The sequence below is a fragment of the Rhinopithecus roxellana genome, chromosome 11, assembly GCF_007565055.1.
Source record: "Rhinopithecus roxellana isolate Shanxi Qingling chromosome 11, ASM756505v1, whole genome shotgun sequence".
Classification (NCBI taxonomy): Eukaryota; Metazoa; Chordata; class Mammalia; order Primates; family Cercopithecidae; genus Rhinopithecus; species Rhinopithecus roxellana.
In genome coordinates this window covers 63,793,168-63,937,346 of record NC_044559.1, presented here as the reverse complement: position 1 = coordinate 63,937,346, position 144,179 = coordinate 63,793,168, and the positions used below count along the sequence as shown (strand labels likewise).

The window sequence follows — 144,179 nt, the reverse complement described above, 5'->3', positions numbered from 1 at the left end:
TGGGATTTCTCAGAAGATTTTCAGAGTTAGAAGTGTTTATATCACTTAATATCCAACATTTCCAAAGAGGGGAAAACCCCACCATCTATTGTCAATGGCATTTCCCAAGACCTTGCACCAGGCCCTTAGTCACAAGGTTCCCCATTTTTTGCTTTCCTATCATCTCAAACCAGGTTCATGAAAGCATTTGAACAAAGTCAGTCTTCATTTTACCAAAAAAAATTCCTAACAGTGGCTAAAATATTGAAAATATTGAAAATTTGATTACAATCTACAAAGATAAACCAGCATTCCTTTCTCTTTCTCTCTTTTGGTTACTTTTTCCCTATTCCTACAGGTGGAACATTTATTTTTTCCACACAGGTTTTAAAGAAATACATTATGTTGGTTTCTAGCATATTGTACAGAATCCATTTTCATTCTTTACATGTTACATTATGACTATGAGGAGGGCAGAGTAGAGGTGAACTCTCTCTATACTTGCTGAAAGTCTTGTACACATTGCTTTTTGTACCCATTGCTTCTAGCTATGTCTCTTCCTGTTCTCTGCTCTCTTCTCAACTATGTTGCCACCTCAATTAATCAGGCACTTGAATTCACCTTGTGTAGAATACTTAAGATTGATGATAGACTGGGAGGGAGGAGGAAGGAGGCAGAGGTGAGAGATGGGGGATACCAAGCCCTATTTAGACTTTGGCCCTCAGCTTTTGGATGAACTTAGCACATTACTGGCTATGCAGGACTAACCTCTATGGGATGCAAAATGACTCCAAATATGGAACAACATTGCAAAAATGGACTTCAATATTACATGAAGGATTTGGCTGCTTTATATAAACATAGAAACAAGTCCAGTGGACTACTCCACTAAAGGTGACTAAGCAAATGTTACAGTTCAAACTGCACTCAAGAAGTCAACTGAGAAATAATTCTATCACCAAGCCCTTGGACCTACCCCCCAATTTGGTCCCTCTCCCAGAACTCCTTGGACTTTCTGAAGACCCAGCAATTAACATAGTCCTGTCCAGTGGTATGGCCAGTGTCTTAGTCCAATCTTTTGCCATATCAGTCATTACATATTTTGAATACCAACTTGGTGGAGGAATTTCAGCTCCCTTTCAGCAGTAGCCTAGTGGGCACCACATCTCTATTCTTCATTCCCCATTCCAGCTTGATGCTGAAGGGATGAGGCTTCCAGACTCCAAACCCCTCTCAGAGTCTTCATCTGCTCGTTGCATTTTTTCATTCAGCTCCTGAAGGAATGCCAAGACATGCAAAGCCTCAGAATCTGCTCCATTTTTAGAAAGTCGCATTTTGGCAATTTTTTGCAGTTTGTCTTTCATCTTTTCTTTCTCCCTTGATTTCTGGTTTATTTTTACACCCTCTATAAAGTGGTGGATGGCCTTGTCTTCACACTTCATTTGATACAGCTGAAAGTTGCCATACCGCAGATGGAGCAGTTGTTTCGCTACAGGAGTAAGCTCTTTACTGAATTCCTTTTGGAAGTAATACTCTGCTTCTTCATACTGATCTGCTAGAGCATGGAGGCTGGCAAGAAAGGAACAGACACGGAAGAGATTATCATTGGCCTCATCAGCTTTCTTCAGATGAGCCACAGCGTGTCCTATTAGTTCCAGTAACTTTCTTTTCCCATATATTCCATTCTCTCTTAGATTCATTACTTGGAGGACTTTTGCCCTATAGCAACACCCAATCTGGCAATGCAGGTAGGCATTGTCCGGTAGGTATTCTAAAGCCTTTTTAAGCAGTTCAATAGCTTTGTCTGGCTCATCTTTTCTTCGATAAAACTTTGCTGCACTGCGAAGTACATCTGTTATACCTGGGGCTTTCTCCAAGGCTTCTTGAACTAACTTCTCTCCTTCACCTTCCTCTTCACCTTCTTCACGCATCTTATGAAGCTTCAGAGCCAGGAGGACTTTAAGGTACTGGTTGTCAGGATTCAGCTGAATGGCTTGCCTCAGAGGGTCAATGGCGTTCTGAGATGGTGGCCAGTTGTCCAGACGGTAGCTTGCTATTGCCAGTCCAGAGGTGAATTCTGGGTTCTCTGGTTTCTTTTCCAGAGCCTTCTCAAAGCACACCTTCGCTCTTTCATTTTGGTTTCCTCCACACTTTAACCGTGTCCACCCTTCCTCACAGTCAAGCTCCGGACTCTCAATTCTGTAGGGACTGGAAAACTTCTCACAGATGTGCTTCACCTTGTCTACATAAATCTGAGCGTCTGAGAGTCGGCCCATGTGATAGTAGACCCAGGCATAGTTTCCCCAGGTGACCAGACTTCTGATTTCTGCTTGGTCAGCATGTTCTTGCTGGATTAACTCTTCAGCTTTACATAAGCATTCCAGGGCTTCCTCGTTTTGGCCTTTGAGGTGCTTTAGATAGGCCAGTAGGTTGCACATTGTGGCTTTGAATTCACGATTCTGAAACTCAGTCCGGTAAAATACTTTGTCTTCAAAATCATCCAAGGAATTTTCTCCCTCCATCAAGTTCCAGGTGAAATGGCATTTTAATTGCCGTAGGCTGCTCTCCAAGGAATTCTTAGTGTTCTCACTGTAGGTAAAAACAGAAAGATGGACACTTTGAGAAATAGATTTATATGTCAAGAAATGGGAGCATGGCAAACAAAATTCTCCTCCTCCTAAAGACTGTTAACACAAATCAGAGAAAGTCTCCTTCTTTTCTTTCTATAATATGTTTTGCCATATTGTTAATTCCCGCATGTTGTAGCAGGAGTTTAGAGACTGCGAGCAGCAGAAGAATTAGGGCGAGGGCAGTGGGTTGTTCTCTGAGTCTGTGGCTAGGTTTTCATGAATAAGACAGTTTTTGCTAAATAGCTCTGCTCTCTGCTTTTGAGGGCCTCTGTGGAGGCTTGGTTTTATTTATGTAGTTTTAAAGAAGTAAATGTTTTTCATTGCTTTTTGTTTCTGTTCTTCATTCTTCCCTAGCTTCACTTTTGTATTTTGAAAATTTCAGCTTTATAATTTTTTAGTCTTTTGATGTTTTGGCATACTGATTTTAATTTCTCATCCCTCTGAAATGCAGCTTCGTTTTATCTTTGATATTCTTTTTTTTTTTTTTTTTTTTTTTTTTTTTTTTTTTGAGACGGCGTTTCGCTCTGCCACCCAGGCTGGAGTGCAGTGGCCGGATCTCAGCTCACTGCAAGCTCCGCCTCCCGAGTTCACGCCATTCTCCTGCCTCAGCCTCCCGAGTAGCTGGGACTATAGGTGCCCGCCACGTCGCCCGGCTAGTTTTTTGTATTTTTAGTAGAGACAGGGTTTCACCATGTTAGCCAGGATGGTCTCGATCTCCTGACCTCGTGATCCGCCCGTCTCGGCCTCCCAAAGTGCTGGGATTACAGGCTTGAGCCACCGCGCCCGGCCTATCTTTGATATTCTTAATTCCTTAGTTTTCCTTCATTTGCCTTTAAAGAAATCTTGACCACTTTCGATTTTCTGTCTATTTCAGCTTTTAATAAAGCCTTCATTTATTTTGTCTATTCAAACTTTCTGAGCTTTTATCAGATTGGTTTTATTTTGTATTGGTTTATTACTTTATGATGCTACGTTTTCATTTTTTTTTGTTGAATTTTTCCATTTTAACCATTTGAATCTTATTTTCAACCATTCTGAATTTTTACTCATTTTATCTGCTTTTGTATTATTCTCTCATTTAATTTCAAGTATTATTTATGTTAGCAATATCTTAAACATTTATTTTGGAATAAAATGTAATTTTTTTCCTTCCCCCCACCCCCATACCTCTACTTCTTAAACTGGTGATTTCTGTTCTTAATACATCTCATTGAGTTTCTCTATCAGTAATTTTGTACTTGATTGTTTTAATTTTTTTGAAGTGTTATTTTTCTCTTCTGCGTTTTGCTTTTATAACAAGGGGCAGGAAGTGCAGCTACAGGGAAGGCTCACAAGGCCACTAGCTCCTTTTCTTATAGAAAGGGCTCTTTTTCCTTTAGGGTACCCTTAGGACTCTCCTGGAAAGATTTTCCATTCCCTTCAGTGTTGGTCCTCAAAATAAATAAATAAACCAAAACCAACCAAACCAAAAAACAAAACAAAACAAAGAAAACAAAACAACAACAAAAAACAACCGAAAAAAACCAGCAAACAGAAAAATGAACAAAAGCCTGTACTTCGAATTACTTTGGAGATGAGTAACATTCCACGCCCCAAATTGTTTCTCAGCACTGTCTGTGTGTTGGAGTCTCTGTAATGTTGCTTTTTCTTACTTAAAACTTTTTTCTTTTGTGGTGTCTGTACAGCAACCCTTGTATCAGGAGCTATATTTCTAAATAGTATGGCTTCTTATGCAACCAATAGATATCTGGAATGTCATGCAATGTGGCAGGATCACTTTTGAAATATATGTCTAGATAGAAGATTATGTGACCTCTCCTTCCTTCCTTCCTTCCTTCCTTCCTTCCTTCCTTCCTTCCTTCCTTCCTTCCTTCCTTCCTTCCTTCCTTCTCTCTCTCTCTCTTCTCTCTCTCTCTCTCTCTCTCTTTCTTTCTTTTTGAGACAGAGTCTCGCTCTGTTGCCTGGGCTGGAGTGCAGTGGCCGGATCTCAGCTCAATGCAAGCTCCGCCTCCCGGGTTTACGCCATTCTCCTGCCTCAGCCTCCGGAGTAGCTGGGACTACAGGCGCCCGTCACCTCGCCCGGCTAGTTTTTGTTTTTTTTTTTTTTTTTTTGTATTTTTTAGTAGAGACGGGGTTTCACCGTATTAGCCAGGATGGTCTCGATCTCCTGACCTCGTGATCCGCCCGTCTTGGCCTCCCAAAATGCTGGAATTACAGGCTTGAGCCACCGCGCCCGGCTCCCGACATGAGCTTTTCAACGGGAATGCTGCTGCCATTAGGATGCCTGATACCAAGTCAAGCACTCCAGGGCTCCCGTCCCTGGGGTTAGTTACATCAAGAGGCTTAGACAACCTGACTCTTTGCTAAGACCTATTTGGAGCTTTGAATGGAAGGCGGGTCCTTCCTATAAACTCCTGCCTGTTTTCCATCCTATTTTTGTTTGTTTGTTTGTTTGTTTGTTTATTCTGCTTGGGATAATTAAGTCTCCATTTGTTCCAAGAAACAGAGATGAGCAGGAACTGATTTAAAGTTCCTAGAGTGCCTCGCAGGACCATTGGTAGGACTGCAGTGACCCCAGGAGGATCAGAACAGGACACTGGGGAGCTCGGAGGGCTCAGACCCTGTGTTTTCTCCATGTGCATCCAAGTCATACTCTTTACTGTACTGCACTCATTACAGAATATGGTGAGTCCTACAGAATACGGCCACTCTCAGATCCCAAGCATGTGCGGCACGCATCCTAACACCTGAAGACTCACTCTAGCTTCCTTGCTCCCTCTCAATTCCATTTCCAACTTCCATTTCAGTTTGGGTACTCATTCCCTTAACACATACACTCCTTAGCTCCTTTCTCATTTTACAAAAGAAACAGAGAGAGTAAATAGAATTGAGATTATCTCCACCATATAAAACATAAAGTCCATTGTGCATTTGCAGGATAGAGACATTTAATATACACACTTATGTAAAATCCCTTTGAGCAGCCATTTAAAAGGCATCCAACTTTACTGCTTGATTTTGGGTTCTTATTTTCACTGTTAAGTTAGAGAAGTCGGTCTCAGACACTTGCTTCCTGGGCTCTGGCTTCTGAGGACCTATTCTCCTGATTCCTATAGAAGTTCCAGTTGTATACACAACAACAACAATTTCTTCCGTTGCCTCTTATCTGGATAAAAGCAGCAGTGACATTAGCAACCAGGCTCAGAACTAAGGCTACCACCACAGTTTCTTGGAGCCGTCTCAGAATCACGGAGGAACCTTTTAGAAATACACATCCTCAGACTCCAACCCAGACCCACTTAATGAGAATCTCTGGGGAATTGACCCTAGAACTCTGTCCTTAATAAGCTGTCCAGGCAATTTTTATGCATGCTCAATTTTGAGAACCACTGTCTTAGGGCACAAGAGCAATGCCCAGTGAAAGTCACGATAGATAGAGAATAAGGAAAGCAAGAAGGAGGGATGGGTCTGTATCATAATGGCAAGAATTCTAAGACCATGCTAAAATTCTAACAAATAAGAAAAGGGTTCTATAGATTCTGGGTGACCACAAAAAAAGAAATCTGTAAATATCTCAAATCTTTTTCTCTCTCTCTCTTTTTTTAAATCAGGCAGAACATTTAAACTAGCAGGAAATAATATCGTTTCAAGAAGAGAAATCAGGAACCTCACAGAAGTAGGACAAGGTGTCTCATAGGAAGTAAGCACTGGGGTTCGTAACACGGGATTCCAGAGCTCCCAGAATAAGGGTGAGGCATCCAGGTCCGGCCACCCCACCCTCAAACTGGAGAAAATAGTTCCCTTCCTACTCAATGAGCTAACACTTCCTCTCCAAGGCAGTCTCATGTTTTGGGGATAGAAGGGAATGTTAGAGGTGAGAACTATTTTCTCCAAGCACTCCATCTCTAATTCATGCTCAGGAGGACTCTAACCAATCAGTAGCATTTTGGGGTGAAAATATTTAAGTTTACCAGCCTTTGTGCAAATCTGAGACGAAGGACTACATTAAAAGTAAAATTCACCTTAGCAGGAAGTGGGGTTTGCTATTCTGTGTATATCTTTAACAGTATCTGCTGAAAAGAACCCTTTTGTTAAATAATTGTATTACGAGTCCCCAACTTAGTCCTTTCGAATATGAAATAAGAGAGGGACAGTGCACAAGAGCAATGCCCCCAGACCCATCTTTAAGTGAAGCGCCGGGCGGATGAAACATCCCTCTCTGCTGCCTTCTTTCTCTGATTGCAACTCAGTTCCCCAGGCGAGCAGTTCTGGAGATGAATTTAGGAAGCTTGCCAGTGTGAAGCAGAAGATTGTTTAGGAGGGAACAAATCAGCATTGCTAAGACAGATTTACAACCGACAGCGGTAAAGGCATAGTAAGGCCGTAAACAAACATTAAAATGGAGCTGGCCCTCTTTGGGAGCATACCTACTCAGGATTTGCATTGGACAAGATGACTCAACAGCGCTATCGGATACGAAGGGAAAATCTTTACCTCATGGTTGCCGTGCAATTCTCAGCTGTTCGGCAGGGCTGCGGTTCAGGCAGCTGCACTCTTCAGAAATCTTCCTCTTCTGCCACCAATAAATGCCGAAGAGACCTATATATACAAGTGGCCTCTGGTTCCTTTCTGCTTGTTTCCCTTCAGCTGACGTTACAAAAGGGAAAGGGAAAGTGAAAGTAGAAACTGGCAGGACTCTTTACAGGGAAATGAGCACTCCTTTTCCTCGGGAGCTGAGTTGCGATCAGACAAAGAAGGCAGCAGAGAGGGATGTTTCATCGGCCCGTGTCTGGGGGCATTGCTCTTGTGCACTGTCCCTCTCTTATTTCATATTCGAAAGGACTAAGTCGGGGACTCGTAATACAATTATTTAACAAAAGGGTTCTTTTCAGCAGATACTGTTAAAGATAAACACAGAATAGCAAACCCCACTTCCTGCTAAGGTGAATTTTACTTTTTTTTTTTTTTTTTTTTTTGAGACGGAGTCTCGCTCTGTCGCCCGGGCTGGAGTGCAGTGGCCGGATCTCGGCTCACTGCAAGCTGCGCCTCCCGGGTTCCCGCCATTCTCCTGCCTCAGCCTCCCGAGTAGCTGGGACTACAGGCGCCCGCCACCTCGCCCAGCTAGTTTTTTGTATTTTTAGTAGAGACGGGGTTTCACCGTGTTAGCCAGGATGGTCTCGATCTCCTGACCTCGTGATCCGCCCGTCTCGGCCTCCCAAAGTGCTGGGATTACAGGCTTGAGCCACCGCGCCCGGCCGGAATTTTACTTTTAATGTAGTCCTTCGTCTCAGATTTGCACAAGGTCTGGTAAACTTAGATATTTTCACCCCAAAATGCTCTTGAGTAAGAGCCAAGCCCAGCTGGGTAGTGAGTTAGAAGAACTTCCTCTTTGCGGAATGTGTTGATGACATCAAGGGAGCACAACTCCGAGAAGGACATATTTACAAAGTACTCTGCCTTGTGATTACCATATTAACACATTTTTGCTCTGCTTTATACCAATATGATCCACAGGCCACTGTAAGGAGCAGTTATCTAGCCTCGACAGGTCAGGGGATTTTAGTCTGAATCACTGGTGAATCTCCAGTCCCTGCAAAACTACCTGCACATTGCATGGTATGGCAAGCATTCCAAAAGTAGTAGTTGAATAAATGAATACATGATTAGAAGCATGGGTGGTGATGTCTGTCTATCTGGATTTGAAATCAGCCCCCACTTTTATGCTATGAAACTCTGGGGAAAATTATTGAATGTCTCTGCTTCGGTTTTGTAAATTGGAAATAGTACCACTACTGGTTCATTGTGGTGTTGGGAGGGATGAAATAAGAGAATACATGAAATGTCCTTAGAATAATGCCTGGCAGTAACAAGTAAATGTTAGTTTCTATTACAATTATTAACTAAAATCGTTAACCAAAGAGATCAGAGGGGAAACTTTCTTTTTTTCAGGCTGGAGTGCGGTGGAAAGATCCTGACTTAACTACAACCTCCACTTCTCTAGTTCAAGTGATTCTCCTGCCTCAGCCACTTGAGTAGCTGGGATTACAGGCATGCACCACCATGCCCGGCTGATTTTTGTATTTTTAGTAGAGACGGAATTCCACCGTGTTGGCCAGGCTGGTCTCGAACTCCTGACCTCAGGTGATCTGCCTGTCTTGGCCTGCCAAAGTGCTGGGATTACAGGCGTGAGCCACTATGCCCAGCCTGAGGAAATTTCAATGTTTGCTTTTTTTTTTTTTTTTGAGACGGAGTCTGGCTCTGTCGCCCAGGCTGGAGTGAGGTGGCCGGATCTCAGCTCACTGCAAGCTCCGCCTCCCAGGTTTACGCCATTCTCCTGCCTCCGCCTCCCAAGTAGCTGGGACTACAGGTGCCCGCCTCGTCGCCCGGCTAGTTTTTTTTTTTTGTATTCTTTAGTAGAGACGGGGTTTCACCCTATTAGCCAGGGTGGTCTCGATCTCCTGACCTTGTGATCCGCCCGTCTCGGCCTCCCAAAGTGCTAGGATTACAGGCTTGAGCCACCGTGCCCGGCCTGAATGTTTGCTTTTTCCAGAACTTTATCTCCCCTGACATTCAACAATCCGTCATGATCACTGACCTAAGCCAAACAATTCCTAACATCTCCTTATGTTCTTGGCTTCCCCAAGCCCCACAATATTTTCCCCCTTTTTATTGATGTATAATAATTTACATATTTATGGATTGCATGTGACTGTTACATGCAAAGAATGTTTAATGATCAAGTCAGGGTAACCTTCAAAATACCGTGAGAAAATGATTTTCAACTTAGAATTCTAACATAGCAATAATCATTTAATTGTGAGGGCAGAATAAAGACATTTTCCTACATGTAAGTAAAAAATATAGATACGTGGTTCCTCAAGAAGCTGAGAGGAGATGCTTCATCAGAATTAAGGAGTAAACACAGGTAAAAGAAGAAATAGGAATTAGGAAACACAGGCTCCAATGCAAAAAGCTTCCTACAAGAGAGGGGAGGGAAAGCCCAGAGGAAAGCACAGACGTTCTTGCTACTTTGACACCAGTTCTAGAGTGTACAGTCTCAGAACATGATACCCCAAAGTGAACACCTCAGAAGCAGCTCTATCTGACCTCTCCAGCCTCCCTGTTTCCGTCCTCCCATTCTCCCCCAGGGCTAGCTGAAAACTGAATCCCTTTACTCCAAAGTGGGTCATAGAAACCAGAACCCTTTTTCTCTAAAGCCAGCCGTAAAACCTAACAATATTATTCCAACTTCCTCCTGCCTTTCTGTGTAAACTGGAAGAAAAGAAATCATCTGACTTACCTAGTTTAGTGGTAGGCCATAAGACCCCCATTCCAGAGAGGGTCCTTCCCCATACCCAGAAGGAAGGAATGCTGCACAGAGAGGCCAGAAAGAGTTTAAACAGACAGGCTTTGCTGGGCTTTCCCATGCAGTGTAACATCATTACATCATACCCTTTTTATCCAATTGTATTTCTATATGGCTGCCATACTTTGTTGAACCTAAGCATAAAACTGCACAGTTTTCTTTGTATCTTTGGATCTTCATTCTGAAGGCTCCCGTGTCACATAAAACTATGATCCAATAAATTTGTATGCTTTCTGTCCAACTAACCTGCTTTTTGTCCACTGATTTTCAGTGAACCTTCAGAGAGCGAAGGGGAAGTTTTCCTTTGGCTCCTACAAGAATAACCAGTCGAGATGGGAGTGGGTCAAACACTTCTACAGCGATTTCCACAGAAATGTGAAATTGGCAACTTACCTACTGCTTAAAAATATGGAGAGATTTATTCAACTAGAGGAGAGTTTGGGCCTAAGATAGTTGTAAGCGTTAGAAATTCAGAGAAGGAAACAAAAGAATAAAACAACTGTTTTGTTTGTTTCCTTTAACTTGAGAAAAAATGAAACAAAGTACAAGAAAAGTTAAGGCTGTTATAAAGCTCCATTGTGAATAGTTTTTATGTCATTGTAATATTATAAATACCAAATATTAATCTAACCAAAGTTACAATATGATCTTGGGAAAGGAAGATGTGGGAAAGGAGGTGTATGTGTGGCTTGTTTGTGTGCATATGCGTCTGTTGCAGAAGGACATTCTATGGTAGAAAACCAACAGATAATGCTTAAAATTTTGAAAATCAAGAAATACCAACATACTTATATTATTTAAGGATACGGCAATAAATCACAAAATATGCAGCAAAAGAGTTATATGTGGTTACCTCTGGAGAGTGGGAAATAGGGTTAAATGGTGAAGAGGGTTGCTATGTCTCCCACCTTGTAGATCATGTTGACTATTTAAATGATGTGAAGGTATACGTTTAATTAAGCGAAACAGGAAGGAATCTGGAAGGGAGGGAGGAAGAGAAAAAAATGAGGAAGGAGAGAATGTAGGGAAGGAACAAAAGAAGGAAGTAGGAAGAGGAAGGAGTGGAGAGAAGGAAGGAAGAAAAAAGGAATGAAGGAGGAAAGGAAGGAAGGATGGAAGAAAGGAAATGAAAAAAAGAACGAAGAAAGGAGACCAACCGAGAAGTCATCCTACATCCTACATCCATATTTTGCAATATCATGAAGCTCTCAATACCCATGTCATTGAAAAATTTTAATAATATCAGAAAACACTCACAATATAATGTTAAGTGAAAGGATAAGATGAAACCAACTGTAACATACACCCTTAACTTTGAAATTTTTTCCAAATAAATCTATTTTGTATAGTGTATATAGATGTACACACAAGCATAAGGTTTAAATATTTTAATTTCAGTGGGCGATAGAAGGGGCAATATGATTTTTTTTCACTTATACTTGCTGGCATTTTTCCTACATTTCTTTAGTGTTCCTATAGTATTCATATCCTGAGAAAAGTCTCTCATGATTCTAATTTATTTTGTTTTATTTGTTTATTTTTTAAAGTTCGCTGAGAATTAAGAGCAAAACAGAAAGGGAGATCTTTTTGAGGCCTGATCAAGCCCAGCTTCTCTGGAGGCTTTGAGGGGCCTCAGAGATGTAGATTCTGGTTTAGTGCCTGACTGTGGCTCCTTAGAAAACAATCAGCTAAATGCAGTCCGTCCTTTGCTAGAGCTGCCAATGCTGAGCTCTGACACAGAGAAACCCTGCCTCTATGATGAATATAGCCCCATTCTCCTGACTGTCTTTCAAATGAAAAACAGAAACACACATCCTTGTTAAGAACATTTCAGCCTGGTTTGCATCCTTAACTGATGAAAATGTGCCTGCAAGGACAGAATGAAATAGATTTGCCCCTCCGTCTCCAGCAACCCCTCCTATGAGGGACGTTCGTCTCTGGCTCCGGTCTCTGGCCACTTACTGCTTAGCATTTCTAAAGCATTTCTTAGCATTTCAATATTCCATCAGGGAATATTGGTGTGAGTCCAGAAGTGCCACAAATTTTTAAATGCCTGAATTAACAAGAAACAAGTATTCTCTAAGATATATTAAATATTTAAGCAGATGCCCAAATCCAGCACCTAAGAAAATCTACCTTGAGATTTTCAAAGGCACGAGACATAATTTCAAGGGATCAACGCAAGAAAAAATCCTTTACCTCATGGTCGCAGGCTGGGCGCTGCACTGGTGTCCTGCAGTGTTCTGGCAAAGACTGGTTTGCTGCTTAGAAATCTGCCTGAGCTCATGGCAGATTCCGGAGGAAAGGAAAGACTGTGCTTCCTTTATGTGTACTTGCGAATATGAAATGGAAATGTATACTGGCAAGTACAAACAACATAACTACACTGGTTTCCTGCTGGAGGGAAAGCAGATTTCAGCACGGAGAGCTTTAATCTTTCTGGTTGGGCACTCAAATGGAACAAAGTTTGGGGGAAATAGTGTGTAAGGAAGTTCAAGGTAGATGAAAATTTACTGGAAGGAGGATTAGCAATGTAGTGGACAGAGAACCAGAATTCTAAAAGTGACCACAGGACTAGGGTAGATTCCGGAGAACCGTTGTCATCACTAGCTAATATTAATAGTAACACCAGTAGCTAATGTTAAAAGAAAAACCTTAGACAAATTAAATTTAGCAGAGTTTAATTGAACAAAGAATGATTCACCAATCAAGCAGCCTTCCGAGCCAGCGTGGCCTCAGAGACACTCCTGTGCAGCTGCCTGGTAGAAGATTTATGGACAGAAAAAGGAAAGTGACCTATAAAAAACAGAAGTAGGTACAGAAATGGAAGGGTTGGTTACAGCCCGGCATTTGCCTTATTTTCACATGGTCTGAATGGTTGGCCACCTTTGATTGGCCAAAACTGTGAGTGGCACAGGAGTAGGTTACAGTCTGTTTACACATCCAGTTAGGTTATAGTTTACTATGTACAGAGAAACTGTCAGGATGAACTTACAATATGCAAGGAGGCAGCTTTAGGTGAAACTTAACACTAATATTGATTGAGAATTTTTGCTCAGGGCTTTATAGGACTCACTTAATTTACTCCATTTTACACTCATGTGAAATATGGCCATTTAACAGGTGAGTAAGAGAAGATTCAGAGAACTTAAGTGAAGTGGAGAGAAGTCCAGGTCTGCCCAACTCTAGAACTTCCCTTGTTCACTGTGTTGCTTAAGTGCAGCAACCCTCTGGATCTAAACTATATAGTTTCTGATTTCAACTCTGAAATGCATTTGTGCGAACTTGCATCAGTTCTTCATCTGTAAAGAGTGGTAGCACCTATTTCATAGGCTTGTTGTGAAGCTCTTAGAATAGTACCTGACACATAATGGATTCAATAAAAGTATGTTTTCCTTCTTTCTTTCTTTCCTTCCTTCCTTCCTTCCTTCCTTCCTTCCTTCCTTCCTTCCTTCCTTCCTTCCTTCCTTCCTTCCTTCCTTCCTTCCTTCCTTCCTTCCTTCTCTCTCTCTTTCTTAGATGGAGTTTTCACTCTTGTTGCCCAGATTGGAGTGCAATGGCACGATCTCGGCTCACCGCAACTTCCGCCTCCCAGGTTCAAGCGATTCTCCTGCCTCAGCCTCCTGAATAGCTGGGATTACACGCATGCGCCACCACACCCAGCTAATTTTTTTTTTGTATTTTTAGTAAAGACGGGGTTTCTCCATGTTGGTCAGGCTGGTCTGGAACTCCCCATCTCAGGTAATCTGCTCGCCTAGGCCTCCCAAAGTGCTGAGATTAAGGCGTAAAACACCGCGCCCGGCCAAAAGTATCTGTTTTCATTTGCTGTTCAGAATGAGTTTTGGCCTCAGCTGTAGTTCCTACTTCTGTCACCAACTGTTTGTGATGTTAGACAAATCATAAAACAGGTCTCAGTTTTATGCTCAGAGAAATAAAATCATTGGTCTGGATAATTCTTCCAGGACCTTTCTCTGTTTAAAATGTGATGACTAACATTTCATGAATCCATATCCTGGAATCAAGTTCCAGGGGCAAACCAGTCTAGGTCTGAGGTTCTGGGAAAGTCACGGTAGTTCTGTGCCTTGGTTTCCATCTCTGTGGAATGGGAAGAGTGAAGCTGATTAACTGTTGCCTCATCAACAGCAGCAATGTAGACACTGCATGTGAATGCACATGGAACACTAAAGGGAAAACTCTAATAATACTGTAACTGTTTATTATGAGGGAGAACCAAGAGCCAGGGTTGAATATCTCAGCCAGGAACACTAAGCAGGGATAGTATATATAGTTCTCAGTAGCTGGCCCTATGACCATGCCAGAGGAATGGATTTCATATCACAATGGTGTAGCTTATTGCCAAATACCATCATCATACATCCTGCCTAATGCCTTCCCTAAAACTGGCATTTATGACCTAAACTGGTTCCAAACTGAGATGTTTTCACAATCTATTGAGTTGAGAAATCAGACAAAAGGTGCAGTAGTGAAGTGTTTGTTTGGTTTCTGGAATATCAATGCTTGAGTTCAAATCTGTTCCTACCACTTACCAGTGGTTTGACCTTGGGTAATTACTTAATCTATTGGAGCCTTAGTTTCCACATCTGTAGAGTGTTAAGTATTATAGCAACCTTGTGGAGTGAAAGACAAACTTTGCAGTGGGCACCTGTTAAAATGGCAAGGGAGATTTTTTTTTTTTGAGACTATTACAATAAGGGAGACAGACTATTGCAATATGCAAGAGAGACTAAACTCAACACTGAATACAACATGTGTGGATTTGTAGTCAACAGGCAGGATGAAGGAGTGGATGGAAAATTACTAAAAGGAACTTGCTTAGATATCAGGGGCTGGGAAAGAAGTACTTAATTGTATATCAGGGCGGGGGGACATTCTTGATAAAGTGGCTCAGCAGAATTCTTTGCTAAAACTGGTCTCTGAAGGACAAGGACGAGAGCCATGTTAAGGCCCAGTCAAGAAGAGGGCTCTGACTGAAAAGGAACCTGCCTAAAGTTTGGTCAAGGAGAGAATCCTTCTCAAGAGCTGCAAATACTTAACAGACAAATATTTGCCTTCTTTTAAAAATCATAAATAGCCACTGTTTTTAAAACCAGAGTTATTTATTATTTCCTCTGTGGCATGAACATAGTTGGAAATATATTAATGTGCTTTTCCTTTTTGTACTTCTTTGTTTAAAACTTTTCAACTATAATATCTGAGGCAAGAGTTTCTTTAGGGTAAATTGGAATTATAATAGCTGGAATGCAAAGAGGTAAACAGAATTAATATTCAGCCATGAATTTCAAAATAGGCCATTGAAACCAACTTCAGAAATGGTACCATTAAGAAATACTGGAGCCCCTTAGTCAGAAATTTCTACTCTGGAAAAATAATGAGGAAGAAGGCATCAGATAAAACATCCTCACACATTCTATCTTTAGTGAAATTAGATGGCGAAGAAAACTTCAGAATTCCAACCAACACATAAATATGGGCTAAGGTCAAAAGCTACAGAAATCAGCAGAACCAACATGAGAAACTGTGACTAGAGATGAATGGGTGAAGCTGGGACCAACTTAGAATGGGGATGGTGTTTAGAGATGGCAGATCACAAAATTAGAAATGTGGGTCCCCTCCTAGGAGAGACCGTCACTCTGAGGGCAAACTTCTGAAAGCAGTAATGAAATCCAGCTGTGTTTAACACCAGGCGAGGTAGTGGGAGGCGAAGGGAGAATGTACCCAGGAGACCCCTCCCCTGCCTTCTAGTGTCTCAAGGAACCTTTTCCTGCTTCATTTCCTGTTTGCCTGAGAGCACATTCAGGCAAGGACTGTGGAGGGAGATTCTTCCTTTTGTTTTTTTCTTTGCTACACGTTGATACCCTTAAATTTTTGGCATATGTTTTCTAATTATAAAAATAAAAATCTATATATTATAAACTCATCAACATAAACAAAATAAAAGTCTGAAGTTAAACTTGGATCATAATATCCTTTCATCACTCCCCATCCATGTTGTTTTGTAGCTGTAGTTTTCAATTCAATGATAAATCTTGGATATCTCTCCCTGTCAGTACTTATAATCTTGCTATTTTTTTTAAGGACAACATTTAACAGGCATATTTTAATGTTTAATTAATCTATTTTTGCTGGACATTTAAGTCATGTTCAGATTATCACTATTACAAACAATGCTGAAATGAATATCACTGTATGTCCGTCTTTGTACAATTGTGTGGGTTTTTCAGTATGATGCATTCCAGAAATTAGAATGTCCGGGTCAAAGAAATTGACCAGATGCTTCACACCATGTCTTAAATCCTGGCCCCATTTTTTGTCCAAAATGGTGTTGAGCTGCTATTTCATTCACACATGGCTACCATTTCCCACTTCCTTACTGAAGTACGGTGCTTATAGCCCAGATTTAGACTAGAAAATTCCTCCATGCACTGTCAATTCTGTTACCTCTCTGGGAGCATGGGAAGGTCACTTTTTTTGTTTGTGGGTTTATATTTTCCTATTACTTTCTCAGGAAATGAATGGAGTTTTCTATCAATTGTTCTCTATCATCCCTTGTGGCTTGGCTCGAAGCCCTGCTCTCCAATCAAGGGTCATGACAAGAACTTTGTTCCTGCCAATACATTTGGAAATCTGGAATCCTTCCATAGATGCAAACCCCTTACACTCTCATCTTTCCCTATTTTCTGCCACCTGGTAGAAAGCAAATCCCTGAATGCATCTCCAAAACTCTCTTCCAGTCCTAGGACCACCCAAGGCCTCCCTCACACTCTTCATTTATCTGCTAATTCATTCTCTCTCTCATTTTCTAGAGAATAGTCCTCTTTGGCTTAACTGGTTGGAAATTAAACTCTCAATAAGGTAAGAGAGTAGGAATAAGAGGATATACCATACTATGGGCTGGGAGGGTGGTGGAAAGGCCAGGGTTCATTTCAGATTTAAAGCACTGGAGCTCCAAATGGACACAAAGCATCACATAGAAACTCAAGATCAGTGCAGCTTAGAATACTTCTCATTTCCCTTTGGGGGTTATTCTATTTCTATTAATGTAGTCAAGAATGGTGGCTGTTTTTCTGGGGGCAGATCATTTGGTACTAAATGGTCTTTCACAGAAGCCATTTTCTCAAGTATGTTATACATTAGCTACAAGCAATTGTTGATAAAAACCTCTTACCATTCTGTATGTTTCCATTATATATATGTCTCTGTGTGTGTGTACATATGAAAGAAGACTATATATTCTTTTTATCAAAATATATTTAGACCATGTACATTCTTTTAATTATACTATATATAAAAATAATTTTATATTCTATATTTTAAAATATAAATATATGTAAATAAAATTACTATAACACATATGTAAGTAGCATATATTTTGTGTTCTTCCATAATTCCTTTTTTTAACCTAGAGTGAAGATTTTACATTTTTCACAATTCGATTATATTTTATGAGACTTCTTACGTTTTCAAAGCATAAAGAACTATTTGGAGCCTGTCTTTGTAATTTTATATTTTTGGTTAATATTCCAAACTCATATACCATTGCCAGGTCTTCCAGGTCTGAAGCAAAATACAGCAGCGTTTTACTTGTGTGGCCCTGGGGAAATTGCTTAACCTCTCTTTGCCTCTGCTTCCTATCACAGATGTTTATTGTAAGGATTAAATCAGCTAAACCAGGAAAAGCCCCAAACTGCACGCTGGTAATACATGTTACTGGACCCTTCTCCATACCTCCCTGCCACACTAAAGCAGAGAGAATTATCTCCTGAATCATGTTTGCAGACCTTCTGGACACAATGACTCAACTCCTATCTATTCTTGTCACGGATTTTATCTCTTGGAGTCAATCCAGCCATGGAGATCACTGGTCTTGTGATTTATTTTTTTCTCTTTCAGTATGAAATCATTAGAACTGAGAAAATGAAAACATTCTTGTTATTACTTCCTGAGAGAAAGAAACTGAGTAACATGTTTTGGTAGGAATTGTTCTTCTTTCTCCAGCTGTGACCCTCTTGCTGGTCCCATCAGGGCTCTTGGTCCTGAGCCTGATTTATACCAGGAGCATAATCTGATCAAAAAGAGGGAAACTGAAGAAAAGAGGCAGGATTATATGAGGGGTTCTCAAAATGGCAGTACATAATCCCTTATACCTCGCATTTATGTAGCCCTCTGTGTTTCCAAGTTACCTTTGTAATACAGGTAAGTGAGCATGAAACACTTAAAAAAAATACAAACAAAAACAAGAGGAGCACATTTACATAAGGAAAGAGTGCGGAGGGTTTCTTGTTTTTTGTTTTTTGTTTAAAAAAAAAAAAAACAACAACAACAGGCCGGGCGCGGTGGCTCAAGCCTGTAATCCCAGCACTTTGGGAGGCCGAGACGGGCGGATCACGAGGTCAGGAGATCGAGACCATCCTGGTGAACACGGTGAAACCCCGTCTCTACTAAAAAAATACAAAAAACTAGCCGGGCGAGGTGGCGGGCGCCTCGGGAGGCTGAGGCAGGAGAATGGCGTAAACCCGGGAGGCGGAGCTTGCAGTGAGCTGAGATCCGGCCACTGCACTCCAGCTTGGGCGACAGAGCGAGAATCTGTCTCACAAAACAAAACAAAACAAAACAACAACAACAACAACAACAACATAGAGTAAAAGTCACTAGATAAGTTCAAATATAGTAGTACTTTGTTTTCTTGGAAGATGAATGAAAGAAGGCACCTTACTGCCTCCAATCCAGTCATATCTCTAAACCCAATCATGATCAGCAGAGGTTGTTCTAAATTGTTTCCTCCAATATAGAGATAATTGCCAATAATTTTTCAGTGGTTGTTCTCTCTGTGTTCTCTGTATTTTTCTGAATGACTGAGGAAAAATTTAGGGAAGCTGAACTCAGAAAACATACTTTGTCCATCCAGCCATCCATTTATTTATGGATCCATCTTTATTCATTCATTAATTCACTCAGTCAGTATATATTGAATTTCAACCATGTGTCAGACACTGTTCCATGCCTCTAATGTTCTGCGTATAATGCAAGTAAAAATAAAGATAGCTAACACTTATTGATCCCTACTGATGTGCCAGGGACTCTCTTAGGTGTTCTACTTAAAATATGTGTTTAAACTCCGAAACAACTTTATGATATATATTGTGATTATCTCCTTTTTAAAGATGAGAAAACAGACTCAAAAGGATTATATAACTTGTATAAGATTGCACACTTGTAAGTAAAAATGCAGTAATGCAGAAATGCAATAATGCTATTTCCTCTTGTATTATAGCCACTCCACTCCCAGTGAACCTTCCTACTGCAGGCAGGCTTTATTCTTCCATCAGTTTCCTCCTCTGTTTCTAAATGACAGTTTCACCCCCATTTCCTTGATACTTTCTTGTTTTAATACACGGTAAGTTTATGTGACTGGTTTTGACATTCGTCTAATGAGACGGAGGGTTGAGACAGGGCTCTGGGGGCTAGGCTGCCTTCGTTCAACCCTAGACCTGCCACTCGCTAGCTCCTCTAGCCATTATTTAGTATTTCTGTTGCAGTTTCCTAATCTATCAAATGGGAATAATAATGGTAATTATTAATTAATTGACAATCTAATTTTCAATTAAAAATCTAATGGAGTTGTCAGGATTAAATGACTTTACACATGCAATCCACTTAGAATGACACTTTGCAGCCGCTGAATATTAAATAACTGGCATATGTTATTATTATTAGATGGATCCTACCCTCAAATGCCTTACAGTTTAGTAGACAGAAAAATAAGTCTCTTCCAACAATACTGTTAAACTAATCAGAAACTTGGTTAAGGTCATTTGATCATCTAAGGCTCTATAGGAGTACAGTTTTTTTTTTGTTTTGTTTTGTTTTGTTTTGTTTTGTTTTGTTTTTTTTGAGACGGAGTCTCGCTCTGTTGCCCAGGCTGGAGTGCAGTGGCTGGATCTCAGCTCACTGCAAGCTCCGCCTCCCAGGTTTACGCCATTCTCCTGCCTCAGCCTCCCAAGTAGCTGGGACTACAGGCGCCCGCCAACTCGCCCGGCTAGTTTTTTGTATTTTTTAGTAGAGACGGGGTTTCGCCGTGTTAGCTAGGTTGGTCTCGATCTCCTGACCTCGCGATCCACCCGTCTCGGCCTCCCAAAGTGCTGGGATTACAGGCTTGAGCCACCTGCGCCCGGCCAGGAGTACAGTTTTACAGCTTTTATTTTAAAATGTTCCTGTCTAATCCATAAAGATATCTCAAGATAGGGCAATGACCTTCAGATGCCATTACTTGGTGTATTACAGTTAACCAATATTGTATGTGGAACGTAATGTGGTGTGATACTTTTGAATTAGTGTCTATCTGCTGTTAAAGAGCCCGGCTGCTAATTGAGTTTCTGGAAAAAGTTGAGCAATGTCTTAGCTCAGGCTGGTATAACAAAATAACAGAGGCTACAACTACAATCACAGTTGCAAGTAGAAGATCTTTGCTTCAAACCTAGTAGTCTGGCTCCAGAAATCAGGACTTGGATGAGGGTGAAGTGAGTGAGGGCCTAGGGCATAAAATTTAAGGAGACACTTATTCTGCAGGTAATACAAGTGCTGACCCCACATTTGCAGGACATGATAGTGTCTCCTTAATGTGCATTAAGTGCCTTGCTTACCTTACCTATCTAGTCCCAGCCCTATCCAGAGCCTACCTTTTACAACTCTACCTTTTAAAGTTTAACATCCTCTACAAAATTACACTATGGAGTAGAAAGGTCATACTGTGACCTGAGCTGGCATTACTGTCACACAAGCTATGTACTTGAGCATCAAAGATAGTATAAAAATAGATGAAATCATAACATAATCTCTATACACTGCAGTTAGAAAGTTATTTATGAAGCATCTGGTATATCTGGACATGTAATCATCAAGTCACCTAATAGCCCTAGAGCTGGAATGAAATTTAAGAGAATCATTTGGTAAAAGGCATATACTTTAAAAAACTGAGGCTTAAAAAAGTAAAATAATTTTCACAAAGTGACAGAGCCAGAATTGGCAGAAATGAAAGTAGATCACTAGTTTTCTAACTCTAGTTTCACTCAATATCTCTGATTATATATCAGTCAGGATTCAGCGACAGAAGCAGAACCACTGGAAGGAATATATACATGTTTCTTATGGGCATTTGATCTTACCCAATTGTGGGAACTGGCTAAGCAGGTTCTGTAAGGCTCTTATTTCATATCTGGTGCTGGAGCTTCAAGTACATGAGGCAGGTGGTAAAAATGGGAAGATGGATGGATGTCCAGTGAGCAGAACAAGGACAGGCTGGAACCACAATCATGAGCTGTAGTTCCACAAATATGGACTAGAACCCAAATCAGCTCTCACTGCCTCTAACCCTTCCTGCAGGAGAAGCAGGAGCCCTTCATCATGGAGCTAACTACATGCCTGGCCCAGGATTCAGAGATGCTGAAGGAGGATTCAGGGGAAGGTGGAATAGTTGCAGGTCTGATACACCAAGGAGTTAAGCCAGGAGATGGGCCATGGTGTTCTGTGAGTCACAAACACACCTGCTTGGACGTTCCAAGCATAAAAAGGCTAAATAGTTGCTTCTTTTCCACCCTCTAAATCACATGCATAAATGTCTACTGACTCATCCTGACTGGAAACACAAGAAAATTCTGGGAAATGCGGTTCAGCCTAATTGAGTTGACACAATATTTATTATAAAGCCCCTACAGTTTCAACTCTGCTTCTTTGCCTAGCTCAGACACTGTCATGCGAGCCTTTTGGCAGTGTCTCTTAAGATAGAATGCCTTTTCATTCTAAGAAAACATTAAAGAATAAAATGCAGTTCTTGACTTCTGCAATGATGGCAGAAGTCACAGCACCAGAACCCTCTTCTAATAATGCAGCAGCATCAACAAATTAATTCATTCTGCATCTTTGTGTGTTCTAGGAGGAAGAAAACTCCAATAAAGTCTATCTCAACAGAGGTCACCTCCCTCCCATCAGACACAGAAATGCCAGTTCCTCCTGGGAGTCCTGGTGGCCATCCTTATCCCTAGTCTCTTGTCATTGTTCAAGGATTAGGGAAAATATCTCTCACTCTACTAGATTTCAGCAGCAATAAATGGGATTGTTTATTGGGTCAGTGGGCCCAGGATACTAAGGGACAGACATCAGTCAAAAGCATTTTCCCAAAAAAATCCTTTATATTCTAATCAAATCACTGTAAAGACATGATGTGTCCTAGTTTCTCAGATATTCAACACAGCAGTCTCTTTCTTTAACTTCTGGGCTGCCTTTCAGAACTGAGCAAAGTAGAGACTTGAAGATCTCCTCTTATAGGAGTATCCAACACAAAAGACTGCCTGGACTCAAGCACTGTAGACATACCCGGTCACTGCTTCTCTTCATTGAGGTAATCTGTTTCTTTCTCTAATCATCTCCAAATGATTGGTAATGTTGATATCCATGTATAAGCTTTTCTTTATCATTTGGATGTTAAAAGGTTGAGTTTCCTGTGTTCCCTAAAAGAGACAATAGAAAGCAATCCTTTGCTCTACTTTAGACCTTTATTATTACTTAATTAAATTATATCTCACAGGAAATGTTGAATCATTTCAAATAACCAAAAAATTCCCCAGTGAGCTTTTGCACGTTTGTCCAAGGGTCCCTGGCACACAAACTCCAGTGGTTCCTATAGTTTCATGTGTTTCATGGATCCCAGAAGTGTGACTTATGTCTATAATGCTGTTCTATAGTGGAAGTGGCAAACTTTTTCTGTTAAGAGTTAAATAGTAAATATTTTCTTTGGCTTTGTGGGCAGTATGGTTTGTATATCAGCTACTCAACTCTGCTGTAAAAGTAGCATAAAAGCAATCATAGACAAAACAAATTCCAATAAAACTTTATTTACAAAAACAGGTGGCAGACTGGTTTAGGCCCATGAGCTATAGTGTGTTAACCTTTGCTCTCTGGCCCTATGAATTCTTCATGCTCACAGAGCATCTTGAAGAAATGAGGCCCAATAAAATACCTGGTTTTATTTCAAATCTGCCTTCTTGCTATAAATGACCGATAGGTCAGGAATATCTCAATGAATACCCACACATGCTATCTGTCTTTACATTGGCTAAATCCTTTGACTAGATTATGAGTAATGTCCTGTCAGCTGTGGCTTTCTTCTTTCCCTAGCAGGCTCCTCACAGTTCCCCACTTCACAATATTTTTCTCAGCACAACACTTTTCAGGGTGTCAAAAATGTTCTTAACCATCAGCTCTGTTTCCTCAGAGCCTTTGTTGATGCTTTACAGAAGCCTAGATAAATTGGGTTCCAGTCTCATGGTCTCCTGTGCTCCTGCTTCCCTGACTCTGTGTTTATGCTGCTTGTGTTGATCCAGATGTGAAATTAACTTCCCAGTACCCCCAAAATAGTCACACATAGTGCCACAAATGCTTCCTCTTTCTCATCCAGCTCCCCCTACCTCTGACTCCATTTTTCCAGAGGTCACCCAGCTCCTCCTCTCATCTTCTTCCTACAATGAGGGACAAAATGTTCCACTCTGACTCTAGAAAATGTATCAAGTTAATTTCTTTTACAAACAAAAAGAAAAATAAAAAAAGAATTCTTTATACTTCCCTCCCCTTCACCAAAAGAGGAATTCTGATGTTAACTGTTCAGTCTTCATTTCTGTGACAGGGCACAAGGTTGTAGCTAGTGTTTATAACTTCTTTCTTTTACCTATCTTCAGAGTGACCAGACAACCTACAGAATGGGAGAAACGTTTTGCAATCTATGCATCTGACAAAGGTCTAATATCCAGCATCTGTAAGGAACTTAAACAAATTTATAAGAAAAAACAACTCCATTAAAAAGTGGGCAAAGGACATGAACAAACACTTCTCAAAAGAAGACATACATGCAGACAACAGTCAAATGAAAAAAGTTCAACATTACTGTTCATTAGAGAAATGCAAATCAAAACCACAATGAAATGTCATCTCACACCAGTCAGAATGGCTGTTAATAAAAAGTCAAAAAATAATAGATGCTGGGGAGGTTGTAGAGAAAAAGGAAAACTTTTACACTGTTGGTGGGAGAGTAAATTAGTTTAGCTATTGTGGAAGACAGACAGTGTGGTGATTCCTCAAAGACTTAAAGACAGAAATACCATTCAACCCAACATTCCCATTACCGAGTATGTACCCAGAGGAATATAAATCATTCTATTATAAAGACACATGCGCATATATGTTCATTGCAGTACTATTCACAATAGAAAAGACATGGAATCAACCTAAATGCCCATCTATCATAGATTAGATAAAGAAAATGTGGTAAACATACACTATAGAATACTATGCAGCGATAAAAAGGAATGTGATCATGTCTTTTGCAGGGACAAGGATGGAGCTGGAGGCCATTATCCTTAGCAAACTAACACAGGAATAGAAAACTAAATACCGCATGTTCTCACTTATAAGGGGGAGCTAAATGATGAGAACGCATGGATGCATAGAGGGGAACAATGCACATTGGAGCTACTGGAGGGCAGGCGGTGGGAGGAGGGAGAGGATCAGGAAAAATAACTAATGGGTACTAGGCTTAATACCTGGGTGATGAAATAATCTGTACAACTAACCCCCATGACACACATTTACTTATGTAACAAACCTGAACATCGTGCACATGTGCCCCTGAACTTAAAACAAAAGTTTTTTTTGTTTTTTTTTTTTAAATTTTCTTTTTTAAGACAGAGTCTCACTCTGTGTGCCCAGGCTGGAGTGCAGTGGTGTAGTCTTGGCTCACTGCAGCCTCAGCCTACCAGGCACAAGTGATCCTCCCACTCCAGCCTCCTGAGTAGCTGAGACGACAGGTGCATGCCAGTATATCTGGTTAGTTTTTGTGTTTTTTTTTTTGTTTTGTTTTTTTTTTTTTTTTTTTTTTTGTAGAGCTGGGGCTTCGATATGTTGCCCAGGCTGGTCTTGAACCCCTGAGGTTCAAATGATCTGCCTGCTTTGACCTCCCAAACTGCTGGGATTACAAGTGTAAGCCACTGCGCCCAGCCTATAACTTCCTTCTTTTACTACCTATTCCATATTACACTAGCCCTTGGCAAACACCGCTTCTTGTCATGACTCCTTATCTGGTAAGTTGTCCCAGACCCTCATTCTTAAAGGGTCAGTGCCATTAGCAGTCCTCACTGCATTGAATTGTTTTCATTTTAATATTGATTTCAGGATATGGGAATACAAAGAGGCAGCCCAGAAGACCTCCTGCAAGCCACCATACTCCTTACCCACACTGTGTGGTAGCAACCCCATTTTCCCTTCATAGCCAGGATAAATCACCCATCAGAACAATAATCACCTTTTCTAAACCTGTTGGTTAATTAGCATAAGGAGTACAAAGTGGCTGGGGACAGTTTTACCTTCCAGATTAATGGAGCCATAAATCAATGTAAATTCATCACTCTGGTCATCTCTCCTTCTAGGAACAATGAACATCCAGGTGAACCATTCAAAGCTCTTACCACTGGGGGAATGTCCCATAACCACTGTCTTCAGAACCATCCCTAAATGTGACAGGAGTACTGCATTGGCCATTTTTGGGTGATGCCAGTGTATTGTGCAGAACCATCTATAAAGTGTACCAAATAGTCTCTTCCTCAGTCAACTGGTTACATGGAACTCCCCATGAGAAGACAGATGAGAGGGAAGGGGCAATGTAGTATGCATAGGGGTCACGGGAATCGTGCTCATGTGACTTGTGCCTTCAGGACCTATGTAAGTCTAATTTAATTTACCACTTCCGTATGATGGAACGCTGTTGTGCACACTCAACTCTAAAGTTTGATGGGTCAGATAACATCCAATTCATAGCTCAGGTCTTGGGCCATCGTTAAACATTCAGTCTCTACTAGAGCCCCAAAGTAAGCTGACACTGTTCATCAAAAGAATAGTTATCTGCAGGGGATGACACAGCTGTGCTCTAAGATCCTAAGGGCATCTTCTGTGATTTACCTGCTAAAGGTGCCACAGAGCATCCCTATCCATCACAGATACTTTGAGCACCATCAAATCTGTTGGGTCATATGATATGAGTAGCAGAGCAGCTTGCCTTTAGCTTACAGCTGTTGCATTCTCCTGTTCTGGGCTCTACTCAAAGCTGGCAGCCTTTCAGGTTATTCAGGAAGTGGGCTAGAGGAGCAGGCCCAAATGAGGTATATGTTGACCTCCAAAGAGGTCCACTAGCATTAGTGCCTCCTTTTCAGTGGTAGAAGAAAACAGATATAGAAATGTATCCTTCACATTGGAAAGGATATATCAACATGCTCCAGACAATGGATTTCTGGAAATCGCGATAAGGTGGCAGTCCTCTGAATTTATAAGGGGTTTATTTCCCTCCCACTTGTGTCTTGCCAAGGTGTCGAGAATGCATGCCATTTCCTGCTTACTTGGTCTAAATCAGCAAATACTATCAGTATCACATTGGACCACATGATGTATTGTGAAATGGAGAAGTGATAAGTTTTTGCAGGTAAAAATCTTTGTGGTTCTGGAGAATTACATATCCCTAAAACAGGACAATGAAGGTGGATTTCTGGCCCTGACTGGTGGAAGCAAACTGCTTCAGCTGATCTTTACCAACACAAATAGACAATATAACATTTGTCAAATATATTGTGGCACACCACATGCTAGGGAATGTGTCAATTATCTCCAAGAAAAAGACATTTAGAATAGTAGCTACATTGGAGTGACCACCTGATTCAGTTGATAATAATCCACAGCTATTCACCAAGATCCATCTGCACTTTGCACAGACATAACTGAGCAATCCTTCAAAGAGGAAGAAATTGGAGTAAAGGTCACACAACTTACGTCTGACCAAAAATCAAAGCAGTCTGTCTCCAAAGTCTAAGCCCACATACCCACAACTTAAGACCTTAGTGGCTCTGTAATCTCATCAAGTTGCCACCTACAAATCCGTACCTGCAGATTCATGGTTAAAAATTAGTCTCACTTTTTAGTAAAGAATAAAGTTTAAAAAAAAATTTCATCCTCCCCCAAATTTTAAATACAGCAAAGTATGGCGGGTCAGTTATAGGACATTAACCTTTGGTAAGGAAATTAATATTTTTGAAGCTACAATTGCATTGCTGTATTGTCAACGTATCACTTTACATTTCCCCAAAAGAGGAGCACGTAAGCTTCAGAAACTCCAGCCTCTCATGTACAAACTTTCATGTCATCTTAAAGGATTACATGATTGACTTCAGAGAAAAGTAATGATTATGTCATCAAAGTTTTATTTGTTGAATAAGTTGGAGCCTTTACACAATGTTGAAGAGAAGAATAAAATATTAATTAGAGCAAAAAAAAAAATCTTTGAAGATATACCTATATTAGACCTACAAGTTTTGTTTTTAGGACATGATCCCAGTGAAATTACCATGGATATAGAGCTTATCCTGGCTTAAAAAATAGAAGTAAGCCAAACTTCTTAAAGTATTCTTTTTTTTTTTTTGAGACGGAGTCTCGCTCTGTCGCCAGCTGGAGTGCAGTGGTGTGATCTTGGTTCACTGCAACCTCTGCTTCCTGGATTCAAGCGATTCTCCTGCCTCAGCCTCCTGAGTAGCTGGGACTACAGGCATGTGGCACCTACTTTTTTTGTATTTTTTAGTAGAGACGGGGTTTCACCGTGTTGGCCAGGATGGTCTTGATCTTTTGACCTCAGGTGATCCAACTGCCTCGGCCTCCCAAAGTGCCAGGATTAGAGGTGTGAACCACCATGCCTGACCCTAAGTATTTTGAAATAAAGTAAATCATTTAAAGTATTTTTACATAAAGTAAATCATTCAAATGATTTAAAGTATATCATTGTAACTCCAAATGACAAAATAATATATGCAACCATTAAAAATGATTTCAAAAAATGCTGAATGACATATTTAGATTTCTATTATTGAGTGGGAATGAAAGTGGATAACTAAATAATATATATAGCATGAGCCCATTTTTGTGAAATTAGGTATCAGAGGAAAACAAGTTTGAAAGTACATACCAAAATGGTAAGTATATTGAACCTACATAGTAACTAGAATCCATTAATAATCAGCAAATAATTTGGATTCATAAAAACATTACTGTCAGGAAAAATATTTAAAAAAACACAATCAACTAACATTGATGGAGTGCAACGCACTATTCTAAGCACTTAACACATGCTATCTTGTCCAAACTTTGAGATATCCCTAGACAATATTAATTCTATTTTACAGATGAGAAATCTGACTCAAGAAGAAGTTAAAAATCTTACACTAGTTTGCACAGCCAGCAAATTATAGATGTTGTCTTGAATGTGGGCAGCCTGACCCCTGAGTCTGCACTCCTAACTACAATCCTAGACCTCCTATTTTCCTCTTCCAAAGGAGAGTGAATAAAGATCATGTGAAGGATCTCTCACATGCAGCTGACATTGAGTATTTGGGGCACACATTACATGAACAGGAGGGTTGAAGATAATTTAAAAATAGATAATTTGTGGGAGTAGACTTGATGGTCATAAACAAAGATATTTTAAGCTTCATATTCATAGCCACCCACAGCTTATTCCCCATTTCTTATCTCCCCTGAGTTCCACTTTCCATCATTCTCCACCCTACCCTGTAAAGTGGGAGGCTTACAGCAGAGACTATACTTGCAGGTTCCAGTGTCCTCCAGCTACTGGTTGGGTTTTGTTGATAGGTGGCACCTGCAGGAGATTGAAAAGAAGGAAAAAGTGATGGTAGAGTATTTATTTCTTTGGTTCTCTCCCCGCTGGGACAGCCTGGAGCAGGCTGTGTCAGTCTACTGAGGAATACTTTTCCTTTCAAGGAGGCTTCTACGAGACTTTCTCCTTCCATTTTCCAGTAACAACCTCATCTTTTTGAGCCTAAGGGTGGTTAACAGCCGAACTGCTACTACCTGGGGCTACTGCATTATCTTATGCTTCCCCTGCCCAACAACTGTTAAACAGTCTGTTTGCAAATCAGCTCTCTTTGAATCCTTCCATTTTGAATGCCTTGTTAGGATCCTGACATACAAGTTGTGATCCCTGTGTTCACAAAGCTGACGTTGAGTATTTTGGAAACACATCACATGAACAGGAGGGTTGAAGACAATATAAAAATAGATAATGTATGGGAGTAAACTTGATGGTTATAAACAAAGATATTTTATTTGACATTCATAGCCACCCACACCTTGTTCACCATTCCTGATTTCTCTGTCCTAGATAGGCTAGATACACTTTAGGATTGTTTGTAAAGCATGTTGCATGGTAATCTGGATGCACTCTACAGTTCTACAGATGCTGCTATCTCAGAATAATTACATAAAAGCAATTCTCTCTGCAGTTCTCAGGGCAATATACAGAGCTTCTGGCAAACACAGACATTAAGTCACAGAGCATTTTATAGACCACTCTTGCTCTGGAACATATTGACTCTCTTTAATTAGAAACTGGGAAATAGAAAATAGTCAGACATGAGTAAAACATTTTTTATAAAGTCCCTTTATTTTCTACTCAAGATAACATAAAGTACAGATTGAGTATCCCTTATCGCTTGGGACTAGAAGTGTATCAGATTTTGGAATATTTGCATGTACATAATATTTCAGGCATGGGATCCAAGTCTAACTATGAAATTAATATGTATTTCATATACACCTTATACACATAGCCTGAAGGTAATTTTGTATAAGATTTTAGATAATTTTGTGCATAAAACAAAGTTTCTGTACAGTGAACTATCATCAGAAAGTAAAGGTATCACTATCTCAGCCACACATGTGGACAATCTGTGGTTGTTTGGCATCACCATCATTCTTGACTCTGAATTTATATGTTACCAATACACAGTCATTTTCTTACATTAATTCACACATAAGAATTTTACAGTAAAAAGGATATATCATTAATACAGTGAGAAAGAATGTGTTTAGGGTAACTAAACAGCACCATAGCATCACTGGCATATCTGCATCAGCTGTTAAATGACAGCAACAACAAACAACAGCAGGCTTTCAGTCTCCACCAATGATGCTGTGTTTTGATCACAGCATCAAAGGTATTTTTTAATGTGAGAATTTTTTCTCACATTACTGTACAAGGTATTTTTTAATGTGAGAATCTGGGGATGTGTAGAAAACATATATCACAGCTGAAGCGGGCTGGGAGGTTGTTTCTTAGGGACGCTGAATAAACTGTCTGTTGTACACATGCATTTTGACTGCAGCCTGTCACATGAGGTCAGAAAGGAATTTTTCATGTTGGCCCAAAAATGCTTTGAATGCCAGAGCATTTTGGATTTTGGATTTTCAGATAATGAATGCTCCAACTGTAATAATAACATAGCATTTTCTTTGGTTTTTAGCCCTCTAATGTTGAGGTCTCTCTCATTAACTAGTGAGCTATTTTACAAGTCTGGACACAGCAAAGACTGGAGAACTTGCAATATAGGAGGAGCCAAAGAAAAGATTTGTCTATAGTCAAGCACCATGGACAACATCTTCTACGAGTTTCCAGTCTTTCCCAGTGGTAGACACTAGACTGCACATTATCAATACTCACTAGGTATTAATTGGCCCTATGAGCAACGTTTAAAAATGGAAAAGAAAAGTAAAATAATTCCAATTCAAGTCCCAAAGAACAAAAGCATCTTTTCTGTATCACTTGTTTTATGTCGTTGAAAGCTACTTATACACTGTTCAAAAATGATTTTCCACAAAAGGGTATGTTTACTGATTCTGATGGCAGCAGTGGCCCATCTGGAGTGGCCTCTGTGAAGATGCCAGCTGCACCAGGGGAGGTGTGACCAGGACTGTGTACTCCATGGAGCTGGTGGGAGCCCTGTCTCCTTCTGAGTTGGCAAGTCAGGGGCCCCACCCTCCCAGGCACAGCTACGGCTGCCCAGCTGTAGCTGCAGACCTGGTCATCCCTGCAGTTTGGGGGCCCAGGACCCCATGGCCCCCACTCCCCCAACCCTCCTGCATCCCACCCCTTGCCCCTTGCCCCTGAAGGCTCAGAAGTGCCTGCTCCTACTGCCTGGCCCCTCCCTGCTCCTGGCACCCACTCCAGAGCGACGTTGTGGCCAAGCCTGGGTGTTGTTGTGACCTGGTTAGATGTGGATGTGCTCAGGGTGGCACCAACATGCCAGCTCCCTGCTGCCTGGGCCTCCCCCAGAATTTGGGTGCCAATGAGCATGGGAGGGAGGCTGAGGAGGATGGTGCTGAGGGTTGCTTAGCATAGGCCTGCAGGGTCCCCTCAGTACAAACAACCCAGGTGCTGTGGATGACATGCAGATGGCAGCAGGAAGCAGATAGGCCCCTGGGCAGAAAGGAGCAGTCCCAGTGAAGCACCACCTTGAAGCCAGGAAGGACCTGAAGCCTGGGGGCCAACCTGTCAGTTCCAGGTGGTGTCCACAGCCCAGAGTTAGAACTTATGGTGCTTTTTCTGGGCCCACCCATGGCCACTCATGGGCCAATCAGCATGCACTTCCTCCCTTCTGAGCCCATAAAATTTCAGGACTCAGCAGGCTCAGACAGATGTCAGGATGACCTGCCTATGGATAGGAGCTACCCACTCTGGTGTCCTCTCTGCTGAGGGCTGCTGCCTACTTGTCAGGACAACCTGCCTGTGAATAGGAGCTAGCCACTCCAGGTTTCCTCCCTGCTGAGGGCTACACACTTGGGATTACCTGCTTGTGGATAGGAGCTACCCACTCCGGGTCTCCTCTCTACTGAGAGCTGCACAGTCATTGGGACAACCTGCCTGAAGATAGGAGCTACCCACGGGGGGTCTCCTCTCCACTAAGAGCTGATCACTTGTTGGGACGACCTACCTGTAGAAAGGAGCTACCCACTTTGGGTCTCCGAGAGCTGTACTGTTGCTCAATAAAGGACCTCTTCACCTTGCTCACCCTCCAGTCGTCTGCATACCTCATTCTTCCTGGATGTGGGACAAGAACTCAGGATCCCCTGAATGGTGGGACTGAAAGAGCTATAACACAAATAGGGCTGAAACATGCCCCCACCACCCTGCCTGCTTGCCATGTTGCCAGCGATGAGGAGGAGAGAAGGGCAGCAGAGAAGAGCAGAGGCCCTTCCAGGAGCCCAAACCTAGGGGCTCCCCAAGCCAGGGCTGTGACACCTTCTTTGGGGTTTTGTGGTTTCCGGCATCTCCAAGTTTCTGGAGGCCAGCACATTCCCCTCATCTAGACTTGGGTGCCCATAGCAGAAGCTGCTTGTGGTGCATCTTATCCAGCAGTAGGCTTGCACAGAGCTGGCATCTGTACTGGTGCCTGTAGCTGCCCACCCCACCAGAGCAACTGGCTTGCCTGACTCTCTGCAGTGGCTGGACCCCACACTCACTTGCTCATGCACCCCTTGCCACTGTACACCTGGCTTGCCCTTGGAAGGCATGGGATCTGGTCCGTTAGCATGAGCCAAGCACAGCCTGCCAGGCCGAGTGGGCAAAACAAGCCCAGCAGGCCTGAGTAAAGCTCAGGCAAAGATGCCAATAGCCACAAAGGCTTCTGGCTAGAAAAGTGACACCCTAAGTATTTTATGACAGTTCCATATGCTATCAGAACTTCTTTGAACTAAATCTATGCTTCTCAAGCAACTTTTGATTAATCATAACTTTCTGTGTAGGTTTTGTATTGCTTTTGCATGATACATTTGTTAGGGTTAGAGGATGAGAGAGTTTTTACCATGGCAAATAGAAAGGATCACAGAGATGAAGCTGTTTTCCTGAACATAAAACCAACCAAAGATGCAAGCATATTAAAAGTGTTATTTGTAGTTTTTGGTAGCAATCCACCAAAAGATCTCTGGTAATTTCCCACAAAATGGAGCACTTAGTAAGTAAAATCCAATACCACTAACACAACCTTCCATTGTTTTTATAATATTTCTAAAGTTGGAATAAGGTCACCAACCCTGGAGCAAGACCAAACCTGTTGTCATCCGGCAGGAATTCAGGATCTATTCATGGACCAATAGGCTTGCACTTCATTTAAGAAAGTTCACTGAGGGAGTCTTGGAGTTGGTGAAGGGCAATTAGGAGGAAGAGAAGTGAAAGTCAAAGCCAAATTGGCCCTGATACCCTGATATCTATTTTGTATGTGAAGAGAAGTTCCGGGAAGAAAGGAGTAAGGAATTCATGAAGACTTGATGGAATCTCTAGTTGCCGCTCCTCTTTATTCTGCATCAGCTGCCAACAGCAACATGTTAGTATGTTTTAATAACTCCAACAACTGCACACGTGATTGGGCTTGGCAGTTTTTACTGTTCACTTCACAAAAAGTGATTGTCAACTGAGAGGAATCCTAGACAAGGGCCCACTAGGATTTCTGAGGAAACATGAGGAAAGGGTTTGGAATTGTTTTGATGAAATTTACTACAAATATGAAATATATAGAAGTAGAATCTTGTAAAGAGTGCTTCTCAAACATTCTTCATGGGAATCACCCCGGGATCTGAGAAATATGGGGACTCTGATTCAGCAGTTTGGAGGTGAGGCTGGAATTTTGGCATTTCTTACATACTCCCAGATGATCTCAAGGTGCTGGGCCAGGGACCATTCTTTGCATAACAAGGTTGTGAAAACGCTGGGATAGTCTGATGACATCTGCAGAGTGAAGATATAAAAATGTCAAGGTTTGCTTTGCAAAGCTGTGATTCAGACGGGAAGAAATATATTGAGTTTCCATGACCCTGTGCTCATTGTGGTGTCATTTAGGAGCCTTAGGTAGTAGGTATAGAGAGACAAGGAAAAGAGAGACACCAACAAGTGCTGAATGGAGAACGCAGAGGCAAAGAGAAAGGTTTGTGAACAGACTCCAGGGATGACCTGTGGCCACTGAGGGAAGACTTACTAGACACTCAATGCTGTTTAATTCATGCCTCATTGCCCGCATAGTAGCTTGCCACTGTCAGATGTTATATTCTGATTTTTTGTTTTGGAAAGTTCAGTCCATTTGTGTGTGCTAAATGAGAGAACTAGGAATCGTATCCTTTCCCATAGGGAATACCAGCAGTTTACAAGTCCTCAGCACCAGTCAGGTGACAAGAAAAATCTCCTTTTCAATTGTCTCATCTTTCCCCAATACTAGCTTGAAGAAGCCAGCCGTAAGCATTGGGTAGGTGGGTAAGGAAAGACCTGGGAAAAGGGAAAGAACAGATCACATACCATTTCCCATGGCTGGACTTCATCTTAAGCAGGTCTGAAGTAAAAGAGGGGGAGCACTTTGAATTGAAAAATGAGATTGGAATTGGATTGGTTACGGCAAAAAATCAACAGGGCTGTTAAGGGACAGGGAGGGGAGCTCAGAAATAGCACATCGCAGGGCAGTCGTAGAGAGGCAGAATTTCTTAATGTATTCCAGCGAGTTCAGCCCATTCAATATAAACTAGTGTTAGATGCACAGGTCTGAACAAGGAAGAGGAAGAATAAACCACAGAAGGTACAGAATGAGATGAGTTCTATTCTCCTCTGCACTGACAGGGGGCTGGACTTGACCTATGCCAGTGAACTTTCCCACAGTTCTAAGACATTTATTTCATCTTGTAATCAAGAGCCAGCATTCTCTCTGTTTTTCTTTTTTTTTTTTTTTTTTTTTTTTTTTTTTTTTTTTTTTGAGACGGAGTCTTGCTCTGCCGCCCAGGCTGGAGTGCAGTGGCCGGCTCTCAGCTCACTGCAAGCTCCGCCTCCCGGGTTCACGCCATTCTCCTGTCTCAGCCTCCCGAGTAGCTGGGACTACAGGCGCCCGCCTCGTCGCCCGGCTAGTTTTTTGTATTTTTTAGTAGAGACGGGGTTTCACCGTATTAGCCAGGATGGTCTCGATCTCCTGACCTCATGATCCGCCCGTCTCGGCCTCCCAAAGTGCTGGGATTACAGGCTTGAGCCACCGCGCCCGGCCATTCTCTCTGTTTTTCAAGAGAAGCCAGGATTATATATTTTTATGTAAGCTCGTCTGATTTTTTAAATTTAAATATTTATTTATTTATTTATTTATTGAGAAAGAGTCTCGCTCTGTCACCCCTGGCTGGAGTGCAATGGCACGATCTCAGTTCACTGCAACCTCCGCCTCCCAGGTTCAAACGATTCTCCTGCCTCAGCCTCCCCAGTAGCTGGGATTACAGGCATCCGCCATCACACCTGGCTAATTTTTGCATTTTTAATAGAGATGGGGTTTTGTCATGTTGGCCAGTCTGGTCTTGAGCTCTTCTGATTTTTAACTGTTGACAACTAATTCAAATTTCTAGAACACCCAGAGGGTCCAGCTATTTTGGCAAAGGATGCATATCTGAGGGCCTCTGGCTATGACTTCTGGACTAGGCATCACATCCAATTACTCACTTTATGTGGGAGGGCACTGAAAGCTTGGACTTAGTCATTTCTGTGTCCTCAGCTCCAGGCTAGTTCTTTAGTAGGTGTTCATACATGTTGTCAATAGGAATCAAAGGCTGGGGGCTGGAAATTGAAGACCCTTAGACAATAATTTCTAGAAATTCTTCTGGTGCTGGAATGTGTCACTACTAGCTACCTTTCACCTTTTGTGATGAAACTGACTGCGAAGCCCAGCATAGGAAGAGGAAGAGGAACCCTTGCTCACCATCGCGGGTCAAAGCCTGGAGCGTCCTGGATACCTGAACTCCATCTTCAAGTGCCTGTTAGTAAACCTTTTATCAACGCTTCCAAAGGAAACAAAACACAGTGGGACATGTTTAAATTGCCTTCCTTTGGGAGGCAGGGCAGTCTGCCCTGTAAAGCCTCCTTCCCTTTTACTGAACACATGGAGATGGAGGACCTTGGATTATTAAGTACTGAAACGTGTGTGGAGGTGGGGAAAACACAGCCAAAGGCCTTTGAGACTCAGAGGCCCCAAATACCAGAATGTGTCGGCACCTCCCAGTAGGAGGCCCAAGCCTGCATGGGCCCAGACTCGGTCTTCCTGGGGAACTGCTGCCCCCTGCTGGCAATGAAGGGTGAGACAACATTCAGTTCTAATCGGCTCAGCCAATCTCCGCAGCTGCCCAACCTCTTATCCACAAGCCAGGTGAGCTGGGCCTTCCTGTTTTGAGCCTCAGGTTCCCCATCTTCTTGCTTCCTCCACTAGGCACTGAGGGCAGGAGCCAGGTATCCTTGTTCAGCTCTGAATCTCCAACCTTCAAGAGAGTGGCCTGTCACTCAAAGAACTGCTGAATGAAAATGGGTTAAATTCTCGATAGTGAAGAAGAGCTGGATCTTTGGCGTTAAGCTACTTGAGTTTAAATATCATCTTCATGGCTTGAGTCTCTATATCATCATCTGAAGAAAGGGAAAACACCTCTGTTGGGTGGTTACTGATTCAACAAGATAATGAATGTAAAGTACTAGGATTATATCTGTCCTATAGCGAAGGCTCAATAAATAGTGACTATTAGTATTTTTAAAAATAGGCTTATCAAAGTATGACAGATGAAGATTAAACTGCACATATTTATTTATTTATTTATTTTTATTTTTTTCTTTTTTAATTTTTTTATTATACTTTAAGTTCTAGGGTACATGTTCATAACGAAATGCACATATTTAAATTGTACATTTTGATGAGTTTTCACATCTGTATATACCTGTGAAACCATCACTACAGTGAAGACAGCAAATGTATTTATTCCCTCCAAGTTTCCCCATGCCTCTCTGTCATCCAGCCTCCTCTCCTTTCCAAAGAAAAATGTCCCCTCTCCAGGAAACCACTAATTTTTTTTTTTTTTTTTTTTTTTTTTTTTTTTTTTTTGAGACGGAGTCTTGCTCTGTCACCCAGGCTGGAGTGCAGTGGCCAGATCTCAGCTCACTGCAAGCTCTGCCTCCCGGGTTTACGCCATTCTCCTGCCTCAGCCTCCCGAGTAGCTGGGACTACAGGCGCCCGCCACCTCGCCCGGCTAGTTTTTTGTATTTTTTAGTAGAGACGGGGTTTCACCATGTTAGCCAGGATAGTCTTGATCTCCTGACCTCGTGATCCGCCCGTCTCGGCCTCCCAAAGTGCTGGGATTACAGGCTTGAGCCACCGCGCCCGGCCGAAACCACTAATTTTCTATCACTGTAGATTAATTTACAATTTCTACATTTTTATGAAAATGAAATAAGACATGTACTCTTCTTGTCTGTCTTCATTCTCTCAGCATAATTATTTTGAGTCATTCATGTTGCTGTGTGCATCAGAAGATCACAATTCTTTTATTGCAGAGTAATATTCCATTGTATAGATATACAACAATTTGTTTATCCATTTACCTGTTGATGGACATTTGTGTTGTTTCCAGTTTATGGCTATTACAAATAAAACTGCTATGATCATTTGTGCACAAACACTTTCATTTCTCTTGAGTAAATACTTAAGAGTAGAATAGCTGGGTCATATGATAGATTTACTCATAATCTTTTATCTAAAGTGATTGTCCCATTTTACATTCCCATCGGCAATGAAAGAGATTCCCAGCTGCTTCACATCCTTGCCAACACTTTTTAATTTTAGCCATCCTGGTGGATAGAATAGTGTTATCTCATTGTGGCTTTCATTTGCATTTTCCTAATGATTAACGGTGTTGAGCATCTTTTCACATGTTTATTAATCATCCACATATCTTCTTTAGTGAAATGTCTGTCCAAATATTTTGCTAATTTTTGATTGGAGTTTTAGTTTTTAAGAAGCAGACCAAATCATTTTATAAAGTTAAAGAATACTTACTGAGATACAATCTGCATACCATTCAATTCACCATTTAAAGGGAAAAATGGCATTCAGTATATTTGCAGAACTGTGCAACTATCATCACAATTAACTTTAGAACATTTTCATCACCCTAACACCGTCTCCTCCCTATCTTTTAGCCATCAACCCACCATTATCCGTAGGTAACTGCTAATCTACTTTCTGTCTGCAGAGATTTGACTATTCTGTACATTCCATGCAAGTGGAATGGTCTTTTGTGAGTGGCTTTTTAAATCTGGCATAATGTTTTCAAGATTCATCCATGTTGTAGTTTGTATCAGTACTTCATTTTTAAATTATGGAAGAATATTCCATTGTATGAACATATCAAATTTTATTTATTCATTTATTCATCAGTTGATGAACATACGGTTATTTCCACTTTTTGGCTATTCTGAGTGATGCTCCTATGAACATTCATGTACAAGTTTTTATGTAAACATCAGTTCTTATTTCTATTGGGTATATAGTTGAAAGTGCAGTTGATGGGTCATATGATAACTCTATGTTTACCCTTTTGAGGAACTTCCAGACAGACTGTTTTCCAAAGTGGCCACACCATTTCACATTTCCAGTAGCAGTGTGCAAGGGTTCACATTTCTCCACATCCTTATCAACACTTGTTATTACCTGTATTTTTTATTATAGCCATCCTAGTGGGTATGAAGTGGTATCTCATCATGGTTATAATGTGTCTTTTTTAGAGAAAAAAGTTATTTTACTTTGAAGGGGTCCAATTTGTTGATATTTTTTCTTTTATAGGTTATGCTTTTTGTGTTGTGTTTAAACAATCTTTGACAAAACACAAATTCCTTAAGATTTTCTTATCTTTTTTCTAGGAACTCCTGTAGTTTTAACTTTCAAATGTATGTATATAGTCCATTTTGAGTTAATTTTTCTATGACTTAAGGGTCTAGGTTCATTGTTTTGCATATACCTATTTAAGTGTTCTAGCACCATTGTTAAAGAGATTATTCTTTCCCCACTGAATTGTCATGGAACCTTGGTAAAAATCAGTTGGGGCTCTACTTCCCAGTATTCAGTATTCTTATTCTTATTCAGTATTCTTATTTTTAAAAGGCCAGCCTTAATTTAGGGCTGATCTTGCTCCAATACTGAGACAATAGTCTTATGAATTTTTTATTGAGTGAGTTGTGTATTACAATGTTTTCCCACTCTGGCTGGTTGTAACTGAAACCATTCCAAGTTCTGTGTGAGCCTTGGGGATCTTACTGTTTGCAGGTGGTTTCTTTCACTAAACTGTGATCTAGCATTGTCTCTTCACATGCAGACTATTAGTTAAAGACCTGAAGGAACCCATCTGCAGCTTGCCACAGCCTCACTCTCTTCAGCTCTCTCTGCTCCAGTACTCTGCTCTGCAACTCTGCTGCCTTATGAGAATTCCTACTGCCAGATGAGAATGCCTTCTGAATTCTCATGTTTCTCCTCTATTCAGATCAACTGCTGGATTTTGCTTGGATTTGGCCTCCCTAAAGTACAGCCTGGAAAATCTCTCCAGGCAATTATCTGAGGCATTGCAGGGATCATTTCACTTGTTTTCCTCTTCTCAAGGATTGCTCTTTCTTTTGCACTATTTGTTGTCCAACGTCTGAAACTATTGTTTCATACTTTTTCCACCTTAGCTGTTTAAAGTAGGAGAGTAAATCAGGTCACTGTTACTCTATCTTTGCTGGAAGCAGAACTGCTATTAGTATTGTTTCTGTCTTTAATTCACCAGTCTGGCTTATGATATAAAGTGACCATCCCAAACACACATGTGCATATATGGACACACACACACGCCACTGCTACCTCCTGTTTTCTGTAAAACTTTCTTTTTATAGTTGTGAAAATTGTCAAAATCAAAATGAAGTCCTATATATTAAAGAACTGGCAAACGGACCCATGGAAGGCCATAAAGGGAGTGTTCTCACACATATACCTGAAAATCAGAACTATCACAAAAGACTGCCAAAAATGCAGCCTTGCACAGAAAATACTTCCGCAAGGATGTCCATTCAGCAACTGTCTGTCAGACCTTGGACCAATGCCACCCTTGTTATTGATCCTTGTAGCCAAGGACAATTGATTCAAAATAACTTACTTGTTCTTTCTCATTTTTCCTTTAAAAACTTCCCCTTGTCTTAACCTCTTTAAATATGCACATAGTATAATATGGCACACTTATTCCCATTGCAAACCTGAATCAATGTCATTTTCTTCTGTAGAGTCTCCTTTTCTCTTTCATTAAGTTTAACATGGAAAAGGTATGGGTCATCCACCAGTCATTGTGGATCACAATGGCCCAAAGCAGGAAGTAGGAGAAATCTTCCCCTACCTGGGTGAAGGAACTTTGTGGTTATATTTTCATTCATTCACTCACAGATGACAACTTGGATTCAGTTTGCCTGGGTTGCATTTTGGGCTGCATCACTTTTTACTTTTGCGAAATTGTGCTAAGCCCTCTACATAGAGTGTCTCATTCAATCCTCAAAACTACCTTTATATCCCCATTTTACAAGTGAAGAAACTGAGGCTTAGAAAGGTTAACTATATTGCCCAATGTCTGACACACAGAAATGCTGCTCAATCTGTTGCTCATTTCTCAGTACTCACTTAACTTAAGCTATCATTGGCACTTGCCTGGGCTGATCATTTCCTCTTTCATGAAATTTCTTTCTTCACTTCATGTCAAGTACAACACACTCAGTTCTCCTCCAACCTCATTGTCTTCTCAGCTTTTATGTCTTCTGAATCTCTATGTGTGTTCTTTGCTACTTATGCTTGCTTTACAGGGGATCTCATCCAGCCTCATGTCTTTAAATACTGTTTCTAATATGATTAGTCACAAATCATATCTCTAGCCTGGAGCTTGAATACAACATCTATATTTCCTAGTCCCTACTCAACATCTCCATGTGGATGTTTTGCCAATCTTCTCCTTTTTGTCTCCAAATCCATTCCCTGTCATACCCCTGCTCTGCTCTGTCTTGTGGAGGATGGAGTGGTCTGACCTCTGCAAGCTCTTGTGTCAGCCAGCTTTAGCCCGTCTAGGATCCTCAGAAGGGACTTGTGGAAGACTGAAGGAAGAAGGAAGGGAAGGTCCAGCTATTTCTAGCTCCTCTCTTTCTTGGCAAGGGGTGGTGTCTCTGACGGAGACTGCTGCTCAACTTCTGGTCTATGGTATGACACTTCCTTCATTCAATGATACTCCAGCTCTTCCCACTGTTGTTAATAATTTCTGTGGTGCCACCCGAACCCTGTTTGTCTTCTCAGCAATGCTGTCACCTGTGTAACCATGTCCTCTGTTTGCAATGCCTAGAGTGGCTTCTTTTTCCTGATATGGCCTGAGTTGATACAGGTCTCTAACAGGCATCTCAAAACCAACAAATCTAGAACAAACTCCTAATTTCCCTCTCAAGTTGCTCTTCCTGGTACTTTGTCCATTCAAATTCATGGCAACTCCATTAGTGCCATCCTTGATGCTACTGTCCCTCTCATATCTGTATTCAATCCACCAGCAAGTCCTGTTGGTTCAACGTTATAAACATACCTAGAGTTGACTATTTTTCTCCACTTTCACTGCTATCACCATCCTGGTCCAAGTTATTATTAACTCTCACTTGGACTATTGTGGTAGCCTTCTGATGTGGTTTGGCTGTGTCCCCACCCAAATCATTATCTTGAATTGTAGTTCCCATAATGCCCACATGTTGTGGGAGGGACCCAGTGGGAGATAATTAAATCATGGGGTCAGTTTTCCCCATACCTTTCCCGTGGTAGTGACTAGGTCTCATGAGATCCGATGGGTTTATAAGGGGAAACCCCTTTCACTTTGTTCTCATATCCTCTCACGTCTGCTGCCATGTAAGACATGCCTTTTGCCTTCTGCCATGATTGTGAGTCCACCCCAGCCATGTGGAACTGTGAGTCAATTAAATCTCTTTCCTTTACAAATTGCCTAGTCTTGGGTATGTCTTTATTAGCAGCATAAGAACTGACTGCAGTGAGCCAAGATCACGCCACTGTACACCAGCCTGGGTGACAGAGCAAGACTCCATCTCAAAGAAACAAAACAAAACAAAAAAACACAAGAACTGACTGACACAGTAAATTGATACCAGTAGAGTGGGGTGCTATTGTAAAGATACCTGAAAATGTGGAAGTGGCTTTGGAACTGGGTAACAGGCAGAGGTTGGAACAGTTTGGAGGGCTCAGAAGAAGACAGGAAGACATGGGAAAGTTTGGAACTTCTTAGAGAACTGTTGAATGACTTTGACCAAAATGCTGATGACATGGACAATGAAATTCAGGCTGAGATGGTCTCAGACAGAGATGAGGAACATGTTGGGAACTGTGGTAAAGGTGACTCTTGCTCTGTTTTAGCAAAGATACTGGGGGCATTTTGTCCCTGCCCTAGAGATTTGTGAAACTTTGAACTTGAGGGAGATGATTTAGGGTATCTGGGGGAAGAAATTTCTAAGCAGTAAAACATTGAGATGGTGACTTGGGTGCTGTTAAAAGAATTCAGTTTTAAAAGAGAAACAAAACATACAAGTTCAGAAAATTTGCAGCCTGACAACACGATAGAAAAGAAAAACCCATTTTCTGAGGAGAAATTCAAGCTGGCTGCAGACATTTGCATAAGTAATGAGGAGCCAAATGTTAATTGCCAAGACAATGGGGAAAATGTCTCCAGGGCATGTCAGAGACCTTTGAGGTAGCCCCTCTCATCACAGGCCTGGAGGCTTAGGAGGAAAAAATAGTTTCCTGGGTTGGCTCAGGTCCTCCCTGCTATGTGCAGCCTAGGGACTTGTGTCCCAGCCACTCTAACCATGGCTAAAAGGGGTTAAAGTACAGCTCAGGCCATGACTTCAGAGGGTACAATCCCTAAGCCTTGGCAGTTTCCATGTAGTGTTGAGCCTGTGGGTGCACAGAAGTCAAGAACTGAGGTTTGAGAACCTCCACCTGTATTTCAGAGAGTGTATGGAAATGCCTGGATGTCCAGGCAGAAGTTTGCTGCAGGGGTGTGGCCCTTAACGAGAACCTGGGCTAGGGCATTGCAGAAGAGAAATGTGGGATTGGAGGCCCCACACAGAGTCCCCACTAGGGCACTGCCTAGTGGAGCTGTGAGAAGAGGACCACTGTCCTCCAGACCCCAGAATGGTAGATCCACTGACAGCTTGCTCTATGCACCTGGGAAAGCTGCAGACACTCAACACCAGCCTGTAAAAGCAGCCAGGAGGAAGGGTTGCCCCTGCAAAGCCACAGGGGCAGAGCTGCCCAAGACCATGGAAACCCACCTCTTGCATCAGTGTGACCTGGATGTGAGACATGGAGTCAAAGGAGATCATTTTGCAGCTTTAAGAATTGACTGCCTTGATGGATCTGGACTTGCATGGGGCTTTTAGCTCCTTCATTTTGGCCAGTTTCTCCCATTTGAAATGGGTGTATTTATCCCATGCCGGTATCTAAGAAGCAACTAACTTGCTTTTGATTTTACAGGCTAATAGGTGGAAGGGACTTGCCTTGTTTCACATGAGACTTTGGACTGTGGACTTTTGAGTTAATGCTGAAATGAGTTAAGACTTGGGGGGACTATTGGGACGGCATGATTGGTTTTTGAAATGTGAGGACATGAGATTTGGGAGTGGCCAGGGGCAGAACGATATGGTTTGGTTGTGTCCCCACCCAAATCTTATCTTGAATTTTAGCTCCCATAGTTCCCATGTGTTGTGGGAGGGAGCCGGTGGGAGATAATTGAATCATGGGGACAGTTTACCCCATACTGTTCTTGTGGTAGTAAATAAGTCTCACAAAGTCTGATGGTTTTATAAGAGGAAAACCCTTTCATTTGGTTCTTTCTCTCAGATCTGCCGCCATGTAAGACATGCCTTTTGCCTTCTGCCATGATTGTGAGGCCTCCCCAGTCCTGTGGAACTGTGAGTCAATTAAACCTTTTTCCTTTATAAACTACCCAGTCTTGGGTATGTCTTTATTAGCAACATGAGAACAGACGAATACACCTTCTAATTAGTCTCCCTGCTTCTGTGGTTCAGAATGATCTTTCTAAACTAGATTATGCTGGCCTTCTATTGAAAATATTCCACTGGCTTCTCATCTTAGTCAGAAGATATGGTAAAATCTTGACAAGTGGCTCCCAAGGCACCAAACTTCTAGGACTTCATGTTCTACTACTTTCTACTATATACATTCTGTTTTAGCCTCAAAGACCTCACCACTCTGACTAGGACCCACCAGGAATATTCCTACCACAGGGCCTTTATACTTGCTATTTGCACCTGGAATGTGCTTTCTCCAGTATCTAAGGCTATTGACTACCTCCTTGCCTGTGCTTAGATGTCACTTCATCAGAGTCCTTTTCTGATTACCATATACATATCATCCTCCTTCTTATCCCTGTTTTGTTTTGTTTTGTTTTGTTTTTTTGAGATGGAGTCTCACTCTGTTGCCCAGGCTGGAGTGCAGTGGCATAATCTCCACTCACTGCAACCTCCACCTGCCTGGTTCAGGCGATTTTCCTACCTCAGCCTCCTAAGTAGCTGGGATTAAAGGCGCACACCACCACACCTGCTAATTTTGTATTTTTAGTAGAGGCGGAGTTTCCCCATGTTGGCCAGGCTGGTCTTGAACTCCTGTCCTCAGGTGATCTGCCCTCCTCAGCTTCCCAAAGTGCTGGGATTACAGGCATAAGCCATTGTGCCCAGCCCCTTGTTTTTTCTTTTGTTGTTGTTGTTTGTTTGTTTTTGTTGTTGTTCTTTATAGCACTTATCACCACCTCATGTATTATATAGTTATTCATGATGTGTCTCTTCCCATCAGAATATACACAAGAGAACAGGGACCTTGCTTAGTTCGTTTCTATATCTCCACTGTCTTACTACTGCCTGGCATTTAGTAGGTGCTCAATAAAATCTTTGTTTTAGAAAATGATAAATAATATGTGCATATTGAATATTGTTTCCTCTTTTAACAAATCTTTAATAATAATAAAAAATTAAAAGCAGCAAGATTGCTTTGCATCAGGCACAATGATCAACCCTTTAAATAGAGCACATGATTCACTTTCATTTACAGAGCCCACATGCTCTCTGTCAGGCGCAGAGGGTGCCAGCCCTGCAGGAGCTTCGGGGGCGGAGCAGAAGGCCGCCTAAAAGAGCCTCTGCTAAGAGAGCATGCGTAGGCGGCGCGCTGGTAGAGCTGGGGACCTGCCAGCCTGGGAGGCGGAGGACGGGTCCCATCTTTTAGGACCGCCTACAGCGCATGCTCTGCAGGATCAACCGGTTAGCTGGCAAGCGGCCGAGCTGGGCTGGGGCGGAGTCTCCGCGGCACTTCCCGGTGGCTGGTGGCTGGCTGCTCTGATTGGCTGAACAAATAGCCCGAGGGTGGTGGGCACCCGCCCTCCCGACACTGCAGACCAGGCCCCCTGCAGGTACCCTATTCGTACCCCGGCCCCTGAGAGCCGGCACTGCGACTCGAGACAGCGGCCCGGCAGGACAGCTCTAGGTGAGTGTGCCGGCCCCGCGGCGCTGCCAGGTGCGGGTGCGGCGTGGAAGCTTGTGCCTCCACCAAGGGGAGGGTCGCGCCCTGAGGCTCTGCGTTTGGACCCGGCGAGTCTTGCCTGGGGTGCCTGCGGGTGCTTTTTCTGCGGGCGTTGGCTCAAGGCATCTGCCAGTCAACCTGGGCAACTTCAGAGAGCTGAAGTTGCCCATCTTCCCTGGGCGCTGTTCACTTTCCTGGACAGGCGCGGTCGCCGGTCAGTGAAGTTGCCCAGTGCTCCTGGACCGTGAGGACAGCAGGGATGTCTGAGTCCTCTCTCTGCATCCTCGTGCTCTCCTCCCATTAGCTCCTCCAGGCATCCCACCCTACCTCTCTTGTTAGCCAAAGGCGTGGTCGAAAGCAGACTTGGGCATCAATCCTGGTTAAAGTCCCAGCGATATTGCTTTTTAAACAGTTGACACTTTACTTCCAGTACTTAAGCTGGGTGAACCTCAGATTCCTGAAAAATGGAATTAATGGTACTGCCATAGGGTCGGTCGAGGAGTAATTGACATAGTAGATCAGAAGCGCTCCCTGCGGTGGCTGGCGCCTTGCGAGAGCTTAAATTTGAGTCGTAATAATTGTTGTTAGTAGAAAGCTAAATGGCGTGCTGCGTTGGGACCTTTTCTTCTGCCACTGAACTGTTGGACTGCTCCTATCTTTTTTCAGAATCTATGCTATGCATCTAATATATACATGACACTTCGCTTGGTTCTGGGGGTACAAAGCTGAGTCAGACTCAGGCTGTGCCCTGTGGCCTTGGGCTGGGGTGAAATGAGGGCAGACAAGTATCTAATTGGATTGTTACAAAGTCTAAAGAACTGAGATGAAGGTGTTAATAACAGCCCAGAAAAGCACACTGAATTCAGCCTGGAAGTTTTGTTTTTTTTTCCCCCCTCCTTCGAGATTTTCACAGTTATCTCCTTTGTAAGAATTGCTTGGCTTTGTATGTTGAGAAAAATATACTAAGTATGTAGTGTTGTGTTGGAAGGAAAACTTAACTGGGTGAGATTTTCAGCTGAGTAGCTTTAGCTGTTACCCTCATGGACCTTCCTCTAGGCAGCTGGTGCAGGTTCTGTAGGAAAACTGCTGAATGAAAGCAGCGACTGCAGATGCTACTCTGTTTTAAATTGTGGTAATTCCTTTTATTTTTTCCCTTTCAGTTTACTCCTTATTCTCTAGTAATAATAGACTTTTGGGAGGTTGCGTTTATCATAAAAAATAGCCTGGGGCTGTACAATCCTTCCTATCATAAAGAAGTACAAAGTTGTAAGTAGAATCAGTGGCCTTGCTTTGCCAATGCACACTGAAGGGGATGACGTTTGCTCCTGTTTAGAATTTCAGAGTTCACGGCCGGGCGCGGTGGCTCACGCCTGTAATCCTAGCATTTTTGGAGGCCGAGGCCAGCGGATCACGAGGTCAGGAGATCAAGACCATCCTGGCTAACACAGTGAAACCCCGTCTCTACTAAAAATACAAAAACAAAATTAGCCGGGCGTGGTGGCAGGCGCCTGTAGTTCCAGCTACTCGGGAGGCTGAGGCAGGAGAATGGCGTGAACTCATGAGGCGGAGCTTGCAGTGAGCCAAGATCTCACTATTGCACTCCAGCCTGGGCGACAAAGCAAGACTCTGTCTAAAAAAACAAAAAGAAAAAAAAAAGAAAAAAAGAATTTCAGAGTTCACTACTTCTTGGAAAAAAATAATCCCAGGAGGAATTCCTTCAACAGAAGGGAGTCAGTTCACTTTTGCAATCTCCTGATAATCAATTTCTTAAGACTTGTGGAATATTCAGTTTAAACACAAGACTAAAAACGAACAGCTGTAGTGGAGTATTATTGACATACGATAGCATGGCATATTTCAATTGTACAATTGTATAAGTTTTTACATGTGTACACACCTGTGAAACCATCAGTACATTCAATATTATGAACCTGTACATCACCCCCAAAAGATTCTTTGTGCATACTTCTTTGTAATCCTTTCTTACTGCCCCTTCTCTCCCCAGGAAACCACTGATCTGCTTTCTGTGAGTATAGATTAGACTGCATTTTGTGGAGTTTTATATGAAGGGAATCAGACAGTACTTTTTTTTTTCTTTATTTTGATCTGGCTTCTTTCAGCATAATTAGTTTGAGATTTATCTATATTGTTTTGTGTTCATTCTCTTTTATAGCTGAGTAGTAGGTATATACCATAATTTATCCAATCATCCATTTAAAGCATTTGGGTTTTTCCAGTTTTTGGCTATTACACCCAAAGCTGCTATAAACATTTATGTACAAGTCTTTGTATGGGCATACATGCCTGCATCTTTTTAAGTGATTCCATTTATTTTTTGAAAATACAGAAGTTCTGGACTATAGTCATAGGTTTTTCTCTAACCATTTGTGTTTTCTTAGGAGAGGCATTTAACTTTGCCTTCAGCATCCTCAAGGTCTTTGCTGTGATTTTGAGTCATCACTGCCAGAAACCAAGATGGTCTTTGTTGATTTGATGGTTAGAGAATTTCAGAAGGAGAGAAATGGGTCAAATTTTTCCTTTCTGTTTCTTTTGAAGGCTCTATTTTCTTTTGTTTCATTTTTTTCCCCCATGAATGACAAATTTAATTGCTGACATATAATTGGGGCAAGAACAGAAGTGGTTGAATAAGTAGGAGAAAAGCTAATAGTGGCTGAACTTAAACATGTCTAAATCACAGGTGGAGGGCAAGAGGTGGGAAATAATCAAGCTCAGAAATTTTGTAGCTCTTTCTTTTTCTGAAACTATCCTCTTCTAAGTCTTGCCTTTTGTTATTTCTCCATGAACAATTTGTTTTTAACTTTGGGGTTAGGAGGTATGTGGGTATGCTGGACTCCAAAGGTCATATATTAACTGGAGGTGGTGGGTGGGAGGTTTCTTAGTTAAAAATAATTCCTTTGGGAGGTGGAGGCGGGCAGATCACTAGGTCAGGAGTTTGAGACCAGCCTTGCCAATATAGTGAAACCCCATCTCTACTAAAAATACAAAAATTAGCTGGGCATGGTGGCCCGCTCCTGTAGTCCCAGCTACTCTGGAGGCTGAGGCAGCAGAACCACTTGAACCCGGGAGGTGGAGGTTGTGGTGAGTGGAGATATCACGCCACTGCTCTCCAGCTTGGGTAACAGAGCAAGACTCAGTCTCAAAAAAAAAAAAAAAAAAAAAAAAAAAAATTCCTGGCCAGGCACGGTGGCTCATGCCTGTAATCCCAGCACTTTGAGAATCTGAGGTGGGTGAATCATGAAGTCAGGAGTTTGAGACCAGTTTGGCCAATATGGTGAAACCCTGTCTCTACTAAAAATACAAAAATTAGCCTGGTGTGGTGGTGTGCGCCTGTTGTCCCAGCTACTCGGGAGGCTGAAGCAGAAGAATTGCTTGAACCCAGGAGGCGGAGGTTACAGTGAGCTGAGATTGCGCCACTACACTGCAGCCTGGGTGACAGAGTAAGACTCTGTCTCAAAAAAAAATAAAATAAAATAAAATAAAATAAAAATAAATAAAATAAAAAAATTCCTTATTTTCTCCTTTCAGATATGGCTGGAGTCATTTGTTTCATATTTTCCCTTCGCCTTTTACTTGCCCTAAATCTGGTTCAGAACTTTTTGTGGGAGCATTAATTTACCAGAATATTTTTGTGTAGTAAAATAAAAGCAAATAATAATAGACTGTTTTATTATACAGAATGAAAATGTGGTTCTTGGAGTTGGTGGTCTGTTTGGTTCTCTGGACCCTGCATTCTGAGGGGTCTGGAGGGAAACTGACAGCTGTGAATCCTGAAACAAACATGAATGTGGTAAGTTTCTCAAAGTTATGTACTTTTAAAATACATCTGTGACAAACGTTATTTTCTCAGATCCAGTTATGTGAGCTACATGAAACCATACTCATACATTCATCTCTTTATAACTCCTTTGCTTTTCAATTTCTCTGAATCTTTTTTTTTTGAGACAGAGTCTTACTCTGTCACCTGCCCACCCAGGCTGGAGTGCAGTGGTGCCATCTTGGCTCATTGCAATCTCTGCCTCAGGGGCTCACGCGATTCTCGAGCCTCAGCCTCCCACGTAGCTGGGACTACAGGGATGCGTCACCACGCCTGGCTACCTTTTTTTGTATTTTAGTAGAGACAGGGTTTCACCATGTTGCCCAGGGTGGTCTTGAACTCCTAAGCTCAGGTAATCTGCCTGCCTCGGCCTCCCAAAGTGCTGGGATTACAGGCGTGAGCCATCACGATTGGCCCAATTTCTCTGAATCTTAGATTCAGTTTGCTAGCCTTTTCTTACCAGGTAATATGTAGTTAACAAACCTCAGTTTAATGTTATATATACTTCTTAATAAGCTAAATTATGATATTTATTAATTCATTTCATTTTTAAGTCTCAATAAGTTTGTTTAAACTATAAAAAAGTATTTAAACTTAACCGCTATTGAGTGCTGGTTTTAGAATACATGGAACAAAGATTGTGATTAAGAATGTCCGGGGAACATATTTCTATACAGAAGTCAAAGTATCTGAGCAAAATTTTGTTAGAACAAACATGCAAAAATAACCACTCGACTAATTAAAACGTCTGAAACTTATTAATCTTAAGTAAACAACAAAATCTGGAAATACCTCATTTAGGCACAAAATATCAGAAAAGTACAAATTATTAAAGAAAACAACAACTTTAAAATAGACGTTGCAGTGACCCAGCTGAAGAATCTGGCAAGCTTAGGGACTCGGAGAGAAATTCACAGTGAGCCAGGAGAGTATGACCTGATAGCAGGGTCTTACAGTTAAGTTTTACTTCTTAGCTCAAAGCTTTTCTTTTGCCTCCCAACTTTTCCAACTTTTAAAAGAATTTTTAAAATAAGAATGATAAAATTAAATTATTTCAAGTACTTACGGAAGAGAGGGTATGTGCGCTTATTTGCATTAAATCCTCTGGATACTTGAATTATCCATATCCCACTGAGCTCCTGATTAACAATTGTCCCATGCATCTTTTCCTATAGAGAAGTGAATGTGACCATCATTCCCTGTTTTGTTCAACTTTTCTTCCATCCCACCTTGACATTCTATGTAATCTTTTTAGTCCATTGATAAAAACAGGTTAATATTTTTTATGCTTTATTGGCCAGCAGGGGATCTCTCAAAACAAAGGAAGTGTTTTATACCTTGACAGTTCTAGCTGGCATATTTAGAAAAGAAAGAAATAGCATTTATTTGTGCCTGGTAGGCAGGATGGAAACAAAGAGGCCCAAGCTGGGGTAAAGTTAGACACATTTGGTATAAACATGCTAGAATGATGAAACTGAAGTTTAACCAAACATCTGCAGGTAGAACACAAGCGTGAAGCAAGGGAGGATTTACTGTTGTGATGGGCTACTAGATTTAGCAGGCTAAAATTTCAATGACAAGTGCTTTCTTAAAGCCTGGAGAACATAGTTTATCTGCTCCTTTGCTTGTGAATGTGGGAGACTGTTTCAGATTCTGTCCACCCAATTTCCATTGTCCTTTTTCTCTACAGAGTGAAATTATCTCTTACTGGGGATTCCCTAGTGAGGAATACCTAGTTGAGACAGAAGATGGATATATTCTGTGCCTTAACCGAATTCCTCACGGGAGGAAGAACCATTCTGACAAAGGTATGGGAACGCTCTTAAAAGTAAAAACCAGAATTTGGCTGGGTTTTGTGTTAGTAACCAAGTTCAGATTTAACTTAAAAACATTGAAATGGAACTATTTTTAGACCAAAGCACTAGCTGTGTTGCAGTTTTGCAGGCATAGACAAATAATTTTCTTTTAAAGAAGTAAGGACAAGAGTCATCCAATTTTTTTGTTCAAAGGTCAGATTCATTTGAGGATATGCTGAAATCTCTGTGGCTTTGTTTTTTTAAGGAAGTATCTCGTTTAATGAAATGTTTTGAGCATTAAGTAGATGACTTTTGCTATCTAAAATTTATTTAATTTTTTTAAATTCATATAATCTAAAAATCAGAGAATTAGAGGACATACAGTAAAATGCCTCCATTCTCGCTCACTCCCTACTTGCTGCTTTTTTGTATATCTTCCTAAAATAACTTCATTTTAAAATCTTTTTATTTCCAAAAATCTCATTAGAAATAAGTACAAACACAGCTTCTTATTTTTCCCTTGCCTCCATTTTAATGCAAAAGATGGCACTATTTTCTTCTTTGAATTTTTTACTTAGCACTTGGAGATCTTTCCATACAGTACATAAAGCACATCTTCCAGAGGTGCATGGTATTTCATTATATGGCTGTATCATGATTTATTTACCAAGTGTCCTATTAATGAGTATTTGTGCTATTTTCAGTCTTCTGTTAATAAATATTGCTGCTCTAAATAAGCCTTTGTGTATGCAAGTTTATGTATATGAGACATATCCAGAAATAGAATTTTTGGATCACAGGATATATGCATTTGTGATTTTGATATATATTGCCACGCTGATTTTCATGTGCACGTGTCCTGATAATAACTATCACTATGAATATATGAAAGTTCTTGTAGCTTTGGCTTAAAAAGTATATATGTACATGTATATGTATATCTTTTGTCTCTCATTTTATAACTCAAGCAAAACTGCAGTTTGCAGTACGGATAAAGGAATTTCTAGACAGACTGATTGAAATTATTAAGCAGGTATCAGAAGAAGGATCTAATCTTTATTCAATTAACTCTCCAAATGTAGCTTATTTATTTATTTATTTTTTTGAGACGGATTTTCGCTCTTGTTGCCCAGGCTGGAATGCAGTGGTGCAATCTTGGCTCACTGCAACCTCCGCCTCCCGGGTTCAAGTAAGATGTAGCTTATTCTATAACATTTTTTTGTTTCTGGAGACTTTTCTTAGGGAAAGTAAGGTTTAGATTAAGGTAGTTAGATAACTATTCTTTAACTTAAATGTTATACGGGCAGCAGAGCCATCTTTGCCTCAATTCCTGCCCAAATTGTTATTCAAAGCAAACTTAAAAACCCTCTGTGTTAATGTGAGCATTGTATTATTATTTGCTTTGTTTTTTCTTAATTTATCCTAATTTAGCTTTTTTCTTCCATGTGTTCTAGCTATAATAAGATTTTAATAATGTTTAGGTGGCTATGACAGCTATTATTTTTGAAATTTGATTTCTAACTCTTGAGATTTTTATGGTTTACAGATATATACCATTAAGCTTCCTTTTTATAAATATGTTATAAAATGAGTGATAATTTATAGTGAGAGCTTTTAGTTTTTCCTGTGCTCAAAACACTCAAAACATATATTTTATGCTAGAGCAAGCATATAATCTTGGTTTCCTTCCTTTTTTCCCCCAAAGAATAACCTCTGTATACTGATTTCAGACACTGTATAAAGAAAAATGTTTTGTATTATCTTTCTTAAAATTATAGTTGATTAATTAGTAATGTGAATCACTGTTAAACGATGGTAAGAATTTCAATAAAACATGCTGAGAGCTCTCCTCCTATATCCACCTTAAGACTTCTTTCTCCATACAGTGGTTAAAACACTCAGAGTCACATGCTCTACCTGTGTGTATCACACTGTTGCAGGGGAAGGTGCAGTGCTCTGGAATATGAAGAAAGTGAGCATGAGTCTTGATATGCTCCCAGGTAATAGAAAGGAGACTTACGGGACCTTGGTGCTAGACCTGGGTCTGCCCCTGACTTCTTGTATGCTTTTGTTTTTCATTTTTTTGAACCTCTGTTGGATATATTATATATACTTTATTTTATTTTTGGCAGGAGGGTTGGGAATTGGGAGAGTGGAGAGTCTAGGTCTTTAGAATGGGGAATATAGACCGAAAGTACTTACTCTAAGCTAAATCTGTTCATAGCATTTGATCCTCATGTTCTTTCTGTATTCTGAAGAGGCCCTCCCTGTAGGGGATCACTGATAAGAATGTCATACCTGCCATGAGCTAACCTCAATGGGGAGTTTTCAAGGAAGTCTATGGTGAACAACTCAGTTCTCTAAAGGAATTGTGATTTTCCTAAGAACTGCATGGGTACTTTTCTGATGGTTTGCATTTCCACAGTCTAAAACAGAGCATGGACAGAGGCTCTTTACTGTCCTCCACTCGTATTCAAGAGCGAGGTTGTTGCCACTGGTGTTCTTTCGGCTGTTTAAAGACAAATAGATAAAAAGAATGGAGAAGGCCTTTCACACCCAAAGTGAAACGCGTCCTCTTCTCATGCATCCTACTTCCCCTCCTGACTTCCTCCTCTATTATTAATAGCACCAGCATCCTCCTAATGACCTAGCCTGGAATCTGCAGAATCATTCTTGACCACGGGTCCTCTCTAGGCCACCCACATTAAATTGCTTCAGTTCATATTTTTCTTCTGTTTCCCTGACCACCATCCTACATTAGGCTCTTGTTACCACTTAACTGGGTGCCTGAAATAAGCGCAGCAGCTGAGAGAGTCTTGAGCCATTTCCCTTTTCAAGGCTCCTTGTATGTTAACAAAAAGAAAGAATTTCCAAACAGGATTATGAAAATTCAGTTTGCTTATATAGTTTAAGAGATTAATGCTTTTAATACACACAAAAATACTGCTACACATTCATACTATTTCCAAGCAATTACAAAATATATTAAAACATTATTCATTTTTTGGTACCACATTCCTTGTGGAACCTGAGTCTACAGCTGAATGGTGAGCATCTTTCAGTCCTGTTGCCATGGGCCTCTTTGACTTACTGTGTAGCCTCACTTGGAGATTGGGTTTTTTTTGTGAACACAGGGCTTGGCCACATGGCTTGTCTGCCCATGTTTGCTTAAAAGCTTTACCTAACTGCTCTTTTCTCTGCCAGCCTTCCTGTTCTCATTCATCCTACATGGTTTTGCAGGATTAAGTTTCTTAAAACTCAGCTATAATTATGTGAAATTGCCATTCAGCAAGCTTCAGAAGTCTCAGAAATGAAGATATACACTGTTCCGTAAATATTCCGTCCTAGCTGGTATTTGTACTTTTCACCTCCATTCTGTATAGTAGTGGCCCTTGGCTACTTGTGCAGTATGTGCATGTTGTTTCCCATCATTAAGCAACCTTCTTAGAAAGTGTTGAGTAACCCTTTGCTCCTGAAGGGAACTGAAATTCAGAAATTAATCCTTCACAGGGAAGTGGCTCTGTTTTCATCTGCTCAGCCTTATTTCAGAAAGTCATAGGGAGTTAGCACTAGAGGGATCTCAGATTCCTGCCTGGGCTAGGGATTTTTGGTTTTTAACACACTTCACTGGTGGGTTCCTAGGTAGAATTCTTGGTTTTGGCAACCTGTGTTCTAGGTTGGATAAGACAGCCAGGTTCAAATAGGGAAAGGAATTTGCCGCAGGTCGGAGGGTCATGGGCTGGCCTGTCTAACTACAGATTCAGTGATCTTTGAACTGGAGAATGTGGCCTTACATACTAAATATTAACCAGTTGATCCCGTGATAGGCACAATATATATTTTATTAAGGAAATACATACTGGTCTTGCATTAAATACATAAAACAACAAGGCAGATTTACTTCTTGCCTGACTAGGAAATTGGCCAATCATCAAAACACCAAGAGTGGCACATTTGTATCTGAAAGGTACGCATCAGATTGCCAAGTGGGTGAAGTGGCGCCGTAGACTGTGAAAGCCTGGAATGACTGCCTTCAGCATCCAAAAACAGGCTTTTCAACTGTGGCCTCAGCAAAGATTCCCCAGGGGTTGCCCATTGAGCTATCAAGAGTCATACCTGAAAATTCACAGCATGGCTTGTGAGTTAAGTCTTTAGAAGGAGACTATCAGCTTGTATTTTGCTTTGATTGTTTATTTTAGAATTCTGGTTGATTTCTAGATTTTTCTTTCTTTATAGAAAAATCCTTCACTTCTAAAGAAACTATTTTTTGAATCACTGCAGTGCTCTAACAGGCTATACATAGGCCTTGGTGATCGGGGATGTAATTCCTCACCCCTGATGGTGCTGAACAGATGTGGGTTCATTAATCAATGCCTGAGCTTGGTGACTTGAGCTGAGCTCAGGCTCATGTAGCACTCTGATGGTGCGTTGGGTAGGGGATTGCATTCAGAACCTTTGCCTAATGGAGCAGCATAAGTGAGGTCAGCCGTACAGTTTGTCTCATAGGCCCAGGATGGGATCAGAGCAGAGAGCCGAGTGGAAAGGAACACAGTGCTCTGCCCTGTCCCCTTCCCTCCTCTTCCTCCTGGTTACCGCTCTGACCTGTCCTCTGTCTTCAACCTAATTTTCACTCTTCAGGGAGGATTTCCTCAGCCTCTCACAACAGATCAGGCACCTGGCTACAGATTCTCATAGTTCTCTGTGTTTTTCTTCATTACAATTAAGACAATAAACAATATATTATTATGTAGATGATGATGTGTGTGACCTCTGTCATCCCCACCAGACTCTGTGGGGGTGAAGACTTTTCTGATTCTCTTTAAATGGTAAATTGCTTTAACTCCAGGCTGCAGTCTACCCAAGTATGCTCCTGCAACCCTCCTGTGACACTGCGATTTAATAGTGTCCCCTGCTCAAGGCCACACTGCATTAAGGATTTCCTACTCCTGGGCTCCTAGGAGTCCACGAACACAACTTGAAAGCTTCCTGTGGTGGGTAAAACTTGAAGCTGTATTGCCTCGTGATTAAGGTGAGCATGTGAAGAGCCACCAGTCATGGGTGTAAGTTCTGGCTCTACTATTTAACTAGCTGTGTGACTTGGCAATTTTCTTTACCTCTCGAAGTTTTGACTTATTCAATTATTAAACAGGAAGAATAATACTGGCTACTTCGTAGACTGTTGTGAAGATTTGATAAGGCCTGTGAAATATATTATAATAAGTGCAGGTGATGCAGTTTCTTTTAAGACATTTATTTATTTAAAATATTTAAATGAATAAATAAATATTTTAAAAGTCTCGTCCTGTCTCCCAGGCTAGAGTGCAGTGGTACGATCATAGCTTACTGCAGCCTCAAATGATCCTCCCTCAGTCTCCCAAAGGGCTGGGATAACAGACATGAACCATGGTGCCCAGCCTCTGTTTTTAATTTTGAAATATCAATGTGGATTTGATGGTGGTCTTTGATATTGACTTCTTCAGGATTAAGCCCTCCATGACAGGGATGTATTCTAGATTGTATGCAAAGGAGGAAGATGCCTTTGTTTACAATGGACAGAAGTAAGAAAAGTAAGAAATGTCATAGAACTATGTCTGGGGGTCAGGTGACACGTGCTGTGTCATCTCTAGCCCTGTGTCCCCTGAAAGTGCTTTCTTCTGTGGACCCTCTGCTCCTTCTGTTGAGGGAGCATTTTGGATGAGAGCTGGATAATTTCCCAAAATTCAGTCAACTGTGAAACTCTGGAACTCAAGTTGCTGTGCTGCAAAGCTGTCTGAGGACAGGCCATGGTGACAGAGAGGGGCAGGGAAGACAGAAAGGCAATTTGGCATGGAGATGATGGGCACATTTGTCACATGACCTGGGTTTGATTCCCAGCTCCATCATATACTAATTGTGTGTCCTGGGTCAAATGATTTATTCTCTCTAAGCCTCAGAGGCCCCAAAGGAGGAAGAATGATGTAGATGGCCCAGCACCATCCTGGGTGCATGGAAAACTCTAATTATGACAATGTCCTGGAAAGTTCTGCAGTGAACAAGACAGACCACATCACTGCTTTCATGTTGCCTGGTGATCAGAGTGACTATTGCTAGTGGTGGAGAAAACAGCATGGAACGGCATGGAACGGTTTTCTTCCCTGCTCTGTGATGCAGGGCGCTCCTGTTGTGTTCACTCTTGCAGGCCACCTGCTCCCTAGCAGGGTGACAGTGAAGTGTGAGTGCAGTGGACTGCACAGTGGCAAAGGCCATGTGACTCTCTGAATGTGTCCTGTGGACTGGTCAAGCGCTGTGCTCTGTGTGAATCATCAGGTGAACTCTCATACAATTCTAGGGTGTAAGAACTCCTATTACCTCCTGTTTTACAGATGAGGAAACCAAGGTTTATAGGGGTTAATTAACTTGCCCAAGATAAAGCAGCTGATGGGTAGTGAAGGTGGGAGTCACACAGCCGGTGACTGTTCCTGCCCACTTGGTCCTCTTCTCAGGCCTGAGAACAGCTATGATGTCCGTGATAAAGTCACACTATGGAAAGTATCTGACTTAGATGTCCTGTATCTGCTAGATGTCCTGCTTCTGCCTACTACACCAACTCAGAGAGCTGTTAGGTGACTTATTTGAGATAATACATGTAAAGCGCTTAAGTGCTTAGCATGGTGCCTGACACATTTTCAACATTTAGTACAGTCTTGCTGTTACTATGATTATATTACCTGGGCCAAAGAATACCACTTCACTTTATCCTTCTTCATAGTGGTTGTGTTCTAATAATATTTTATTACATTTACAGTTGACTCTTTAACAACATGGGGGTTAGGGGTGCTGGCCTCCAGAGCTATTGAAAACTGTATATAACTTTTACATTCCTGAAAATTTAACTAATAACCTACTGTTGACCGGAGGGCTTACCTATAATGTACCTAGCCGATTAACATATATTTTGTATGTTATATGTATTATATACTATATTCTTACAATAAGTAAACTAGAGAAAGAAAATGTTATAAGGAAATCATAAGGAAAAGAAAATGTATTTACTATTCATTAAGTGGAAGTGGATCATCATAAATGTCTTCATTCTCATGTTGGAACAGGCTAAGGAAGAGGAGGAAGAGGAGGAAGAGGAAGAGTTGGTCTTGGTGTCGTATAGCAGAGGTGGAAGAAGGGGAGGAAGTGGAAGGGCAGACAGGAGAAGTAGGCACATTCAGGGTAACTTTATAAAAATACATTGTAATTTCTGACCTTTTTTCATTTCCCTAGAAATGTTTCTATAGAATAGCAACTCTTCCATCATTCGCTTTAGTTTCAGTGCCTGTATCGTAGAAGCGTCAATGTTGTAAAGGAAGTCTTGAATAATTGCAATTGCCACCCTTCTTCTGAACTGTCTAATATCAGTTTGTTTTCTGGCACTGCATCTCCCATGTCTTCTTCCCCATAGTCTGGTGCTGTTTTAGAAGCACTCATCTCCATCAAGTTATCTTCTGTAAATTCCTCTGGTGTGTATATTAGCTCTTGACTTTATTTAAGATGCATATCTTGAAACTCTTTACCTGCTCCCACCCTCCACCTTTTTGCCATATCCACAATCTTTTTCTTGATTTCCTTGATTGGCTAAGTCATGGTATGGATTCTGTGAAGTCATGTACAACATCTGGACACAATTTTCTCCAGCAGGAATTTATTGTTTCAGGCTTGATAACTTTAACAGCTTTTTCTGTAACAGCAGTGGCATCTTCAGTGGTATAATTCTTCCAGACCTTCATGATGTTCTCTCTGTTGGGGTTCTCCTCCATAACATTGTCCATCCTTTCCATAGTGTATGTGTGTAATGAGCCTTAAAGGACCTTATGACCTCCTGATTTAGAGACTGAATTAAAGATGTGTTTAGGGGCAAGTTGACCACTTTGATGACTTTGATATTGAATTCATGGGGTTCTGTGTGGCCAGAGGCATTGTCCAATATCAAAAGAACTTTGAAAGGCAGTCCCTTACTGGCAAGGTACTTCCTGACTTCAGGAAAAAAGCATCAATGGAACCAATCTGGAAAAATAGTTCTCATTGTGCAGACCTTCTTATTGTACAGCCAAAAGACTGACAGCTGATGTCTATATTTTCCCTTCAAGGCTCAGGGATTAGCAGATTTATAGATAGTGGCAGACCTGACCATCAACCCTACTTCATTTGCACAGAACAGTAGAGTTAGCCTATCCCTTCCTGCCTTAAGTCCTGGTGCTTGCTTCTCTTCCTTACTAATAAATGTCTTTTGTGGGATTTGTTTTTTTTCCAGAATGGAACACTTTCATCTGCATTAAAAACCTGTTCAGGCAGATACATTTTCCTCCAGGAGCTTATATGTGGCCTCTTGGCTGGCAGAAGCTGTTGCTTCTGTTATCTTGGCATATTTTTAAAGTTTTTAAAATTTTTAATTCTTAAAATTAATTAATTTTTGGCTTTTTAGAGATGACATCTTGCTCTGTCACCCAGCTGGAGTGCAGTGGCATCATTATAGCTCACTGTAACCTCAAACTCCTAGGCTCAAGCAGTCTTCTTACTTCAGCCTTCTAAGTAACTGGGACTACAAACACGTGCCAAACATAGTCAGCTAATTTTTAAAACAATTTTTGATAGAGATGGGATCTCATTGTGTTTTTCAGGCTGGTTTTGAACTCCTGGCCTCAAGACATCCTCCCACTTTGGCCTCCCAAAGTCTGGGATTACAAACATAAGCCACTGTGCCTGGTCTGTCTTGGCATTTTAAAAGCCAAACAAACCTCTTTGTAAAATTATCAAAGCATCTTTTATTGGCATTAAATTCTCCAACTTTAGATTCTTCGCCTTCTTTTTTCTTTAAGTTGTCATACAATGACTTTGCTTTTTCTGAATCTTAGAGTCTAGAATCTATTCTTGCTTTATCTTGAATATAAGAGTCTAGAATCATATTAGGGCAATTCTGCACCCACATAAAAGCTGCATTTTCAATATGAGATCAAAGGTATTTCAGAAAAAGTGCAAGGTTTTGGCACTTCCTGTCATAGCTACAATGACAAATGGCTTCACAAATTTTCTTTCCCTTTTTTTAACAGTTGTCTTTATGTGTCATTTATCTTGAAATGAAGATAATTGAAGCAGCAGACCTTAATCTATGACACATATCAAGCAATCCAACTTTTTCTTGTCTGGACTTTTCTCTGCTTTTTGGGGGCACTCCCAGACCACTATTAGTTCTTCGTATGGGTCCCATGGTGTTACTCAAGTTTTGTGATATTGCACTAAACATGATGGAAAGCATATGAGAACTGCAAGAGATCACTGTTTACTGCAATATGCATTTATTGGAGAGACGAACTGCTCACGTGGAGATGATTAGTGTCATGGGAAATTTAAGCAGATATTTACGACACTTGAGCTCACCACAAGAGCAACAGGAGGCGGCTACAAAATTATTATAGTAGTACACAATATACTCTAGTTAATTTTATGCAGTTATGATTTAATACCACATCTTTACATTTGTTCACATTTCTCTTAACTGTCAATGGCACCGTGTGTGGTCTGTAAGTGAGTGTCTAAGTTTCGAAAATATTAACTTTTTATACTTTGTGTATATTTATGGTAATAAATAAAAAATAGGCCAATATCTAAATATATTTTATATATTCATGACATACCTAACCTTTTAGTAACTTTTTATTATTTCTAGACTAGAGTTGGTCTGTTTTTCTCAAATTGTTGCAAATCTCCAACAAATCTTTCAATGTTTATTGAAAAAAAAATTCATGTATGAGTGGACCTGTGCAGTTCAAACCTGTATTGTTTAAGGACCAACTGTATAGATTTATTATTGTTACTATCAGGGGCCATTATTTATTCAGCTTTACTGTGTATTAACTACTTCATCATTCTCACTTTAGAAAAGAACACCTATATTTCAGAGAGTCGAGCAAATCCTACGAAGTTTTGTAGCCAGTAAGAACTGAGGTCTGCTTCATGCTAATGCCGTGGTGTCTGACCTCCTCCTTGTTCTCTGTTTTGGTTCTGCCCTGGACCTCAGCTGGTTTCTCACATGTGTTTTGGAGTGTGACAGAGTCCTATTCGGACTCAGCATCCTGGCAGAGAAGGCCAGTGCCTTGGGAGGCAGGAGGAACTTCCCCACCCACCCGGTCATCTTCCTCCTGCGGAACTGTGGACTCAGCACATTCAGTTTCGGAGCCTGAGTAATCCCCTCCTGGCTTCCACCCACACTGGGAAGGCAGCGTCATGGTGGACTGGCACTGGGCTGCTTCTTTGTCAGTTTTGTCCTATAGGGCCATGATGAAATCACTTGCCATCTTCAGGCTGAGAAATGGTCCTTTAGTCTTTTCCCTTAATCCCCAGCCCTCCTAGAGCCACCCGTAGGGCACAGCTGGGGAAGGGAGTCCTTGATCTGTCATGCTGGTTTGTCACTCAGACAAACAGGGCTTCAGGGTGCCTGAGTGCATTGAGCAGGTTGGGCCTTGGAGGAGCTGCCTGAGCAGGCGAGGCTGAGTGGGTGCCTCTCCTTTCATTCCCTATCCCCTCCATCTACTAGAGATTACTTTCTTCAAGCACTTTGTCCATATCCTCTCAAAAATAGCTTCCTGCCTTCAGCCAGAAGCCCTCAGTGTGTTCTAGAGACTTCTGTCTTGTTAACCTTCTATCCCTAGCAAAGCAGTGAAAAGCATGGCCTGTGGTGTCAGACACACCTTGTTAGACTCCAACTCCCCCGCTTCCTAGCTCTTGTTCAGCCTTGGGCAAGTTACTTGACTTCTCTGCCACAATTCCCTGTTCTGTTAAATGGCAGTAGTGCCAACTTCAAAAGATTTTCAGTACAGTACCTACAGCATATAAGCATGCAGTCGGCGCTAGCTATCATTTCAATCAGCTATTCTCAGCAAGGTGAAGTGAAATCTGAAATAGTTCACTGGAAGATGTGAGCGGCAATAGATTTTACCTTCCCAGAGAGAAACATCCTTTGCCAGTAAATCCTTAAATCCTTGTTTGGTGGTGGGATGGGAAAGAACCACGTTGTACCTTCCTTTCTTCCCCCTGCTGGGAGCAGGTGAGAGAAGTTGGCAGACAGTTGGCTGGGCCTGCTTCCAGCGTCCAGTCAATTCCATTCCCTTTTGTATTCACCCAGTGCCAGAGGGAAGGGGCAAGCAGTTTAGCAGCCATTTTTAAAGGTTTCCCACGCTAAGATTTGATACTATTTTCTTTGTTGAGGATGCCTAATGGAACCGCCGTCTCTGGAAACTCAGTAAGTTATGTCCTCTGTATCTCCCTCCTCAGAAGAGACTTTTTTGTTCTCGGATGAAAGGAAACTGGCCCAGCCTGGAAAGATGTGCATCCCATGAAGTCCTTCCTATTCCCTGTGTTCCCAGGTCAGACAAGGCACTGGACTTTTCCTAGTTGTTCCCCAGACTGGCCGCGCATCAGAATCAGGCAGGGAGGCTTTCATGTGCGCACTGGTCCCACCTGGCCAAGGCCTGGGTGCAGTGTCAGCTCTCTATTCATCTGGCTCCTATGTTTTCTCCAGAACCCTTTGTGGAAACATCTGTCTCTTACTTAGAATCCAGGTCAAATGTTTGTCCCTCTGGCCAAGTAACTTTCTCCTCCTTCTGGGCCTTCCTGAGTGGTGTTCTAGCCTTCTTCTTCCTGGGCTAGACAGTCATTGTGTGTCTGTCTCCCTAGAGGATGCAGCTCCCTGTGGGAGGGAGCAGGGTTACCCATCTTTGCATTCCTAGCATCTATTAGGTTGGGGCAAAAGTAATTGTGGTTTTTGCCTTCCTTTTTTATGTCATGGGGGTGGGGGCTAATGGAATCCCTCTCTGTCACCTAGGCTAAAGTCCAGTGGTGCGATCTTGGCTGACCACAACCTCCACCTCTTGGGTTCCAACAATTCTCTTGCCTCAGCCTCCTGAGTAGCTGGGATTACAGGCACCCACCACTGAGGTTTTGCCATGTTGGCTAGGCAGGCCTCAAACTCTTGACCTCAGGTGATCCGCTCGCCTTGGCCTCCCAAAGTGCTGGGATTACAGGCGAGCCACCGTGCCCGGGACTGCCATTGCTTTTTAGGGGCAAAAACCGCAATGACTTTTGCAACAACCTAATAGCAGTGGCTGCTACTCAGTAGGCACCACTAAAGGTTTGCACAAAACGTAATGTGTGTTTTCAAGTCACTTCTTGATATTTTACCTTCTAGTGCACTGCTTAAGATATAGCAGATTTCCATTAAAAACTTTTCACCTGAATGTGGAGGACACAGCTGAGTGGCCTCCATTGCTCTAAAGCCATGCCATTTGTCAGACATTTACCTTTCTTCATCAGTCCCTTTCCTCATCTGCCAGCATTTCCCATGAGAAAACAGTGTGGTCTGCAGTACCCTTTGCAGTGCTTGGCCCTGATTCTCCAGATTTGAAAACATTTAGCTTGTAAAGAATAGATTCACTGTTTCCTTCCCATCTGGTGCATCTTTTGTGTCTGTTGTTAATTGAGCTTTTGTATTCAGCTTGAAGTAGGGGATGGAAGAACCCAAACAAACAAAAAAGGACAATTAGAAAAATAGTGGCTTTGACTTGTTCTTTAGAAGGCTCCTTCAAAGGATAAAGTAATTCCCTGAGAAAAGTGTTGTGCAGGTGTGAATTAGGTCTGGTGGAACAAGGTTATATACAGATGTTCTTAGAAGCTGCTCAGCTACCCTAGGCATGGTCTCCTGGGTAGCACATGCTCCAGCTGTCCACATGCCATTCCTTGCTTAACACTCACCTCCCAGGAAAACTGCAGTAGCTCCTCATTGCCCTTGGGAATCCAGGAGTTATTTATTGGGGATGTTTAAAGACTTTCCTGATATGTCTTCAACTTGTCAACTTCCACATTTCCCCATTCAAAGTTCCTGGAGGTTAGAGAGGGAAGTACAGGGACTTCATGGAAATTTTGAACATTCCCCATCGAGAGAAGGTGGGGAGCTGAGTCCTGGTCCCGTGCATTGGCCAACATCTCCCCTCCCAGCCTCTGTCCTGTCCTGGCCTGGCTGCCACACATCACCCTCCTCCTCCTCTCGCAATTATCCTTGCCCCAGGGCCCTCTCTGGTTTCAAACCATTCCTGCCTTTCTCTGGACACTCTCCCCTGAGGAGTGGACTAGGCAGCCCCGGGTTTTCCGTGTTAACTGCAGAGGCACAGATTGGAACAAGTGCCAAGGAATTAGGCCACCTACCGAGCCTTCCTCTTGCCTCACTCTGACTCTCCATCCTGAGAGAAGACGATTGCAGTTGTTTTTGTTGGAAATGACCTGACCTGTGGGAGCATCCCGTTCCTGGCCTTTGAAAGTCAAGTCGCCTTCCTCATGACCTAGCCCCCGATCACTCTTGGTGGGTGAAAAGTGTCTCAACATACCCAAGGAGCTGTGGCGTGAGCAGGAAAGCCCCTCTTTCTAGAAAGTATTAGGCGCCATCAGTAGGGCAGAGCCACTGCATCATACACCTCCCAGTCACCATTCTCACTGCATTGTACAGTTACCATGAGATGATGCTGCTGCCTGCAGTTACACATTTTTCAACTATAATTTAGTAATGAATTAATTTTGGTAATTATTATTGTCACACTGACGTTTATAATTTTGAATTTTTAATGATCATTTTACATATTTTCCCAGCTGGATTATCATCTTCTTCATTGAAGCCAAGAAGCCTGTGCATAAGATGCTGTATCTACCACAGTGCCTTCCACATACACTTTCATAGTAAATTTAGTCTTGTTACTATCACATTAAAATGAACCTTTGAAGGCAAAGATGAGCACATAAAGCAGCCTTAATATTGTCCTATTTGCGTTCTATTTTCTCCCCATGGGTAGAAGTTCATCTACATGGCCCTGGCATTTCTATTTTGTCATTAGAAAATCACAGCAGCCAGACATGATGGCTCACTTCTGTAATCCCCACACTTTGAGATGCCAAGGCAAGAGAATCACTTGAGGCCAGGAGTTTGAGACCAGCCCGGGCAACATAGTAAGACCTCACCTCTATGAAAATTTTTTTAAAAGATTGGCTGGATGTTGTGGTACACGCCTGTAATCCCAGTTCTTCAGGGACCTGAGGTGGGAGGATCACTTGAGTCCAGGAGTTTGAGGCTGCAGTGAGCAGTCATGCCACTGCACTCCCGTCTAGGTGATAAGACGAGACCTTGTCTCTCTTAAAAAAAAAAAAAAAAAAAGTTGTAGGAATCATTTTATACTCTTGGCCTGGGGTCCTGCTATTTTAACAACATGAGGGTACAGCACCCCTAGGTTGTACAACTCCAGGGAGTACCATGTATATTTTCATGTATGTGAGCAGTGCCTTCCGGAATGGTCTACAGAAGCTACCTTGCAGCAGAACTGTCATTTAAAAACAATTTGCTAGTTACCAAATCTATATTAGGGCATTAGCAGAAATGAACGTTTGTCAATTCACTTATAGTCTTATCATCCAGACAAATCATTCTTCTCATTTTTCCTTGGTATTTTACACTCCTCTTTGGTGTACATTATTTTTGCATAGCTGTAATTCAGAGTAGTCTATAATTTTGGATTTTGCTTTCTCTTTTACCTTTTACAAGGTATGTTATAAGCTTTTCTATGCTGTCACTGTCCTTGTCATGGTTGATGGACAATTATTGTACCAAGTGGATTTCAATGAATTATTTGACCACTTGACAATTAGCTTATTTCCAGTTTTTCACTATTGTAAAGAATGAGCAGGGGACAAAGAAGCTCTCATTTGTTCACTGTGACCTGTGTGTCAGTCACTATGCTGGATACTTACTCACCTCACTTATTCCTCTTAATAATTATTTTTGGAACTGAGACGCAGACTGGTTAAGCAACTTAATTATATGAGTTGATGTATAGTCAACTCTTACTGTGTGTCAGACACTTTGCTACTTACTTTTCATATAATATCTCATATCTCACTATGTCCTATAAAATGTGTGTTGTCATTTCTACTCTTCAGGGAGTGATATTAATTTTAGGAGAAGTTTCCCCAAGGTGTCACGTCAGAACTTGGAGAGGACAGAGTTGAGCCTAGGTTTGTCTGAGCTGTCTAAAACTCATGGTCAGGCTGGGCGTGGTGGCTCACACCTGGGTGTAATCCCAGCATTTTGGGAAGCCGAGGTGGGCAGATCGCTTGAGTCAGGAGTTTAAGAACAGCCTGGGAACATGGTACTGTCTCTACAAAAAACACAAAAATTAGCTGGGTGTGGTGGTGCATGCCCAAAATCCCAGCTACTCAGGAGGTTGAGATGGAAGGATCAGTTGAGCCTAGGAGGTGGAGGTTGCTGTGAGGGGAGATCATGCCACTGCACTCCATCCTGGGCCACAGAGCAAGACCCTATCTCAATCAATCAATCAATCAATCAAATAAGTGAATAAAACTCATGGTCAGTATAATGTCAGCTCCATAGGGGTATTTTTTTTCCCTCTGTTTTTGTTCTCTGCTGTGTTCTCAGTGCTGAGAAGAATGCCTGGCACATAGTTGGTACTCAGTAAAGGCTTGTTTTGAATAACTGAATGGTCTCAGCATTAGGTAAGCAGCTTGAGGTCAGGTTTCTTTGGCTCCCACATCTTTGTTTTTTCTGCTGTATCACTGTCTCAGGTATAGGTGAGTAGAAAATAAATCCTCACAGGCAGACACAGACACATATATTTATGAATGTGTGTGTGTGAGTCTTTTTATCTATTTAACTTTTCTTCAGCTTTAAAAATTTTTATTAAATTTTATTTTTTAAAGCAGTTTTAAGTTCACAGCAAAATTGAGTGGAAGGTACAGAGATTTCCCATATACCTCCTGGTCCCCACACTCCCGTTATGAACATCCCCCACAGAGTGGAATTGTAATTGTTACAGCTGATGAACCTACATTCACATAAAGTCCATAGTTTATATTAGGGTTCACTTTTTTTTTTTTTTTTTTTTTTTTGAGACTGAGTCTCGCTCTGTTCCCTAGGCTGGAGTGCAGCGGTGCAATCTTGGCTCACCTGCAACCTCTGCCTCCTGGGTTCAAGCAATTCTCCTGCCTCAGCTTCCTGAATAGCTGGGATTACAGGCATGCACCACCACACCCAGCTATTTTTTTGTATTTTTAGTAGAGACAGGATTTTGCCATGTTGGCCAGGCTAATCTCAAACTACTGACCTCAAGTGATCCACCCGCCTCAGCCTCCCAAAGTGCTGGGATTACAGACGTGAGCCACCATACCCGGCCATTACAGTTCACTCTTGATGCTATATGTTCTATAGTTTTGGACAAATGTATGATGGCATGTATCTACCACTATAGTATCATACAGAGTAGTCTCACTGACCTAAAAAATCCTCTTTGCTCTGTCTATGAATGCCTTCCTCCCTCCTAACCCCTGGCAACCAGGATCTTTTTTACTGTCTCTATAGTTTTGTCTTTTCCAGCATGTCATGTAGAATGCAACCTTTACAGATCTTAGTAATATGTATTTAAGGTGCCTCTATGTCTTTTGGTGACTTGATAGCTCAATTCCTTTTAGGGCTAACACTCCATTATCTGGATGTAGCACAGTTTAGTTACCCATTCATTTACTGGAGCACATCTTGGTTGCTTCTAAATTTTGGCAATTATAAGTAAAGCTACTATAGACATCTCTATGCAGGTTTTTGTGTAGATGTAAGTTTTCAACTCCTTTGGGTAAAATACCAAGGAACGTGATTGCTGGATTATGTGGTAAGAGTATGTTTAGTTTTGTAAGAAACTGCCAAACTTTTCCAATGTGATGCTACCAGTCTGCATTTCCACCAACAATGAATGAGACTTCCTATTCCTTCCCATCCTGTTCAGCAGTTGGTGTTTTCAGTGTTTTTAGATGTTGCTCATTCTGATACATGTATAGTGGTGTCTCATTATGTGTGATCTTTTTCTTTACTTTGGTTTAATTTGTTAGGAATTATTGTGAGAAATGCAATTATGAAAGCAAATTGTAAAAACATTTTACAAGTTCTTTTTTTTTTTTTTTTTGAGACGGAGTCTCGCTCTGTCACCCAGACTGGAGTGCAGTGGCCAGATCTCAGCTCACTGCAAGCTCCGCCTCCCGGGTTCACGCCATTCTCCTGCCTCAGCCTCCCGAGTAGCTGGGACTACAGGCGCCGCCACCTCACCCGGCTAGTTTTTTTTTTGTCTTTTTAGTAGAGACGGGGTTTCACCGTGTTAGCCAGGATGGTCTCGATCTCCTGACCTCGTGATCCGCCTGTCTCGGCCTCCCAAAGTGCTGGGATTACAGGCTTGAGCCACCGCGCCCGGCCTTACAAGTTCTTAAAAATATATTATATTGATTTTTGTTTTTGCTGCTTACATAAGTGTGTCTTATTAGTGGATATGCAAAAAATGGTCCAGTTTCACTGCTACCTTGCCAGTGCTGTTTTAAAAAAATTCTTTGCTAATGTTATATGGGAATACATCAACACCTCAATCTTTCAATTTATTTCTAGTTCATTATTTGCTTATGGATCTTTTACGAATGTTCTATTTAGCAAGATATCATATTTCTTTTGAAGCCTGGTGCCACTGCCTCCTAAACGATGAATGTTTTTCAGGTCCCAAACCAGTTGTCTTCCTGCAACATGGCTTGCTGGCGGATTCTAGTAACTGGGTCACAAACCTTGCCAACAGCAGCCTGGGCTTCATTCTTGCTGATGCTGGTTTTGACGTGTGGATGGGCAACAGCCGAGGAAATACCTGGTCTCGGAAACATAAGACACTCTCAGTTACTCAGGATGAATTCTGGGCTTTCAGGTATATTTGAATTGATAATGGCATGGATGTATGTCCTTAGTACTCTTAAAGCAGGCAACAGGATTCCAGCAGAAGAGGCAGATAGGTGGGTAACTCTGAAGTTGTAGGAGAGGGGAAGTTGGTGTCTTTTGAAAAGTTTTAAACGTTGCTAGGAATTTAATGACTAGCAGTAAGGTAAATTTTAAAAAAATGATTACATTAAGATTTACATTTAGTTAGGAATTCTTAAGTTATTTTGGCATTTCTGGTGGTGTGGATGCTGCTGGGTAAATGTTGCTCCATAACTTTCCTCTTTTCTCCATAAATATATAATCCAGATGTTCACGTTTCTTCTTTCCAGAAATTATCCTTTCCTCCCTCTTACTTCTGCCTCTGCCAATTAATTGCTGTATGACGTTGGACATCTTACATAAGTCTCCTGTGTCTCGGTTTCCTCATTTGTAAAATGGAGCATAAGAAACACCTACCTCGTAAGGTCACTGGGGGCTAAAGGAGAGGATGCAGAGAAGGAGCCTCCACAGAACCTGGCACATTGTATGAACTTGCTAGGGGTTGGCTCTTCTCCTGCCATGGCAACATGAGCACGCCTATACCCATATACACACTTGGGTTTTGGTCTATGTTTTGATACCAGGTATCAGAGAAAGTCTGCAGCACTATAGCAGCCTTCAGGCTGGCTTCCCATTTTTAAAACCAGAGGCACCCCTAAGGACATGAAATACAAGAATGAGAGCTTTTACCAAAAGGCATATACAAGAATAGGTTTATGGTCACGCTATTTGTAACAGTGGAAAACAGGAAACTACCCAAATGCATGTCAGCAGTGAATGGATAAAGTGTTGTATATTTTTATAGTAGAATAAGAATGAACAACTTACAATTATATGCAGCAAAAAATGGATGAAGCCAGATACAGAAGAATACACGCTGTATAATTCTACTTACAGAAATATTTAAAAACAGGTGAAACTAATTTCTGGTGTGAAAAATGAGGACAATAGTTACCTTTGGTAGACACAACTGGAAGAGAGCCCAGGGGGGCTTCTGCGGTCCTGCTAGTGGTGTTTCCTGGACTCACTGCTGGTTTTCCCAGCTGTGTTTAGTTTGTGATAACTCATCAAACTGCATACTCAGTATGGGTGTGCTATTCTATTTTATGTACTATTTCAATGAAAGAGTTCCTTCCTTGGATTACAGTTACGATGAGATGGCAAAATATGACCTACCAGCTTCCATTAACTTCATTCTGAATAAAACTGGCCAAGAACAAGTGTATTATGTGGGTCATTCTCAAGGCACCACAATAGGTATGTATGTAAATACAACTAGAAGTTGATATAAATTCTTCATTACAGAGTTTGTACTTTCCTTAAAAGTGACATATAAAAAGATGTTAGTTCAAATTCCATTTGTTTTTAAATGCCAAGCAGAAATAATGAATAAGATACGGAATTTTGGTAACATTTAGTCTTCTGTGAAAATTCATGGTATATGGTTCTCTTGAAATTGAAGAAATTAATGTAAGCCACAATACATTATATGTTTTCCTAGATAAAGCAAGATAGGGATGTGAGAGGGTAGAAAACAAATAGTTTCTTAATTCAGAGGCTTATATAAAGAAAACAAGAAAATATACTGCCTTCTGAAGTTAAGTAGAATATAACTAGAGTTACATTTGGTTTACAAAAAATTTTGAAAAGTTATATGATTTTAATTTATGCTGATTATATAAGTAATGCATATTCACTGTAGAAAAGCAGAAGAACAGAAGATTTAGCAAAATTAAAGAAAATAAAAATTGCCCATAATTCTAGCAAGCAAGAGTTTTTGTAATTAGGGGCTAGGAACCTGTCCTATAATTTATTTAATTTCCCTTTTAATGTTTACTATGACTAACACCTTAGTGTTCCCGTCACATGCTTTCCTTAGAACATTCCTAGAAGGAGCCTTACTATATGAAAGATACGAATGTTTTTAAGGGTCTCAAAACATGTGGTTATATTGCCAGAAAAAGATGGAGTTAGGCATTTTTCTTTATTTATATTTCTTCTTTCATGATTTGCCTGCTTGAGCCCTTTGCCCCACTGCTTCCTAAAGTGACATTCTGGGACCAGGTGGCAAGACGTCAGAGAGGGTTGTATTAATTCGTTCTCATGCTGCTAATAAAGACATACCCGAGACTGCGTAATATATAAAGAAAAAGAGGTTTAATGGACTCACAGTTTAATGGATTGTGAGCTAGGGAGGTCTTACAATCATGGCAGAAGAGCAAGGGCAGACAAGAGAGTGAGAGCCAAGCGAAAAGGGGTTTCCCCTTATAAAACCATCAAACCTCCGCTGGGCGCAGTGGCTCATGGCTGTAATCCCAGTACTTTGGGAGGCCGAAGCGGGCGGATCATGAGGTCTGGAGATCGAGACCATCCTGGCTAACACAGTGAAACCCCGTCTCTACTAAAAATACAAAAAATTAGCCGGGCGCAGTGGCGGGCGCCTGTAGTCCCAGCTACTCGGGAGGCTGAGGCAAGAGAATGGCATGAACCCGGGAGGCGGAGTTTGCAGTGAGCCGAGATCGCGCCACTGCACTCCGGCCTGGGCGACAGAGCCAGACTCCGTCTGAAAATAAAAAACACAAAAAACAAAAAAACAACAAAAAATCACAATCAAATCTCTTGAGACTTATTCACTACCACAAGAACAGTACTGGGGAAACCGCCTCCATGGTTCAATTATCTCCCACCAGGTCCCTCCCACAACACATGGGAATTATGGGAACTACAATTAGAGATGAGATTTGGTTGGGGACACAGTCAAACCACAGCAAGGGTTAAAATATATTTTAAAGCTAGGGGATTCTAAATGTGTGAGTTCCTTTGAAATCATTGGTGGTTTATTTGAAAGTGGTGTCTGTAAATTGTTCTTTGGAGGAGGGGCATGGGGGGATAAAGGTGATGGGGTGAGGCTCTTGGAAATACAGTCTGTTATTTACATTGTAAAAGGAACTGGGAAGATTTTCTGGTTCCCCCAGCCTGGATTTCTTACAGTGCTTATCTAGGTTGAGATTTGGAACAAGCATTAACAAATGCTTGATTTACTAGTATAACCAAATTCAGTGTTAGGGCACACGGCAGTTCAGAGGGCCCCATGTCAAGTGTTTTGCCTCCTGCCGGTGGTGGTGCTTGCGTGGGTCTCAGGCCGCCACGAGAGGGCGGGCCTTTGTGTTTTCTGAGAAGGAAATCCCAGAAGATGGAATTCCTGTTTTCTTCCCTTTGTTCTCACAGGTTTTATAGCATTTTCACAGATCCCTGAGCTGGCCAAAAGGATTAAAATATTTTTTGCCCTGGCTCCTGTGGTTTCAGTCGACTTCTGTACTAGCCCTATGGCCAAATTAGGGCGATTTCCAGATCTTCTCATTAAGGTACTTGGACCCCTCCCATCCCTCTCCTCTCCTCTCCCCACAGATTTCCTCCTAGATCTGAAGAACTGGCAAGTGGAGGGAGAATCTCTGCCTTCTTCTCCTGCATTTTTTTTTTTGAGATGGAGTCTCGCTCTGTAGCCCAGGCTGGAGTGCAGTGGCCGGATCTCAGCTCACTGCAAGCTCCGCCTCCCGGGTTTACGCCATTCTCCTGCCTCAGCCTCCCGAGTAGCTGGGACTACAGGTGCCCGCCACCTCGCCCGGCTAGATTTTTGTATTTTTTAGTAGAGACGGGGTTTCACCGTGTTAGCCAGGATGGTCTCGATCTCCTGACCTCGTGATCCGCCTGTCTCGGCCTCCCAAAGTGCTGGGATTACAGGCTTGAGCCACCGCGCCCGGCCTTTCTCCTGCATTTTGATATCAGTGGAGCAGTGGGCTTTTCTTCTTCCGTTTACCCCTCCTTCCAGACCCGAGGAGGCCGGGGACGCCTGTCGTTCCCTGCACACTGGTGCCACGTGTACTCATGGTTAGCATGTGTCAGTACAGCTCTGCCCACCTCACAGGGAGAGCAAGGAGAGTCTGGGAGAAAATAATTTAAGCATTGGTGGAGTTGCCCTTTATCCCATGAGGGGAGCCTGTGCACAGAGGATGTAGGAGGTGGCAGGTAGGAAATGTTCCCAAAAGCCCATCCCTAGCTACACTCAGGGTGACCTAACAACACTATCATTATTGTATTTTATAATACGGCTCCTAAACACAGCCAGTAACTTTGTCAGGGCTCTGCCCTAAAGCTGTGGCACCTGAACCTCTGTTCAAGGAGGAAATAGATTTCATGAAAAAGAGTTTTAAGCCAGGTAAGAGCAGATGGTCTATTATGCATGCATTATATGTCTTTTATGAAATATGTTTGCACACACGCATATGAAATCCTGTATAGAAATATATATATGAAATCAGTATAACATCTCTCATGGGCCATTTAGAAGACTTTGATAGGAAAGATGGAAACTCAAGGCAGTCCTCCTGCCTTGGCCTCCCAAAGTGCTGGGATTACAGGCGTGAGCCACCATGCCTGGCCAATAAAAAAAATTTTAAAAACAAAATGAAACAAAAAACAAGTGATGGGCTGGATTTGGCCTGCTGGCCAATAGCATTGAATTAGATGGACACACCTCCAGCAGACATTACTGATCAATCATAGTCTTGACTGTTTCTTAGAAGTAACCACCGATCCATCAGTCACATGAAAACTACTTGGGATGGCCCTGGGAAGGGTGATCATTAAGGCTCTTTCCCATTGTAGAAGTCTGCTGTAAACTTATTTTTCTCCCTCCATCTCTTCATTTGGAGAATTTAAATACACCTCTGTAGTGTGTGAATTTTGCTTTGGTAAACTTCTGCAAAAGCATCCTGGTTTGATGTCCACTGGCTGCCATTCTCTCCTGAGACCATTTGTGGAGACATTGGGTACTTGTCTCTGCTTCTGAGGTGAGTCATGGAGACCTATGCACCAGCATGAAATGCTGAAATGTTCTTGGGTTTCTTTTTATTTTGTAGGACTTATTTGGAGACAAAGAATTTCTTCCCCAGAGTGCGTTTTTGAAGTGGCTGGGTACCCACGTTTGCACTCATGTCATACTGAAGGAGCTCTGTGGAAATCTCTGTTTTCTTCTGTGTGGATTTAATGAGAGAAATTTAAATATGGTATGCATGTTTATAGTAAGACTTGATTTTCTTTTATCTGTGAATGTGCTTATTTGTGTTGAATGATGTGGGAGAGGCAGGAATGACCTCATCAGAACTCTGACGGGTCTTTCATTTGAGAGGCACAAGCATGAACTTCGGCCAATGCCTAGAATATGGTACCACCTGCTGCTATCCTCAGGCTGGCTGTGGTCACCTTCTTATGTTGTACCTAGATGGAGTCTATTGAATGAGGAGATCTGTCACAAATTAAGTTGTAATATTTGTATTTACTCTAGTGATTTGTTTCTTTTAGAAATTATTATAAGTGGTAGACTTAAAGATGGGAACAGTAGACACCGGGGACTCCAAAAGGAAGGAGGGAGAGGGACAAGGGCTGAAGAACTTCCAGTTGAGTACTATAGCCAATATTGAGTACTGTGGTTATGGGATCAATAGAAGCCTGCATCTCAACATCATGCAAGCTATACTTGTAACAAACCTGCACATGTACCCCCCGAAAAAAAATTACTCTAAGTATTTAAATTTCGAATGGCCATTTACATACACATATGTGTATGCTTGCAGTGTGTGTGTATTTATAAAAATACATTTTATAAAATGTAAATCCATTTTATTTTATAAAATGTAAACCCGGCCGGGCGCGGTGGCTCAAGCCTGTAATCCCAGCACTTTGGGAGGCCGAGACGGGCGGATCACGAGGTCAGGAGATCAAGACCATCCTGGCTAACACGGTGAAACCCCGTCTCTACTAAAAAATACAAAAAACTAGCCGGGCGAGGTGGCAGGCGCCTGTAGTCCCAGCTACTCGGGAGGCTGAGGCAGGAGAATGGCGTAAACCCAGGAGGCGGAGCTTGCAGTGAGCTGAGATACGGCCACTGCACTCCAGCCCCCAGCCTGGGCGACAGAGCGAGACTCCGTCTCAAAAAAAAAAAAAAAAAGAAAATGTAAACCCTTGGCCGATACTATGCTCGTGTTTCTAAATGTATTTGTTTGTCATGTGGCATTTTGAAAAAAAAGGGTTACAATCCTGGAATAAAGGCCCTAAGGAATTTAAGTGCCATTTTTCTTTTGTCTGATAATTAAAGCAAGGTGTGATTGTTATATGAAATTTGGGAAATTCAGGAAAGCGTGAAGAAGAAAATGAAAATGCTCTGTAAACGCAACCCACACAGTCCCGTGCTTACCATATTGTTGCACCTCCTTCTTATGGACTCTGTGTGTGGTTGTATGTATTTTTATAGGACAGATTTTTAGTCAAATCATTTTTTTCTACCTCTGATCTCATATACTTGAGATTATGGCTCTAGTTTTTAGTGCTTTGAAGGGCAAAATACAATGTTTATTATCAATGTCACCTTAATGCTGTTTTCATTCTTCATTTCAATGTATTTATTTTGCAGTCTAGAGTGGATGTATATACAACACATTCTCCTGCTGGAACTTCTGTGCAAAACATGTTACACTGGAGCCAGGTAGGCATTCCGGGAGTGCATTTGGGGCTCATGTAAAATCAACATCAGAAAGGTCTGGGCATGAAAACCCTTCCCAAATAGAAAGACAACCTGCTTACAAATCTGATCCGGTTTTCTTCCGCAGAGTCCTGGGTTTTTGTCATCGTACTTGTGTTGCTTTTGATACCTGTAGTGGGGCACACTGTGTTATATGTGGGTTCACAAACAGCTACTGGGGTTGACATTTTTCTTTTCCCTCCTCTCCCTTCCTCAAATCTCAGGTTAATATATTCTCTCCCTTTCCCTCTCCCCGCCTTTCTTTTCTTCCCCGTTTCCTCCCCTCCATCTTTTTCTCATTGAGTCCTAGATTTGTTTTATTTCTGTGTTGCTTCATAAAGAGTGATTTTAAAGCCGTTTCGAAGATAGAAACCGCTGTTTCAACATTAACCCCTGATCGCAATATGCTTGGAACAGCAGTGAATAAACTGGAGCTTAACCAATGATAGATGTGAATGGGGGCCCCTGACTTTTGAAATGCAGTTTTGATTATTTTGTCACTTAAATAAGTCATGTTCATTCTAGAAAATTTAGAAACTACATGTAGAAAAAAATTATCTTAAAATAAAAATAGAATCATTCTATAACCCTAGACAGAGAGGAAATGCATATCCATAGATATTGAATGTCTCTGCATTCTATTCTATACCTCTTTTCAAAAAGATGCTGTTAAAGACATGGATAGAAATAGTAGATGTAGAAAGAGATTGATTTTTCTTCTGCTTACTGTTTTATAGCTTGCTTTTGTTTTTTCACCTGACAATATGTCAGGGACTTCTTTCTACCTCAGGACATAATTTTGTGCCATTTATTTTTCAGCTAACTTCATTTTGAATATGAAACAACTCACCATTTAAGCCCCAAACCAAGATACTGTAGGTGTCTTGAATAGTAATTTCAAAAAACACCTGGCAGTCACTGCTTGCATCAGAATCACCAAATTGCTTTAGAAAGTACACCCTTTAACAAATCATTGCTTTAAAAAAGTAATGGGAGTTGGGATTATAGTGGAACTCTTGGATTGGCTACCCTCCAGGCTTATAAAACAAAGACTTCTGTATCCCAATCATTTGGACTAGAGAATCTGTACTTTTTTTTTTTTGTTTTATTTTAATTTTTTGAGACGGAGTCTCGCTCTGTCGCTAGGCTGGAGTGTAGTGGTGCGATCTCGGCTCACTGCAACCTCCGCCTCCTAGGTTCATGTAATTCTCCTGCCTCAGCCTCCCGAGTAGTTTTATTATTTTTTAAAAAAAAATTTTATTGAGGTATAAGTGACACACAGTATTTAAAGTGTACAATTTGATATATTTCAGTGTTTATATACACCTGTGAAACCATCACCATAATCGACACAGCAAATATATCATCATCCTAAAAGGTCCCTGCTGCCCCTTTGTGACACCTCCCCCATCCCTCCCCTCCATCCCACTGATCTGCTTCCTGTCGCTGTAGCTTAGTTTGCATTTCCTAGAGCTTGTAGGAGAACAGTCATGCAGTTTATACTTGTTTTTGTCCAGCTTCTTCCACTCAGAATACTTGTTTTGAAATTTACCTGTGTTGTGTATGTCAGTATTCATTCCTTTTTATTTCTGAGGATCTGTACTTTTAAAAAATCTGCCTGGTAGATTCTTTTGCTCAACCAGGTTTGGGAGCAAACCTGGTCGGCACATCCTGATACTTTCATCTCCTTCTTCAGTTGCCCCAGGAACTCTGACGGTGCTATAGTTCTCCTCTCCCTGGGGCTCATCGCTAAGGAACTAGGAAGAGCCTGGCCTTAGGACTCTTGGCCCTTTATAGTAACTAGAAGGCTGAGAGTTAAATGTCAGTCCCTCAGGGGCAGTTTGTTGTGGCCTAAAAGAGGGGCATCTGGAATGCAAATAGTTCATGACATGCTGAACAGCACACGCTTACCACTTAAGGAATGCCCCCAAACCTTCAAAAATCCTCAAATTCACAGAGATTGAGGATTTGGGTTCTTGGTTCAGGTCTCTGCTTTTCTCCTTGGTCACATTTATGCTTATAGTCACTTGTTTTCTTCATATACCCTGTCACTAGAATCCCCCTACATTTTTGAGGATTCCTAGAACCTCTTACCTAATGGACATTTTCCTAAAAGGCCCAATGTCTGTCACCTCAGCAGTTTTTGCATCCCCAGAGATGATGGAGGGTGACTGAGCTGCCTGGAGGCAGATCCTGAGCTTTCCCACCGCTTAGTGACTGCCAGCAGCCCACGTGCAGTACACGCCAGGCCGCAGCAAAGGACAAATGGCCACCAGACCTGGGATGTCAGAGGCCCTTGGGAATGTTGAAACCAAGGCTGTCCTAGACCAACTCTATTTTATATTACAGACCTGTGTTGCTTCGCCCTTCTGTGTCTTGGGCCTCCACTGAACATGGGGCTTGCAGTAGAGACGTTGGATTGGCTATCATCCAGGCTACTGCTCTTGTTCCAGCCCTCTTATCCAGCAGCTAGCCAGGGTCAAAGGCTGCAGGCTAAGGACCGAGCACTGCTCTGTGCCCCATTTGTGACCTGGTAACTTTAGATTCTAGATACCATGGAATATACCTCCAGAATATTTGCAAAGCCCAGATTTGCTGTAGGAGGCAGCCTGGTCCTTTGCTCTTCTGCCCACTGTACCATCTTTTGTCAATAAAATGGTTGGTTGCTTTGTGCAGCCGTTGTGTCAGATCTTCCCTTTGGCCCTCCCTCCTCTGGGCTGTTGACTAGGGGCTGCCACTGGTGCAGGCTGCAGGCTCCAAGAGGCAGTGCAGGAAAGGGCTTCTGTGGAAGGTAAGCAGGCCTGGATGCCGGGCAGGCTGGGGCTAGAATTCAGATGTGGCATTAGAGGGCTCTTATGGTATGAGTTTGGGGTTGACCTTAAAGGCCATTTTGTTTACAGTACATTCAGAAATTTTTGTTTAAATAATTAGTATTAACTTGTTAATAAATTCCATACCTCGTTCTTTAGTGGGCTTTTAAATTTAGTGTACGCATCTTTCCATTCTCCTTATAAACCTGATGAATATCAAAGCTCCCCAGGGCGAAGGCTTGATATTACTGCTCACTTTCTCACTGGCCCTGCCCAGAGCCCGGGTACTCTTGCCTGTGTGAAGAAGGCCATCCCAACATAGCTTTCCAGTGTTGTGCTGAACTACCTAAGGTGCTACTAAAAATACAGGTTCTTGGCCGGGCGTGGTGGCTCAAGCCTGTAATCCCAGCACTTTGGGAGGCCAAGACGGGCGGATCACGGGGTCAGGAGATCGAGACCATCCTGGCTAACATGGTGAAACCCCTTCTCCACTAAAAAATTCAGAAAACTAGCCGGGCGAGGTGGCGGGCGCCTGTAGTCCCAGCTACTCGGGAGGCTGAGGCAGGAGAATGGCGTAAACCCGGGAGGCGGAGCTTGCAGTGAGCTGAGATCCGGCCACTGCACTCCAGCCTGGGCGACAGAGTGAAACTCCGTCTCAAAAAAAAAAAAAAAAAAAAAATACAGGTTCTTGGGCCTGCCTGAGACCCGTGGAGACTCTGAATTCCTAGGACTGTGACCCTGGGATCTATGTTTGAATAAGTACCTTAGATGATTATGATGTGCTCTTGTTTTTTTGTTTTCTTTAAAGGGAAAAAACATACTTTTGGTAGGCTTTTAAAGAACACTGTAAAAAGGATATTCATTATTATTTTTGTTATACATGTAATATGTTTTATGAAATTTTAGAAAATATGTGAGTGAAAGAAAAATGACTTGTACATCTAGCACCCAGGAATAGCCACTATTAATATTTTGGTATAATCTTACAATTTTGTAATATGATCATTTCCATTACAAAAATCAGATCATACTACATCTGCTTTTAAGTAAATTTTCATTTAATGAAATGCCATTATATTTGTTAGATACACATTTAGCTGTTGTATTAGAGACCCCAAAATACAGCTGATAAATAAAGAGTTTCTTTCTTTCTCATAATAAAGTTCAGAGAGCGGTGGCCCAGACTGATGACAGTGGGGGTTTTGGCTATGTTCCATGAGGCCGTGCACGGACCCAGTTCCCTCCAGACTATAGCTCTGCCATCCTTGGGGTGCTGTCCTCTTCTGCCTGGTTGCACCTGGGTCACCTCCATGTCCCTTCCAACTCACAGGAAGGCAGGGGAGAGGGAGCTCAGGGCAAGTGACTTTGTGTGAAGGAGACAGCTCAGAAGTGAGCGTTATGGCCATAGCCTGGCTGCTCGCAGGAGGATGAGGATGTGGTTTCTATCCTGGCAGCCATGTGCTTAGGGAAAGCTTTGGGGATTGTTACTGAAAATAAGAAGGCAAGAATGGGCAATGGGGACAGTCTCTGCCACAATTAAAAATGCCTTTCCAGGTCAGTAACTAAATTTTTAAAATATTTGTCATAAACGGCAGTTTTCTGTTGCTTGAATTTTATTATCTTTTTTTTTTTTTACAGCGATAGTTGTTTTGCAGTCATAAGTCATCTGTCCTTATATGTTAGTCAGAATATTTTCTTAGGATGATACATTCATAGTGGTAGACTTAGTAGGGAGAGGGTAGGCATAGCTTTAACACTTCTGATACATATTGTACTTTAGAAAAGTTGAACCTGTTTACATTTTTATTGCCATTCAAGACCTAAATATAATTTTTTAAATTTCATTTTAAAAGCATTTATCCTAATACTATTAAGTGTTTCCTCCTGATCATTATCTACATATACTCTGTGATATGATGATCACAGAAGTATAACCTTAGTGTATATTCAGTTTCATTTTCTTTTTCCACTTAGTCTTGTTTATGAGATTATTTATAAACCATTTTGTTTCTATGTTATTTATATTTATGACAGTGGCATACTCCTTGTATATATTTATGTAACATATTTACCCAAACATCTATTATTGGGCTTTAGTTTATTTCCAGGTTTTTGTTACTGTAAATCATCTTAATACTTTTCTTTTGAAATACCCTTTCAAGTGGATAGCTTGATGTCCTAAGTGACTCTGAGCACAAAGTCAAATTTAGAACTACAGTCTGAGCTATAGGCAAGTTTCAGCTTTGTATTCTGTGCTCTCGCTGGTGCTTCATATAAATGCTGAAGGACATGTGACAAAGTGATGAACTGCTGTCTGTGTTCAGTGGCAGAATAGTTTGCATCAATATATTTTCACTGACAAAGATGGGGAACAGATGTACCAACAGGTGCTGTGAATCCAAATTTTGTTTTGCTTGTTAAATATGCCACAGGTATTTAATATCTGTCATTTGCAATGGCAAAAACAGATGCCAAACATTTCTCCTGTAACAATCCCTGTAGTATATCATCTCACTCTGTCTTTTATTACATCAAACAGTAGAATTGTATGTAGTTGATAAGAACAGACTTCACATAAATCAAAAGCAGTTTTGACAAGGAATGTCTGGGCATTTTTTTTTACCAGGCGCCACCTTGTGACCAAAACTTACTATTTCCAATTCATTAGGCTTGCCAATTTTTGGGTTTAATTCTTGACATACATTTAATTTGAGAGTGTAGAGGAAATATGGATTTGCACTATTTTGAATTTTAAAAATAAGTGACTTTTTGCTAATATTTTATATTATACTGTTTTAAATATGAATAAATGTAAATTTCAATACAATTTCAATTTCATGGCTCTTGTATCCCTAACTAGTTAGAATTGTGCTGGCATGCAGTACTACTTGGTGATTATACTGGTACCAATGCTCAAGAAAAAGTGTTTAATCAATACGATCATTAAAATTTGACTAAGTAATATAACTAGACAAGTAGAATGGGTACATAGAAAATATACAGTTGTCCCTCAAGTATCTTTGGGGACTGGCTGCAGACATCACCCCTAAACCAAAATTCAGAGATACTCAAGTCCCTTATATAAAATGGTGTAGTATTTGCATATAGCCTATGCACATCCTTTCATGTGCTTTAAATCATCTCTAGATTACTTATGATGCTTAATACAATGTAAATGCTATGTAAGTAGGTGTTATACTATGTTTTAAAATTTGTATTTTTTATTGTTTTATTGTTATCTTTTATTGTTTTTTTCTAAATATTTTCAATCTGCAAAATATCACTTGGTTGAATCCACAGATGCAAAACTGTGGATATGGAGGGCCAATTGTATATTACAATTATTTTATCTATATATATCCATCTCTCTCTCTATATATATGTATATAGATATGTATCTATCTATCTGTCTACCTATATTTCTCAAGTAAAATCACTAACTCTTTGAAAAAGCTTAGGATGCAAATTTCAGCAGAAAATGTCAGCCTAAAGTTCCCCTAGCAGGAGCAACTGTTGATCTAGTATAATTGACAGCATATGTGCATAGCTGCTTTCTTGTGTCAGGTGGTAGCTGCTTAACAACCATATAATGAGAAATTGAGTCAATTCAGTAAAGCAGAACAAAACCATGCCATTTCATTTAAAATAATGCCTTGAAAATCAAGAGTAAATCTGGATATTGGTATAAAGTTGATTTCCGAGGTCGTGGCTAGCTCCAGCGACCTAGGATGTTATCTCTAACTTCGGTGTCAGATAACTCTTTCCTAAATTATCTTCTTTTTAGGCTGTTAAATTCCAAAAGTTTCAAGCCTTTGACTGGGGAAGCAGTGCCAAGAATTATTTTCATTACAACCAGGTAAAGTTTTTAGTCTTTTCGTTAAAGGGGGCCCAGAAAACTCATCAAGAAAGCCAACCTGGCCTATCAGGATTCTGGCTAGGCTTGGGTGCTGTGGGAAATGTTTGGGGGAGTTGACTAGTGTTTGTTTTTCGTCAGTCCATTCAGAACAATCCTAGCTTTGTAGCTGATATTGTGGACTGGGCATCCTCTCTGTCTTGTCCCCAGCTCTAAATAAGAGTCATCACTGTTATGCATTATTCAGAGTAATCACGAACACAACCTGTAGAGTCAGACAGCCCTAGGTCTGTTATCTGGTAGCTGTGGGGCCTTGGCCAGATTACATTGCTTAAGCCTCTTCTTCCCTGTACTAATAAAGTTAGCATTTTTGAGCACACTAAATGCACGGAAGTGTGAGACACTTTGCTCTGTTTTTTAAATTTAATTCCCAGAACATCTCTGTGACATAAACATGATTATCTCTGACTTAAACATGAGGACAATGAGGCTTAGAGAATTTGTGTGCCTTGTCTTACACCCAAAGGGAGGAAGTAGGAGGGCATGACTCCAAACTCTTTCTAGCCACTTGGTTCTGTTGCCTTGCGTCTACTACCTGTGGAGTACAACACCTTCCTTGCCGGGGATTAAACACTCATTTTGGTGCCCAGCCTAGGGTAGCAGCTCCACAGCTAGTGGCGATTATAATTAGCATTCTTTCATTTGGGGTTAGATTTCTTTTTTTTGTGCTGGTAATGGTAACTTGAAAAGATACTCAAAGGGATTTTAAAAATTTAGTTTGTTATTCTTAGTCAAACTTATTAGACAATGTTTAATGGAGATTGTGCTTATTGTCATTTTGAAAATTAACAACAACGAGGCTTTCTGTGGTTCCTTTTCATTGTAGAGTTACCCTCCCACATACAACGTGAAGGACATGCTTGTGCCGACTGCAGTCTGGAGTGGGGGTCACGACTGGCTTGCGGATGTCTACGACGTCAATATCTTACTGACTCAGATCACCAACTTGGTGTTCCATGAGAGCATTCCGGAGTGGGAGCATCTTGACTTCATCTGGGGCCTGGATGCCCCTTGGAGGCTTTATAATAAAATTATTAATCTAATGAGGAAATATCAGTGAAAGCTGAATGTGAGCTGTGTACCACCAAGTCAATGATTATGTCTTGTGAAAATGTGTTTGCTTAATTTCTGTAAAACACTCGTTTTTCTTTCCCAGGCCTTTTGTATTTTTATATCCGAGAAAATGATAACTTTGAAGATGCCCAGTTCTCTCTAGTTACAGTTAGACACATACTAGCTATTTTTTCTTTGATTAGGACTGGAATAGGAAGTCAGTGTCTGAACCATAGTATTGTCTCTTTAAGTCTTTTAAATATCATTGATGTATGAAAAGGTCATTATATCCATTCTATTTTAAAAATTTAAAATATACTGTATTGACTTTTTGCCCTTCATAGGACAAAGTAATACAAGTGTTGGAATTTTAAAATTGTGTTATTGGTAAATCTGTCACTGACTTGAGCTAGGTGTAAAATTATGCAGTTTTCATGTCCTTGCCTTAAAGAGTGCTCCAGTCTAATGGTCTTGTAGTTAGAGAGCTAAATGACGTATTATTATGTTTTCCTGCAGTAGGTGCATAGTCAAATCCAGAAATATCACAGCTGTGCCAGTAATAAGGATTCTACAATTAATTTTATCAAACCTAACTGTGACAGCTGTGATTTGACACGTTTTAATTGCTCAGGTTAAATGAAATAGTTTTCTGGAGTCTTCAAAAACAAATTGCACTGACAAAAAACCAAAAAACTATGTTTGAAATGCTTGAAGACTGATACACTCAACCATCTATGCTCATGAACTCTCAATTTCATGGCAGGCCATAATTCTACTTATCTGAGAAGCAAATCCCTGTGGAGACTATACCACTATTTTTTCTGAGATTAATGTACTCTTGGAGCTGGCTACTGTCATTACTGATCACATCTGTGTGAAACCAAAGCCCCGTGGTTGCCCATGAGAAGTGTCCTAGTTCATTTTCACCCAAATGAAGTGTGAACGTGATGTTTTCAGATGAAAGCTCAGCTCAGGGATTCATTTTGTGTCTTAGTTTTATATGTATCCTTATTTTTAATACCCCTGCTTCACGTCTCTATGTTGGGAAGTCCATATTTGTCTGCTTTTCTTGCAGCATCATTTCCTTACAATAATGTCCAGTGGACAAAATGACAATTAATATGTTTTTCTGATACAGTTACTTTGGCTGCAGTGACAATACAGTGCTTGTTATTGGCTAATATAGGCAGGCAGAATACTACTTTGTAACTTTTAAAGTCTTACTTAAACTTTTCAATAAAATTGAGTGAGCCTTATAGGCCCAAAGAATTGTGTGTATGTTTTTTCTCTTTTATTTAATAGCCGTCTAGTTCTCCCCTTTCTCTCGTGGCAGGACTTGGAACTCTTCTCTAAGTTAATGTGTTTACTCCGGGAAATGAAGGGCTACCAAGTAACTAGTGATTTTTAAGAATCATTTTTTTGTTTGCCACAAGAGGGCACTCTTGGCTTTGCTTGCAAATCTTCCCATGCTCCCTTCCCTCACTATTTCTAAGATTTTCTCCAGCGTTTTTCCTCTAGGGAAGGTAGAGGACTTTGTTGCTTTATGAGCTGGTAGGTAATTTAATGGCCAGCCATGGTAGTATTATTTCTGTTCAGGAGTATGATTAACTATTGCCTAGTGGATAACATCTGGCAAACGTTCTCAAGGAATAGTTGCCCCTCAAATGTAAACTGAAAATAAAAATTTGCCTAATAGGTAAATGAGTGATCAGAACTTTAGATGTGGTTGGGGGATGGGTGGCAGGAAAAGGTTTTAACTCAGGCCTCACACATATATAGGACTGAAATTTAGACTAGTGACATCCCCAAATAATGATTATTTTGTGTTTGTGGGTATTAAAGGTGTTAATCTGTTAAATGTAAACATTAAAAATATACTGTAATTTGATCTTTTGTCATTTATTTTTTAATGTATTAAGAGATTTTCAAAAGATAAGTCACCCTGATCTGTTGTGACACTAAAAGTCACCTTTGAATAGTAATTCTGATTTTTTAAAAGTTACTCAACCAGTACTTCATTATGTTGTCCCAGGTGCAGATTTCAAGTTCAATTCCAAATTAAGTAAGCAAAACTCTTTCTCTGTCAAATTGTCTTAGCACTACTAAAAATAATACTTTGTATTTTCCATTATGCCTTGCAGGGTTTCAAAACCTTTTCATAAGGCTTTGATATTTGCAAGTAACCCCTTTGACAGGTGAGGCGAGTATTTGCTTCTCTACAGGCAAGGGAATGCCTTTTTAATGGGGATGATTTTATATGCCTTAAATGTTTCAGAGAGGTTGATGAGAGTTTCAACAGTATAAGTGAGTAGAAGCGTCCACTTATATGCGACATGTAAATGGATCAAAATATGAAGTGTTTAAAACCAAATATGCACCAGTATTTGGACTAATAGGAGCATCAAGGGAGTGTCTGGAGGAAGCTGACATCCCCATGTTCTTCATCAGCATCTCCTATTGTTTTTGGCATGGCTAATTAATGTTTTCTGAGTCTTTTGTAAGGTGTCACACAAAAGCAGCTTCAATGACCCCTTCCAACACCAAACTCCTCCTGAAGAGATACTTACCTTGGAACCAACACTGGCCCTTCTCTGCTCCGTTTGGCTGTAACTTGCGTTTTAACCCTAGTTAGTCTTGTCTTGACTTTTCCAAGACTGCATTTTTAATCTTTGGTCCTTAAAATGAAGGATTAGATTTTGATATTTGAGATCATTCCACCTCTATGAGTCTTCCCTGTTACACAACACTATACATCTCTAATCTCCAGGAACAGTTTTGGTTAGACAGATGCCCAAATGACTTTACCTAATCTGAGAAAGAAAAAGAAATCATAAAGGTCATTTTTAAAAAGGGATGATGTGATTGGTGACAGGCTTTGCTACCTACATGTTCTATTTGCTGGGGGAAGGGGAGCGGTATCCACAGTCTTTTGGTAAGTTGGTGCCATATAACTTTGAGATTGTGATTAGTGTGCACAGACTTGATTGTGGTACTCTCAGAAAAGTGATTTGACTCCTGTGATAAGCAGAAAATAAAGGATTCCTGTCCTCCAACCCTGCCAGAAAAACCATGCCAATACAAAAATGATATGCAGGAAGCCATGATCAACTGGAGAAGAGATGGCATGGCCAAAGTTCTAATGCTACCTGTCAGAAAACACCCCCTTTTGTGGAAAACCATCAGTTGGACAAGAAATGGTGTGGGCCAAAGTTCTAATCAGAAAACACCCTGTTTTAGGGAAGACCATCTTTATAGGTGAGTAGATCCAAACTACATCAAGCAGTACTCCAGAAAAAAAAAAAAAGATTTTATTTTTTAATCTCAATTTACAGCTAATATCCTTTAAAATGAGTCCACAAATATCTTTTGAACACTCATTATATAAAAGATGCAATGCTTGGCACTGTGAGAAGTCCTAGAAGATACACCCTGTGCTCTAAAAAGACCTATTCATCTAGCAAGCTATTACATGTTTGTGCAAATAAAAACTGTTCAAAGGTGCAAGTGTGCCAAATTCAAGAAATGATACCATCTTTGTCAGCACTTGATAGTGTTCAATTTTATTTTGGTCCATTAAGTGATACTGTTTTTGGTTACCTGACATATTGTTCAGCATTCCACCTGATATAGAGTGGAGAACTAATACGACTGTAATTCACCAATTCCCCCAGGACGTTTGCGTTTGTGTGTTAGACAAAACTTCTGTCCTGGTCAGCTGCAAGTGCAGAGATGGCAGAGAAACTTAGTTGCAATTCTTCAAAATGCCACAAAGTCAGTGGGAAGAGTCCGGACAAAGCAGGCTGAAGCCAGAGCTCTCAAGTTTTACTGCCCACAGCTTTCTGTAATCAGCACATGGACACTATTCTAACAGCAATAGATGATGGATGCACCAAAGCAGAAAATGAATGGGTTGGTTCGGGCTGGGGGCTCAAAGGAGACAGTCTTGACAGCAAATCTAGCAGCTAAATCCAAATTAAGCAAACCTGCCAATCCCACTCACTTAAAAAAAATCTGCAAGAGCAACCAAAGCACCCAAGCATGATAACTGAGACCACAAGAAAAGGACAATGTGTGCTGAAAGGAAATTTGAGGGCTAACTTCCGTTGAGGGTAAATTTGAGTGACATTTTACTTATGAGCAGAAACCCAATTTTAAGGCTGAGAAAGTGAGCTCTAATGGTCCCTTTGGAGCAGTGAGAAGGACGCTCTTCTCTGAAACACTGCATCAAGGACAAGACCACATCTAGCAGGAATGAGAAAGAAAACTTTCTGGGTTGCCCTAAAAGTGAACTGAAAACAGAACTGGGGAAGGGAGAGGATGGGGTGGTGGTGGTGCGGTGGAGGTGGACAGCCTAGCAAGGACAGGTTGTTTAATTGAAAGAAACCAGGGGCCTACATTATACCTATTTTCTGCTATCATATAGAAATCAAAGCAGCAGCATTAGCAAAATTCATCCTCGTTCCCTTTTTGCATTGACAGTCAAGAAACTCAAAGCTGCTTCTGGACCTTTATCTCATCAACAGCAAATATGTCAGCAGAATATAATAATATTTTCATGGCACACTGGGTTAAATAAAAAGGCTGCTGTAGGGCTGGAGGCTACTGCTGAGGGCTCCTGGGAATGAGCATCTAAGGAATGTCAGTATTCCATCAGTGGCAGTTGGTGGACACACACCAGTTAGGAGATTCTGAATTGCAAATTGGCCTATTATATGTATCTATATCCTATATATTATATATTATGAATTGGCCTATTATATATATCATACATATGCATATATACCATCTATTATCATAGTTTTAGGTCCATATATGGGTTCATATTTTTGTAGTATTTGTTCTTTCCTCATAATAGATTGCTTTATATCTTTTATTTCTCTTTACGTAATCTTACTTGATTTTAATTTCAAATTTCTCAGTTATTCTTTAGGTAACATGTGGAGTACAAATTTAAAATACCATGCATATTACTTCGTGTGTTTTCTGTGTGCTAGTGCCTATGATTTTACTCCTGTAAACCCACAGCAATGACAATAATCCTACTTCTTGGCAAGGTGGGGAAGCCAGCTCTTTTGAGGATTGGATACAATCTATTCAAATAAAACATTCAGCCAATCTGTGGCACCTAGTAGGTGGGTTTTACACGGTAGACATTATTTTTCCATTTAATACTCTCAATTTCCCTTTGTGGGGAATCGGGGAGAATAAGAAAATGCAAGCTTCAAGGAGTGAAGGGCTGGACCCAACCACATAGATACAAGACACTAAGCAAGAATCAGGAGTGCTCCTCGGCTTCAAAGCTGGTGTCCAAAACATCTATCCTCTAAGGCACCCTTGTGTCCTGTCATGTGTCAGACCCTGGGTTGAACGCGACGATTTTTGTGCTGTTCCCAGGGTCTCCCAGGAGCTCTCCATGTACCGACCTCCTTGTGCTGGGTGGCCCCTGGCCCGAGGACCCCAGTTGGGTGGCGGAGAAACGCCCGGGATAGAGACGAGCCCCGTAGCCCGGCTCTGTGGGCCCGGAGTGGACTCAAGGAAGGGAGGCGGAGGGCGAGGGCCAGTTGGCCCCGCAAAGCCAACAAGGGGAAAGGCAGGGTAGTGGCGACATCACCTGTTCCTTCAACAGCCTCCCGGGAGGCTTCAGTAACGCACATCTCTTTCCCTTGACGAACAACGCAGGTGGTTTGCTGAATTAAGTGTTCCCACTCCAAATTGAGATACAACGGCTTTTTAGCCAGATTGGCGCAGACTGGGCATTAAATCCAGCATTTGGGCGTTAAATCCAGCTTTTCCCCGGCAAAGCGGAGCCTGGCTGCCGCGAAGCCCTCTTTCCGCTGTGTGGTGCCTCCCGGCTCCGATCGTTGGCCTAGCGCCCCGGGACGCGCCGCCCAGGGTAGCTCAGCGGCCGGGCTGCGGCCCCTCGAGGAGAGCCTGTGTGCGGGGTCTCTCCAGCTTGCTGCCCGCCGGCCAGGAAAACTCTCCGGAGAAGATAGAGCTGGTGGAGGTTCCCATCTGGCCACCCGTCCCGTCTGATTTCCTGAGCTGACGGCCACCTCCGGCGGTCGGGAACCAGCGGTTCCCTGTGCGAAGGGCTTGTTTCCCGATCGCCGCTAGACAGACCGCAACCAGGTTCGCAGACAGAAAACACCCGAGCTACAGACTGCATGTCGTTTTAAAGTTTTTAAAAATGCGATTATGCTTGCGTCTTTATGAAAGCACATGGATGCAGTTATACGTATGCATTAAAAAATACAAACTATTCTGCACTGATTGCAAAGGAGCGCTTTCTGGTGGCAATGGAAACGGTCTAGTTTGGGACCTGTGATGATACACGTGAACTGAGTTGCCAAACTCATAGAAACTCCACAGGGCAAATCTGTACATTAACATATTATCATGTGTTAATTGTAGTCAACTGAAAAATCAGAACTTACGTGAAAAGTATTAAGTGCCACTGCATACACGCACATCTAAAACCCGATAAGATGTCGTTATAGATGAGCATATTTACAGCAATCAAGCGCCACTCTGCCGGGTTGCTTTCTTATTCAAGCTTCGCATCGCCGGGAAAGGCATGGAAAGACAGCTGACATCACTTGGGGCGGGGCCGCGAGTCTTGTGAAAAGTCGGTGGAACGCGATCAGCAGCCGCAGCTGCCTGCACAGCCTCGCCATGAGCTACCAGAACTCCTCCGACCCCCAGGTCCTTTGCAGCTCCGAGCAGCTGTTCCTGCAGCCCCTGTGGGACCACCTGAGGAGCTGGGAGGCCCTCATACAGTCGCCCTTCTTCCCGGTCATCTTCTCCATCACCACATACGTGGCCTTTTGCCTGCCCTTCGTGGTCCTGGACATCCTGTGCTCCTGGGTGCCCGCCCTGCGGCGCTACAAGATCCACCCCGACTTCTCGCCGTCAGCGAGGCAGCTGCTACCCTGCCTGGGGCAGACCCTCTACCAGCATGTGATGTTTGTGTTCCCCGTGACGCTGCTGCATTGGGCCAGCAGGCCGGCCCTCCTGCCCCACGAAGCCCCCGAGCTGCTCCTGCTGCTGAACCACATCCTGTTCTGCCTGCTACTCTTCGACACGGAGTTCTTCGTGTGGCACCTGCTGCACCACAAGGTGCCCTGGCTGTACCGCACCTTCCACAAAGTGCACCACCAGAACCCGTCCTCGTTCGCGCTCGCCACGCAGTATATGAGCGTCTGGGAACTGTTTTCTTTGGGCTTCTTCGACATGATGAACGTCACGCTGCTCGGGTGCCATCCGCTCACCTCCCTGACCTTCCACGTGGTCAACATCTGGCTGTCCGTGGAGGACCACTCCGGCTACAACTTCCCTTGGTCCACTCACAGACTGGTGCCGTTCGGGTGGTACGGGGGTGTGGTGCACCACGACCTGCATCACTCTCACTTTAACTGCAACTTCGCTCCGTACTTTACACACTGGGACAAAATATTGGGAACGCTGCGGACTGCATCTGTCCCAGCGCGGTGATGTGGCTGCGGTGGGTGCCCCTAAGACATGGGACTGCTGTGCCTTTCACACTTGAATCAAGAGAAATGCCTGAGCTATATATATTTTTTTACGGCAACTAACTTATTAACCGATGAAAACCATAGATAAAACCTGATGTATTTTTGTAATCTGACAAAGTAATTTACATACTGTTTATGTATCAATACAATTTTGTGTTCTTGGTATTCTTAGTCTAGCTCACCTCAATAGCCTTGAATCCTGGATATGAATTAGACATTCATCACTGGCATATTTAGAGTATCTCTAAAAGGACTTGTTTGTAGAATAAGGAATTTTCTATGTTTCAAAGTGTTCTAAAACCTGGTTTAAAGAACGTATTTTTATGGATGGTGTTGACTTCTAACTCTAAAAACAATCAAACATGTTTCTGCTGGACAGTGACCAAGATTATAGTACCTTTTTATATTTTTTATAGAACTGTATAGTTATTTTGAAAGAAATGTTTTTCGTGCTTCAAAAAAGAAAAAAAAAAGAACGTGAATCAAATAAGTATTGACCCCCATTTCACTGGCATTTTGACTGACAAAAAGGGAAGAGGGAGTGGGCATACCAAATGTGCTTCTAGGCCTCCATCAGCCTTACCATGGAAAGAGAGGAATCTGGTTGTAGGGTGTTCTGTTGGGGGTTATTGGAGAAAAGGAGGCAGGAGAAGGGGGTCTGTTTGTCGTTGTTCTCTAGCAATTTCATGGAGAAAAAAACGCTAATGCTCTTAATGCTTTTCAGCTGATTTCTGCATAATGGGCAAATGATAGGATTACTCTGTAAAGTTTCATAAAGAGATTAACACTAAACAATCAATCATTTTATTATTTGTAGGAAAGGACTGGGGGAGGAACAGAATTGGAGGTGTGCCTTGCTTTGCAGAACTGGTGAGTCAATTGCATACACTAGAGCAGCTGATAGATGCAGAAGGCGATTCTGAGGAGGCTCCTGTTTTGTGAAGCCATCCGTAGCTACTGCAAATGAACCTCAAAGCATTGCTTCTGAAATCTGGAATTTTTGTATATTCAGTTTTCTTAATTAAAACACACATGCAGCAGGTACAGCCCTTTCTAAAAGAAAGATAAAGTGAAATTTGGCCCTGGATCCCTGGTTCCTCATCTGGAAAAGGAGGAGGTGTCCCAGATGTTCTTGCAGATGACAGTAAATATTCCTATTACTAACCACACATCCATCACCCATCACGTGCCCCATCTAACTCCTGCCTATTCATTTTAATTTTGTTTTTGGAGTATAGTTTATATAAAGTTAAAAATTAAGGCAAGTTAGACAAAATATAAAGAATGGCAGCTTTGTGTATAATTCTTGGCTCATTATTTTTGAATCAAACTGTCATGTTTAAAGGTAAAACATCTATTTAGAGACCTGGTCTCCACAGTCTGCCAAATGAGACTCCCAAGAAATATGGTTAGGCCCTCCAAATGTTTGGCAGAATGCCCCATTGTGTGGAGTCTCACAACCAGTTTTCCCATGTTCCCTTCAACGTGTGTATTCCTTTAGCTTCTTGACTGAAGTTACCTCCTCCTCTGTCTGTATCAGGACCAGATCGGGATTTAAAGATGGTATTGATTTATAAAAGTGAAATCCATGAAAAGAGTAAGTGAGATGTGAGGAGAAAATGCTACATTGACGGTAGTATATTATTATCATGATGCACGTGGCGCCTGGAGTAAGAAGAGAAGAATAAACAGGCAGGTGTGGAGTCTGTGGTGCAACTATTAGTTGTAAGCAGCTGTAGGCATGCAAAAGCTGTCCTGTAAATCATGGATTAATGACAATTTATCACAGCTTATCCTCAGAGAATTGTAAAAATGTATCATGTTGCATCACTGCATAAGGGAATTTTAGATTTGGGTCAAATTATACACATGGAAAGTGCACAATTTGGATTTAGAAACACTTTCTCACAATCGAATGTCTTAACAGTTTTTAATGCCTTGGAAGGTAGAACTGGGGAAGTGGAGAGGGTGAGCAGTTTTTCAGATAGCTTGAGAACCTGTTAATAAAAATAGTAAAGAAAAAGTTCATATGCATGTGAGCTTTCACACAATTTCTCACTTGCTCCATACAACAACACCATAGGGATGTAGAATAATAATAATTATTATTCTCATCATCACCCCATGTTACGGATAGAGGATTGGTACCCACACAGGTTAAGTACATTTTTCCAGGTTACAAAATACGAGGAGTGGGAGCCAGTTCTACTAAACTTAGGTCTGGTAGTGTATACTGTGCATCTCTTCTAATAACATAACTGCCAGAGAGCTGCAAACCCTGCAACACCAACAAAGGGCCTCCCTCTGTTGTTCCTCCTTTGTTACTACCCCTAAAACAGTGTCACCCTGGCCCACTACTTCACTTCCACAAGGCTGCCAAAGCCTGTGCCTGGGTAGGGGAGAAAGCCAGGGGAGGTAGATCAAGGCCAGTCTAAGCAGGCACTGGGAGAGCAGGAGGCAGGTCAATGACTGTGTTTTCTGCATCCTTCATTGCACCTGTGCTACAAACGCAACTACTGCAGCCAGATTACCTGGGTGGTAATCTGGGTTCTGGGACTCATTAGCTGAGTGACTTTGGATAAGTTGCTTAACCTCTCTGTGCCTTAGCTTCCTTATCTGTTGATCATAGACCGTCCCTTGCTGAGTTGTTGTGAAGGATTTTTGAGTTACTAGACGCAAAGTGCTAGATGAATCCAAAATCCTGGCTGTAGTCGTGTTTGCAGTGACTGATGCTTCCCAACGTGAGTGCTAGGACTGCAGTTCAGAATGCTAAAAGCTTTTGTTCACAAACATGCTTGTGCTCTCTCATCTTCGGGGAATCAAATAAAGCCAAGTTGTTGGTTCTGCTTCCATCACGAGGTACTTCTCCCATCATCCTTTCAAGGCAAAAGTTTTAGAAAGAGACAGAAATCTAAGTTTGTTTGATTCTACTTCCTTACCTCTGAGTCATTCTACTCCCACTCCTCCGGAAACTTTTGCTCTGGGTTGCCTACTAATTTCCTAATTATCAAATCCAGTGACATTTCCCCCCTTGGGTTTCCATTTCCTTGGCTTTCTTTCTTCTTCTTCTTCTTTGTTTTTTTCTGAGGAATTTGATTTTTAAACCAGTTCATCTTAGAATGTGGTTCTTGCTTGGCTTTAGTGAGGTTTCTCTCAATTCCTTTCTATTTTCATTCTCCAGCTGTTTCTTCTCTCTTCAATGGCTCCTCTTTCGCCACAATAGAGAGGCAAGCCTCAAGGTGCTTCTCATTTTACTAAAATACACCTGTATTGTTTATAATTAATATCCTCCCTACCATCTCCTAATATACTCTATAAATGTCCTACTGCATTGCATTCTAGTAGATACACACAATGTGTGTACGCATGTATATTCACATACACCGTGTATATGTGCATATGCATGTAACATGTAAAAGCGCTGTATATGTACACATTATACACAAAAACTCTATGCCTATGTGCTATTATGTGTACACATAGATGTATTTATACACTGTGTACATATGCTGTATATATGCACACAGGTATAAACACACTATATACTATATATGTGTATACATTATATGTACACACACTATATATGTAAACATGTACAAACTTGCTATTTTGTACTAGATGTGTACACACACATGCTATGTCTCCTCTTCTCTCTCTCTTCACATACATAAACATAAACACACAACTATTTTTGCCCTATCTACTATTTATCTCTGCCTCTTATGCCTAGTTCTTAATAAACATTGGTTCAGTGTTGCATGAATCCTGGAAGAACTAGAAACACACCTTTGCCATTAATCATGCATTTCTCAAACATTCCTTCTTGTTCTTCTCCATCTTCCATCACTAGTCAATCCCAGATTTCTAACTCAGGCCATGATCACCACTCATAATCTCTGTTCTAGAGGAGGTCACACTCTATTGGGAGAGAGAGTCAGGCAAGCGAATGCATTTAATCTAATGTGGCCAGTGCTGTAATGGAGGATGTTAACAGGTTATCAAGGGAGTTCAAAAAGAGATGGGACATTTGAGCTAAATCCTGAAGGATTTTTGTGTCTTCACTAAGCAGGGTAAAGGCATACCTGGCAGAAGAAACAGCAGTTGCAAAATTTGAGAGGGATGAAAGAATTTGACATTCTTGAAACATGGCAGGAAGCTCTGAGCACTGAATGAACAAGGAAGAAATGTGTCTGACACTCATGGCATATGTCTAACAAGGCAGTTAGGGCCTGGGATTGGGTCCCAGCAACAAACATTTGCTGTCTTGCCTATTCACGAGCCATTGAAACTTTTTAGAACTGTTGACTCACCTGCTTATGTCCCAGGGTTTTTGAGAGATGTAAAATTGCTTTGAAACAAACATTACAGCTTCTTGTTATCTGTTGATTTATAATGAATAGACAGATAAATACATTGAAACCTGAACTTGGGCAATTGAGGGACTGGGAAGGGTGGTCCACAGATTTCAAGCAAGGAAGTGATATTAGATCTGGTTCAAGAAGTTCACTGGCAGCAGCGAACAGCAGCAGTGATTCCAGTTAGGCGACTGTTGCAAGTTCTGCCTGGATTCCAATCCTGGCTCCACTGCTTATAAACTTTTTGACCCTGAACAAGTTACTTACTGTCTCTTGCTGAGTATTAAGAATGCAGTTGTGGGACACTACTTAGAAAATGCTGCAATCAATATTCTTTGCTAATCATTTGCATAAACCCAATATAAATAGCTCTGCCGACCTGTAGCAACTTAAGTGAAGTGTTTATTTCCAAGTTTGCTAAGATCTACCCTGCCACATATTTTTGTGGGTACTTAGTGTGAACTTTTTTTTATATCTGTGAACTCTGAAAAGTTTTGTTTAAAAAATGTTTAAAAAAGCATTCACACAGTGGAATATGACTCAGTAATAAACAGAAAAAGATGATTAATACATGCAGTAATAAGGTTGTGTCCTAATTATGCTGAGTAAAAGAAGCCAGACAAAAAAGATTATTTACTATATAGTTCAATTAATATAAAACTCCAGAAAATGCAAATGAATTAATAGGGACAGAAAGTAGACCAGTAGTTGTCTGGTGAAGGGAAGGGCAGCAAACATGAATTACCTAATGGGTCTGAGAAAACATAGTAATGAGGGATATGTTCACTATCTTGATTGTGGGGATGGTTTTACAGGTGTACGCAAATGCCAATAATTACCGAATTGTATACTTTAAATATGTGTGGTATATAGTATGTCAATTAGACCAAATGTTGATGGTGATGACAATTTAATCTAGGACCTCATGTTCTGAGTTTTAGCTTTAAAGCTAGTTTACCATGAACACACACACACATACACAAACACTCATACACACACACACACACACACACACACATACACGGAGTCTATAATCCATCCTTTGCTCATCCTTTCTCCTGACCTACTGGAGAAAGCCTCTCAGGAAGAAGAAGGTATGCATGTCTGGGAGCCTGCAAAACCCAGATCCCTTTCTTTAATAACTTCCTCAACCCCCATTATGCACACGCACAAACACAGATTGGGTCCCTGTATCTATTGTTATATTATATGATCCCTACATCATGGCCACAGCTTTCTGTACCATAGTTGGAAATCTGATCCACCTAGGAAGAATTAGGCTGTTTTCCAGGCATTTAGGATATGTAAACCAGCAGATCCAGGTGACCATTTTGGGGCTGCCATTCGTACTGTGTGAATAATGATGCCAAGAAAGCCCATCTGTACAGAGAATGAAAGGAGGATGAGCAGATTTTCAGGGAAGGGGAAATGAGAGACAGGTACCCCTAGAAGGAGTGGAAAGGGGAATGGCAGTTCTGGGAGTAGACCACTGACCTGGTTTCTGGAAGAAGCTCTATAGGCCCAGGTTCTCGACCCTAAACCTGCTACACTTTTTGCCTTTGGGTTCCGTGACTTTCTAATAGATTCCTCTTCTCGGGCTCGTTAAATACCTTTCTGTTTCTTGTATGTAAAGAGGACATTGGTTAAAACCTAAGGGTTCTGTGGTGTCCTTTTGCCTTTAGATTGTAGGAGGAAACCCTTTAGCGCAAACCACTGTAGGAGGTTTTTTGTGGTTGTCATCAGTGGACAATGAATAGCCACATCCTAATTGACAGGCAGAGTCTGTGGTGCCCCACAGGCCAGGAAGGGAAACTGACTATGTGTGGTTGTTAGGGGCCAATGTGAAGAACAAAATGAGTGTTCTGACATGATTTAGTACCAGCCAACCCCATCTTGACCCTCTATTACCCAAGGTGAGCAAGTGCTATTTTATAGCAATTTGAGTACAGAGTTTATTCCAAATGTTTGCTAAAGACATCTCAAGTCTCATAAAAAAGACTTTGAACCAAAGCCTAATTGGAAGCCCAAACTTTACCTCAATCCTCTCCTTCCTATAGAAGGCATATCCTTATTTCCTAACAGGCCTCTTATGGGTAACGGGTCCTATAGTGCCACATTGTGTTCCCCATGGATTTGAGGTCCCGGCTGATGCTAGCAGCTTCCTAACACACACCTTGACCTCCTCTGTTGGGCTAACTTTCCATTTGACACATCTTGATGCTGCTTGGTATTTTTCCTATCTCTGTGTGTTTGTTTCCAGCTGTGTCTCTTTTGCTGCCTTGTTCTTTTGTTTTGTTCTTGGCTGACATTTATCAAATGCTTACTAGGTATGAGATTCTCTCAACTCATTTTATGTCTAGTAACTCATTTAATTCCTAACAGCAACCCATGAATGACAAAGAGACATTCAGAAACTCATCTCGTATCTTTTAGCTAGTAAGTGGCCGAGCCATGGTACACACCAGGCTCATCCTTCTAGAACCTGCCTTTATCACTTGTCATCACTGGACTCTGCCATCCCCTCAGAAGCTCAGTTTTTCTTTGTCTCATTTTCTTCTCATGATCTCATAGAAAAATGAGCCAAAGTTTGCTTAGAAGAGTTTTGTCTTTGAGAACTTGTTCCTTTTTCTGCAAGGAAAAGGTGAGTTGCTACAAGCGCAGATTATATTTTCATAAAAAGAAGCTAGACTGTGAATCAATCCATTCAAGGGGATATGTCCATAGGCAGCTTTTTCCATATAACCCACTATGTACTTGCTCATGGGGATTTTATGAGATTGGATGGAAGGACTAGTGTTCATTAATGAAAGAAAAAAGTGGACCATAAATAAAAAACGTTTGCAAAGAACAATTTGTATACAGTGCAGGTATAACATGCATTATTCTGGTGAGATGGGGTGGAGACCTCCTGAAGGGCAATGAAGAGGTATGGAAAAGGGACTGCAGAGGTGGGTTTCAGATCTGGTAGCTGAGCAGCCAGCCAGTTGTGCATCCAGCCAGGAGCTGTGGTCTGGTTGTCAAAGGTTGGGACTTCTTTCTGGTTTGACCCTCCTAGTAGGCTGCTCTGATTGAGGCTTTGACCACGTTACCAGCACAGAGCTCAGCACATCAGTCTACTCAAGACTACTCTATGTTGCCTCCCTGGCATAATACTCAGCAAAATCATAATGGCGTGATTTTGGCTCACTGCAACCTCTGCCTCACAGGTTCAAGTGATTCTCCTGTCTCAGCCTGCCAAGTAGTTGGGGATTACAGGTGCCCAAAACCACACCTGTCTAATTTTTGTATTTTTAGTAAAGACAGGGTTTCACCAGGTTGGCCAGCCTGGTATCAAACTCCTGACCTCAGAGGATCCACCCGCCTAGGCCTCCCAAAGTGCTGGAATTACAGGCATGAACCACTGCCTATTTATGTTCTTACTGATAAAATAGTGTGGAACTTCAAATATAATGTAGAATAGAAGTGATGAGATTAGACATCCTTGTCTTATTATTAGGGAGAGCACTTATAGTCTTTCACCATGGAGTGTGATGTTATCTGTGGGGTCAATTTAACCAACAGCTTAATGAGCACCTACAGTGTGATAATAAATAATCATGATAACCGTAACAAGAATAATGATAATAATGGCTATTATATAACAATTGCTGACTATGGCTCAGGTGTTGTGCTAAATGCTTTGCACGTATGATTCCTTTTTATCCTTAAAGCAACCTTTTTTTCCTTTTTTTTTTTTTTTTTTTGAGATGGAATCTTACTCTGTCAACCAGGCTGGAGTGCAGTGTCATGATCTTGGCTTACTGCAACCTCTGCCTTCTGGGTTCAAGCAATTCTCCTGCCTCAGTCTCCTAAGTAGCTGGGATTACAGACATGCACCACCACGCCCGACTAATTTTTGTATTTTTAGTAGAGATGGGGTTTCACTATATTGGCCAGGGTGGTCTTGACCTCCTGATTTCAGGTGATCTGCCTGCCTTGGCCTCCCAAAATGTTGGGATTACAGGCGTGAGCCACCGTGCCCGGCCAAAACAACCTCATTTTCAAAGCCAACAATCTGCTTGGTTAAGTAATACCTTTATTAACTCACCTCAAAGATCCACCTCAGATGATAAACAAATACATAAATTAATTTCAGATTATGTTAATCCTATGAAAAACAATGAACTGGTTTGATATGACGGAGAGGACCTGGGAGGTGGGGAGGGTTCCTGCAGAAGGGGGATAAGGGAAGGCCTCTTTGAGAAAGTGATGTTTAAGAGGAGACCTGAATGACAAGAGGGAGCCAGCCAGGTGAAGTACGTTGTGTGTTCATTCCTATTTCACAGACAAGAAGGAAAGTTTAAAGTAATTGCCTAAGATCAAATAGCTGTATGGTAAAACCCAGAGTTGGGGCCCAGGCTGGTCCTATCATTTTGCTCCAGTCTCTTCCAATGTGTCCACTCAGCATGTCATGCTCTCTTTCAGCTGCCATTGTTTCACCTGTCCAAGGGTTCTTCATTGTTTCTGACTCTTGCCATTCAAATTCCTTTCCTGTTATCCATTTCTCTCTGACCTCTGATTTTCCAGGTTCAAGCTCATTAGCCAGTTGTTAAGGCAGGTTTTAACCTTAGATAAAGATTATCTTCTAAAGTGGTATCCGGCCTCCGTAGTAATTGTGGGCTAGGGTTGTACATGCCTTGTGCAGAGGCAGTGTGTCTGTAGGATGCCCTTGGGGCTGAAGAGTTTCCATTCCATCCCAGATCCCAGCCTGCAGAATAAAGATAACTAAACTCTGACAGGGTTGGGATATGGAATGGAGTGAAAGTAAATGGGATATGGAGTGCAAATAAAGTGTATATGCAGATAATGACATTTTACTCTTCCTTTTCGATCTAGATGCTCTTTTTTTTTTTTTTTTTTTTTTTTTTTTTTTTTTTTTTTTTCCTTTTTCTTGCTTTCTTGCTCTGGCTAGAAGGCTAGAAAAATTGAATAGAAGTAACATAAGAGAGGATATCCTTGCCTTGTTCTTAATCTTAGAGAAAAAACACTCATGGTTTCACTGTTATGTATGAAATTATCTCTAAATTTTTTGTACATGCCCTCCATCAGATTGAAGAATTCCCTTTTATTCCTAGCTTTCTGAGAGTTTCAAATAAAAAATGGATATAATGTTAAAAATAAAATTTTCTTATTATCCTTGTAGTATCTGTAGAATGTATATTTATCTCACCTACCCACACCTAACATAGATAAGTTGTGTCTTTTTTCACTCATCACTTTAAATAGAGGCTTATCAATTTTACTGGTCTTCTCAAAGAACGTGCTTTTGCTTTCATTTACTTTTTATATTGTTTTTCTTTTTATACTTCACTTATTTCTATTTTCATCTATAGTATTCCCTGCATTCAGCTTACTCTGAGTTGAATTTGCTCTTCTTTCTGTAGGTTCTTAAAACATGAACTGGGTTGATGTATGGAGAAGAATTGGGAGGTTAGGGAGAGTTCCTGCCCAAAGGGTAAGAGGGAAGTCCTCTTCCAGGAAGTGCTATTTAAGAGAAGAGTGAAAGTTGATGTCATTGCTTTAATATTTTCTTTTCTAATGATATAGATATTTTAATGCTATAAAGTTTCCTACAAGCACTGCTTTGGCTATAATGTAAAAATTTTGTTACGTTAATTTAATATAATTTTGTTACGTTGTGTTTTCATTTTAATATGATTTCATTTTAATATAATTCATTTTAATATAATATAATATATAAAAATTTAATATAATTTCACTTTTTTTTGGTCCCATAACCATGTCAAGAATGTTATTTAGTTTCCAACATTTGGAGAGCTTCCAAATATCTTTCTGTTACTGATTTCTAATTTAATTCCATTTTGTTCAGAGACCATACTTTGTATGTTTTTTTAAAAAAATGAGATAAAATTTACATAACATAAAATTCACCATTTCAATTACTTTAACGTGCCCAACTCAGTAGATGTTAGTATATTCACAAAGTTGTGTAACTGTCACCACTATCGAATTCCAGAGGATTTTCATCACTCCCACCCAAAAATCCATACTCCTTACCAGTTACTCCTCATTCACTGCTCCTGATAGTTTCTAGTAGGGAACACGAATCTACTTCCTATCTCTATTGCTTTATTTTTCCTGCCATTTTATTAAAAATATTATAATTTAAATATTATAGCTATTTTGATGGGGCAATAGTATCTCATTGTGATTTTGATTTGCATTTTCTAATGACTAATGATGTTGAGCATCTATTGTGTTTTTTTTTTTTTTTTTTTTTTTTTTTTTTTTTTTTTGAGACGGAGTTTCGCTCTGTCATCCAGGCTGGAGTGCAATGGCGTGATTTTGGCTCACTGCAACCTCCGCCTCACAGGTTCAAGTGATTCTCCTGTCTCAGCCTGCCAAGTAGTTGGGGATTACAGGTGCCCAAAACCACACCTGTCTAATTTTTGTATTTTTAGTAAAGACAGGGTTTCACCAGGTTGGCCAGCCTGGTATCGAACTCCTGACCTCAGAGGATCCACCCGCCTAGGCCTCCCAAAGTGCTGGAATTACAGGCATGAACCACTGCCTATTTATGTTCTTACTGATAAAATAGTGTGGAACTTCAAATATAATGTAGAATAGAAGTGATGAGATTAGACATCCTTGTCTTATTATTAGGGAGAGCACTTACAGTCTTTCGCCATGGAGTGTGATGTTATCTGTGGGGTTTTTATGCTCCTTATCATGGTGAAGAAGGTCCCTCTGTTCCTAATTTGTTGTGTGTTTTTGACAAGAAAGGGTGTTTGATTTTTGCCAAATGCTTTCTCTGTATATATGGAGATGATCATGTAGGATTTTTCCCTTTTATTCTATCAATTTAATCTGATTGAGGTTGAAGTACACTGGAATAAATCCCACTTTGTCATGATGCATAATCATCCTTTTAATATGCTGCTGGATTTGGTTACTTAGTATTTTGTGGTGTATGTTTACATCTATACTTTTAAGGGATTTTGACTTGCAGTTTTCTGTATTGACTTTGGTATCAGGGTAATTATGCTGTCTTTCTAGATTGAGTTAGAACATGTTCTCTCCTCATCTATGTTTCGGAATAGTTTGAGAAGGTTTGGTGTTAATTATTCTCTGAATGTTTGATAGAATTCACAAGTGAAGCAATTAGAACCTGGACTTTTCTTTATTGGGGTATTTTGATTACTAATTCATTATCTTCACTTGTTAAAGGTTTATTCAGATTTTCTATTTCTTCTTGAGTTAGTTTTGGTAGTTTGTATGATTCTAGAACATAGTTCATGTCATCTAGGTCATCTAATTTGTTGTCATAAAATTTTTCATTGTATTCTCCTATAATCATTTTTATTTCTGTAAGGTTGGCTGTAATATCTTCATTTTTATTTCTTATTTACTTATTTTAGTCTTCTCTTTTTTATTGATCAACAGAGCTCAAGATTTTTCAATTTTATTAATTTTTCAAGGATTCATCTTTTGGTTTCATCAGTTTCCATTTTTTTTTGTTCTTTTTTAATTCTCTATTTCATTTACCTCTATTCTAATTTTTATTACTTCTTGTCTTCTGCTGGCTTTGAGTTTTGTTTGCTCCTCTTTTTCTTGTTCTTGAAGGTGTAAAGTTCTTGATTTGAAGTCTTTCTCCTTTTATTTTATTTTCTATTTTTTTATTTTTGGAGACAGAGTCTTTTTCTGTCACCCTGGCTGGAGTGCAGTGACACGATCTCGGCTCACTGCAACCTCCACCTCCTGGGTTCAAGCAATTCTCCTGCCTCAGCCTCCCAAGTAGCTGGGACTACAAGCGCATACCACCATGCCCGGCTAGTCTTTCTATTTTTAAAATGTAGAAACTTACAGGTATAATTTTCCCTATGAGCACTCTTGCTGCCTCTGATAACTTTGGCATGTCATGTTTCCATTTTTTTTTTTTCCATCTCAATTAATTTTCTAGTTCCCATGTGGTTTTTTCTTTGACCTACTGGTAATTTATAAACATTATTTAATTTCCACGTATTTGTGAATTTTTAAATTTTTTTGTTATTGGTTTCTAATTTAATTCTTTTGTGGGGAGAAAATATATTTCACATAACTTTAATCCTTGGAAGGTAGAGGGAGGGAAAGAGACATTCTATGCAAATGTACACCAAAAGCGAGCAGGAGTAGCTCTTCTTAGACGAAACAAACTTCAAAGCAACAGCAGTTAAAAAAGACAAAGAGAGACATTATATAATGATAAAAGGCCTTGTCCAACACGAAAATATCACAATCCTAAATATATATGCACCTAACACTGGAGCTCCCAAATTTATAAAACAATTACTACTAGACCTAAGAAATGAGATTGACAGCAACCTAATAACAGTGGGGGACTTTAATACTCTACTGACAGCACTAGACAGGTCATCAATACAAAAAGTCAACAAAGAAACAATGGATTTAAACTACAACCTGAAACAAATGGACTTAACAGATATTTACAGAACATTCTACCCAACAACTGAAGAATATCCATTCTATTCATCAGTGCATGGAACTTTCTCCAAGATAGACTATATGATAGGCCACAAAATAAGCCTCAATAAATTTAAGAAAATTGAAATTACATCAAATACTCTCTCAGACCACAGGGAATAAAACTGAAAATCAACTCCAGAAGGAACCTCCAAAACCATGCTAATACATGGAAATTAAATAACCTGTTCCTGAATGATCATTGGGTCAACAATGAAACCCAGATGGAAATTAAAAAATTCTTCCAGCTGAACAATAATAGTGACAAAACCTATCAAAACCTCTGGGATACAGCAAAGCAGTGCTAAGAGGAATGTTCATAGCCTTACATGCCTACATCAAAAAGTCTGAAAGAGCACAAATAGACAATCTAAGGTCACATCACAAGGAACTAGAGAAACAAAAACAAACCAAACTCAAACCCAGCAGAAGAAAGGAAATAACCAACATCAGAACATAACTAAATGAAACGGAAACAAACAAACAAATACAAAAGACAAATGAAACAAAAAGCTGGTTCTTTGAAAAGATAACGAAAATTGATAGACCATTAGCAAGGTTAGCCAAGAAAAGAAGAGAGAAGATCCAAATAAGCTCAATTAGAAATGAAACAGGAGATATTACAACTGACACCACAGAAATACAAAATATCATTTAAGGCTACTATGAACAACTTTATGCACCTAAACTAAAAAACTTAGAGGTGATGGATAAATTCTTGGAAAGATACAATCCTCCTAGCTTAAATCAGGAAGAGTTAGAAATCTTGAACAAACCAACAACTAGCAGTGAGATTGAAATGGTAATAAAAAAATTACCAACAAAAAAAGTTCAGGACCAGATAGATTCACAGCTAAATTCTACTAGACATTCAACGATGAATTGCTACCAATCCTATTGACACTACTCCACAAGATAGAGAAAGAAGGAATTCTCCCTAAATTATTCTATGAAGCCAGTATCACCCTAATGCCTAAGGACATAGCAAAAAAAGAAAACTACAGACCAATATCCCTGATGAATATAGATGCACAAATTCTTAACAAAATGCTAGCTAACTGAATCCAGCAGCATATCAAAAAGATAATCCACCATGATCAAGTGGATTTCATACCAGAGATGCAGGGATGGTTTAACGTACACAAGTCAATCATTGTGATATACCACACAAACAGAATTAAAAACAAAAATCACATGATCATCTCAATAGATACAGAAAAAGTATTAGACAAAATCTAGCATCCTTTTCTCTAGAGGGACAGAACTAATATATATGTTAGTTTATATATAAACTTCCCTTTATATATATATACACACACACATATATACATATACACATATATGTACTTTATATACATATATACAAAGATAAGTAAAATTGATAGACCATTAGCAAGATTAACCAAGAAAAGAAGAGAGAAGATCCAAATAAGCTCAATTAGAAAAGAAACAGGAGACATTACAAGATATTACAACGGGAGAAAGATGTAGGCTGAGAGGCTAAGCCAGTCTAGTTTTTTCACATTCTTCTGCCTGTGTTTTATTCTGGCTGTGCTGGCAGCTGATTAGATTGTGCCCACTCAGATTAAGGTTAGATCTGCTTTTCCCAGCCCACTGACTCAAATGTTAATCTCCTTTGGCAATACCCTCAAAGACACACCCAGGATCAATATGTTGTATCCTTCAATCCAATCAAGTTGACGCTCAGTATTAACCATCAAAGTTTATGACTGAAATCCTCAGCAAAATCAGCATACAAGGGACATCCCTCAATGTAATAAATGCCATCTATGACAAACCAACAGCCAACATAATACTGAATGGGAAAAAGTTAAAATCATTCCTTCTGAGAACAGGAACAAGACAAGGATGCCCACTCTCACCACTTCTATTCAACATCATACTGGAAGTCCTAGCCAGAGCAATCAGACAAGAGAAAGAAATCAGGGGTATCCAAATCAGTAAAGAGGAAGTCAAATTGTCGCTGTCTGCTGATTATATGATTGTATACCTAGAAAACCCTGAAGACTCCTCCAAAAAGCTCCTTGAACAGATAAATAAATTCAGTAAAGTTTCAGGATACAAAATTAATATACAAATCAGTACAAATCAGTATCTCTGCTACACACCAACAGCAACCAAGCTGAGAATCAAATCAAGAACTCAACCCCTTTTACAATAGCTGCAAAAGAATAAAATACTTAGGAATATACCTAACCAAGGAGGTGGAAGACCTCTACAAGGAAAATTACAAAACACTGCTGAAAGAAATCATAGATGACACAAACAAATGGAAACACATCCAATACTCATTGATGGGTAGAATCGATATTGTGAAAATGATCATACTGCCAAAAGCAAGCTAAAAATTCAATGCAATTCCCATCAAAATACCACTATCATTCTTCACAGAACTAGAAAAAACAATACCAAAATTCATATGGAAGCACAAAAGATGTTGCATAACCAAAGCAAGATTTAGCAAAAAGAACAAATCTGGATGCCGAGACCAGCTCGGTCGGGGAGACCCTAACCCAATGGCACTAGAGGAATTAAAGACACACACAGAAATATAGAGATGTGAAGTAGGGAATCAGGGGTCTCACAGCCTTCAGAGCTGAGAGCCCCAAACAGAGATTTACCCATATATTTATTAACAGTAAACCAGTCATTAGCATTGTTTCTATAGATATTAAATTAACTAAAAGTATCCCTGATGGGAAATGAAGGGATGGGCTGAATTAACTGCAGCAGGAACATGCCCTTAAGACACAGATTGCTCATGCTAATTGTTTGTGGCTTAAGAATGTCTTTAAGCATCTTCCACCCTGGGCAGGCCAGGTGTTCCTTGCCCTCATTCCTGTAAACCCACAACCTTCCAGCTTGGGCATTAGGACCATTAAGAACAGGTTATAGTGCTGCAGAGATTTTATTTATGGCCAGTTTTGGGGCCAGTTTATGGCCAGACTTGGGGGGCTTGCTCCCAACATCTGGAGGCATCACATTACCCAATTTCAAATTATACTATAAGGGCATAGTCACCAAACAGCATGGTACTGGCATAAAAATAGGCACATAGGCCAATGGAACAAAATAAGAGAATCCAGAAATAAACGCAAATATTTACAGCCAACTGATCTTTGACAAAGCAAGCAAAAACAAAATAGGGAAAGGACACCCTAGTCAACAAATAGTGCTGAGATAATTGGCAAGCCACATGTAGGGAATGAAACTGGATCCTCATCTCTCACCTTAAAAAAAATCAACTGAAGATGGATCAAGGACTTAAATTTGAGGCCTGAAACTATAAACATTCTAGAAGATAACATGGAAAAACCCTTCTAGACATTGGCTTAGGCAAAGATTTCATGATGAAGAACCCAAAAACAAATGCAATAAAAACAAAGATAAATAGGTGCAACTTAATTAAACTAAAGAGCTTCTGCATGGCCAAAGGAACAGTCATCAGAGTCAATGGACAACCCACAGAGTGGGGGAAAATTTATTCATAATCTATACATCCGACAAAGGACTAATATCCAGAATCTATAAGGAACTCAAATAAGCAAGAAAAAAACAAACAATCCCATCAAAAAGTGGGCTAAGGACATAGACAATTCTCAAAAGAAGATATACAAATGGCCAACAAACATGAAAACATGCTCAGCATCAGGAATGATCAGTGAAAAGCAAGTCAAAACCATAATGCAATACCACCTTACTTCTGCAAAGATGGCCATAATAAAAATAAAAAAAAAGAAAAAAAAGATGCTAGCATGAATGAGGTGAAAAAGGAACACTTCTGCATTGCTGGTGGGAATGTAGACTAGTACAACAACGAACTAAAAGTAGAACTACCATTTGATTCAGCAGTCCCACTACTGGTTATCTGCCCAGAGGACAAGAAGTCATGCAGAAAAGATACTTGCACATGCATGTTTATAGCAGTACAATTGCAAAAATGTGGAACAAGCCCAAATGCCCATCAATCAATTAGTGGATAAAGAAACTGTGATATATATATATATGTGTGTGTGTGTGTGTATCTATATATAGATATAGATATATTTAATGGAACACTACTCAGCCAGAAAAAAGAATGAGTTAATGACATTCACAGCAACTTGGATGGCATTGGAGACTGTTATTCTAAGTAAAGTAACTCAGGAATGGAAAACCCAGCATTGTATGTTCTCACTCATAAGTGGGTGCTAAGCTATGGGAATGCAAAGGCATAAGACTGATACAAGGGACTTTGGGGACTGTGGGAGGGGGAAAGGGTGGGAAGGGGGTGAGGGATAAAAGACTACAAATTGGGTTCAGTGTATACTGTTCAGGTGATGGATGTATCAAAATCTCATAAATCACCACTAAAGAACTTAGTCATGTAACCAAATACCATCTTTTCCCCCCAAAACCTATGGAAATAATTTTTTTTTTACAAGGTAATAAACCCTGCAACATATTAAAAAAGTCTTCTATTTCCTTGCTGATCTTCCTTCTAATTATTCCGTCCATTATCTAAAGTGGGGTTTTGAAGTTATTGCTAAACTGTTTCTCCCTTCAATTCTGTCAGTTTTTGCTTCACACGTTTTGGGGATCTGTGCTAGGTGCATATGTGTGCTGAATAGCTATATCTTCTTGATGAATTGAATCTTTTATCACAATACAATCATTTTTGTCTCTTATAAAAATATTTGTGTGTGTTTGTTTTTTGAGACAGCTTCTCCTAAGCTTTTCCTTTCAATTCTTTCCTCCCAAGGTTTTGGTTAGTTAATTGCTTGCCCAATTGCTATCTAATGCCCAAGCAGCAGCACTGGGTGAGTTCAAATCAGATTACATAAAGGTAGGTTTTTTGGGCTTATCCTCCAGGTGGACACCAAAGTGGTCATAACAAATGACCAAAGTTCTTTGGAAACGAAGTGCATTCTGCTCCTGCCAGTACCAGTACCTGTAATAGGAATGCAGAATGTTATCTTTAAGGCAACTGTTGAGACAGGAAGTGGGGCATGAAGCCAGGGTAAATTAAAAAGACAAAAAGTTCTCTGTTCTTACTGAGAGTCAGCCAAATTTTATTCATTAAGCATTTTCGTGGTTCTTGCAAGCTTTTGTTTAGTTTCCAATGTTCCAATAAGAGTTGATTCTGATAGTTTTTGATAGTTTTTCCGGTACCTTTAAGAAGGGATAATTTTTTCAAGTTTCTTACCCTCCATTTCAACTCCTACTTTGTATGTTTTGAATAATTTAAAATTTCTGAAGGCTGTTTGTGGTTGAGAATATGATCTATCTTGGAAAATGTTTCACATGTGCCTGTATGAGTCAGCTTGGGCTGCTATAACAAGATACTACAGACTGGCTGGCTTAAACAACAGACATTTATTTCTCATAGTTCTGGAGGCTATGAGGTGCTAGACAATTCAGTTTCTGGTGAGGGTCCCCTTCCTGGCTTGCAGACAACCACTCTCTCACATGATGCTGAGATGGCAAGCAATGGTCACTCTTCCTCTTCTTAGAAGAACACAAATTCCATCATGGGAGCCCCACTCTCATGACCTCATCTAAACCTAATTATTTCCCAGAGGTCCCACCTCCAAATACTATCACACTGGGGGTTAGCACTTCAATATTTAGGGTTCCAAAATAATTATTTTTTTGTAGTGGAAACAAACATTCAATCTATAATAATATTTGCAAAGAATATGCATTCTCTTCTTGGATGATGTGTTCTATAGTTGTTAAGTACATCAAGTTGATTGAAGTGTATTCCACATTTCTTATATCCATATTTTCTTTCTACTTGTTCTATCAATTATTGAAAGTGGGTTTTGGAAATCTCTGATTATAATTGTAGATGTGTCTATTTCTTCTTTTAGTTTTATCAATTTTTGCTTCATTTATTTTGAACTCTATAAGGTATATTTTTATATGAGGCATACAAAAATTTAGGATCATAATGCACTCCTGATTTACCAAGCAACTACTGTGTGACAAACATTCTTCTACTTGCTTTTTACATGTAAACTCCTTCACTGTTAAAAGCTTATTCAGTAAATGCCATCTTATTTTTAAAGAGGAGAAAAAAACGGAGGCACAAAGTGGTGAAGAACCTCACACAAAGTTTTATATAGCAGAATAAAAACCTAAACATGAGGCTGCAGTGCTCTCAATTTAAACTAGTATGTTATTTTAGGTGTGGAGGGGGGATTTGAACTTAGAGTAAGATCAAGCAGAGGAATATGATTAAATTGCAAGCTTCCCTGGAAACTGAGTCTTTGTTGTAGTAGTTGTTGAACTGGTTCAAATCATAGCATATCAAGTACTTCTATTACTAGATGAAATCACAAAACATATTTTCTTGCAAAATAAAAGTAATTTAGCTTGGGGCCATCATTTAAATTTCACATGTTTCTGTTTCTCTTTTGGTAGGTACGTGTGATCTTAGAGCTGATCTCTCTCTTCCTATCCCTGGGTTATACCAAAGCAGTCCCAAGGTGGCCGATGAGAAGAAAGGATATATCTTAAAAAAATTTTAGTCCTGTAAAAGCCATTGTCAAGGAAGCTCAGTAGTCAACCCCAGTTGGCCAATAGGGCTTTATTCAAATGCCTCCCACAACCTCCTCTGTTTCTTGCTAAATCATTTAGAGATAGGACACTGGACTTCTAATGAAAATAAGAGATTTGAGTTTTAGCTTTTTCACCTACCAACTTTGTGACTATGAAGAAGTGACTTAACTAATCTCTACCATCAATCTACTATAGCACCTACAAACAAAATGGTTATTTTGATGGTAATACATAAAGCACTATTTAAATATGGGGCATTTTCCTTATTCTTATTTTTCTTCTTTTAAATAAAGGATGCCTGCTTCCTCCAGTATCTGCTTGGTGGTCTGTAAGTCATTACAAATAAATATTATTTAATAAGTTCCTTCCATTTATCAGGCACTTTCATCTACATCACCTCATTTAGCCCTCATTAACCCATCAACCTTATAGAATCTTTTTCGCAATGCCAGAGGAGGAAATTGAGGTTCAGAGAGATTACATGACTTACCCATAACCACCCAGAGTGTATGTGGAAAACCAGGATACAAATTCAGTTTGTAAGTAAAGCCTTTTTTCCCCACCCATTCCCTTCTCTCCCCTCCCTCCAATAATATGCTCTCTGGGTCAGCCATGTACAGCCATACAGGTTGTACATTGAACAGCTCCAGGGAGTGTCATTTCTTTAGGTGGTAATGTGAATGCCACCCCCTAGAGGTGTGGAGTGCTCAACTTGCAGAGCTGTATAAGGAGGCCCTGGAGCCTGTAGTGTGTTTTGTTCAGAGTTAAGATTTTATTGACAACCATATCTTTACCCCAGCCTTCTTTCAATCATTCTGGAGTTGCTTTCAACGCTTTTATAAGTCTGAGTAAATAACCTAAAGGAATCTATCTGATCACACCACCTCTCACTATGTGGTGGGACTTTGTCAATGTTGCGGTAATTCATATGCCTGCATTTGTTCTATTATTTGAGTATTTGCTTTCCACATGTTTCTACCTGCCTGCCAGCTTCCAAAAATTACCGTGAAAGAAATTGGCTAGATTTGGCAGGAAGAGGCCAAAACAGGCAAAAAGTGAACTATTGCCTTTGAGTTTGTTTTGACAGGTTGCCTTAATGCACTTGTGAGTGTTTAAACCATTAAAAGACTTAGAGGCACTGTTCAAAAAAAGAAGCCCTTTCATGTTTTATTTTCCAGAAAATGCAGATTAGCACCACTCTGTGCTTTTGGCTGTGAGATATGACTTCATCTATATATGAGAGGAAATATGAATTAAGGGATAAATTAGAGAACATGAATACTTATCATCTGGGCATATTTCTTTCCTTTCTAGGACAGCTCCCTAAATATTGTGGTATAGAGGCCCTTCCTACCAGCTAGGTTTTAATAAAGGTGTTTGTACTCAAGGGAGTGCAGGCAGTAGAAACACTTTTGGTGCAACTGAGAAGGGTCTAGGGTCTGGGTTGGGCCCAGTTAATGATTTGATTTAATTACCTCAGTAGTAGTTACAGAAATATTATATTTCCCTTACCTTTGTAAAGGGTTTTATAGAATGCTTTCCAGTCAGGAATGTTTATATATATTATAACCTTGTGAGTTGGGATTGATAGACAGTTTTTCATCTAGCAAACAAGTCATCTGGAGCCTGAAGCTGGAGATGTCAAACAAGATGTCCAAGTTCACAAAACATTTTCACTTTCTCTCCAGGATCCCCATAGCAACTGCTGTATCCATTTGGAGGTTATGGAGATTTAAATCCTTTGCTTTCTCTAGTCCTAAACCCAAAGATGGATAATGTTTAAAACCTCTCCAAATTATTACAGTGATTCTAGACTAATTACAGTTGAGTGACCATTCCAGTAGAGTAAATCCATAACAGCGTAAGCAGCTTTATCCAGAAACAGCCTCTTCTATAATAACAGCCCTTTATCTCAACAGCAAGTGCCAACACAAACAGTAAGTGGGAGGAACTCCAGTCATTGTCTATTAATAATTGCTTCAACAAGGACTACCTCAAGACCAAGCAGATATTCATACCCCAATGTAAACATGGGGTGTTTACATTGTTACCCTGGGATATAAATAGAGGTGTGATAGGAGCCCAATGTAAACTTTACATTGCACTCCTGTAAACTTTACATTGGCCTCCTATTGGCCTATGGAGTTACAGGTAGCTAGAATGAAGACAGCCCAGCCTGTTGGTTGTCATGCAGCCAGATTATGATGCTATTTTCATCCACTGGGATTTGGAAATAACCATCCTCTCCAGGAAACCTGTGTTTACAACCCCGATTGGTCTCCTCTACTACTCCTATCTTAAACTGTGGTCTCCCAGGAAGCACGGGTCTTCTGTGTCTAAATGTGTATGTTGATAGAAGCATACATATTTATACATGATTCATTGATGCCAAAGAGGCTTTCATTCTTTTTCAACATCTAGGTTCCTGTGAACAGTTGAACAAACTTGAAGCTAGGCTCTTGATGTGAAAGGCAAACATTATTTTGGAAAATGGAAGTTGGTGTTGATTCACAGTTCAATACAGAGTTAAGCAAAGAGATTGGCCTAGAAGTTGGAAGGAGAGAAATAATTCAGGACATGGGAAAATTAACGTTGGTAGCTTCAAATATCATCTGTGTGGCTTGACATGGTTCCAAAAACAACTTCTTCCAAGTAATGTAACATAGGACAGTCTTTTCCCTGAAAGTTAAGATTTCTATTGTTTCCAGCTCACTCAACGGCAAATACCTTTATAAAGCTTAGCTGGTGGGGAAAGAGGTTTTGCACGTAAGCACCAATTTGAGGCATATTTTCTCCGATTTGCCAGAAACACTGAAAGAAGGCAAGAAGGGGAGGGCTGAATACAGAGTTGGAAACTTTGTTGGAGATAAATATTTGAAAATGTGTCAATTCTACACTGTTGTTTTATAAACTTTTTATCTTGTCTTAGCTGAAATCTTGTGTGGAAATGTATTAAAAATAAATCTAGAAAACCGGAGCTGTTGTGGTTGAATGGGAAGTAGTTGTACAGAGTCTGCTTGACCTGCCACCCACACATCCCCAGGGGAACATTGAGGCTCCTCAGAACTCTAAGGAACACAGTGAAAAACCAGTGAACTAGGAGATTTCTAGAATTTCTTTGTTTGGAATAAAGTGCTTGTTGTCCAGCCATTGCTGGAGTGGGGACCAGGAAGAAAGGATCTGATTCTAAACTCTTTGATGGGAAGCATCCAATTTCATTAATCTCTGTGCTGTTGTTGACAAGTGCAAGATCCAGGTCTTGTCAGGGAAATTCTGAATTATTTCAAGCATCAGAAATTTCCTTCACATTTTACCATCTTATTCCTCTTTTTTTCAACCTAGAATATCAAGAGATTAATCTTTTGAGCAAATAACAAGAAAAATGATTCTCAGATTCATTCTCATTTGTCAGGACTTTTTAGATGGCCTAAGAGGCTGGCTGAAAATTAATGAATGTGACAAAATTAGTTATTTTCCCAAACATTTTTATTTTGAGTTTTCTTGTGAGTTACCTCTCCCTTTCTAAAAGGAGAGAACTCACATACTTTTCATTGAATAACAGTTCTTTTGACATGTTCTGTTTAATGGAAGCCTTATTATATTTCTTACGGGAGAGAAGTCAATGAGATATTTATACACAAAGGTGATATTAAAAATATCTAACATCAAACACAGCATAGGTATTAAGCAATCAGAATGGTGGTCTTCCACATTTTAGAGGCCCCTCCTGGGCCTTCAGCTGATAGACAATGGAGAGGTCTAGGAGGGTGCATGGCTAGAAGGCAGAGGATAGGGCAGCCAAGGCAATGGGAAGACACTCATCATGGGTAGGACTAGTAGCTACTTACTAAGGAGCGTGGAAGTACATTTGGTTATTGTTATTCATAATGGTATGTTCTATAAAGTTGCTACAAGCACTGAATTAGTAAATCCTGAACCATTGCTCCTAGGGGAAATACAGGATTGGGTTCCTGAGAGCTTCTGATTAGAAGATTTTTATGTCAACTGATCAATAGATAACATTGTTTTATGTGTGTTTCTGTTTAAAACCACCTTAGTTGGGACATTTTATTGATTAGTTAACATTAAACATAGCCAATAGCACTATAACTCATATCTGAAGTAAGCTTTTCTAATACATGTATTTTTTCCATAAGGCAGAGCATAGCCTCCTTGTGTTTAGGATCACCAGAAAGCACTTCGGCATTATGCTTGGGGCAATTTTTAAACAGCAAAATCACCAGCAAAAACACAAAAGTGTGAAAAACATGGCACTACATAGACCATAGCAAGGACATGTGTTTACAGAAAGAGAGCTAATGCAAGAAGATAGAACATTGCTTTGTTTGACCTCAGCTGGGAATGTGCCCAGTGGGTGACTCAAACATTTTGCTGCTCTGAGCGTGTCCACAAATGACAATGAACATGCCACAATTATTGATTTTTGAGGTTACATATACATTTCAGCAAGTATGTGAAGAACGAGAATGACTGATTTCAATATTTTAATATCCAGTAAAGCCATACTTGTGTACTGAGCTAAAGATCAGCCATGGCATAGGATTCCATGGCCTTAGACAGTTTAGCTGTGCTCTGTGAGGCTGACTTTCACCCTCAGACCTTAGACCATCATCTATGCCTCCAGTCTGGCAAATTACTCCTTCCTTTTCCCCATTTAAACTAATCTTAAAAGCCTGTCAAAAATTAAACTTCCTCCATCAGGTCACCCTTGAAAATTTCATTTTAACCCTCTAACTCCCATCATAAATACCACTCTAAAGATATTTTGCTTCTTAGCACTGGAACTCCTTCTTCTATGTCTACTCAAGGGTTACTCAGTAGAGTTAATTTTTGGGGACTGTTAATTTTTGGCCTCTCATTTCATGTCTCCCTTACCCCCACCAAAATTCACCCTTCTTCCACAAAGTTCAGTAAAACAAATTTTTAGGCAGCCATAGAATGCAAAAGCTCTTATAGGCTGCTGGGTTAAAACTTACATTCATAGATTAAAGCTTCATTGAGTTCATTTAGCATAAAACTTTAATCCATAAATCTCTTTCTTTTCTTTTTCTTTTTCTTTTCTTTTCTTTTTTTTTTTTGAGATGGAGTTTTGCTCTTGTTGCCCAGGCTGGAGTGCAATGGTGCAATCTTGGCTCACTGCAACCTCCACATCGCGGGTTTGAGCGATTCTCTTGCCTCAGCCTCCCGAGTAGCTGGGATTACAGTCATGCGTCACGATGCCCGGCTAATTTTGAATTTCTAGTAGAGACGGGGTTTCTCCATGTTGATTAGACTGGTCTCGAACTCCCGACTTCAGGTGATCCTCCCACCTCGGCATCCCAAAGTGCTGGGATTACAGGTGTGAGCCACCACACCCGGTCTCATAAATCTTTCTTAACAGATTTAATTGAATTCTGCTGCCGACTTCATAGTTCCTTAAACTCTGAATTTTAATTTGGATGCTTACATTGACATCTCGAATCCACTTCAAAACCACTTTTCTCTCTAACTTGGCTGTAAACCTCATTGTAGGGGAAGGACCATGTGTGCCATCTTTACCATGGAATCTCCAGCGACTTGTACAAAACAAACGAATGTAGTCACTTAAACTTCAGTGTAAAGATTCTATTCTCAGGTCATTCCCAGACTGGTTAAGCAAATCCGAATCTGCCTTCCTTGACACAAAGTGGTTACTCGTCACACATTCTGAGTCTTCTCAATCCAATCCACCTTGAGATTTTTATTATTCCCTGTCCGCCCCTTGTCATAGCACTTAATACACAATGTTTTGTGTTATTGTGATTTGTGTTCACTTAGCATCTCCTCTTCAGTACTATTAACACCTCAAAGGCAGGAATCGTGTTTCAGTGGCCTTCAGTGAAGACTCCCATGATAGTCTTCAATGCCTAGAATGTATGTAGGTATATTTTCACTAATTTATTAATTCATTCACCAAATCAGCACCTACCATGGGCCAGACACTGTTCTAAACACTGTAATATAGTTGTGAATTAAAAAACATTCCAGCCTTCACAGAACTTACATCATAGTGGGGGAGACAGGCAATAACCAAGATGAATGTGTACATTTCACACTGTGTTACAGACTACCTAGTGTTAAGGGGAATAAATAGCAAGGGAGGAGTAGAGGACTGGTTGGCCACGGTGGTGGGGTAGTCACGCAATTTCATGTAAGGAGCGAGGGAGGGAAAGCTTCCCTAAGCAGGTAATATTTAAATAATACCTAAAAGAAGTGAGGGAACCATGAAATTACAGGAGGGAATCCTAGTTAGAGGGATCCCAAGGGTAATAGTTTCTGAGGGGAACACATGCTCAGTGCTGTGAGGAACAGAAAGGCTGAAGTACACAGAAGGGGTGTACAGAAGAAGAGTTCAGAGAGGCCAGATCATATAGATCCTTGTAGATATTATGAGGACATTAAGGTTCATCCTTGAAAAGCCATGGAGGGGTTTATGCAAAGACATGTCATACTCTGACTCTTTAACATGCTCACTCTGGCTGCTGGGTGGAGAATAGACTACAGAGGCAAGGTTGGAATTAAGTAGAGAGTTGGGAGATGGCTTGCACCAGGGTATAGCTGTGAAGATGGTGAGAAATATTGTGATTCTAGATAAAATTTGAAGGTAGAACAAACAGAATTACAGGGTAGACTGAATGTAAGGTATGAGCGAAATTGACGAGTTTGTCATGAGAAGGTGGAAGAATAGGATTTTGGGTTACTAAGATGGGAACATCTATAGAAGGAACAGAATTTGGGAGAGGTGAAGATACAGAAGCTCAGCTTTTGATCTATTAGGTTTAAGATGTCTGTAGAAACCCAGATGAAGATTTCATTTAGGCAGATGAATACATAAATCTAGGATTCAAGGGAGAAGTGTAGACACAGAAATACAAATTTGAGACTAATTAACATATAGAAAGCATTAGAATCTATGAAACTCAATGTGATTCACAAAGGAAAGAACATAAATAGAAAAGAGAAGACTTCATTTTAATATCTACTTGAGGAATGAACAAAAGAAACTGAAAAGGAATAGATGGAGAGGCGGGAAGAAAACCAGGCGTGAGTGGTATCTTCAAAGCCAAGTGAAGAGAAAGTTGCCAGAAGGAGTAGGGGAGCTGACAGCCAAATGCTACTGATAGTTTGAGAAGGAAGGCAATTGAGCACTGACTGGATTTCATGGTATTGAGACTCTGGTGATCAGCAAGAGCCATTTTGGCTGAGTGGTCAGAGTGAAATTCTGATTGGAGTAAGTCCAAAGGATAAGAGGAGAAGACAAATTACAGACAATTTTCACAGACACTTTTCCTGTAAAAGGAGAGAAATGAGAAAAGTGAAGTGACAATTTTTTAAAAGATAGGTAAAGTAACAGCAGATGGCACGGTGATGGGAATTGTTGGTGGAGGAAAGTGAAGAGTTGTTAGAGCTGTATCCGTGAGGAGATGGGACAAGGTGGGACCCAGTGCACTAGTGGATGTGCTGGTCTTTGCTAGAAGCATGGGAAATTCTTCCCACAATAACGGGGAGAAGGAAGCAGTATGTATATCCATGCAGATCAGTGGGTAGAGGTGGTAGTGGGTACTTGTGGAAGTTTATGATTGCTCCTATTTTCTCAGTGAAATAGCAATCAAAATTATTAGCTGAAGGAGAACATAAGGGAAAAGGGATTGGGAGTTCAGGGAAAGAGGAGAGGGAATAAAATAATCATCTAGGAGAGTGGGAAAATGAATGAACTATGGGAATAAAAGAGTGTGAGTGCCAAGCAACATTACAGTCCCACCTAGAGTGAGTGGCCATGAGTTTAAAGCATAGGCAGTCAGCATGATTGTGTTTTTTCTTCAGTTCAAGCAGTTGTGTGGGGGCAGGTACAAAATAGGTGGAGAGCTGGATTTAACAAGGCTTAGGGTTTTGCCAAGCAGCTATATCAAACAATAGAGGGTAATAAAGATGGGGGGAATAATTATAATAACTAACCATGACATTTAACCTTGGAAAGGAGGAAAGTGAGAATACAACTAGTGAGGCCACTGAAAAGTGAGAAGAGTCTATGAGTTATAGGTTCTGGTGGGGGTGAGAAGATTGATGAAGCTGGAATATTAGGGAGAATGAGGTGCAAAGATAGGTAGTGAGGTGGTCAAAAGTGAAATGGTTAAAATAATATTCTGGTTGGAAGCAGTTATTGATAATGACAATATCTTGGTACGACTATGAGAGTGAGTGACTCAGATTGGTCTTGTGATGGACAAGATCATTGGAGCACAGCGAGTAATAAAATTCAAAGATCCGGGAATTGGAAAGATCTTTTTTTGGTGAATATTAAAATCATCAAGAATTTCTGAGAGAATGACAGTAAGCCGGGAGCTAAAATCTTCAAGCAATGAGAGGAATACTAACTCAGGCATCTTTAGAAGACTGAAACAAGGATGGATGGAGAATGTTATAATCTGATGACATGATAATCAAAGCTAGGAGATTTTAAGGAGGAGGAAGGGAAAATGGTTGGAAGAAGCATTAAAGAGCAAGAAAGACTCCTACTTACTCATCTTCAGATCCAGTGTACAGTGTGGGTGAGACAGGATGGCATTTAAGAGGCCTATGGGGGAAGCAGTATCCTCAGTAGGGAGCCAAGTTTCAGGTAGGACATGGAGGTGAAAGGAATCCTCACAAAAATATTGCAGATAGGGGAGATTTTGCTGATCTGTCTTAGACAATGAGTCTGGGAGCTGATTTTCATTTTGGTTACAGGAGATGGAGGGAGGTAGGAGATGGGATCAGAATAGGCAGTGGGGATTAGAGCACATCATTTTTTTTTTTTTTTTTTTTTGAGACGGAGTCTCGCTCTGTTGCCCAGCCTGGAGTGCAGTGGCCGGATCTCGGCTCACTGCAAGCTCCGCCTCCCAGGTTTACGCCATTCTCCTGCCTCAGACTCCCCAGCAGCTGGGACTACAGGCGCCCGCCACCTCGCCCGGCTAGTTTTTTTGTATTTTTTTAGTAGAGACGGGGTTTCACCGTGTTCGCCAGGATGGTCTCGATTTCCTGACCTCGTGATCCGCCCCTCTCGGCCTCCCAAAGTGCTGGGATTACAGGCTTGAGCCACCGCGCCCAGCCGAGCACATCATTTTTAAGGCATGAGTAACTTGCTTCTTTTTGGATTATCCCTAAAGTTCTCCATCTTGCAACATACCATTTAGTCCTGTTTTGATCAAAGTCTCCTGCTGCCTATTCAGCACACAAAGCTAGAACTTCAGTCTCTACATTAACAAGGTAGCCATCAGAAACAGCACGAGGGAGTTGTGGCTGCAACGCTTTTCCTCTACCCTGAATCTATGTTCTAAATTTCCCCTCTGTGGGAGGAGACTTCTGCTTTCTGACGTGATAAGATACTCATTCAATTCAAATATTAGTATGTTTTGACTACCACCAAGTGTCAGGCACTCAGCTAGACACCATGTGGGATGCACACCAGCCAAGGACACTTATATTTTATACTTAAATGATACGCTTTCTAGAAAATTACCCATTTCGTATTTTCTTAGAATTCTACTAATTTTGGCGACGGTTGCAAATTTACTTGCACAAAATTTAGCAAAAGTCTCTCATGATTGTTTTAATTTATTGTTTCTGAGTTTATTTTCTCTTATTTTATATTTTGTCTATTACATATGAATTTGTCTATTAAACACTCCTTTTCCCTATGCCCATACTTTTTGTAGAGTAGATTTGTTGGTGGTTTATTTTATTTATTTTTCCTATTTTCCTAAAATAACTAGCTTATATATTTATTATTTCTATCTTTTTTGGTTTTCTAATTTATAGATTTCTGGATTTATCTTTATTATTTCCTCCTGCTTTCCTTTGATTTATTATGTTATTTTTTCTAAACTTTTATGGTAGAGGCTTTATTTGGTCTGATTTTTTACTATTTTTGTGTTTTTGGAAATTTGGGGGTTTTGGCAATAGTAAATTGTGACTATCCTAAGGACTCTTGAAAATAAAGAATGTTCTCTAATTTTAGAATATATGTATATACAATCAACATTATTGGTTACTGTTTAGATCTTATACATGTTGTCTTACTTTGTATCCACTTATTTCTCATGTACTGAAAGAGATGAATTAATGTTTCTCACATCTATCAAATTCCTATTTCTTATCATATTTCCTATATCTTTGATTTATGAATGTTCCTATATTATTTTACTTACAGATATTTGTGATTATTATATATTAATTATGAATTATGCTTTTTAGCATTATAAAGTATTATTTTAGCGTCTCCTTTAGTATTTTTCAACCTGAATTCCACCAGGCTTGATATTAAAATAATTACCTCTACTTTCTTTTCATTTACATTTCCTTGGTATTACATGGTTCATATACTTATTTTCAGTCTTTCTTTTTTTTTTTTTGATCTTTCCCTCCCTGCCCCCTCCCCACAATAGGCCCCAATGTGTGATGTTCCCCTTCCTGTGTCCAAGTGATCTCATTGTTCAATTCCCATCTATGAGTGAGAACATGCGGTGTTTGGTTTTCTGTTCTTGCGATAGTTTGCTGAGAATGATGGTTTCCATCTGCATCCATGTCCCTACAAAGGACATGAACTCATCCTTTTTTATGACTGCATAGTATTCCATGGTGTATATTTGCCACATTTTCTTAATCCAGTCTGTCACTGATGGACATTTGGGTTGATTCGAAGTCTTTGCTATTGTGAATAGTGCCACAATAAACATACGTGCGCATGTGTCTTTATAGCAGCATGATTTATAATCCTTTGGGTATATACCCAGTAGTGGGATGGCTGGGTCAAATGGTATTTCTAGTTCTAGATCCTTGAGGAATTGCCACACTGTTTCCACAATGGTTGAACTACTTTACAGTTCCACCAACAATGTAAAAGTGTTCCTATTTCTCCACATCCTCTCCAGCATATGTTCCTTCCTGACTTTTTCAATGGTTGCCATTCTAACTGGTTTTGTGGTTTTGATTTGCATTTCTCTGATGGCGAGTGATGATGAGCATTTTTTCATGTGTCTGTTGGCTGTATAAATGTCTTCTTTTGAGAAATGTCTGTTCATATCCTTTGCCCACTTTTTGATGGGGTTGTTTGTTTTTTTCTTGTAAATTTTTTTGAGTTCTTTGTAGGTTCTGGATATTAGGCTTTTGTCAGATGAGTAGATTGCAACAATTTTCTCCCATTCTGTAGGTTACCTGTTCACTCTGATGGTAGTTTCTTTTGCTGTGCAGAAGCTCTTTAGTTTAATTAGATCCCATTTGTCAATTTTGGCTTTTGTTGCCGTTGCTTTTGGTGTTTTAGACATGAAGTCCTTGCCCATGCCTATGTCCTGAATGGTATTACCTAGGTTTTCTTCTAGGGTTTTTATGGTTTTAAGTCTAACGTTTAAGTCTCTAATCCATCTTGAATTAATTTTCATATAAGGAGTAAGGAAAGGATCCAGTTTTAGCTTTCTACTTATGGCTAGCCAATTTTCCCAGCACCATTTATTAAATAGGGAATCCTTTCCCCATTTCTTGTTTTTGTCAGGTTTGTCAAAGATCAGATGGCTGTAGATGTGTGGTATTATTTCTGAGGGCTCTGTTCTGTTCCATGGGTCTAAATCTCTGTTTTGGTACCAGTACCATGCTGTTTTGGTTACTGTAGCCTTGTAGTATAGTTTGAAGTCAGGTAGCATGATGCCTCCAGCTTTGTTCTTTTGACTTAGGATTGTCTTGGCAATGCGGGCTCTTTTTTGTTTCCATAAGAACTTTAAAGCAGTTTTTTCCAATTCTGTGAAGAAAGTCATTGGTAGCTTGATGGGGATGGCATTGAATCTATAAATTACCTAGGGCAGTATGGCCATTTTCACGATATTGATTCTTCCTATCCATGAGCATGCTCTGTTCTTCCATTTGTTTGTGTCCTCTTTTATTTCACTGAGCAGTGGTTTGTAGTTCTCCTTGAAGAGGTCCTTCACATCCCTTGTAAGTTGGATTCCTAGGTATTTTATTCTCTTTGAAGCAATAGTGAATGGGAGTTCACTCATGATTTGGCTCTCTGTTTCTCTGTTATTGGTGTATAAGAATGCTTGTGATTTTTGCACGTTGATTTTGTATCCTGAGACTTTGCTGAAGTTGCTTATCAGCTTAAGGAGATTTTGGGCTGAGATAATGGAGTTTTCTAAATATACAATCATGTCACCTGCAAACAGGGACAATTTGACTTCTTCTTTTCCTAATTGAATACCCTTTATTTCTTTCTCTTGTCTGATTGCCCTTTCCAGAACTTCCAACACTATGTTGAATGGGAGTGGTGAGAGAGGGCATCCCTGTCTTGTGCCAGTTTTCAGAGGGAATGCTTCCAGCTTTGCCCATTCAGTATGATATTGGCTGTGGGTTTGTCATAAATAGCTCTTATTATTTTGAGATACGTTCCATCAATACCGAATTTATTGAGAGTTTTTAGCATGAAGGGCTGCTGAATTTTGTCAAAGGCCTTTTCTGCATCTATTGAGATAATCATGTGGTTTTTGTCTTTGGTTCTGTTTACATGCTGGGTTACATTTATTGATTTGCGTATGTTGAACCAGTCTTGCATCCCAGGGATGAAGCCCACTTGATCATGGTGGATAAGCTTTTTGATGTGCTGCTGGATTTGGTTTGCCAGTATTTTATTGAGGATTTTTGCATTGATGTTCATCAGGGATACTGGTCTAAAATTTTTTTTTGTTGTTGTGTTTCTGCCACGCTTTGGTATCAGGATGATGTGGGCCTCATAAAATGGGTTAGGGAGGACTCCCTCTTTTTCTATTGATTGGAATAGTTTCAGAAGGAATGGTACCAGCTCTTCCTTGTACCTCTGGTAGAATTCAACTGTGAATCCACCTGATCCTGGACTTTTTTTGGTTGGCAGGCTATTAATTACTACCTCAATTTCAGAGCCTGCTATTGGTCTATTCAGGGATTCAACTTCTTCCTGGTTTAGTCTTGGGAGAGTGTAAGTGTCCAGGAAATTATCCATTTCTTCTAGGTTTTCTAGTTTATTTGCGTAGAGGTGTTTACAGTATTCTCTGATGGTAGTTTGTATTTCTATGGGGTTGGTGGTGACATCCCCTTTATCATTTTTTATTGTATCTATTTGATTCTTCTCTCTTTTCTTCTTTATTAGTCTTGATAGTGGTCTATCGATTTTGTTGATCTTTTCAAAAAACCTGCTCCTGGATTCATTGATTTTTTGAAGGATTTTTTGTGTCTCTACTTCCTTGAGTTCTGCTCTGATCTTAGTTATTTCTTGCCTTCTGCTAGCTTTTGAGCTTTTGAATGTGTTTGCTCTTGCTTCTCTAGTTCTTTTAATTGTGATGTTAGGGTATCAATTTTAGATCTTTCCTGCTTTCTCTTGTGGGCATTTAGTGCTATAAATTTCCCTCTACACACTGCTTTAAATGTGTCCCAGAGATTCTGTTATGTTGTACTTTGTTCTCATTGGTTTCAAAGAACATCTTTATTCCTGTCCTTCATTTCGTTATGTACCCAGTAGTCATTCAGGAGCAGTTTGTTCAGTTTCCATGTAGTCAAGTGGTTTTGAGTGAGTTTCTTAATCCCGAGTTCTAGTTTGATTGCACTGTGGTCTGACAGACAGTTTGTTATAATTTCTGTTCTTTTACATTTACTGTAGGAGTGTCTTTACTTCCAGCTATGTGGTCAATTTTGGAATAAGTGTGATGTGGTGCTGTGAAGAATGTATATTCTGTTGATTTGGGGTGGAGAGTTCTGTAGATGTCTATTAGGTCTGCTTGTTGTAGAGTTGAGTTCAATTCCTGGATATCCCCCTTAACTTTCTGTCTCATTGATCTGTCTAATGTTGACAGTGGGGTGTTAAAGTCTCCCATTATTATTGTATAGGAGTCTAAGTCTCTTTGTAAGTCTCTAAGGTCTTGCTTTATGAATCTGGGTGCTCCCGTACAGGGTGAATATATATTTAGAATAGTTAGCTCTTCTTGTTGAATTGGTCCCTTTACCATTATGTAATGGCCTTCTTTGTCTCTTTCGATCTGTGTTGGTTTAAAGTCTGTTTTATCAGAGACTAGGATTGCAACTCCTACCTTTTTTTGTTTTCCATTTGCTTGTTAGATCTTCCTCCATCCCTTTATTTTGAGCCTATGTGTGTCTCTGCATGTGAGATGGGTCTCCTGAATACAGCAAACTGATGGGTCTTGACTCTATCCAATTTGCCAGTCTGTGTCTTTTAATTGGACCATTTAGTCCATTTACGTTTAAGGTTAATATTGTTATGTGTGAACTTGATCCTGTCATTACGATATTAGCTGGTTATTTTGCTCAATAGTTGATGCAGTTTCTTCCTATCATCGATGGTCTTTACATTTTGGCATGTTTTTGCAATGGCTGGTACCAGTTGTTCCTTTCCATGTTTAGTGCTTCTTTCAGGTGCTCTTGTAGGGCAGGCCTTGTGGTGACAAAATCTCTAGGCATTTGCTTATCTGTAAAGGATTTTATTTCTCCTTCACTTATGAAGCTTAGTTTGGCTGGATATGAAATTCTGGGTTGAAAATTCTATTCTTTAAGAATGTTGAATATTGGCCCCCACTCTGCTGGCTTGTAGAATTTCTGCCAAGATATCTGCTGTTAGTCTCATGGGCTTCCCTTTGTGGGTAACCCAACCTTTCTCTCTGGCTGCCCTTAACATTTTTTCCTTCATTTCCACTTTGGTGAATTTAACAATTATGTGTCTTGGAGTTGGTCTTTTCGAGGTGTTCTCTGTATTTCCTGAATTTGAATGTTGGCCTGCCTTGCTAGGTTGAGGAAGTTCTCCTGGATAATATCCTGAAGAGTGTTTTCCAGCTTGGTTCCATTCTCCCAGTCACTTTCAGGCACACCAATCAGACGTAGATTTGGTCTTTTCACATGATCCCATATTTCTTTGAGGCTTTGTTCATTTCTTTTTACTCTTTTTTCTCTAAACTTCTCTTCTCACTTCATTTCATTCATTTGATCTTCAATCACTGATAATCTTTCTTCCAGTTGATCGAGTCAGTTACTGAAGCTTGTGCATTGGTCATGTAGTTCTCATGTCATGGTTTTCATCTCTATCAGTTCGTTTATGGACTTCTCTGCATTAGTTATTCTAGTTGTCCATTCTTCCATTCTTTTTTCAAGGTTTGTAGTTTCTTTGCACTGGGTACATAGTTCCCCCTTTAGCTCTGAGAAGTTTGATCGACTGAAGCCTTCTTCTCTCAACTCGTCAAAGTCATTCTCCATCCAGCTTTGTTCCATAGCTGGCGATGAGCTGCATTCCTTTGGAGGGGGAGATGCCCTCTGATTTTTTGAATTTCCAGCTTTTCTGCACTGCTTTCTTCCCATCTTTGTGGTTTTATCTGCCTTTGGTCTTTGATGATGGTGACGTACAGATGGGGTTTTGGTGTGGGTGTTCTTTCTGTTTGTTAGTTTTCCTTCTAACAGTCAGGACCCTCAGCTGCAGGTCTGTTGGAGTTTGCTTGAGGTCCACTCCAGAACCTGTTTGCCTGGTATGAGCAGCGGAGGCTGCAGAAGATAGAATATTATCGAACAGCAAGTGTTACTGTCTGATTCTTGCTCTGGAAGCTTCGTCTCAGGGGTGTACCCAGCCGTGTGAGGTGTGAGGTGTCGGTCTGCACCTGGTGGGGGATGTCTCCCAGTTAGGCTACTCAGGGGTCAGGGACCCACTTGAGCAGGCAGTCTGTCCTTTCTCAGATCTCAACCTCAGTGATGGGAGAACCACTGCTCTCTTCAAAGCTGTCAGACAGGGACATTTACATCTGCAGAGGTTTCTGCTGCTTTTTGTTTAGCTATGCCCTGTCCCCAGAGGTGGAGTCTACAGAGGCAGGCAGGCTTCCTTGAGCAGTCGTGGGCTTCACCCAGTTCGAGCTTCCTGGTGGCTTTGTTTACCTACTTAAGCCTCAGCAATGGCAGGCGACCCTTCCCCAGCCTCGCTGCCACAGTGCAGTTAGAGCTCAGACTGCAGTGCTAGCAATGAGGGAGGCTCCGTGGGCGTGGGACCCTCTGGGCCAGGCATGGAATATGATCTCCTGGTGTGCCTTTGCTAAGACCCTTGGTAAAGCGCCGTATTAGGGTGGGAGTTACCCAATTTTCCAAGTGTTGTGTGTTTCAGTTTCCCTTGGCTAGGAAAAGGAATTCCCTTCCCCCTTGTGCTTCCCAGGTGAGGCGATGCCTTGCCCCGCTTCAGCTCTCACTGGTTGGGCTGCACCCACTGACCCGCACCAACTGTCCAACACACCCCAGTGAGAAGAATCCTGTACCTCAGTTGAAAATGCAGAAATCACCCGTCTTCTGTGTTGCTCACGCTGGGAACTGGAGGCTGGAACTGTTCCTATTTGGTCATCTTGAGCGCCCCTCCGAGATCAATCTGATCTATTTTCAGTCTTTCTAATCAACTTTGTTTTAAGAGTGACTTCTATTCAGCTTAGAGTTGTGTTTTGTGTTCCACTCCAAAATCCTTTTCTTTTAATTGATGTGTTAAAAAATGTATATTTATTATTTTACAAATATATTTGATCTTAATCTTGCCATATTACTTTACATTATGCTTTCTGTTTTCATGATTTCTTTTAACATTGCTGACTATTTTGTCCTTTTTTGTTTTTAGTCTTTTGATAGTTAAAAAGAATTGAGTATTTGTTTAGTGATTAGCCATATACATAGTAATTTTAGAGCTCTCTTTCCTTAGACATTATATATTAGTTCCCATCAAATCATTTTAGTCAAAATTATTTTTCTTAGTCTTTTTGTCATAAGGTTAATATGTTACCACATTTATGATCGATTTTGTCAGCTTTAAATATCTCTGACTCCCAGGTTTTGCAGATGAGGCAATCAGCAAATTTACTTATGTAATTTACTTATGTGTTCCCTTCTTTCCACTGCATTCCTAATTTTTTGTAGTTTGCTCATTTCTACATTGTCAGAGTCTAGAAAATTCATATTCCATTATTGTCAAGGTCTAGAAAACTTACATTGCATCTACTACATTTGTTTTATTTTTAGTTCTATAGCAAAATATATTCATTATCACTAATCTTTTTTCCTATAGTTTACTCAGTCATCCCTTGTTTGGATAAAATTTATCATCCTGTGGTTTTCTCAAGAAAGACTCAGTAGAAAACTCTTCCCTGAGTTCTCTCACATTAAAATAGATTGGTCTGCAGACTTCATATTTGGAAGGAAAGTTTGAATGGATATAAAATCCTTGGTTCACATTTTCTCAAACGTCTTGTAGTCTTGGTCTACTTTTTTTGGGGAATTGCATGTAGCTATGGACAAATCTGAGGTCAACCTGATTTTCCGCCACTTAGTAATTTGGCTTTCCTGCTTGGCTGTCCAGATGATTTTTTTAAAAAAAATCTTTGAAGTGCATAACTTTATTAGGATATGTCTTTATGTCTAAATACATTCTAGGTCATTTTTTCCAGGGTACGTTGTACTCTTCCATTATGAAGATTTGTTACTTCTTTTATTTCAGCAATTTAAAAAATTATAAATTTTATAATCTATCTTTCTTTGTAAATGTTTCACACTTTCATTATTTCTGTCTTCTTTAGATTTTTTTTTTTCCTATTTCTGTATTGGTTTATCCCTCAACTTTTGTTGAAAACTAAAGTTTGTCTTTCAAAATGGTCTTTTCTCTTTTAGAAAATTTATTTGCTGGCACATTCTAAGATCTGCCACTACTAGCTCTCTTATAATTCTTTATGCTTCTTCTTGATTGGCTTCTTCCCAATCTTACCACATTTTGACATTCTATCCATTGTGGAGTGTTTTTTTACATCTCTTTCCTAGCTTTACTGAAAATATACTTTTTTTGTAGTCATTGTTCTCCTCCTCCTCCTTCTGCTCCTCTTTGTTTTCCTCTTCCTCTGCATGCTTTCAAGAGTGAAAAAAATGATGACTCATAAAACCATTTTTATGTGGCAAGGTTGTGTTAATTTAAAAATAAATTATGTATGTAGAGTTATCTTTTAAAAATGCCAACTATGGGTTTACTTTTCATATTTTAATCTTTTAGAGATACTTGTTAATAATTGTGTCTCTTATACTGTGGCCTCTAACATCACAAGTTTCCCTTTTCTTTGCTCTTCTCAACCCTCTTTCCTCTCCTTTCCTCTGTCTACAAATACCATAGTAGAAACGCTACATGGCTACCATTGTTGTTTGGCCCCCAACTGTCATTCATTCCTTAAACCCCTTTTGTGTATTGTATACTTCTTGCTAAGAAGTTAAAAAATTCTAAATGCTTCTCTCACTCTCTCTCAGCAGATGCAAATTATTTTTATAATGAGCTGACCATGGCAGTAGAGGGGAACTCTCTGATCTTTCCACAATTATTTCAATTTAAATAAAAATCTGAAGAAAATATGTAACCCATATATGATTTCAATTTGCTTTACTCTTTTAATCCTTGTTTTTTTTTTTTTTTTTTTTTTTTTTTTTTTTTTTTTTTTTTTTTTTTTTTAGCACATAATGAGCATTCTCCTTCTTCTTGTATACTAATTATGTGCCACAAGGGAATATTAATCATTAAGATAGTCCTGAGGACAAACTGCAACGTACGAGTGAATGATGTTATATACACACACACACACTGCACCCTGCCTCTACCTTTTAACTTCCAGAGACTACCCTCTACTCAAATGGGCACCTTCTTCCTAATGCAGCCATTCTCTGCATTTCATCACCATGAGGATGGTGGGGAAGACTCAGATATTAAAAACAGAATCTTGACTTTGCCATGTACAAGATGTTTGACCCTATTCAAGTTCACTTGACCTTTCTGAGCATCAGTAATACTGAATTCCTAGGGTGGATCTAAGCATTAAAGAGACAATGTCCTTAAGCAGTCTGGCACTTAATTGCTACACAAAGGTTTTTTTTCCACATAGTGTATATAGTAAGCTGGCAGTGAATGGGAAGAGAATAGTGAAAAGATAGTCCACAGATGAACTGGGTGTCCTGCATTCTGTAATACTGACTTAGGTATCTGGTAGGTGTGCTCCCTTGTGCTCTGGCAATCCTTCTGAGAACATGGAAGGATCACAGCTGCCTCTTTGTCTGTGCCCCAGAATAAGCACACATGGAAGAGATTTGAACCCAATGACAGCTTGAAGCCAAGCCTAGTCGAAGTATAACCTGAAGCAGAGCTGCCCAGCCAAGCCCATTCAAAATTAGCCCAAGTATGGATTACCTGCAGACTCATGTACTTGAGAATAATTGCTTGTTGTTTTAAAGCCCTAAGTTTTGGGGTGGTTTGTAACTCAGAAATCTTAAAGGAAACCTTCTCTGAATTAAATGGCATTCACAAAGGACGTGACCCTTGGCATAAAGGAGAGTCAGAACTAAACTCTCTCTCCCTCATCAATTTTAGGAGACTTTAGAGAAAGCTCTTGTAGAGGCAGAAAATAAAGACAAAGAGCAGGAAAGACATCTCCGGGAATTTGTGGTTGCAGACTGGCTTTCATATGGATCTGCATCTTGGGTTCACACAACCCACACCTGCCAGGGGATATTGAGCAATGAACTTGACTTGAGGTTGTCACCAGCTGCAAACACCAGAGATGTCTGGCAGAAGCAAAGGTAAGGACTTTCTGAAAGAGGATATACTCAACGTTAGGCCTCAGGGATCACTCGCAAATAATTTTTTTTTCAAGAGCAATGACTAGCATGCAGGTAAATTTAGCAGGTATGCAAGGAGACAAGACTACACGGCTGCTAAGCAACTGAAGCAACAGACATAGGAAAAAGACTCTTACTGACTTCAGGCCTTGGAATTTTAGAGGCAGACTGAAAAAAAAATACACTTACTGGGTTTAAATAATTCATTGGGTTTGGAAATATCTGCAAAGAACAGGCCACTAGAAAAACCGCAGAGCAAATTTGGAAAAAGTATAGATATAGTAAACAAAAGAACTAAAATGGCAACTTAGGATATGGCACAGATTGGACATTAGAGAACGGAGAATTAGTAAATTAGAATATAGAAAGAAAAAATTATCTGGATTATGGCACAAAGAGACAAAACGTTGAAAAATATAGGAAAGAGTAAGAATATGGAAAATACTTTAAGAATTACTAGTAAATAAAGTACAGAACATGTACAGAAGAACTAATACATGTTTGATTAGTGAAAAAATAAGGAAAAGGCAAATTTTCAAGAGATAACCAAAAACTTTCCAGAGCTGTTGGTACCCAACCATTCATAAGCCTATGTGAGCAAGATAAATGTTTAAAAATCTACATTTAGACATCATACATGTAGAGAAATGCAAAATCCAGAAGAAAGGTTTTGAAAGAATCCAGAGAAAAGACATCTTACTTTCAAAGCAATGACAATTAGAATGATGGCTGACCCAATGAAAACAACAGTGGAAGGTAGAAACCAGTGGAATGGTATCTTCAATGTGTTGATTAAGAAAAACTACCGACCTAGAATTTTTAACTCAGTTGAAATATCTTTAAAAAAATGAAGATAAAGTAAAGGAATTTTCAGAAAAATTGTAAGTGAGAAATTTAGTGATCAATAGATTACTGCGTTTCCAGGTTTCTGGTTTGCCTTGCATACTTAGGACTTGCCAATGTCCACAACTGCACGAGCCAATTCCTTAAAATAAATCTCTATAAAGACATACTTTCTTCTTGGTTCTGATTCTCTGGAGAACCCTGAAAGATATAGAGGTCATATCACATCGTTTCCTGACAGTGACAATGGGTTTTAAATGAAAGTCATTCAGATAAGTTCTCAGGTATTGGTGTACCAGGGGTGAGAAGAAGCAGGTGGTAGGTGATGCTTCATCAGACTTGCCTCATGAAACAGAGGCACAGTATAATAGGTTCATTCGGAGGAGATTTCAAAACCAAATTCACCCAAGGTACATTGACACTTAGAAGAGTAGCAGTGAGGTCCTAAAATGCTTTTTCCCAGATTATTTATTTATTTTTTTTGCCATAGCTTAGTACATAACCCTTGAAGCATAGCTAGTATCCCTTGATGTCCTGCAAATCTTCAAGCATATTCATTAATTCCTATATTAATTTATTCATACGTGAACTACTTATTGAATAGGGCAAGGACTCTCTTTGTCTTGTTTACTACTATATTACCAGCATATACCACAGTGCCTGGGATATGGAAAACATTCAAATATTTGTTAGATGAATGATGTATAAATTGCCTATTTGTGCATCAATTGCATAAATAAGTAAACCATAACATCGGCAGAGGGTTTTCAGCTTCCTAGTTTGCTCCATGCCAACTCCTGGCTGAAGTATTTACAATTACATGCCTTATTTATTACTGCCACATTAGAAACCTTTTAAGTGGAAGGCACTTGGCTCCTGTCTGCAGGCTAATTCAGACTCCGCTTTTGGGACCGGTGATGTTCTGGAAGGCAACACTTGGGAAACTTTTACTCTGCAGTTTTGGGTAATCAGAAGGCATCACTCATTCCTGGGCATGCTCTGACTTTAGACTTCTGCGCCTGTGCTAGGCACTTGCATTTCCCTTGTTTAGTGCATGCTCCCACTTTTTAGTCCAGATAATTAATGCTATAGTAGATCCTTCTACTACAAAAGGGCAATGTGGTACAATGTCACAGTCATGGGCTTTGAACTGCCTTGTACCTGGGTTCAAATTTTAGTACTACTTTTTATTAGCTTGAGCCCTTTCTCCCTCATCTGAAGAAATAAACATGATAATGCCCCTCTTGTACAGTTGTTTTAAGTATTAAGTGATGGTATAAGCTCTACCACGGAAAAGCGCAGAAGGGTCACCCTATTAATGATTTCTTCTCCCACATTCTGGGATTTAAGCCTATCTTGATTTTCCTTGTGCTTCCAGAAGATGCTATGACTTGGGCAAGCCAATTTACCTCTGTGGGCAAACATTTCCCCACCTATCCAGTAAATGGTTGAAACCAGATCTTATTTTCCAAACTATATTTTGTGAAACAACAGATGTTTTTGAATAATTTATCACGAACAGTTTTTGAGTGCTAAATTTGTTTCAGGCACTTCTGTGTGCTGAGGATACAGTGGTGAACAAAGAAGAAAAGATTCATGTTTACCTGGAGTTTTTATGCAACATGCAGAAAATTAGGCATCACTGAAATATGACAGAATGGACTAATGGCGAGTTTAAATTTGGTATTCAGGAATGTTTCTCTGAAAAGGTGTCATTCAACCTGAGATTCTAATAACAAGAAAGGGGCAGTCATGTGATGATTAGAAGGAAGATAATTTGAGGCAGAGGGAACTGTTCATTCAGAAATCCTCATGTCATATATTGATCTGATTGAAAGAAGACCAATGCAAGTCAAGCATAGAGATTGAGGAAAGAGCCTTTTATGTGCTTTTGTGAAACAGGAATCTTCAAGGAGATAATTTGGTTTACAATACTTTTCCAAGTTTATTGGACACAGAATTGTTTTTGCATAGTTAATATCTCTTGGCAAATGATATTGCAACACCAGCTTCTGATTTATTTCTGTTTTTGTTTTTGTTTTATTGAGACGCAGTCTTGCTCTGTGACCCAGGCTGGAGTGCAGTGGTGCAATCTCGGTTCACTGCAACCTCTGCTTCCCGGGTTCAAGCGAATCTCCTGCCTCAGCCTCCTGAGTAGCTGGGATTACAGGCACACCCCACCATGCCCAGCTAATATTTGTATTATTAGCAGAGACGGGGTTTCGTCATGTTGGCCAGGCTGGTCTCAAACTCCTGACTTCAGGTGATCTGCCCACCTTGGCCTCCTAAAGTGCTGGGACTACAGGCGTGAGCCAGCATGCCTGGCCTATTTCTGCTTTTACACTTTCCTACCCACCTGCAGTTCTGGCCGAACATCTCTTTGAAGAGAACTCATGTGATGCCAGGCATTGAACAAATTTTGTGTCTCTCTGTGGAAAGGTGCTAGCTCCAGTTTTGGTAGCTGAGTGTTCTGGTTTTGGTCCAATCAGAAATTAATATGGGTTTCTTTCACAAATGCAATGACAAGGCATTTCTTTCTTCAGCATGACAACGGCCTGCTAGAGATTTCTTTCCAAGTAGAGATTAGTTCAAGGGATGGGCTGGGCAAAGGTTGTCAGTTGGGAGAGGCTTACTTGAAACTCTGCTGTGGTAATCCACCCTCCCTCTCAGTGCCATGCCTTTGCCCAGACTCATTCTCACAGCGAACTGTCTAACAGAGAAATGTGCTTATTCCTTTATACATTTTAATTCTTATTCTCATTTGTGTAAGGAAAGTGGTTACTTCAAATTGGAAAGTCAATTAGGTACATACTATTTCTAGATAAATCCTCAGCAAAAGTTACAGTGCCACAGAATGAAGGAGCGAGGCTGTGAGCCAGGACTTTGAATTACAAAGTTTATTTTTCTTTACATGATAAGATGCTACTTTCTTGAAATTAAGAATTGTCTTCCCAGTCAGATCCATAGTGTGGCCCTAGTTTGCAAACCCCGTTTAATGCTTCCACATTCTTCATCTATCCAACACATACCCAGCAGTAACTTTCCATTATTTTCATTTTACTATTTTTATTACACAAAATAAAGGGAGAAGGCATACTTTCCTGGTGGGATTCTATCAGAATCCCAGGGAGAGCAAGCCTCTAGTGTTAATCACTGGTGAATCCAGTTCATTTTTAATACTCAGTCCCTAATACTGGAATTAAGAGATGTTTAAATAGAGTGCACGGCTACATTTTTTGGAAGCTCTGTGAGTCAGGAGAGTGAAATCCAGCTTCTTATGCCTGACTCTGGTGGGTCATCAGTGCCTGGGAAACCTTAACCAGATTTAACCACTTTTGAGGGTCTTGGTTATTGTGAGGATGTTGCCAAGGAGGAAACTAGCTGCCTGTGAAGAAATCTTACAGCACAAAATTGGATCACAAGCTCCATGAGAATAGGATCTTTGTCTTGTTCTTTATTCTCAGAACCTGGCATGATGCTGGATATACAGAGCTCAATATTTTTCAAATAAAAGTGGATTCAGCATTGTATAGCATCCAGCACACAGTCCAGACCCTAGGCTCAAACTGCAAACTCAGATTACCAGCTTTACTGGAAACTCCCATGAGTTAATTAGTTCATCACAAAACAAACAAACAAACAAACAAAACAAAACAAAACAAAACAAAAAAAACTAACAAGGAAAGACTTCTTTTATCCACGATGCCCAGTTTTTAGTATTTCAGCACCTAAGAAGCTGAAAGCTGGACTAGGTGCCAGGTGGTAGCTACCTCCACCATGTTGGTTCTAGTAAGCCATTCTCACCTCATCTTTGCTTCTCCAAACTGCATTTCTCTAAGTTCACAACCTTATTCATTGCTACATTCTCGGTTTACTTGAATTATTATTCATTATTAATCTAGACAGCTATTCCCACTGAGGTAGTGATGTTTATGGATTTATAATATTTTCTTCCTCTTCATCCTAAAAGTCCATTCTCAAAAGGCAACCCTAATTTCCCTTATTTCTTAGTTCTTGGAGAGAATGGGACTGTTGTACTCATGTATCTCCAAAATTGCCCTCAAGGAACTATCAATTTTTTCATTTTCAGCATTAATCAGAGATCTTTTCTTATACAATTTACTTCTTGGCTCTATAACAGTGGTAATCTTTGGTCATCACTGTTATGATGGTCCTCAGACTTTTTTTCCCATGATTTTGTTTTGTTTTGTTTTTTGTTTTTTTGTTTTGTTTTGTTTTGTTTTTGAAACAGAGTCTCATTCTGTCACTCAGGCTGGAGTGCAGTGGTATGATCTTGGCTCACTGCAGCCTTTGCCACCTGGATTCAAGTGATTCTTGTGCCTCAGCCTCCCCAGTAGCTGAGATTACAGGTGTGTGCCACCATGCCTGACTAATTTTGTATTTTTAGTAGAGATGGAGTTTTGCCATGTTGGCCAGGCTGATCTTGAACTCCTGACCTCAGGTGATAATCCCAGCCTTGGCCTCCCAAAGTGCTGGGATTATAGGAGTGAGCCACCATGCTCAGCCTTTTCTCAGGAGTAAGTGTAGGTTCTGAGTGTCTTTCTTTCAGGCTTATAAGAAAGCATTCATCACGAAAGACGAGACTCGTGTAGGAGGATAGGGCAGGTTGCTTTGTCCTCTGAGTCATCTTGACCATGTTGTGTTAGAACAGCCTGAAGATATTTTGGGAAAATGAAAAAGGCCACTCCATCTATTTGAGTCGTGCAGGCATGAAATTCATTTTATTTTCTTCATAAATTTAAACTCAAGCAAAGGTATCAAATTTCATATAGTTACACTTGGCTGAGATTTCATGCTACATACAAATTAGTGTAAATCATATCAAAAACATGTTCAGTATCAATCAATCTAGGTATGATGTTTATCTTTACACACTTGAGTTGTTAAACCCAGGTGTGGGAACTTACACTTTCATTTTGCATTCTCTGAACTTTAGTCAGCCTATTCCTCTGGTTAAAATCTTTTTGGAACCTAATGCTGCTATCGTTCACAGTCCTAAACTTGACTTTTTGTCAAGTTTTTTTTTGATATTCAGTCTCTTTCTAACTGCATTTAAGTTATTGGGGGGAAAATGTAAACAGGATAACACTGAGGACAGATCCCTGCAATGGATATCCCAATATCCACTACCACCTTTAGAGCAGCTATGCCCATCAGATTTTTCCTTTTGATTTTCAAATGCCTGTGGGCAGAAATAAGGAAAACAAAACCTCTTTTCAACCAGGAGGAAGAAAGGAAACAAGTATTTGTTGAGTGACTGCTACACATCAGGAGCTTTTGGGCTAGATGTTTTATGGTAATTATATGCTGTCTCATTTAATTTAATCTTCGTTACAATGCAAAAAAAATGCTGTTATTGTGATAGATTTATAGGTAGGTAAACTGAGGCTACAGAAAATGCAATAATTTTCCAAAGACCATTTGATGATAATTGAAGGAACTAGGATTCACACCTAGGTCACCAGGTGCCATGTTGGTCCTCTATGTCTCTTTAGCTCATTCAGCTTCTTCCCTTCAAACTTCATTGTCCCTCAGACCCTTCTGAGAGGGTTATCTGCTCCCTGATGCAGCAGAAGAGAGCAGTGAGATAAGGTTCAGGTAGCGCATGTACACTTGGTCCAGTAAGACATCCCTAGTGGCCACATCAAGACTCCACACAGCTGCTACCATTCCCACTGCAGGACTTTGCGTACCAGGACCTAGAAGTCCTTGGGATCCTCCAAGCACTTCTATTGCTTTGCATTGTTTTTTCCATCTGGAGGATGAGCCTCATGTCTGTCATGATATTCTGTAAGGCAGAGTTTCTTCTTGCTTCTTTTCTTTGAAGCTGTTTTTACTCCTCCTCCTCCTCCTCATTCATCTCTTATTCTCAGCCTCCTCTTGTCACTCCTCCTCCTTCTCCTCTTTCCTCCTCTTCTCCATTCACCTCCTCCTCTTCCCTTCCTCTTCTTCCTTATCATCCTCTTTCTTCATTCCTTTTCACCTTCCTCTCCTTGCTCCAACTCTTTTCCCTTCAACTCTTCCTCCTCTTCCTTCTTGTTGTTCTGTATCTTCTTTTATGTTCCCTTCATCTTTGGCTTTGATGGTCTTCAGTGGCATCATCACTATTGTGTGTAACATGGGACACTGTTTATTCATTAATTCAACAAATTCTTCCAAGAATTACATACCAGGATTTGAGCTTGGTGCAATTGTTATGACAGTGAGTGAGGTCCCAACTGTGTCCTGGTAAATTTTTGACACTTGTGGAAAGAGAGACAAGTAAGCCAATGATTAGGATGTTGTGCAATGCAGGCTATAACAGGTGGAAGAGAAGGTGCTACTTGAACACACACAATGACTCTCTAAGTCAGTGTTGGGGTATAGGTGAAGTAGTGAAGGCTTCCTAGAAGATCTGATATTTAAAGTGAGACCTAAGCATGCAGATGTTTCCTCTGTGGAGAACTGTATACTTACTGTTACTTAGTTCTAAAGACACAGCTTCCTTTTTCTAACACTCTTGTCCCAGCTTTGGTTCCTTAGACGTTATAAGATTCTTGACATCTTATTGTATTTCCTCTAGCCCTGCTACAAATTCTTCATTTTTTCCAATGAGTCTAACTTTGGAGAAGCATCCCTCTGTTCACTCTGCTTTTCCTTGAATACAGCATTGAGCTGCATTATTGCATTATTGCAAACAGAGCTAGTTCTGATTTTCCTCCCACCCCCAATACCACAAATTTAGTGGTAGAACCACAAGTAGAATATCCAATCAAGAACTCTCTATTAGATGACACTGAATCAAACCTAACAGTGCTGTCAATTAAAATTCATGTACCCTGTTGCATAAACAGGCGATTACGTAAGTTGTTTGCTGATGGAGCAGCATTGAGACATGCTGTTTGGCAATTGGTCTCTCCTATTTGGTTGCAAGTTTCAGTTTCCTAGCAAGTCTTGTTTCGCTGTCCATCTGGTACAAGTGAGCTCAGCAAGACAGCCAGGGTGAGCAGAAAGCCCACAGATACGGGAAAAAGTACTTAGCTTGCAGGTGATGTCAGTTCTTTCAGACAACTAGTCACTTTTTCCTTTCTGAAACTAGATTATAACCTATTTGTCTTTGGGGAATTGACTGCTAGTGACATTGAAATTCTGGCTTAATTTGCAGACTGGGATGATGAGCATCTATTTTAGTTTCTCAGGGACATGCATAGAGCTGCTTGTCTTACTTGGCACAGGACCTAGTTCTAATTCACATAAAGGAAACCACTAAGATTGGCCTTACCAGGAAGGAAAATAGAAAGTTGCCTCTGAGACATGCCAAGCTGAGACCCACACTTACTACATTTTATCCAGGATCACTCCTACCTCAGCCACCAGCACCAAGGTTACTATGGCCTGAGTTCAGGTCATGTAATTTCAGTCTCTTCGGCAGTTCATTAACTCTGAGCTCAACTTCTTCATCTGTGAAATGAGAATAATAACATTTACCTTGCATGATTGTTTTAAAAATTAAATAATTTCAGGGCATACATTAGATGTGCAATAGACATTCCATTTATTATTCATGGATTGTTTATTGAGCATCTACTACGAGCCAGGTGCTGTGCTAGGTATGGAGTCTTGCACTTAATGTGACTATAGGTAATCTCATGGAGGAGACAACAATTTTTTACAGTTAATTATACTAAGAATGTAATAGTTACAATAAAAATTTACAAAAATAAAACAAGCAGAGGAAATTAGTTGCTGCCACCTCTTAACCTTAGGTTCACTGCCAAATTCAAAATATATTAGAAGTTGTAATCTCTCTAAATATAATATGAGGCAAGTAACATCACACTTCGGTAGTTCATTTCTTTGCAGCAAATTGGAGCCATTATGTAATGGGTTTTATGATATGTACCAGAAAAATTCAAAGAGGAGTCTGGTGGATAATCCTTTGTTTTGCTTACATCCAAACCAAACAAAGCAACTAGTTAGCAACAAATCAACCAACCAACAGACATAAAAGAATTAAACAGTAAGATGTTGCTAACATTACAGAAAACAATTGCCTTGACCTTTATTACAGAATCAAAAAAAAAATGATGAGAATAACTGATATTTATTAAGTTCTTTTCATACCCTAACTCCATGCTAAGCAGTTTCCTAGATGTTCCTATTTATGCTTCATAATTCTTCCAGATATAGTTTAATATCCATATTTTAGAGCTGAAAGAATTAGAGAACAACTTGCCAATAGTCACATTATATAAAAGAGGCAAAGCAGGGATTCAGGTAAAGATTGTTATAACTGAAAAACCCCGTGCCTTAACCAGAACCCTATAAGCATTTATCTAAAAATAAAATTACTTATGAACCAATTTCAGAAAATATTAAATTCTCACATTATGAATAAATTCCAGATGGGTAAAATATCTCAATATAAAATCCAAAATCACAAGAAAATATTAAAATAGAAGAGAATTATTTTTATACAAATATAGTGAGTGAAGAAGCCCTTTTAAGTATGGTATAAAGCCCAAAAATCATAAAAGAAAGTAATGACTGATAAGACTAATTAAAATGTTAACTTTATTTACTTCAACAAAGTTAACTTAAGTAAACTTAAGTTTACTTAAATAAACTTTATTCACTTTAATAAAGTTAAAGGTGAAATGATAACTGAGAAAAAATGTGTAATCTAGATAACGGACAAAGGATTAATATCTATTACATATAAAAAACCTAAGCTAATGAAGAAAACAATGAGACAGTAAGTTAGTAAAGAAAACCAGTTAGAGTAATAATAAGAATATAACTATCATGGTAAAACCATTAACTTTACTGACAAATAACAAGTTACAACCATAAGGTTGTATTGCATGAAACAGAGAAAAATAGAAAAAATGAACAACAGAAGATTGATTAAATAACTTGTGGTGTTGCATATGATAGACTTTGCAGCCATTCAAAAAACAGGTTGATCTATGTGTTCTGATAAGAAGAATATAATTTATGATACAACTAAAAAGCACTTTGCTGGCCCGGCACAGTAGCTCACACCTGTAATCCCAGCCCTTTGAGAGGCCGAGGTGGGCAGATCACAAAGTCAGGAGATCGACACCATCCTGGCTAACACAGTGAAATACCGTCTCTACTAAAGATAAAAAAAAATTAGCTTGGCATGGTGGCGGGCACCTGTAGTCCCAGCTACTCAGGAGGCCAAGGCAGAAGAATGGCGTGAAACTGGGAGGCGGAGCTTGCAGTGAACCGAGATTGTGCCACTGCACTCCAGCCTGGGGTGACAGAGCGAGACTCCGTCTCAAAAAAAAAAAAAAAAAAAAAAAAAAAGGAAAAGCACCTTGCTGAACAGTTTTCTTCTATTTGTGTTATAAAACTGTATTTCTATATATTCCGAAAAAGAGCCTTGAAACATAAGTACTCAGATATCATGAATAGTTATCTCTGGGGAATAGGAAGGATAGAAGAGGCTTCAGTATCTCTTTTTATATTGTTTAAATTTTTAAACACACATACACGTATATACACATATATTTCTCTAAAAGCCTTAGAGAGGCATCAGAAATAAAACACTTAGTTGTTCCATAAAAGAAAAAAGGAGAGATTATTTATTCAAGAGACAACTGGTCAAAATATGTGTTGGATGGTCACATTTATACTCTTCTGATATAGCTATTTTGGGGAATGCCTGAAGATTGCTTTCTTGTTGTTTCTCAAGATTCCAAAGGTCCTTTTTTTTTTTTTTTTTTTTTTTTTTTTTTTTTTTTTTTTTTTTTGAGATGGAGTCTCACTCTATTGCCCAGGTTGGAGTGCAGTGGCGTGATCTCAGCTTACTGCAACCTCTGCCTCCTGGGTTCAAACAACTCTCCTGCCTCAGTCTCTCAAGTAGCTGGTATTACAGGTGTGCACCACCATGCCTGGCTAATTTTTTAGTAGAGATAGGGTTTCACCATGTTGACCAGGTTGGTCTTGAACTCTTGACCTCAGGTGATCCACCTGCCTTGGCCCTCCCAAAGTGCCGGGATTACAGGTGTGAGCCACCCCATCCAAACCGCAAAGGTTTTTTTTTTTTTTTTTTTTTTAATTTCAAAAGTTCTATCTTGCTTTTTTTTCTGAAAAAAATTAAAAAGCCATATTTATCGGATTGGTGATGAGAACAGGTCTCTCATCCTGGAGAGGTGTGTCTTTAAGAAGGAGCTGTGTTCATGCTGCAAACACAGCCAACCACCCTCAGTGTTGAGGCTGCTGTTTGCACATATGGTTATGTCTCTAATTTTTCTTCATCTTAACTCCCAGTGGAAATTCCTGTTCTAGTTAGCAGCTCCCAACTTTTAATTGCCAAGCCTGAGAGAGAGGAGTCATACCATTTTAAGTAGATAATGTTGCTCATTAAAAGACAATAGTTTGATCAACTCTGAGCTGGATATTCATCAGCTAGGCTATGAAGTTCTCATACCAGAAGTGTTACTATTTCACCGGCCACAGGGGCACTCAAGACCTTCCTAGAAGGAAGTCATTTTAAGACATCTTATTATTATGGTCAAGGTAGTATAAGCAGTTTATGAAACAAGAAAAGTTGATGGAATTTGGATGGGATGAATGGCAAAAGGAGATGATTAATAAGTAGATCAATACCAAATTGGAGGGAGGTCTCTCATACTGTGCCATATAGGTTCTACTCTTGGATCTACCTTGTTTTATATTAGTCAGTAACTTAGAAAAATCCATAAATTTTGATGATTGGGTTTGAGTATGACATGAAACTGAGAAGAATGTCAAGTTCATTGGTAGAAACAGTGTTGAAAAATCTCTTAGCCACCTAACATGGTGGAAAAGACAACTGGGCTAAAAGTAAGATCTGCTCTGAAATCCTAAAAGGCATATGCATAGATTCAGTGTGGAGGAATTTGTGGTTGAGAAACAGTATCTGTGACAATGTATTATGATCAAAATCTTTCAAAAACTGTGATGTGGCTACCAAAATAGCTCATGATATCATGGGCTACTTTAAGACAAATATAGGTTCTAGATAGATAAGTTTTCAACGTTAGCCACCAATTTGAGTCACCTGGGAGCTTCAATGAAAGTCTGATTTAATTGGTTTGAGTAGAATCAAGGTATGGGATTTTTTTCTTTTCTTCTCCAAACTGAAGTTGGTAGAACAATAGCAACACTTTTTTCCTTGGCTTTCATCTATTACACATACAACATAGTAGAAACAGGTCATCCAGGAAACACACAAGCATTATTTAGAATTATACAACAATTTATAGCATGCTAAAAACCATACATTTGAAGGAGGTAGAATAGTACTGACTAACTGGTCCTATTCTCACAAGGATTAGGAAAGAAGAACATTGACATTAGGCAGCTTAGTTCAGGTCTCGATTTTGCAACTTACTGGCCAAGTGACCTTGAAAAAATTATCTACTCTCTCCTAGGTTTATCTGCAACTTTAAGATAAAGTTCATTCTAAAAGCTACTCGTGGAGCTGTAAAAACTAAATAATATAAATATATTATATATTTTATTATAATATAAAGTGTTTTTGGTATATTTAGTTTTACTTTTATTAATATTGCTGATATCTTTGGATCCAATCACTTTGATGGAGTCATTGGTGGATTATAGTCCACAAAAGGTTGAGATCTACCATAGAGTTCATTCTTAACTATTCCTAAATCATTTTGTTTCATTTCTAGTTGGTTTTTTTTCTTTTTCTTTTCCTTTCTCCTTCACTTCCTCCTTCTTTCTTTGCCTCCTTCCTTCCCTCCTTTCTTTCTTCCTTCTTTCCTTCCTTCCTTACTCTCTCTCTTTCTTTCTCTCTCTCTTATTTCAAATATCAGTTTGTATAAACATCCAAATTTTTAAATGTATACGTGAAAACTGGCCATAACCATACTATGACATGTATGTATAACCGTGGGAGGGTGCATATTTTCTTGAAATCCTCTTCATTTACCTGAAATCCACTTGTTTAAATGATATCAAAATGTTCTTGCAGCAGTCAGTCATTTCTGACTGATCAGTATAACTCAGTCTTTTTTCATTACAGTAGTGTCCAGAGTCCTAATGATTTGTTTTCCTTGAAGCCATGAGTCTTACAGATTTTATGTAAGTAATTGGTCTCATTCCTGCTAGAATCAGAAAAGCCAGATTTGTTAAGAAGTGGAATCCAGATTACTTTCTGTCTAGCTGATCTCCCTGTGCTGTAAAATGTGTGTGATTTTTTTGGAAAGCAATGAAAACAACATGTTATGTATTTTCAGTTTTATTGCTTTGAAGTCTCATGAATCAGTTTTCTCATTCTCTTTTTTCCTTCCTTCCAAATAAAATAAAGCTATTTCCCCATAAGGAGGCCCATTTCCCCAAGAGTATTACAAAGTCTAAATGTTGGATATAACTGTTAAATATGGGAACTATTAAAGAGCAAGTCAATTTAGTAATGTTAGTATTTGTGATTTTTATAAAACAAAAATGAATCACATAGTAAAATACATATATAAAGGATTCTCATGCCAATTATTCTTTCTAGAGTTAATAAATGTATTTTCACATTTATTTTCTTAATCAAAAATCTTGATTAAATTGTCAATAGGATTTATCTTGAGGTTAGAAATATATGGAGCCCTAGTATCTATTACACTAATTTTGGAATCAAGTCTCAAATAAAAAAAATAGCCAATAAAATGGCTTAGACTTTATCATTGCTTAATTCTAATCTGTTTAAAGAAATATTTTCAACATAGATTTTTACTATCAAAAGATAGTAAAACTCAATCCCTTCTTATTGAGTTAATCATTGTTAATTTAAATAAGATCACACTTTCAAACTCTTTGTTTAAAGAAGAAATACAACAATCTAAGATTTAATTTTATTTTTTAAACTTCAGGCGGTGTGGGAGGCAAGGGAATTTCAAATTAAGGTTCTCTCTTAAAGAAAACTCAAAGAATTTATTTTCTTTTCAGGTGACAGAGATACAAATTTAAATATCACTATCAGGGCATAATATTATTAAATAATATTAAAATTACAGACTCTTTTAGAAGTTGCAAGGTTAGTTCCTCAAGACATTGAAACACCCTTGAAGTTTGGTATTTATACAGTACTAGTTATCACAGTTAGAGACAGAGATGCAGAGAAAAGTGGGGGATTCTAAGATAAAAACTTGCAATGTGGGAAAGAAAAGGGCAGAATAGAAGATGAGTAAATGAGCTGGGTACAATGGCTCATGCCTGTGATCCCAGCACTTTGGGAGGCTGAAGTGAAAGGGGCATTTGAGGCCAGGAGTTTAAGACTAATCTGGGTAACAGTGAGACTCCTTCTAAAAAAAAACAGAGAACTTTAGCCAGGAATGGAGGCAGATGCCAGTAGTCCTGACTACTTGGGAGGCTGAAGTGGGAAGACTACTTGAGGCCAGGAATTCAAGGTTAAAATGAGCCATGACTGTCCCACTACACTCCAGAGTGAGTGACAGAGCAAGACCC

General features: G+C 40.3%; 3 protein-coding genes and 1 long non-coding RNA gene across 5 annotated transcripts in view; 2 read left to right on the top strand and 2 right to left on the bottom strand.

The window, feature by feature from the left end:
* The window catches only part of IFIT2 (interferon induced protein with tetratricopeptide repeats 2), an 8,041-nt gene extending 734 nt beyond the window's left edge, over positions 1–7,307 (bottom strand). The window contains exons 1-2 of the mRNA XM_010379601.2: positions 7,104–7,307; positions 1–2,568 (exon numbers count right to left, since the gene is read on the bottom strand). The exon at positions 1–2,568 is cut by the window's left edge and continues 734 nt beyond it. Coding sequence (XP_010377903.2) covers positions 1,155–2,568; positions 7,104–7,108 — 1,419 coding nt within the window. The 5' untranslated portion in view covers positions 7,109–7,307 and the 3' untranslated portion in view covers positions 1–1,154. The remainder of the gene's footprint in view (positions 2,569–7,103) is intronic.
* A 26,093-nt stretch (positions 7,308–33,400) lies between these two features.
* LOC115900455 lies at positions 33,401–69,856 on the bottom strand. 2 transcript variants are annotated; one of them, XR_004060135.1, is made up of 3 exons: positions 69,779–69,856; positions 50,240–50,342; positions 33,401–33,649 (listed from the first exon to the last, which is right to left on the bottom strand). It is a non-coding gene; the product is annotated as an uncharacterized LOC115900455 (long non-coding RNA). The 2 variants fall into 2 exon arrangements; XR_004060136.1 differs by lacking the exon at positions 69,779–69,856 and adding an exon at positions 63,744–63,835.
* On the top strand, positions 44,974–84,445 carry LIPA (lipase A, lysosomal acid type). Its single transcript, XM_010379603.2, has 10 exons — positions 44,974–45,302; positions 49,035–49,146; positions 50,864–50,981; positions 68,575–68,773; positions 69,971–70,080; positions 72,052–72,188; positions 73,743–73,889; positions 75,293–75,364; positions 81,995–82,066; positions 82,950–84,445. Exons 2-10 carry the CDS (start codon positions 49,036–49,038, stop codon positions 83,181–83,183), a joined length of 1,200 nt encoding a protein of 399 aa, XP_010377905.1. The 5' UTR covers positions 44,974–45,302; position 49,035; the 3' UTR covers positions 83,184–84,445.
* A 5,387-nt stretch (positions 84,446–89,832) lies between these two features.
* CH25H (cholesterol 25-hydroxylase) lies at positions 89,833–91,205 on the top strand. The gene has a single exon (XM_010379604.2). The coding sequence runs from the start codon at positions 89,849–89,851 to the stop codon at positions 90,665–90,667; it is 819 nt and encodes a 272-aa protein (XP_010377906.1). The 5' UTR covers positions 89,833–89,848; the 3' UTR covers positions 90,668–91,205.
* The last annotated feature ends 52,974 nt before the right edge of the window (positions 91,206–144,179 follow it).

Bases quoted from the DNA above. Each gene is read 5' to 3' on its own strand.
- LIPA (XM_010379603.2), top strand. From the start codon at position 49,036: ATGAAAATGTGGTTCTTGGAGTTGGTGGTCTGTTTGGTTCTCTGGACC. The intron at 50,982-68,574 runs GTATGGGAACGC...AATGTTTTTCAG, and splicing joins GAAGAACCATTCTGACAAAG to GTCCCAAACCAGTTGTCTTC. The intron at 72,189-73,742 runs GTACTTGGACCC...TTTATTTTGTAG, and splicing joins TTCCAGATCTTCTCATTAAG to GACTTATTTGGAGACAAAGA.
- CH25H (XM_010379604.2), top strand. From the start codon at position 89,849: ATGAGCTACCAGAACTCCTCCGACCCCCAGGTCCTTTGCAGCTCCGAG.